Source organism: Pelobates fuscus, chromosome 13 (assembly GCF_036172605.1).
Source record: "Pelobates fuscus isolate aPelFus1 chromosome 13, aPelFus1.pri, whole genome shotgun sequence".
In the NCBI taxonomy this organism is placed as follows: domain Eukaryota; kingdom Metazoa; phylum Chordata; class Amphibia; order Anura; family Pelobatidae; genus Pelobates; species Pelobates fuscus.
Genome location: NC_086329.1, coordinates 8,507,909 through 8,633,994, shown reverse-complemented (window position 1 = coordinate 8,633,994; position 126,086 = coordinate 8,507,909). Strand labels below are relative to the sequence as shown.

The window sequence follows — 126,086 nt, the reverse complement described above, 5'->3', positions numbered from 1 at the left end:
TGTTAGGACTTGTATGAAGTACCGTATATACTAGAGTATAAGCCGACCCGAATATAAGCCGAGGCCCCTAATTTTACCCCAAAAAACTGGGAAAACTTATTGACTCGAGTATAAGACTAGGGTGGGAAATGCAGCAGCTACTGGTAAATTTCTAAATAAAATTAGATCCTAAAAAAATATTAATTGAATATTTATTTACAGTGTGTGTATAATGAGTGCAGTGTGTGTGTGTGCAGTGTGTATAATGAGTGCAGTGTGTGTGTGTGCAGTGTGTGTATGAGTGCAGTGTGTGTATGAGTGCAGTGTGTGTGTGTGTGTGTATGAGTGCAGTGTGTGTATGAGTGCAGTGTGTGTATGAGTGCAGTGTGTGTGTGTGTATGAGTGCAGTGTGTGTGTGTGTGTGTGTGTGTATGAGTGCAGTGTGTGTATGAGTGCAGTGTGTGTGTGTGTATGAGTGCAGTGTGTGTGTGTGTGTGTGTGTGTGTATGAGTGCAGTGTGTGTGTGTGTGTATGAGTGCAGTGTGTGTGTGTGTGTGTGTATGAGTGCAGTGTGTGTGTGTGTATGAGTGCAGTGTGTGTGTGTGTGTGTGTGTGTGTATGAGTGCAGTGTGTGTGTGTATGAGTGCAGTGTGTGTGTGTGTATGAGTGCAGTGTGTGTGTGTGTGTGTATGAGTGCAGTGTGTGTGTGTGTGTGTATGAGTGCAGTGTGTGTGTGTGTGTATGAGTGCAGTGTGTGTGTGTGTGTATGAGTGCAGTGTGCAGTGTGTGTGTGTATGAGTGCAGTGTGTGTGTGTGTGTATGAGTGCAGTGTGTGTGTGTGTGTGTATGAGTGCAGTGTGTGTGTGTGTGTGTGTGTGTATGAGTGCAGTGTGTGTGTGTGTATGAGTGCAGTGTGTGTGTGTGTATGAGTGCAGTGTGTGTGTGTGTGTATGAGTGCAGTGTGTGTGTGTGTGTATGAGTGCAGTGTGTGTGTGTGTGTATGAGTGCAGTGTGTGTGTGTGTGTATGAGTGCAGTGTGTGTGTGTGTGTATGAGTGCAGTGTGTGTGTGAGTGCAGTGTGTGTATGAGTGCAGTGTGTGTATGAGTGCAGTGTGTATGAGTGCAGTGTGTGTGTGTGTGTGTGTGTGGGCAATTTTATTATTTTTTTTTTAAAAAATTTTTAATTTTTTTTATTTATTATTTCTTATTATTTAATTTAATTAACTTTTATTTTATTATTATTATTATTTTTATTATTTATTATTCATTTATTTTTTTTTCGTCCCCCCTCCCTGCTTGATTCATGGCAGGGAGGGGGGCTCCTTCCCTGGTGGTCCAGCATTGGCAGTTCAGTGGGGGGAGAAGGGGGCTGTCAGAGCTGTACTTACCTTTCCTGCAGCTCCTGTCAGCTCTCTTCTCCTCCTCTGCGCCGTCCGTGCAGCTCTTCTGTCAGCTCCCAGTGTAAATCTCGCGAGAGCCGCGGCTCTCGCGAGATTTACACTGGGAGCTGACCGAGGTGCTGAACGGACGGCGCAGAGGAGAAGGGAGCTGACAGGAGCTGCAGGAAAGGTAAGTACAGCTCTGACAGCCCCAGTCTGTATTATGGCAATGCAAATTGCCATAATACAGACTATTGACTCGAGTATAAGCCGAGTTGGGGTTTTTCAGCACAAAAAATGAGTATAAGCCGAGTTTTTCAGCACGAGTATATACGGTACTTAAAAAATGTGAGCAAAAGTTGAATAAATAGCATACTTAGTAACTCTGAGCTGTGTTTTGCAATTGGTATATATTTAGAATCAAAACTTGACTTTTGCTCATTACAAACAAGATGTAAATACAATTTGAGAAAAAATCCCATAAGCAATTTTAGTTCAAACTGTGATTTGTTTTTTCTGCAAGATGTAAATAGGGCTGAGGACGTGCAAGACATTCCCAAACAAGATCACTCGTGCAGATTTTAACAATGTCCTTGATCCCTAAAGAATCAATTAGTGCACCTTTACAGAAAAAGGCCGGTCAAACACAAGTTATTTATTGACCATGCTAAAATGAGCTACCGTAATAAGATTTGGTATATTAACCAAATTAGAGTTTAGAGTTTGCTATATCACCATTGTAATGAAGAATACTTGTAAAAATGTACAGAGAAGTATTGAATTAAATGCAGATTGCAACGTTTTACTCAATGTAGCCTTGAAGCATTTCAAATCACCTCCTCTAATTAAAAAGGAGGATCATCGAATCCTATTGCAGAGAATTGATTATCTTCATAAGTAAAACCCTGTAGATTTTAAATCTTTTGACTGGTCCAAGTATGAGTTTAAACAAACATTTTGTTTAGACTTGCACACACATACTTTCCAGCTAGGATGAACAAATCAAGCTGTCTGGGATCTACCCGTGGAGTCTTATTCAATAAGCAAGTGGACACATCTTGCCATTTTAATGGCTTTGATGCAAATGCAGTCTGGCAAGAGTGTTGGAAAATGTGTAGGAGTGAAGATAAGTCAGCTCAGTATAGAAACCCTTATAGGAGGCAAGAAAAGACTGACATATAAAAAGACATGTTTTTACAAATACTAGACTTACATGTAAACTTGGCCTCTTACATAAGAGTACACCCTTTCTACAACATTTTATCTGTTTTTCTTCTCAAAGCAGATGTCCTAATTATTTGTTTTAATTATGCATGATTGAATAGATTTGACATTTTAGACCCAATTGAAAACGTGGACATTTGTAAGGATAAAGGGTATGAGTAATTGTGTGAATTCACTGCCAGTGAGAAAGCTATACACATACTGTTGCACACATTTTGGAATGTTTTAGAGCACATTAAAATCTAATGGAAACTTCTAACCCTCATACTACACCAAGAATGTGTGATTTTAAGCATTTGTCATTTTTGTTTTAAGTGAAATTGTTAATAATAGCACATATTAACAGAGCAAATCAAGACTGTGTTTTCATTGGGAGGGAAAGGACTCCAACACATAGGTACAACCTACCTGTGTGTTAACGGGTTCCTGACAGATGGCGTGTCAAGTCTATTTAAAAACAAAAAGCACCTACCCCTGGTGGCTATGGGATTTTATATTACGTAATAGTCTGGTTTCAAGGTTTCTCACGATTCAGTTTCTTTAAAGAGCTGCTAAGTGCATGCAAATTAAAAAAAACTTAATTTAAGTGAGTGGGAAAGAATGTTTAAATGGACATTATAGTCACAAAAACAACTTTCCCTTTTAGCTTAATGAAGCAGTTGTGGTGTATAGCTCATGCCCCTGCAATCTCACTGCTCATTTCTCTGCCATTTAGGAGTTAAATCACTCAGACGCCTCCACGCTGGCAATGGAGAAAGTTTGCCCTGCTTGGGGAAGTATCGGCAAATCAGCAAAAAACAGAGCAGAGGTGCGTGCAGAAGTGTAACACCGACCTCTTTAATGAGATAGCGGCAGGGGAGCGGAGAGGGACAATCCACACAATAGAAAAAGCAAGATAAAGTACTTTCTATGTAAACACTGTCCTCTTTTTCATGAAAATAAGTGCAGATTTCAATAGAAATGGGCACATTTATAGGGTTAGGTTTAGGGTTAGCAACAGTTCCTGTTACTTCCTGGTTTGTTTAGCTCAGTGGAGCTAAACTAAAGAGGCAGCAATTGCCCAGAGCACCTCTCATTGAGCTGCACTGGACAGCCACAGAAAGTCTGGCCGCGGTTAGAAGGGGAGGGGGGCTTGCAAAGCTTTTGCAGCTTTTGCAAGCTGTTTTTAGATACAGCCCTGTGGAAAATGCATAATTATAAATCAATTGTTAGTATTTATACCCCCAATTAATATGTAAGTAAGTGAGTAAAATTAATTTAGTGGTCAACAAGGCAGAAGAACAGGACTAGATCATTGCATTTATTTCTAAGGGTTCAAGACACAGACAGCCAAACTCATAGCTTCTAGAGCATAACTGAAGATTTGGTAGGAGAAAGGATTAATGACTAGGGGGATCTTGAGTCTCCTTTACCTTTCTGAATGCACAAGCTCTATTAAAACAATTAATGAACATCTCACCACAATCAATACTTATAGCGATAGAACTTGGGCATTAAGAGCTGCCTAAAAGTAGTAAGACTCACTGTTCCTTTAACAGATAATTATTGAAAATGTATTCTGAGAGCCATGGGACCTGGTCATACAAAATAAGAAATGGAGTTTTAGCGAAGGAATTGCATTAATTTGCAAACAGACCTGCAAAAGGTTTTAGTGGCTATAAAACCAATTTCCGCTGAGTTATATTTAAAGAAACTGTAAAACTACTGCAGAAATTAGAACTGCAAAGTAATTCATCCTTTAACGTCAGAAATTACATTCAACAAAAGCTTTTTTTCCTTTTTTTTTTTAACACTGAAAAAAAAATTTGTTTAAAGAATGATTTCTCAAAATCGTAAAAATAAAAAGTAACATTCCTCTTGGGGGGAAAAGAAAAAAGAAGCTAAAAACAGCTAAACAAATTGAACAGAGAAAAACCCAAAACGATGAATAGCATTGACATCTGATCAGTTCAAGGACACTGGAAAAAGGTTATCTATTTGCTCCCCATTACTAAAATTATAAAAAGATCAATTCTAATATTAGTGGTGAAAATTTCACAGTATTTAATTTTTTTTTTCCTTTTTAACAAAGCTTTATTGTTTGTTATAAATACCATCAGTCAACAGGACCCTGGAAAATAAGTTTGACACAGCTTTCTTCACCAGTCAGTTGTGTTGCACAGAAAGGGCAGGCAGCGTGAAATGCATGTGTACCATGAGGAAGTGGGATTTGAGACCAATATTTGGCAGATTTCTCTGAGCAGACATGTCCACATGGGCTGAAAGCATGGGTGGGAGGGCCAGCATCTACATAAAATCCTGCTTCGCAACCAAGCCAAAGAGGCACGTATGGGCCAATTGTTCTACACATCGGACACTCTCTCTCGTTTGCTTCTGTGTCACTGCGGTGACCCCAGTTATGATACCCGTGTACGTGACCACAAGTGAGGTAAGCCCAAGGCTGTTTTTCTTCCACAACATCTTTGCGGTGGATACTGGGGAAAGCTAGGGTGTTTAATCCAACAGGGCACTGAGGTCTGGCAGCATTGATTTCCTGTCGCAAAGCTTCAATATGTTTTTGAGTTGGAGTTTGTAACAAGCCATCTGCTGTTCTCCAAAGAAGGGTGGCACCACATAAGTCAACTAGAGACCCGTCCTGAAGAATATTGGTCTCGTTTTCCACCTAGGGCAAACAAAAAAAGAGGTATGTTACTGTATTTTCATTCAAAGCTAGAATAGCAAAATTCCTGTAATCACAATAACCAAATGAGTAGATAGGGCTGTAAAAAAAGAACAATGGTAAAAAGCTGACTTAAGCGACCTAAAGTATATAAAGGTATTTATAATGGGTTGGCTAAAACACCCTAGCATGTCAGTCATTTTATCAGATCTAAATGCACGAGATGTTAGAACACGTGGGAGATCTGGCACAGTAAACTACACTCTGCAGTGTTCTAGATAAACCTACCTACAGATCATTTAAAATAATTCAGAGGGATTGGAAGAAGGTTGCACCCTCCTCCGGGATAGGCAACCTTCGGCATTCCTGATGATGTGGACTACATCTCCCCAGATCCTTTGCCAGCATTATGCCTGTAAGATCATTATGGGAGATGGAGTCCACAACATCTGGAGTTCCAAAGGTTGCTTTCCACTGCTCTAAATGATTTATTTTGTACATTTAATATGAGAATATAGCATTATATCTCAAAAGCAATGTAGTTTGTCTGAAGAGAAGTACATGAGAGCAACACAACAGATCCTGACTCCCTCCCCCCTCCAAAAAATAATCTTTAGAAACTCATTAACTCAACATTCAATATGTGTTTAAACATACACACATGCAATCTGTCTTGAAAAAGGGTTTGAACCGTTCCTAAACTATAACTCCTCAGCTGATACTCTGGTCATCTACTTCATACAAAGGAATACTGGGAGTTGTAGGCCATAAAGTTATGGTGAGAGCAACATTTAAGCATCATAACCAGCGCAGCTTGCTGTAGTGCAGGGATCTCAGGCATTGATAATGAACCCGTTTAGGAATGGTTAGACATAATCTGGGACCACACTATCAATGTCTATCCTGTCCAACCTGGACACCACTGATTGGCTGTGAACACTGGACTAAATCGCCTCCAGAACTCTTAGCCACTGTTCACATTGGACTACACTGGAAATTATAATGCAAAATGTAAATTCACTTTGCACTTTATTAAAATAAGCCTTAACGTGTTCAGCCAGAATAGGGATGGCATTGGGGAACAAAAATAAAAATAAATAGCAATCTTACAAGTTTGCCCCTTTGTTGCGCTGATCTCGTCTCTCTCAGTGTGTACACATCACCGCAGACAGAGATTTCTCGCCATACGCCGGGCTTTGACTCTTCTGTAAACCCGCCCCTTGGATGCATCACGAGAACACCATTGGTGGTTAATCCATCCATGTGACCATCAGGATTCTTCCACTTGGCAGCTTTCTCCTAACAAATAATCACATAATGTGTTCTTTCCCAGAATTACACACAAAAAGTATAAACTGTAACCATAAAACATTTTAACGCCTTTAGTTTATCACAAGAAGTTGAACAGTCTATAAACTGTAAACTCGTTTGAGCAGGGCCCTCTTCAACCTATCGTTCCTGTAAGTTTTCTTGTAATTGTCCTATTTATAGTTAGACCCCCTCTAATAATATTATCATTCTCGACATTTATATAGCGCCAACAGATTCCGTAGCGCTTTACAATAATAACAGAATATCAGCATTTAGCTCTTTGCAGTAGAGATAAATTGAGGGACTCTTCTATCGTTTACCAAAAAAATGCAGGTATGTTATTGTGAGTTTAGACGGGTAATGTGGCCCAGTAAACATTTACAATGGTTGTAACAATTTATCAATGAACTTTGGATTCTGAAATATAATTTATTTAAATTTTGAAAAAGCCGTCTAATGATTTATTAGCAGAAAACTTAATCTAGATTTTAACATGATCAGCAAACCCAAGTGTTTATAAAATCTGAACTGGGTATCGCCCACTACTGCCAGCCAACACAGTCCATCTATTTCCTCTATCATTGCATGGATTATACTTACACCAAGAAATATATTTTTTGAGGAGTCAAACCCAGCAGCAAAGATTCTAGCTGTGTAAGGTGGGTTCCGATCGCAGACTATTCTGCAGGCAAACCTGGATATTGTACTTTGTGTAATCTGCGTCTCTTCGTTCTGGTTACCAGAAATGGTGTCTGTTACTACAAAGTCAATTGGACTTTCTGTTGATCTTCCAATCTAAAGCAATATAAACAATACACATTTATTATAAAAGGAGCTGTTACATGGAAAAAAAGAAAACATCTCAAAATACAGCGGCTAAAAACAAAACATAGCATTCGCACAGAATTCTAGTTAATTGAAACATAAATTACAAATTCGGTCAAGGGTGTCTATTAGAAAAAATAAAAACATCTTCAACTCTACTATAGTCACAGATAAGCAAATATACACCCCAATATTTGAAATCAGACAGTTTTAAACATTTGTTTAGGATTACTCCAAGCACCATGACCACTTAAGATACAATGACCACTTCAGTGATTTTAAGTCTGTATGTGCAGTGTTTGCATTTAAAAAGCTGCACACCCCTCAGCTGCTGGAGGTGTAACTGCACTGGGGCATCATCTGACAGCACGGAACTAAATTTCTGGGCTGGCTAGTGTCAGTTCTGTGTATATTGCTATGCACAGAATTGCAATGATTGTGCTCTCAGAAAATGAATGTATCTGAATCTTACTGTAGTTATTATGACGCTTGGAGTAAACCTTTATAGGACAATCCAGACCACGAAAGCACTTAAGCTTGCTGAAAGGTTTTATATGTGAAGAGTGTACGCTTAATTTTGCACACAAAAAAATGCAGGTTTCAATAGAAACAGCGATATAATGTGGTTTACTTATCACTTAGAGTTTCAGGTGATAGGCTTTAAAGGGACGCTGGAAACTATAACAGTTTTGTCTAATTGAAGTGGTTATAGTGCCTGGAGTCTCATGTGCTATCCCCCCCATTCAGTGTAAAACCTTTTTAAGCAGTTTAACACTAAATCTGGGACTCTGGCTTCTTACAACCAACCCCCTACTGAAAAGTACAGAAAAGGCAGAGATTACACACTTCCTTCTAGCCATACCAATTCATACGAGCTATGAGTGCTGTGATTGGCTGAGGGTGTGAGTTGACCGCTTTCAGGTCAATGATTCCTAATTAGTCCAAGCAGCGGATAGAGAGGATTGGCTCCTGGGGACTCTCATTTAGCATTAAAACCCGTTAAATGCTGAATGGGAGAATGGCCACAAGGAACTCCACACACTATGAAGGACTGACAGGAATTACACATTTTAGATTAAAACAGAAAAAAATAGCAAAATGTGCTTTTACTAGTTTGACAATTCTGGAGAATCGACATGGGAATTGCTAATAACATGGTAAAATCGTCATTTTCTAGGGGTTTTTTTTTGGGAGGGGTGTTCATACCTGAAACATATCTGTGTCCTTGTCGTGAGTATATTCCACTACAACTGTCTGGGTTCTGGATAGTGTGTAGGAGATGCTGTGTTGACCTCTGCTGCTGATCGCCTGTAGAAATGGAAAACAAAGACACAAAAATTGATTGAACGCTAGTCGATGGTTTCCAATTGTAGCTGTAGGGGAATGCACCATTTCCCCTATCAGATCTGGTTTTCAAAGAACAACGTTATTATTCAGTTCCTGGCCTAATGGAGTTTTACCTGCCTTCTCGTTAAATATCACGCTGGCCGTATATGTCACGTTTCCAAAGAGAAACGTGCAGACCATTGTGCTGTTCCGGCACCCAGACAGTTAATTATTTCAACAGAGTTGGGTTAAGCACGCTTTAGGGAGTTCTGCAATGTCATATGACCCGTTAAACGGTTTACCGTATATACTCGAGTATAAGTTGAGTTTTTCAGCACATTTTTTGTGCTGAAAAACCCCAACTCGACTTATACTCGAGTCAATGTCTGTATTATGGCAATTTACATTGCCATAATACAGACAATGGGGCTGTGTGCGTTTACTTACCTCTCCTGCAGCTCCTGTCAGCTCCCTTCTCCTCCGCGCCGGTCTGGTCAGCACCTCTGTCAGCTCCCAGTGTAAGTCTCGCGAGAGCCGCGGGGTCATAGTGCGGCCGCGAGACTTACACCGTGAGCTGACAGGGGAGCTAACCGGACCGGCGCGGAGGAGAAGGGAGCTGACAGGAGCTGCAGGAGAGGTAAGTAAACGTTTCCTGCCAGCCCCCTCCACTGAACTGCCAATGCCACTGGACCACCAGGGAGTGAGAGCCCCCTCCCTGCCATGTATCAAGCAGGGAGGGGGGACGAAAAAAATAAATAAAATAATAATATTTTAAAAATAATAAAAACATTTTTTTAAAATAATTAAAAAAAAATTAATAATGCCCACCCCCTACCAAGGCTCTGCAACACACACACACACACTGCACTCATATCCACACACACACGGTAAATAAATATTCAATTAATATAATTTTTTTAGGATCTAATTTTATTTAGAAATTTACCAGTAGCTGCTGCATTTCCCACCCTAGTCTTATACTCGAGTCAATAAGTTTTCCCAGTTTTTTGGGGTAAAATTAGGGGCCTCGGCTTATACTAGAGTATATACGGTACTTGTTTCTCCCATCCTTGAGGCTCCATGTACAGCTTTACAATTTAACAAATTGGGGCACCAGGATTAAAACCAAATATGTGTAATGTAAATAAATATAGATATGGTCTCCCATTTATAGGAGGAGAAAAGGTTACCAGCTACTATATTTCAGCTCTGTAATGTGGGTTATTACTGTATGCATCATTTATGAAAGCAACAATTTTTGGTATAGTCCTACAATTACATTTAACCCACAACATACAGTAAGAAAGCGGTGCAAACGAGCCATCTATAAAAGAAATTGGGAATTTAAAGCAAGGTACTAGCTGTTCAAGGTGTGTAGGGGTAAGAAGTGTCACGGAGATACAATGTATGTTGAATGGGGACATGTGGAAGTTGGTACTGGTAGCTTAGCACATGGACAGACCAGGTTTGGAATAAGAACAGCACGTGTAGGAGTGGATTATTCTAAAATTCTCTTCAGTAAAGTAAGACCAGGAGCTGTGCAGGTGGTAGGAAGGGGAGAAGTTGTGATCACACTAACTGTAATGATGAAGTTATGTGTTGAAAGTTTGTTAGAAGCACCTTGGATCATGAGAGAAAGCAGTTATGGAATTAGAGAGGCTGTGTCACCCACACAAAAACTATTCTGAGCATAATCTTTATGAAATGCTGAAAAAAATGACATTCCACCGCAGCCAAGATTTAAGACAAAGTAGGAAATATTCTTCTTCTTAAAATGCCTAACCTGACAAAAGGCAGAGCTACCGCCGTCAAGTTTTGTCAATTTTGTACAACACTGATGTCTGTGGAGGATCATGCGAGACGGTGGGAGCCACCATAATTATGGTCACGCTTAGTGGAGGCTGTGGGAATAAGGCATTGTCTCGCTCGTTACATGGCAATAACAGGAGATCTTCAGGAGTTGAAGATCAAGGATGGCAGCGCCCAATGTGGACGGCATCAGGTAAGGATATCAAACCTCTGCTCCACCCCTCCGGGCCACGGTGGTAATGTGCAAAATATGCACAATAAGACCACAGAAGATAAAATAAAAATGAAAAATAAGCCACAATTATGAACAATGCATATTGTAATTCACAGGCTCAATATTCGATATGTAGTAAAACTGTGAAAAATGCCATGGAGGGATTTATACAATGTCTACACATCACATTTTATCATCTCATGGATTCACAGACCCTTGCATAACCTGCATTACATGCTCAGGGTTTTTCTAAGGAAATCCCAGTACAAGAAGCAAAAATGCAGTGTCAAAATTCATGCAGAGAACCCTGACGTGTATTGCGTTTTAACAAAATGCATTTACTTACAGAACGAATCTACCAGTCAGCCTATAGAACGGTAGGACTAGACTGGCTTGGGGGTCATTTCTTGTACTCTTTTAGGGACGAGTGACTAATCATTAAAATGCCTGTTATTATATTTCAAATTTGCAGCATGGAAACATCTGGTAATCTTTAAAGTTTAAGAAATGTATTAACATCTCCCGCAGAGATTAATAGGAGTTGCTAAACCAACACCTGGCTTCCATTCTACAAGCTAAGCCCAAACACCTGTTGCCATCTGACTATAAATTATATCTGACTCGTCTAGGAGTGGAAAAGACAATAAGACAATTGAATTAATGCAAACACTATACTATATTATAGTATTTTGTATTCATGCACATTTAAGCACTGAAGACTATTTGGGCATGGGGTATGTAATTTGCAATAAATTCCCATGATACTTGGCAAGCTGTGTAAATGGAAACACTAAGGGCAACTTGCTCAGACAATCACAGATTGTGCATGCACAGAGTGAACCTTTTTAAATTCCTGGTGGAATTGCTATAGCAACAAACTGGGATATCTGTACAACTGGACAACTTCCAAAACGGTAAATGCCAAGTGGTGGTCGGTGTCAGTGTGGGGGACCCGAGTAGATGTTTAACAATACTTGGCTAAAAATAATAACTGTCAGTATCCTATGGTAGCCATCTCTGTTGCTCATTGCTGTCCGCCTGCTCCACTAGCAGAGATGGCATCCCCCGCCCCACTGGTTCAGAAGTTTGGTTTCCATTTTAGCTACGTCAATTTATTGATTCCTTGTTCATTGCAGCAGTATAATACATAGACACCATCTGGTCACTACACCAGTTTAATTCATGATCTGCCATCAGCAACACCCCCCCTCCCCCCTCCCATACTAAAAACAGAAACACTGAAATGTCATATACAAACAGAAATATCCACTCTCGCACACCTTCATGCTCACATACCATTAACCACAAATATATATATATATACACACACACACAGTTTAGTCATTCACAATAAATTACGAGAAGACTAAAATGTGTTGTCCAGTATAATATATTCTACTTTGATTATAGCCATTACAAATCTGCAAAGTTATTTCTAAGCTGCCCACCAAGCTGTCATATGGCATGCCAGCACTGCAAAAACAGTCTAAAAACTGAGAAACAATTTGAGCTGGTTAAATTGGACATACAATTAAAAAAAAACAGCGGAGTTAAATTGAAGAACACTTGGTGGATCATAAATTATGCACAATCTGCATTTACTCAATACAAGAGGAATAAATTAATACATTAATGCACGGAACTAGAAACAATGATCGATCACACTTAAGAGTAGAAATTTAGCTCTAAACTTCTATAGTGAATCCTGAAGTGGTCTTCACCGGTTATAAAAAACAAAAACAAAAAAACTATCAAATAAACCCTATCTATATAAAGTGAAATATTTCATGAAGAATTAAAGGAACACTATAGTCACCAAAACTATTTTAGCTTAATGAAACACTGTTTGTGTTAAGATCATGCCTCTGAAGTTTCACTGCTCAATTCACTGTCATTTAGGAGTTAAATCACTTTCTGTTCTGTTTATGCAGCCTTAGCCACACCTCCTCTAGCTGTGACTGACAGCATGCAGTGAATAAAATAATCAAAAAACGGTTTCATTTTCAAGCAGATGTAACTTACATTAAAATATTATCTCGGGGGGCGTGGCTAAGCGACTGACCTGCATGGCCGCACGGTCTCAGAGCTCCGAGACACATTGCGTTACTTACAAACTTTATCCGCAGTATTACCGAACCGAGGCACCAGGAAAAGCAGGCGGTAGACCCACAATACAATATGGGTCGGAAAAACAAAAAGATAAAGCCCGATACACCCCGATTAAGCCACGACATTGGCGTGCTCCTGAGGCAGGCACAACAGGCCGGCGGGCCCAAAATGGCCGACTTCCCTGAGGCCTACTCAGACCTGTCTGAAGAACCTTCCCTAGAGGACGACGAGGACGATCTGCCGTCTAGAATGGCGCCAGCAGTGAAACCGGTCAGCCCAGACAAAGAGCCGGTGACAACAGCGGTGCTGAAAACTCTGCTGGCGGAGCTTCAGCACAATATCTTGGCTGACGTGGCGAACCTACGCACAGACCTCCAGGGCCTGACAGGCCGGATTGGAACCGTAGAAGCATCCACGGAGGAGCATACCCAACAAATTGCCTTCATGCAGCAAACAGTACAGGGGCTCCAGAAACAGAACGCAGCGTTCGATACCAGACTGGCGATACTGGAGGACATGCGGCGCAAAAACAATTTAAAAATCAGGGGCATCCCAGAGGCTATACCCACAGAGGAGCTGCCACATATGTTGAGACGCCTCATGGTGGCACTGGTATCCCCAAGACAGGCCAAGTCCATGGCTATGGAGGACTGTTTCCGCATACCGAAAGCACCGAAAGCTCCAGCAGCAGCCCCGAGGGATCTAATAGTTCGCTTCCGCAATGGCAGGGACAAGGCGGCAATGCTCATGGCTCTCAAAGACCGGGACTCTTACAATTTCGAAGGATCGCAACTCACCCTTTATCCAGACCTCTCGGGAGGGACCTTGGCATGGCGGAGATCTCTCTGCCCGGTTACCACCCTCCTTAGGCAGAAGAGCATCCAGTACAAGTGGCGGCTGTCACGAACCCTCATAGTCCTCCATGGAGAATCTCAGCACACAGTCCGCGACCTCACTGAAGCTCAGGCTCTGATGCACACAATGGGACTCACACTGGACTCGGTGCCACCAGATGGATTCCAAAGGCCCAATCCTGCACCTCAACGCTGGGACCCGGCAAAAGTGACAACTTTCGTACCGCGGAAGTCTCCACCGATTGGAGCCACACCGGTCACCACCTGAACTCTTCCATATGATACGGGGTACCCAACACCCATTGTTACTCTAAGTTACCCTAAGCTACCACAAGTTGTGTTTTTGTATTTGTATTTCTTTTTGTATGCACGCACACCCCCGTAATGCAACTTTCTGACCGCGCACTAACCCCCCCCATACCAGACAGAAGCGCATCAAAGACCGACACAAGCAGCCCTTTAGCCGGGCATCAAACTCCTGGCCCCAGAAATAGTCCTAGCGAGACTAACACACACTGACAGTGAACACCTAGTCGACTAGCTCCTAGCAGGTACCTTATCTGACGAACGAAACCACATCTGTGGCTAAGTAGAATGAGATTAGCTGTCCCGATATCACCCTCACCCACAGAGCTTATGGAAGACATGATTTTCTAAAACTGTCATATAACACCAACAGCATACCCGACCCATCAGTCACCCAATATGACCATTGCTATGCCACGTATGCCCTATTTGACAACACAACGTCTGACTTATCTCTCTAAAATTAAAAAATGTGTGCAGAATTATTGTTAGCCACGTTGAAACTGTATATGATTGTTTTGCCCTGGACTGCTATTGTGGCACCAAGGGCCCGTTTGTTGTTAACCGCACAGCAAAAATAAAGAATAAAAAAAAAAAAAATATTTTATCTCCTGCTCTGTAAATTGAACTTTAATCACATACAGGAGGTTCCTGCAGGGTCTAGCAAGCTATTAGCAGAGCAGAAGATAAGAAATTCTTAATGAAACATAACTTGTAATAAAAGGAAGGATAAATATTAGCTGCCTCTTTACAGGAAGTGTTTAGGAAGGCTGTGTAAGTCACATGTAGGGAGGTGTGACTAGGGCTGTATAAATAAGTGATTTAACTGTTAAATAGAGAATTGAGCAGTGAGACCGCAAGGCCATGATCTATACACCAAAACGGCTACATTAAGCTTAAGTTGTTTTGGAGACTATAGTGTCCCTTTAACACAAACAACAGACAATTTGACAGATGAAACTTGGTGCATGTGATATACCCTACTTAATTGCTCTGTGGGGCATATTTTAGAAAGACATCACTTCTACCCGCAGTGAGTGCCACATTTTCATACTGAATCAATAGACATAGTACTTACTATGCAATGGATTCATAGACAATGAAACACTCACTGCAGTCCTTGCAATAAAACTTAAATATCCGCTACTTTGAGGAACACTGATGCGGATTCGTTAGGCAGTCTGGTGAGTTTAAAATAGAGAGTACCTGCTAATAAGCCGTTCACTTTACACCCAGCATTAACATTTACTGTGCAAGTCGTTTATCGACTGCTGACAGCTTACCAATGAGGACTAAATAAGACGTGACTAGCAGTTTACACAATGGATTTCCCATATAACCATTGTTTCTTTATAAAGTGCATCCCTTACAAATTGTAACTGTCCCATTTTGTACTGCTGCACGTGGCCTTTCTATTCCATGATACATAAAGTACATTTTAGTAGCCTTAATGGTAGAACATATTTTGAAAGAAAGTAATTAAAATCACAGCATTATAACTCGCTTCCTATATCCTAAAATTCTTCCTTGTTCCTGTCCGTGTACTTGTCCAATAACACAGCGGGACAGGTCATTGGGAAGTGCAGCATTAGTTTATGGGGTTAGAAGAACCACCATGTATTGTGAGTGGGTCCCTCTGGTATTATCAGTTTTACAGTCTTTGCTGGGGTTAGATATGGGACAGTCACCAATAATCTGAAGTGTCAGCTTTTTAACCGAGAACTGGAAGTGCTGGTATACAATCTCCACATACCACAAAGAGGCTCCTGATTGGCCGAGCCATTTCCTAGTCTGATACAAAGTTAATTCATTATAGGTTCTACATGTAGTTCTTTTATGCTAAATTCCACATCATTACACACAGCCTCCAGCTTGCTTGCTTTCGTAAGCATATCCAATTACTTTACAAATACATGAAATGAACAGGCCAGGCAATGACTACTGCAGTAATACACCCCGAGTTAGTCCAGGTGAAGCAGAATGGTTCAAAGTTACTGAAAGATACCTTACACAGCCAAGTTGCATAATCGGCTTTGGTCATAACAGCGATACAAGAAGGAACCTTTCAGAAGGCATTATAGGAACGCTGGAAAGCCTTTAACATCTTGTGTTCTAAGAAAGGCTAAGAACAGGGTGTGTACTTTCTTGGGAAACTTTGAAACTGTGGAAATCATACAGACAGCTGTGTGAATTCCCACTCGTTCTTTGCTTTGGCTAAGAACAGACAATATACAATTGTTGGAGAGAATCGAGCACAGAACATTAACACACCCTAAACAATGCAGTGTACACTGCTTGGCTAGAAACGACAAGATCATTGTGTCCCATTAACTATGAACACTCCAAATTAAAACCAGTACCCTGCCTCCCACTACACTCGGCTGCCCAGGTCTAGTTGGCACAAGGGTAAATACTTTACTGAAGTCACCAATGACCACATGCCAAGCGACAAGAACTAGAAAATCCCAACGTTCATACGGACCTTCAGCCATTCCAGGAGAAACAAATCCGACCCTAGGTAAGCACTCAAAGAAAATCAGATCTATAAATATTTGATGAGGCATATATAGATTATTTCCTTCCTGGCAAGCAAACACGTGGCTTTCTTATAAATCAAATTATGAGCACGTTATAAACCTGACCTTTTAAAGTCAGTTTTTTTTGTTTTGTTTTTTTACGGTCTACAAAAAACATCTTCAACAATGCGCATCGCCCTGAACCTACCAGTTGCTCAGACAGGAAAGAGTTAATAACTAATCATGGTATGTGGCCATGCTGATCCCAGCAGGGTACTGGGTTATGTAAGCTGACAGCACTATGCCTGCTGTGCGTGACACACAGGCAGCTCAATCATGAAATTTAAGGTCTGCGCAGGGTTTGCTTGAAACACAGATTTCCCCCTCTGGCCTGGTATTGGCAGCTTATACACTAAACATTGAATTATCAATAACGGGGCGAACTATCTCAAAATAAAAAACAGAATCTTACCGACCCCTCTTCCTGTGAGCGGCTGACGTGGAAGTTGCACGTCTCAGAATTAAATAGCTGAAATAAGCCAGAATACATTTTAATTAAAGTATGTCGTTTAGTCAATAGTTATGATGTACAGCACATGCAGGCAGACAAGTTAGATAGAAGCCTTCTACATGTTTGACTACAGAAGTGCCCTTACTCATACACATATGACTGTGCTGTGGACCACTATAGATGGGGTTTCTTTAAAGGGACGTTATAGTAAGCCAGACCACTTCCTCTCAATGATGTGTTCTTGGTACAGCGATCATGTAAACATTACACAAAGGTTACGTTGCAGGGTTAAGTCCACCTCTAGAGGCTGTCAGTATGCTTCTGCGGTACTGACAGAGTAAAACTAATAAAGAACAGAATAAAATGCTTACGAATGGAAATATACCAATGGAAAATGCATGCACAGCGCGTGTTGGACCAACCTGGAGAAGGCCCATCTCCTCTGTTGTATCACAGGAGGTGGAAAGGTGAGCAGCACCAAGGGAGCCTTGGCACTGGAAAAAGGCAAGTAAAACTTGTGATGCAAACATTGGGGAAGGGGGCTTAATCCAAATGGGGACGTGGACCTTATAGTATTAGCAATACAGATTTATATTAACACCTTTAAAGGAACACTGTAGACAGAAGTGGTCTGGGTGCAATGTCCCATGTCCTTTAACCCTACAGTGGTAATTACCACAATTTCAGAGAAACTGCAATAATTACCCCTGAAGGTTAATTCCTCCTCTAGTGGCAGTCTACCAGACAGCCACTAGAGGGACTTTTGGAATCCAAATTGACCTTTGGTCCATTATCCGACGCTGGACGTCCTCACGCTATGCATGAGGACCTCCAGCGTCAGTTTTTCCCTATAGGAAAGCATTAATTAATGCTTTCCTATGGGGAGATAATAATACAAGCGCAGCCATTGCTGCGCATGTGCAATAGGTCTCCCTCGCCAGGTGACGTCGGTGGGGTAGGAGCGTGGGCGGAGCCTGACCCAGCACAGAGGGACATCAGCGCTGGCTTCAGGTAAGTGACTAAAGGGGATTTAACCCCTTCATCCGCATGGGAGAGGTGGCACTATAGAATCCATTTAAGCACTGCTAGTTATTTCTGCTCTATCGCATTATTACTCAAAGTAGCTCAGTCCCTTAAGGGTCATACTTTGCAAAGGCCTCTTAAAAGGTGACATTGCCTGCTTGGTGTGTGGCTGCCCAGGGAAGAAACTTACCTTAAGCCATTATCTGCGGTTATTAGTGCTGTATCACCAGAAGCCAGTGCACAGAGATCCTGAGAAACGTCAAGATACTCTATAAAACTGCACTCGCAAAGCGAGACAAGATGCCTTTTGCCACAGCCATTATCAGCTGTGGGAATTGACATAAGATGACAGCAGATGTCCCTACTTTGTCTTCTATTATTGACTGCTGTAAGAGAATAGCTGGAGAATACTCCAAACTTGCACAATAATACCATTATTATGTTGCCATTATCAGTAAGATCACTATAATTAAAAGGGACACTACCCAAACCTCCCCCCCCCCCCCCCCCCAAAAAAAAATAACAGTTTAGTATCTGTACTCCCAACGTAACCATACATGCTTTTATTTATGCATTGTTTTTCACTGGGGTTATATCTAAAAACAGCGAATAGAAGCAGCAGAGCTCGTCTTCAGCATGTGCAAGCCCTCCCCTTCTAACCACACCCAGACTTTCTGTTGCTCTCCAATCACAGACTTTCTAACACAGCTAAACTGAAATAAACCAGCAAAAAGTAGCAGGACTGGCTGGCTGATTGACAACTGCTGGGTGCAACAGAAGTAATTTTTATACAAATCTGAATAGATCTTTTTTTCCCCTGCACATTGCATTGTATTACTGTATGGAAATAGAAGGTGTGATTTGTGGATGAGTAAACACACATACATTTAGTTAAACCGATAATTCATAATAAGGATAAGAAGGAAATAAATACATAAATAAAAAATAAAAAATAAATAGTCTAGCAACTTTTCTTTTTTTGTTTTTGTTTAGGGCTGCACTGTTTTTTACACTACCTCGTTCATTCTCCTCGGCTGGGAGGAAGGGTGAAAAACATTTTCAGATTCCTTTTATAGCCACAAAAATTACAGGAACAAGACGTTCACACAAGCCCTGGTATAAATAAAACTGTATTTGTTTACATTTCTGTAATTCCGCTGTACAGCTGTACTTTATAGGTTTCATTTGTAGAAGGTAAAAGGTTTGCGGACTAAAGGGTATCCCAAGACGTGTTTGTAAATAATCTTATTACAGTGCAACGTGTTCTACAGTAAACATTTATAAAAACTGATTTCAACAATTACAACTGGCTGCATTAGTTTGTTCATGTGCCTGCAGTGGTAGAATTTAAATGGATCATCATACATAAAGCTGTACATATATTGAGAAAGGAAATACCCTGAACTGGCAGAGGTTCACAGACATTTTATAAAAAAAAAAAAAAGTTAAAAAGCAAATGTTAGTGAGCGTTTATTTATGAGCCCCGGTAATAGTAAATCCAAAGAGAGGGAGGTAAGAAATCTGTATCGGAGAGGGCTGGAACTGACCGAAAAGAAGGTGAATATCTTCCATGTTTTTTTTTGCTGTTTGTTTTTGCAGATGTTAGACACCTTAGAAAGAAAATAAAATCCAGAACAATGGGACATACGCCCATGATAAGGACTGCTGGGACACAGTTATTAATTTCTCCTACTGAAGCCCTGCACATACATGTACTTAGCATCATGCCAGAGTATAAAAAAGGAATGGCTGGGATGCCCTGAACACTGCACATGTCACATGTAGATTACAGGAGGGATGGACAAATTAAATAAAAAGTAATTGTTAAATAGATCCAGAGCAGCTGGAATGGAACATGTGCACACACTTCGTTCATACATGAACCCGAACATACAAGGTTCCCTGAGAAGAGAAGGACAGGTATGTATGAAAAGTGCAGATTAGAATAGAAGGGTCCAGAGAGCCCACATAACACTAAAATACTCTGTTGTTCCTTTAAAGCAGTTTATAACCAAGTGCCAGATGAGCTCCACGTGGGCAAGTTATTCATGTCTTCAATAACACAAAACCACAATAAAACCAGCACCTACCTTGGAGGCCTGAGGGGTTGAAATGACGTGCACCGAGCTGGCTCTGACACCATTAGATTTGGGGCGTTTATACAGTGCGAATCTACTTTTCCTTCTTCCTCTGTCTCCGTTTGGGAGGCAGCCATTGTACCTGGTAAAAATACAGAAAGACGTTTTCAGTAAGAGAAATATGGTGTACAAAGTGAAACTAATTCAGGATTTACCTGCTTTTACAAAATGTCCTGTACATGGGATTTATTTAAATAAATAATAAGCACAAAATCTGTGACAATATGCATAATGTTTCACAATTCCTCATGGAAAAAAATGTTAAGTTTTTACAGACATTTGCATTATATACATATTTACTGATAGATCGATACACAATCGACTGCTGAATAGTTTAAAATGTGACATTTATAGGTGTGTGTGTACAATATTTGAATTCAAACTGTTCAGCAGTCCAATTTTTTTTTTTTACATTTTCCTCATGTTCAAATTTAATAAGTAAAGACATTCCCAAGCACAAACTTCCTCTTGGCTTTTATTTCATAACAGACAAGAAAAAACATAAAATGAGAATGTATTTGACGGTTCATACATACAAGTTTGCTTTATTTTGCATACCAAATTTACTTTTTTTGCAAAACAAAAAAATGCAACCTACTACAGCCCCACTCATTGAATTCCCACTACAAAGAGTGCTAAAACTAGATTGTAAGCTCACGGGCAGGGTCGTCTGTTCCTTTTGTACAGTTACATGTTAATTATTTGTCTGTTTTCCCTCTATTGTACAGCTCTGCAGAATAGAAATACCAATAAACAAACAAACAAATAAAGAACACCTTAGTGTAGTGAATGTTTATTACGTATTTCAGTTCATGGGCTTTGATTCCACCCCCACCATCACCACATCCTGCCAACATTTAAATGCTTGATAGATCGGTGAACTGCTTAAAGGCATTCAAATGTACAGGTCATATTACACAACTGAAACTGCATCCGATTTTAACTGTGCAAGAAGAACAAAATTAAATTCTTATTTTTTTTTTTTTAATAGTGCGATCGATATTTAAAATCCACCAGAAAACGAATTCCAGCTAGAGATCCTTAAATGAAATCCACCTGACATTTAATTTATGCATAGAACAATTCTATTCAGATAATTGAGTGACAGAAGGGATAGGCAACCTTCGGCACTCGAGACGTTGTTTACTACATCCCCCATAACGCTCTTACACTTCTAATGCTGGCAAAGCATCATGGGAGGTATAGTCCAAAACATCTGGAGTGCCAAAGGTTGCCTATGCCTGAACAGGAGCTAAAGTGCATGAGTTCTAGTTTCTGTCATATTCTCACAGACGCTAGATAATAGGAGCATAGTGACTGATCACTCCATTCTGCTATGGATGTGCTGAAGGAGGGTGGTGCTACATGGTAAAGTGTCCCCAGTCAGAGTCAAACTCACTCCAAGGGGACAGGATCGGTGGGTGGGTGTTATATTATTGTAAAACCCCTGCACGCTGGATTATGACCGTGCTTGATTTAATATTTCCTTTATCAGTGAAACAAATAGAAAAGTAAACACGACACTTTTAATGCACAAGCCTGCAATGTGTTGGGGTTACAATTTGAGGTGACTTTATACACCCCATTGAAATAGAGATTCCCAAATAAGATGTTGTGGTTTAAAGTAAAACTACCATGGCAGCCATGCCAGAACGTCACAGTGTTAAAGGAGTGCGCGTAGAGGAGCCAAAAGTGTTGAAGAATAGACTTCTAATGGGAACTCCATACTGCATGCAAAAAAATCATTAAAATTGTGTGTGTGCGCCGATTTAAACCAGTTTCAAAAACACTCCTGCACCACATACACTTGATAATGACAGATTCAGAGTTTTGCAATAAACAATATTTGAGCTTCTCTCAATGTTTTTCAATAAATGTAACTCAATTTGAAACATTACTGACACTACACAGAAATGGTAACTTGAAAATAGAGGTAGGTCAACCATTCACCATTTCTACTACATAAGCAGAAAAATGAATCATCATTGTCCCGCATCAGATTTGTAGATAAGAAACTACTATGGTGAGGTTTCAAATTAGAGTACTTTCTTGCAGTCTTTATAAAAATGACATATTCAAAATAATTTTTTGTTTCATTAGAAGACCCACCCAATATGTAGAAAAATGCAAAAATAACAATAGCGACACAAACATTTGGATGGATGTCAGGTATCTGATACGGTCTTGTGTCAGTGTCACGATTTACTGAATATTTAATGTGACAGAGACAGAGACAGTCTCAACACAAACTCCAACACACCGTAGCTCTGAGCAAAAGGGCCGGCAACATTTAGCCAAGAACAAAGTCCCACACTAACATCACAGATCTCTGTGCGGACGTGCTCACACAATACACATATCAGCCCGTTGTCTCTTGCAAACACCTCCACATCAAACATACTTCTTGTAGTCTGGGGTCTTAGCTTGCCCCATACATGGTCATCTCATGGGAAATCTCTCAGTGGGCCAGTACAGCTCGGGAGAGCAGCGAGATTGTGGGCCAACTGCCCACGCACAAAACCGCACAGTACTGGGCTGGCAAGTCCTGCCGTACTCTAGCGGGCATCCCGACCCACCTCCAATCGCTGCTAGTCTGCAGATGAATTGAAGAGGCTGCAGCCAGTAATTCTGGAAATCGTCCCTGTTAATACCACTTACACCTAGTATGATTAAAGCATAAATGAAAATATAGCCAATCCAAATGACTGCAGCCAAATTATAATTAAAACAACAAGACACGATTTAGCAATACTAGAACAAGTCACAACAGTATTATCTATACCTCTTCTGTAGCATAATCCTTATATCACACAAAAGGGAAAACTTAATAGACATTTTTATTAACAAATATAAATTACAAGTACTGATAATTCCCTACACTGCTACCCTTATAGGGGAAAGATTAAAATGAAAAACCAAAATGTATCTTTTAGTTGTTTAGAATGGCTCCCTAGTTTGTCCAAAAAAAAAAGACATTCCACACACAAAGCACACAGTGTGTGTTCTATTTTTCATTATACTAGAAGTGCAGATTGTCAATAAATTCACACTTTTATAAATTAACCTTGTTACACCCGCTGGCTGTCAGACAACAGGTCCATTAACTTCCTGGTTTGATTAGCTCAGTGGAGAAACTCAAGAAGCAGCAATTTCTCTGATCACCTACCGTGCAAAGACTTTCCATTAAGCTGCATTGGGAAGTCTATGATTGGACAGGCACAGAAAGTATGGGCGGGGTTAGGAGGGAAAGGCTTACAGAAGCTGCAGACAAGAGATCTGCAGCTTTTGCGAGCCGTTTTTGAATATATCCACAATGGAAACATTTCTAATTAAATGAATGTTGCCATTGTGGTTACATCTAGTAAATTGTAGAAAAATATACATCTATAAATGTTCATTTGCACCCACTACATTGGAAGAGGTTTCTGCTCTGCTCCAGTCCTCCCGCCCCACCCACCCTAGATCCAATTCCCTCGCATCTCATCCGTACTCTGTCTTCTTCTCTTTCTCCACCTCTCACTAAAATTCTCAATCTCTCTCTCCTCTGGTATATTTCCATCGCCCTTCAAACATGCAACTGTAACCCCGATTCTAAAGAAGCCCAATCTTGACCCTAACTCCCCATCCAACTATGGTCCTATCTCGCTACTGCCTTTTGCATCCAAGATCCTTGAACGAATTGTGTATGCGAGATTGACAGACTTCGAGTCCAAGTCTCTGCTAGACCCGCTTCAGTCTGGTTTCCGCGCTAAGCACTCTGTGGAAACGGCACTGACCAAAGTATCCAATGATCTACTTGCTGCAAAATCTCGTGGTCACTACTCTATCCTAATTCTCCTTGACCTGTCTGCGGCTTTTGACACTGTTGATCATCAACAGCTTCTTTTCATCCTCCGCAATATCGGTCTACAAGATATTGCTCTCTCCTGGTGATCCTCCTACCTCCAGCGCTCTTTCAGTGTTTCTTTCTATGGCTCTGCTTCTTCTCCCCAGCTCCTCTCTGTTGGTGTCCCAAGGTTCAGTCCTTGGTCCCCTACTGTTCTCCAACTATACTGCCTCCCTTGGTAAACTCATTAGCTCCTTTGGCTTCCAATATCATTTCTATGCAGATGACACAAATCTACCTGTCCTCTCCCAGTCACTCTTTACTAGTGTATCCGACTGCCTCTCGGCTATTTCTAACTGGATGGCTGCCCACCATCTTAAACTAAACTTGACCAAAACTGAAATTCTTGTCTTTCCTCCCTCAAGTGTTGTTACTCCTGTGTCTGTCTCCCTCCAAGTCAATGCTGCTACCATCAGCTCCACCATGCAGGCTCGCTGCCTAGGTGTTCTCTTTGACTCCGACCTCTCCTTCAAGCCTCATGTTCAATCTATCGCCAAATCCTGTCAGTTCCATCTCAAAAACATTTTGCGCATCCGCCCCTACTTAACGCCGGATGCAACTAAGGTGTTGGTCCATTCCACTGTCCTTTCTTGCCTTGACTACTGTAATCTGCTTCTCAGTAGTCTTACATGCTCCCAACTTGCGCCGTTACAGTCCATAATGAATGCGGCAGCAAGGCTCATCTTCCTGTCCACCCACACCTACCATGCCTCACCCTTCAGTCAGTCCCTACATTGGCTTCCTATAAAATATAGAGCACAATATAAAATGTTGGTTCTTGCTTTCAAATCTTTACATAATGCTGCTCCCACTGACAAACCTGGCAGTCGGACATCATGTGGGAAAAAGGTTACCGACTCCCCCCTCTAAACCACCAAGTTACACTCACACAGTGAAGCAGGAGGTTTGATAAATATGTCCCAATGCTTCTTTTCTGTCCTTGAACATAGTAAGTGGGGGGAAAGGATACATCTGCTAACAATAAGTGACAGGGAATCACGATGGCACTCAGTTCCAGGATAGAAGTAAATACAAAGGGGTGGCTTTCCTAACAATTAATTTTTTCAGACCTCACAAACATTTTAAAATGCCAGGAAGTGACAGATCCCCCATTGTTGCTCCTCGCTTTGCTTTTATGATGCCTTCGATTTCCAAATATATTTAAAATGTTGCTGTAGGCAAGACCCACACAGCCTGAGAAACAGACAGCTCTTGTTAGCTCTTCCAGATTAACGTCTTCTCTGGAGTGTCATATGAATGTGAGCCAAAATCTTTTGAGCATGTTTCAGTATAAGTGGCTTAAAGCACATGGTGGATATCACTGGGCTCAATGGAGATGATGAATTCTGTGTTAATTAACAATCATGCTCTCACTTACATCATTTTCCGGTATTTAATCCCTTTATCTTGTAAGGTTTGGTAATCTTAAAGAAAACTGGAATTGCAAGTTTTAGCCACATAACACAGCCAAAGGCTTAAGTAGGCCCTCTCAAAAGTAGTTTTTTTTTTGTTTTTGTTTTAAATGCAATTTAAAACAAGTCAGCCAAAGGACAACTCCTTCTAGTAATTGTGCCATGAGAGACTCACTTTAACAGCTCAAGGTCCCTGATGCATAGATAGTATTATTTACCATAATGATTAAACATATATATTTATTTACTTAACGGTTACTTCAAGCATCATAACTACTACAGATTGCTGTAGTACCCTGGCCCCATTTACTGGTAATGGGGCAAACTGTTTTGCAATGGTTTACCTTCGTACCCGGTTCTCCTGGACACAGAGGCTCCTCCTGTGACCAGTGATCACATCCCCCACCTCCGATAGACTGTAAGCTTGTTGAGCAGGGTCCTCTTCAACCTATCGTTCTTGCAAGTTTTCTTGTAATTGTCCTATTTATAGCTAAATCCCCACTCTCATAATATTGTTAAGCGCTACGGAATCTGTTGGCGCTATATTAATAGAAACTTTGAATCAGTCCCGCAGGCCATTTACTTGCCGAGAGCATGAGCTGACCACTCTCGATGAATGATATTCTGTGCACAAGAATATGGAGAGGACTGACAGTTATCCCGGAGCCCCATTCCCTGCAAGACGAGGGCCAGCAGGCGCATTATACATCGCGGCAGAGATAGGGTGGTATGTGGGCTGTGACGGAATCTCATTCAGTGTCAGAATCTTCTAAAACAGTTTAATAGAGAAGGAAGGGATGGCACCTCTAACAACTTTAATGAAATGAAGTTGTGATAGTGCCTAGTGATGCTTTAACTGTACAATGTAGCTTTTTTCAATGTCACAGGGGGTTGAGGTGGAGGGGTTGATATTTTTGCAACAAAAGACAGACATGCCAGTATATGGAAAGTCCCTGTAACACAACATTCTGAAATAAACTGTTGCAGGACCATTTTACTGCTTCAGTTATAAAATTCTATACAAGTCGAATTACAAAGAGAAGCCTTGAGGGAGACTCCACAGACCAAACAAGGAATGCATTCCAGGTTATTTAACAGAGATCAAAGGCAGCGAACGCCTATTCAAAGGGTTGAAACAAAAGTGGTTCAGGAAAAGAAAATAAGAATTATAGTTTGGCATTTCTACAGCCTTGTCTTCACATTATCTTCTGAAAGATTAGGATAACAAACAACCATATATGATAGAATTTCAATACTGACAATATAACTTACATTTCCCATCCCCCACCATTAGCTCTGACGTTCTTTGTAGTAATAAAGACAGAATGACTAGCACAGGGATAGGCAACCTTTGGCACTCCAGATGTTGTGGACTACTTGTTGTGGCAAAGCATCATGGGAGGTGTAGTCCAAAACATCTGCAGTGCCGAAGGTTGCCTATGCCAAGACTAGCACATCCATAATATATATTATTTTTAAAGCAACAAAAAATAAAAATACATAAAGGGGAATATTTTCTCTATTGTTCTACATTAGATATATACACATTAACTTAATGTTCGCTAGTTGTGAATATTGGCATCTTAAGCTTCCCATTTTAGTATTTGTTAAATCTGTAGAAACTACAAAGTTATTCACAATTCAGAAAGCAAAATCAGGTTGAGTTTTCTGGATAACCCCTGGTAGTAAACTTGTTTAATAGACAGGTTGAATAAGACAAATCAGAGGGACTGCAGCCAAAGCGTCCTTCTCCTGTCTTGTGTTACAGTGCTTGTGGGTGCTTTTAAAAGTATTATTAGAGTATATAAGTTAAGATCTGCTGTTTCTTCTTTAATACAATATATTAGAGGGGCACTATGGTCACCCAGAGCACTCCATCAAATGGTGTGGGTGCATTGAACCTGTAGTTTTAAAGTGGCTCTGTCTTTGCCTACAGTAACATGGCTGCTAGGGGTTCAGTGGCCATGGGGGGCAAGGAAAGCTGAGATTTACTTAGCTGAACCGGTCTCTCACAGGTGTCGCCATCCTAGTCAGCTGCCAAGAGCCAATGTCAGTGCTGTACTTTCGCACAGGACTCTCCCACGGGATATTCCATAGAGCGTTTTTTGATTCCCGCAACAATCGTCCCTACTTTGTCTTAGTGTGTATTTTGACTGGGTTATGAGTATTTCATAAAAGTGGACTCTCGCTGGAAGACGAAAGAGGAGTCTGAAGAGGCTGGAATTATTTGTTTTTATGGCAAACGTGGGAGAGGGAGGATTATAACGACCAGGGAAAGGGACTGTATAGCGTTGGGAATACAGGTTTGTTTTGTGCAATGTTCACTGGAGGAACAGAAGCGGGGCAGGGAAAAAAAAAAAACCTTAACATAAACACTGCTTTCTAGAACGGCTATGAACTAGGGTGTCAACCAGAGGCCGATAACTGACATCTGACCACAAGTAATGCAAAACATCCCACATTTCTATCAGATTTCAACAAATCATTCATCAAGCTAACAAGCAGGTGCAGAAATCTTTACTGTGCCTGGGGTAAAGAGGGCAAGCAGCATATTTTAAGGATAAGCTTACTATGGCTGTCACATTAGTGCCACAGTATCTCCATAATAACTTTAAATACCAGCAGGGAATTCAGCAATAAATCCAACGAGAGAGACACACACACTCACCAAAAATAACCAAAAACTCTTATCCCTCGTATTACTTTTTACTATTTTTACACCAAGTCCAAATATCTTAATTGTCGCTTATTTTTCAGTAATGTTTTGAATTCATTTAGATGTGTATTGCATTACTTATGTGTTATATATAAATATCTTTATAAATATTTATAGCTATATTGTTTCCACTAAAGTTATAATTTATAAACAAATTTCGTAGCGCCGTATAAGAGGTGTTTTTGTAACAAGACGAGCAGAAAAGTAAGGAGACATTGAAACAAGTGACATCCATAGGGTACATGGTATGAAGCGGATCATATGTGAGCCTTTCTGGAAAATACACTGCTTTTTGGTTATACAGTACATTCGTTGTGTTTGAGGAAACTGCCACCAGCACTCATTTACCAAGATAACTTCAATATTATACCAGAAGTTATTTACTAGCACTGGTGGTGGGAGTGTATTGCGGTTTACAAAGGGCCTTTGCTCTGATTTTTACAATCCTCACTTCTGCAAAAGCACTGAACCTATTGTAGATTACACAAACAATTCAGTGGGTAACCCTATATTAAAAGATTAAGCAGGTAGGAGTCTGCATTGTCCTGATGTGACTTTCTTAAACCATTTGTTTCCATAGAAACTTAGAGTTAAACAAATGAAAGAACAAGAATGGCTTGGCCCTCCTATTCCACCAATTGTATACCCCTTTTCAACCTCGGCTTCTTTTTATTTTGTGGGTTGTTTGTTTGTTTTCAAGAAACGAAGGATTTGCATTTCCCAGCAAGTCAGATTTTAAAATACACACAGACATTGAAACAAACTGTGCAGCATATAATATTCAATGAAGGAGTTTACATCTTGCACAAAATGCTTATTTTAAAGACAATTTCCCTCTGGCATAAATGTGGTCGATAAGGCAAGGACAAGGCATTTCATGCAAAGCACCTTCACACACTTCCTCCCTTTAGTAAGATTGTGCCATCGTTGATCATTTCAGATGAAATAACCGTGATAAATCACAGCTGTACTCACAAGATGGGTCCCTAATAATCATAATAAAGGAGATACGATAGAATGGCAAAATTATTGAGGACACCCTCTTTAAGAAAAAGAAAATATTAACCACATGATAGATTTCAAAATGGGTCTTTCCCTGCACTGCTGAATGAAATTCTGAAGCAGAGCCCTTTATGCTGAATAACTGACTGACAGAGAGAGCAGGAGAGCCCACCTACAAGGTGTCCTCCTCCTCTCCGGAACAGGAGGCACAGCACATGCAAAGCGGGGCTATGATTATTCCCTAGCTATTGTTTCTTTGGCTGACTATAGGAGAAATGGAACAGAATTACTCACACCGCTCACAGATACTGGCAACAAAGCCAGCGTGCCTCCACAAGCAAGGCAATCAATTTGTAGTGCAGGTGGCACGATACTTGGTTGTACAATAGTGAGACACCCATTTAGATGCAGACAAGGGGGTGCGGGACCAGAGGAGATGCAAGTTAATTTCGCCACAGTTTCTTTTGAATACATAATTAAGCTCTATGATTAAGAATATATTTAGAGCCTGGGGGAGGGGGTGATCTCTGCTAAGGTGAACTTGTCATGACAGGTTTCTTTAATTTCCCATTCTGAAACTTTAGTTCATGGGCATGCAGGGTCTGTATGCTGTATACTAAATTCTCCTAAATGAGAGAGCAGACCAGCAGCAGGTAATCAACTTCTGTTTTTATTTTTTTGCATCTTTACAACGCTTTGTATATTAACCCACAGTTTCCCCTTAAAGGAACACTATAGGCAAACATGTATTCCGGACATTATAGTGCCTGTGTGGAGGTTTAGGTCTCCTATTCCCTTTAGATTGCGCTGCAAAGGTGATTTTACTCACCTTTTCTCTAGCACTGGCCTTGTTGTGACAAGACCGCTTGGTCACAGCTCTGTGGCTGCAAACCGCAAACTTGAAAATCTCCGCCATTCCAATCCATCTCATAGAAAAACCATTGTGAGGCTATTGCGCATGCACAGAAAAACACAGAGCTGTGCCAATCAGCATCTCCTCATTTCCATGCAGAGCGTGGAGACACTGATGGCTGTGCATCACTGACACAGGAAACACCTCTAATTGCTGTCTGAGTGATTGCCACTAGAGGTGTTAGTAGGAACCAATATAAACACTGGTCTTTTTTTGGAAAAGGCAGTGCTTACATTAAAATACTTTAAAATACATTAAAATACTGGCTGCAGAAACCAGAACCACATCATTAACCTGTATACTTTACATTAATCTGCAGTTTTGATAGTGACTATAGTGTCCCCCTTTAAGTTTTTTTAGCCCTGTTTTCATATCTAGAAGTGAGTCATTCTGAGACAGCCCTAAGAAGTGCGGCAGTGCCAGCCCTATACCAGTGACACAGTATGAAGTGCGGCAGTGCCAGCCCTATACCAGTGACGCAGTATGAAGTGCGGCAGTGCCAGCCCTATACCAGTGACGCAGTATGAAGTGCGGCAGTGCCAGCCCTATACCAGTGACACAGTATGAAGTGTGGCAGTGCCAGCCCTATACCAGTGACACAGTATGAAGTGCGGCAGTGCCAGCCCTATACCAGTGATACAGTATGAAGAGCGGCAGTGCCAGCCCTATACCAGTGACACAGTATGAAGTGTGGCAGTGCCAGCCCTATACCAGTGACACAGTATGAAGTGTGGCAGTGCCAGCCCTATACCAGTGACACAGTATGAAGTGTGGCAGTGCCAGCCCTATACCAGTGACACAGTATGAAGTGTGGCAGTGCCAGCCCTATACCAGTGACACAGTATGAAGAGCGGCAGTGCCAGCCCTATACCAGTGACACAGTATGAAGTGTGGCAGTGCCAGCCCTATACCAGTGACACAGTATGAAGAGCGGCAGTGCCAGCCCTATACCAGTGATACAGTATGAAGTGCGGCAGTGCCAGCCCTATACCAGTGATACAGTATGAAGAGCGGCAGTGCCAGCCCTATACCAGTGACACAGTATGAAGTGTGGCAGTGCCAGCCCTATACCAGTGACACAGTATGAAGTGTGGCAGTGCCAGCCCTATACCAGTGACACAGTATGAAGTGTGGCAGTGCCAGCCCTATACCAGTGACACAGTATGAAGAGCGGCAGTGCCAGCCCTATACCAGTGACACAGTATGAAGTGTGGCAGTGCCAGCCCTATACCAGTGACACAGTATGAAGAGCGGCAGTGCCAGCCCTATACCAGTGATACAGTATGAAGTGCGGCAGTGCCAGCCCTATACCAGTGACACAGTATGAAGTGTGGCAGTGCCAGCCCTATACCAGTGATACAGTATGAAGTGCGGCAGTGCCAGCCCTATACCAGTGACACAGTATGAAGTGCGGCAGTGCCAGCCCTATACCAGTGATACAGTATGAAGTGCGGCAGTGCCAGCCCTATACCAGTGACACAGTATGAAGTGTGGCAGTGCCAGCCCTATACCAGTGATACAGTATGAAGTGCGGCAGTGCCAGCCCTATACCAGTGACACAGTATGAAGTGCGGCAGTGCCAGCCCTATACCAGTTATACAGTATGAAGAGCGGCAGTGCCAGCCCTATACCAGTTATATAGTATGAAGTGTGGCAGTACCAGGCCTATACCAGTGACACAGTATGAAGTGTGGCAGTGCCAGCCCTATACCAGTGACACAGTATGAAGTGTGGCAGTGCCAGGCCTATACCAGTGACACAGTATGAAGTGTGGCAGTGCCAGCCCTATACCAGTGACACAGTATGAAGTGCGGCAGTGCCAGCCCTATACCAGTGATATAGTATGAAGTGCGGCAAAGCCAGCCCTATACCAGTGACACAGTATGAAGTGTGGCAGTGCCAGCCCTATACCAGTTATATAGTATGAAGTGTGGCAGTGCCAGCCCTATACCAGTGACACAGTATGAAGTGTGGCAGTGCCAGCCCTATACCAGTTATATAGTATGAAGTGCGGCAGTGCCAGCCCTATACCAGTTATACAGTATGAAGTGCGGCAGTGCCAGCCCTATACCAGTTATATAGTATGAAGTGCGGCAGTGCCAGCCCTATACCAGTTATACAGTATGAAGTGCGGCAGTGCCAGCCCTATACCAGTTATATAGTATGAAGTGCGGCAGTGCCAGCCCTATACCAGTGACACAGTATGAAGTGCGGCAGTGCCAGCCCTATACCAGTGACACAGTATGAAGTGCGGCAGTGCCAGCCCTATACCAGTGACACAGTATGAAGTGTGGCAGTGCCAGCCCTATACCAGTTATATAGTATGAAGTGTGGCAGTGCCAGCCCTATACCAGTGACACAGTATGAAGTGTGGCAGTGCCAGCCCTATACCAGTTATATAGTATGAAGTGCGGCAGTGCCAGCCCTATACCAGTTATACAGTATGAAGTGCGGCAGTGCCAGCCCTATACCAGTTATATAGTATGAAGTGCGGCAGTGCCAGCCCTATACCAGTTATACAGTATGAAGTGCGGCAGTGCCAGCCCTATACCAGTGATACAGTATGAAGAGCGGCAGTGCCAGCCCTATACCAGTGACACAGTATGAAGTGTGGCAGTGCCAGCCCTATACCAGTGACACAGTATGAAGTGTGGCAGTGCCAGCCCTATACCAGTGACACAGCATGAAGTGTGGCAGTGCCAGCCCTATACCAGTGACACAGCATGAAGTGTGGCAGTGCCAGCCCTATACCAGTGACACAGTATGAAGTGTGGCAGTGCCAGCCCTATACCAGTGACACAGTATGAAGTGTGGCAGTGCCAGCCCTATACCAGTGACACAGTATGAAGTGTGGCAGTGCCAGGCCTATACCAGTGACACAGTATGAAGTGCGGCAGTGCCAGCCCTATACCAGTGATACAGTATGAAGTGCGGCAGTGCCAGCCCTATACCAGTTATATAGTATGAAGTGCGGCAGTGCCAGCCCTATACCAGTGATACAGTATGAAGAGCGGCAGTGCCAGCCCTATACCAGTTATACAGTCTGAAGTGCGGCAGTGCCAGCCCTATACCAGTGACACAGTATGAAGTGTGGCAGTGCCAGCCCTATACCAGTTATATAGTATGAAGTGCGGCAGTGCCAGCCCTATACCAGTGACACAGTATGAAGTGCGGCGGTGCCAGCCCTATACCAGTGACACAGCATGAAGTGCGGCGGTGCCAGCCCTATACCAGTGACACAGTACGAAGTGCGGCAGTGCCAGCCCTATACCAGTGACACAGTATGAAGTGCGGCAGTGCCAGCCCTATACCAGTGACACAGTATGAAGTGCGGCGGTGCCAGCCCTATACCAGTGACACAGCATGAAGTGCGGCGGTGCCAGCCCTATACCAGTGACACAGTATGAAGTGTGGCAGTGCCAGCCCTATACCAGTTATATAGTATGAAGTGTGGCAGTGCCAGCCCTATACCAGTTATATAGTATGAAGTGTGGCAGTGCCAGCCCTATACCAGTTATACAGTATGAAGTGCGGCAGTGCCAGCCCTATACCAGTTATATAGTATGAAGTGCGGCAGTGCCAGCCCTATACCAGTTATACAGTATGAAGTGCGGCAGTGCCAGCCCTATACCAGTTATATAGTATGAAGTGTGGCAGTGCCAGCCCGATACCAGTGACACAGTATGAAGTGTGGCAGTGCCAGCCCGATACCAGTGACACAGTATGAAGTGTGGCAGTGCCAGCCCTATACCAGTGACACAGTATGAAGAGCGGCAGTGCCAGCCCTATACCAGTGACACAGTATGAAGAGCGGCAGTGCCAGCCCTATACCAGTGACACAGTATGAAGTGTGGCAGTGCCAGCCCTATACCAGTGATACAGTATGAAGAGCGGCAGTGCCAGCCCTATACCAGTGACACAGTATGAAGTGTGGCAGTGCCAGCCCTATACCAGTGATACAGTATGAAGTGTGGCAGTGCCAGCCCTATACCAGTGATACAGTATGAAGTGCGGCAGTGCCAGCCCTATACCAGTGATACAGTATGAAGAGCGGCAGTGCCAGCCCTATACCAGTGACACAGTATGAAGTGTGGCAGTGCCAGCCCTATACCAGTGACACAGTATGAAGTGCGGCAGTGCCAGCCCTATACCAGTGACACAGTACGAAGTGCGGCAGTGCCAGCCCTATACCAGTGACACAGTATGAAGTGTGGCAGTGCCAGCCCTATACCAGTGACACAGTACGAAGTGTGGCAGTGCCAGCCCTATACCAGTTATATAGTATGAAGAGCGGCAGTGCCAGCCCTATACCAGTTATACAGTATGAAGTGTGGCAGTGCCAGCCCTATACCAGTGATACAGTATGAAGAGCGGCAGTGCCAGCCCTATACCAGTGACACAGTATGAAGTGTGGCAGTGCCAGCCCTATACCAGTTATACAGTATGAAGAGCGGCAGTGCCAGCCCTATACCAGTTATATAGTATGAAGTGTGGCAGTACCAGGCCTATACCAGTGACACAGTATGAAGTGTGGCAGTGCCAGCCCTATACCAGTGACACAGTATGAAGTGTGGCAGTGCCAGCCCTATACCAGTGACACAGTATGAAGTGTGGCAGTGCCAGCCCTATACCAGTGACACAGTATGAAGTGCGGCAGTGCCAGCCCTATACCAGTGACACAGTACGAAGTGCGGCAGTGCCAGCCCTATACCAGTGACACAGTATGAAGTGTGGCAGTGCCAGCCCTATACCAGTGACACAGTACGAAGTGTGGCAGTGCCAGCCCTATACCAGTTATATAGTATGAAGAGCGGCAGTGCCAGCCCTATACCAGTTATACAGTATGAAGTGTGGCAGTGCCAGCCCTATACCAGTGACACAGTATGAAGAGCGGCAGTGCCAGCCCTATACCAGTGACACAGTATGAAGTGTGGCAGTGCCAGCCCTATACCAGTGACACAGTATGAAGTGTGGCAGTGCCAGCCCTATACCAGTGACACAGTATGAAGTGTGGCAGTGCCAGCCCTATACCAGTGACGCAGTATGAAGTGTGGCAGTGCCAACCCTATACCAGTGACGCAGTATGAAGTGCGGCAGTGCCAGCCCTATACCAGTGATACAGTATGAAGAGCGGCAGTGCCAGCCCTATACCAGTGACAGTACGAAGTGCGGCAGTGCCAGACCTATACCAGTGACACAGTACGAAGTGCGGCAGTGCCAGCCCTATACCAGTGACACAGTATGAAGTGTGGCAGTGCCAGCCCTATACCAGTGATACAGTATGAAGTGTGGCAGTGCCAGCCCTATACCAGTGACGCAGTATGAAGTGCGGCAGTGCCAGCCCTATACCAGTGACACAGTATGAAGTGCGGCAGTGCCAGCCCTATACCAGTTATATAGTATGAAGTGTGGCAGTGCCAGCCCTATACCAGTGACACAGTATGAAGTGCGGCAGTGCCAGCCCTACACCAGTGACACAGTATGAAGTGCGGCAGTGATGGCCCTACACCAGTGACACAGTATGAAGTGCGGCAGTGCCAGCCCTATACCAGTGACACAGTATGAAGTGCGGCAGTGCCAGCCCTACACCAGTGATACAGTATGAAGTGTGGCAGTGCCAGCCTATACCAGTGATACAGTATGAAGTGCGGCAGTGCCAGCCCTATACCAGTGATATGGTATGAAGTGGGGCAGTGCCAGCCCTATACCAGTGACACAGTATGAAGTGCGGCAGTGCCAGCCCTACACCAGTGATATAGTATGAAGTGGGGCAGTGCCAGCCCTATACCAGTGACACAGTATGAAGTGCGGCAGTGATAGCCCTATACCATGGATGCATTGTGAAGTGCTGCAGTAACAGCCCTATAACTTTAATTATTTGGTATGAACAGTATCTGAGCCCAAAGAAGAAAATGATGACTGGCCCGGTTTAACTCTTTCCTGTCATTGCTCTTTGGCAGACTGAGGATTATGTACCCCTAACTGCATATAAATCAACAAAGCCAGACCCCTATCTCCCTGTAAACTAGTGGTCCGGAAATGGGAGGGGGCAGTGCCCCTGCCACTCACAAATAAAAAGGAAAAAATAACAAAAAAACACAGACATACAAATACAGGCAAAGAAGGATTAGCTTCAGTGCAAATCAGAACACAGGATCCAATTCATGAACACAAACCCTGAAAGTACAGACAAATACAACTGTGTTTGCTAAAAACACAGACTTCCTGAAGCAATAACAGAAAAATAGATGTGTAGAAAACTTCTATACAATTTTAGAAGTAAAATACGTCTAAATTGTTTTTTGTTCTTGTGGAGCAGAATTAATGTCAAAGCATTACGTTCTCTGTAAAAAGATTTATTTTTTTTTAGATCAGAAGTTCAGTCGCAGAAGGCCATACACCAACAGTACAAGGCATATACACAGGGAGGAATAACGGCCTATTTATACTTTCCAAAGAATCGAACAGGTCCAGCCATTCCAGTATATATTAAGCTCCATCATGCTTGATGTACAAGCTGGTACTTACTCCCAAGATTTGTCAATGTCTGAATTTTGCCATAGAGCCTCTAATTTAGCTGGATTTCTGAAAATCTGGGTGCATCCAAACAGCTAAAGGCCAGATCCGAATGATGGAAAAATGCTGAATCCTCAGATTCAACAATCTTGGACATTATATGCCTACAATATGCCTCCTATATACACTATATGCCTCCGTGAAAATCTGCCATCATCCCAGTCATAGGGAGGGGTAATATTACACCCCAATAGTTACATAAAAGTTTAGGTCATAAAATTAATATTCCAGGATCCTATATAGTAGGTAGTAGTGGGCAAATATTCCGATTTTTTTAGGCTTGAATTTGTTTTGCAAAATTTGTCTTCTACTGAACTTGCTAAAATGTGTTTAAAAAAAAAAAAAATACGAGAATCCAGTATTAAAAAAAACCAAAAAAAAAAAAAACACTCAGACATGACAAGTGAGGATTTTGAAGGTGCTGGTACTGAATGAGATTAGCCTTTTCAGTTGAAATCCGCAAATTTCAACCATATTTTTCTTCAGTAAATATTAAGATTGCAAATTTTGCTGATCCGGATCAAGTTTGGTCCTTGGTGAACAGCTATAATAATCAAGTATTTTGTATGGTGCAGGCCCAAGTACTTACCACATGAACGGAAGAATTAAAGGAACACTACAGCAAAATTAATGCCAACGCTATAATGTTCTATAGATTTAGATTCAGGAGCCCCCTTCCCCCCTAAATTTAAATGAAAAACTAATCTTAGTCTTCTCATCCAATCCGATGCTTCTCACAGAAGCATTAGGGCAAAAGCACAGCCATGTTCAACCAATCAAATGCTTCTCATAGAAAAGCATTGAATCCAGTGTTTTCCTATTATAAGCATTAAACCATGTTCAACATCCTCATGTCATGCGTCACAAAACTGAGTAACTGTTGTAGGAGAAAAAGCACCTTCTACTCAGGATAGCAGCCAGCAGAAGGGGTGTTTAACCTTGTGATGTAAACATTGCTGTATCTACAAAAACTGCAGGACCAAAATGACTGGGGCATTGCTTGACAGAGAGAAGCAACATCAGGTAAGAGAACATCAGGATTATTTTTATTTAATGCCTTATTTACAAAATTTTATAAAAGGGGGTGGACTCCATAACCTCTAAACCACAGTGTTTCTTTAAAGAGCAAAAGCATAAATTATATAAAAAAAATTATAATAAAAATAAAACATTCAACATTAGAGTGCTGCACCTAAAGAAGAAATAGGGTGGTTTTTTTTGGCCCGAAGTTCCTCTAAATATAGGTTTATGCGGATATTAGTAAAGTGACCCATTATTAAACTCCCGTGTGTCAGCACAGAGCTCGCAATGGACATAATGCGTTTGTCTTTCCATTACAAAACTAAACAAGGGAAGGGGGAGGGAGTGAATGATGCTTACTGACCTCTAGGCTAGCTGTGCAGATGTCTCTCAATCTGTGTTACTCACACTGTTCTGGAAAATTCTGGTCCCTGCAACAGATATGCAGATGGGCCCTAAAAGCAGGCGCAAAGACTAGATGGGCCATACTGGTAGATTAAACTGATCTTTTTAACACATGAATAAAAATGTCAGAAACAGACAAGTAATTCTGAATTACATTTTAGTGTCTTAAGTGTCAGAAGTGTCTGATAACTCAAACATTAGATATACTTAAAGCAACACTAAACACCATAAACACTGCATGCCTGTATCGTGGTTGTGGTGTTATTAGGTCGTAGGCACGATTTACTGGATCTGGGTCAAACTGCTTAGCAAAATGAGTCGGCCCCAGGCAACTGCTGTAAGTGCCAACATGTAGCCAGTCATACAGTCATTGGCTGAAGGTGGAGAGAGGAAAAAAAAAAAAGTAAAAAAAAAAAAAAAAAAAAAAAGAAAATGAATTAAAAAGAAAAACGCACTACAACTTGTAACTGATAAAAGGGGGTCATTTATTTTTAAGGTTTGTTTACGAATATATGGATATGAAGGAGTCAAATATTACAGGAGGGTCGTTGTGGACCAGTAAAATTATGCAATCAAAGCCCTGCGATGAGTTCCCTGATAGGCTCCTGTCCATGGAGCTGGCTAACTATAAAACCCAAACAATAGCAAATACCCAGGAAGGGCATCTATCAGCATTTTTTTTGCTATATTTATTATTTTTCTCAGAGTGAGTATTTATAACAACTGAACGCAATATAACAAATTAATGACCAGATTAAAAAAATCTATTTATTTCCCTTCACCTAATTTGCAATTCATTTTCTAAATTTAGATGATAGGTGTCCCTTTAACTCCAGCCTGGAGTATTCCTGTAGCAAACAGATTAATTTATATTAAGAGTAAATTATATACCATAATTAAAGCATGAAAAGGCATTTTTTTTTTTTTTGCAATAGTAAAAAATAAGTGTTTGTCCTAAGTGGTTGCAGCATTATATAACTGGGGGATGGAAGGGAAGGTACGAAGTAGAAGCATTTTGTTTATAAAAGAGTTGTCTCATGACTAACAGGAAGTGGAACACATTTGTTACTGGCTAGTTTTACACAATAAAGTTATGCACACGATATGGATTTCAACATCACAAGACTAGACAGGAACTATCTTCACAAGTAAACAAAAAAAATAAAGAAAAATTAAGAGAATGAAAGAAAAATATTTACAATGTTTTACTGTGTACATTTAAATGTGGGGTCACGCCTTGCCCATTGATATACCATTTACATGTTCTTAAATTTGTACTAAAAGGACTTTTTTTTTTTTTTTAAAGGCCTAAATGCGACTTTAGCGCTTTTTAAAGAGCAGAAAATGATATATACACATTGTGCTAGCAAATGTATAGATTAGGAAAAAACCTACTTAAAAATATATTTGTCTAACACCTGCCAATCAATTTGTCAGCATAGGCTCTATGGCCAGGAACGGATTGATAAATGAGAGTAGGAGAGACCACCCACAGGCAGTCCTTCTGCTCTCCATGCATAGCAACCCAAGTGATTACATTGTGGTTGCTATGGCAACTCCATAAGCCAGCGCAGCTAGGGCTGGCTATGGAGTATAAGTTCAGGCGTCGGCATGCTGGCATTGAAGCATGAGTGTCAGCGTCAAGGAGGAGGTTTGTCCTGCTTGGCAAAAGGAACCCCAATTACCAGAATATACAGAATTTGCAGTTTGAATATAATCACTACTGCTCACTGTGTTTAAGTTGCCCAAAGTGCCTGATGCCAATAAACAAACTGCAAAATTTAAGATAAAATAGCCAAACTGTAGCAGAATTGGATATTTTTTCATATCAGATGGTTTGCCATAAATTCCATTTTTAAATTCACTACAGTTAACTGTTTAGCAGACAATTTGATAACCATTGCCAATGTTTTCCTATTCAGGGATTTTTAGCTTAAAAGGACACTATGGTCACCAGAACAACTACAGCTTAATGTAGTTGTTCTGGTGAGTATAATAGTTCCCTTCAGGCATTTTATGCAAACACTGCCTTTTCAGAGAAAATGCAGTGTGTTTACATTGCCCCTAGGGACACCTCCAAGTGGCCACTCCTCTGATGGCCACTGGAGGGGTTCCTGGCTCAGGGTTGCACAGTAAGCAGCCCTGCCATTCAGCGTCCTCACGCTCTGCATGGGGACGCTGAATTTTCCTCATAGAGATGCATTGATTCCATGCATCTCTATGAGGAGGTGCTGATTGGGCAAAACAGTGTTTGGCCCTGCCCCCTTACAGATTTTAGGCAATCCAATGCTTTCCCAGATTGGCATTTCTGATGTCACCAAGGGGGGGGGGGGGGGAAGGGGGGTGGCACTATAGGATCAGGAATGCATGTTTGTGTACCTGACCCTATAGTGTTCCTTTAATGAAGCTGTTTTGGTGTATAGATCATGCTCCTGTAGTATCACTGCTCAATTCACTGCCATTTAGTGGTTAAATCACTTTGTTTCTGTTTATGCAGCCCAAGCCACACTTGCCCTGGCTGTGACTGAGACAGCCTGCATGGAAAGAAATGGTTTCACTTTCAATCAGAAGTAACTTACTTTAAAAGTTTTTATCTCCTGCTCTGTAACTTGAACTTTAATTACATTCAGGAGTCTCTTGCAAAGTCTACAAGGCAATTAACAGAGCAGGAGATAGGACGTTCCAAAATAAACAGTATTTTCAATACAGGAAGCGTAAACATTAGATGACTCTAAAGGCTGTGTAAGTCACAGGCAGGGAGTGTGACTATGGCTGTATAAACAAAGTGATTTAACGCCTAAATGGCAGAGAATTGATCAGTGACATTTTAGGGGCATGAGCTACACACAAAAACTGCTTCATTAAGTTAAAGTTGTTTTGTTGACTATAGGGTCCCTTTAAGTTTGGATTCAAAGAGTTATAGAAAGACATAAAACAGAGCTAAAGATTTCCACACATTCAGATCTAGTAGCTCGCGGGCAATCTTCAGAAAGCACTAAATGTATCTTTTAATATTCATTTTAAAAGATGCGTTTCAGCATCACAAAATATCCGCTACATTGTGTGTAGGGACCCCAATCCAAACATGCTGTGCATATACACAAATGGAATCAATGACAAAGACAGACATCGGTATAAAAGGTTCCCAGAACTAAAATAAATAAATGTCACACCAGTTCAGTCTGTGCTAGCCTACAAAGCCAAGCTGTTTGCTTATAAAATAAAGAGAAAAACAAATAATGGGGGCTAATAACAGATATACTGCTCAAATTTCACGTACGTAAAAATAAAAAAAGTTCCTGGCATAGTAGACAAGTGATTTCATTTTATTAATCTTTAAATTAATCGATCTGTTTGAGAAGAAACCGATTTGTCCAAAACAGAACGTTTCAATTTGTTTTTAAACTGATAAAACCTTTTTGTTTGTTTTGTGTTTTGGATGTAAAACTTCCAGTAATTTGCACGAATGAATCAATTTGTTAAAAAACATACTGAACGGTATTTGTTTCGAACGGATCGATTCATTTTAGGAGCAATGCAACACATGCACATATCTAACATATGTATCAAGGCACTCCTTGTATTACTATGTGGGAGCGGCAGGAGAACGTATTTCTCATAGTTTTCTCCCTTCAGATTACGTTGTCAGCATGTGACCATCTACAGAAAACTTATTTTTAAAAGATATGCAGAACGCCGATGATGGTATTTTTAAACAGGGACACGAGTGCCAACCAGTTGACTCTGAGGCATAAAGAACCCAGGCAAGAAGTGCTATATTTGGTTAAATGACTAGCTGCCGCACAATAAACCCAGAGAACCTCCCACATTTAGAAACCACACAACGATTTCTTTTCTAAGGCAAATTCTAAATAAGTGTCTAAACACTGGTATACTAAAGTCCACAACTTACTAACTTGCCAGTAAGTTTTTTTTTTTTTTTGTGATTGACCTCAAAAAGAGCCTGAAGCAAAAGATAAAATTACAGGAAATATATACAGTTACTGCATTACGAAAGCATGGTCACTAAAAAAGTGACAGGTCCGATCAAGGTTTCTGCTGCAGCTTTAATCAAGGGCTGCATATTTACTGCAAACATGTGTTTTGAAAAAATACATCGCTCCAGAGGAAGATGTCCAAGAAAAATGTGGCTCGATTGAGTTTATTTTACCATGGAACAAACAAAACTAGATAAGACGTGTTTAACCTCTTATGGACCACAGCTCTTTTAAGATGCAACGCACCTTTTTGGAGATTTGTCATGCATTCACTCTACCACCTCTACCACAATTTCACCCGTTTAAAAAAATTATATCATAAGTATGGGTGCACTTAAAGGATAAATAGGTATTTAATAGAAACACTACTGGGTCAGGAATGCAAATACTGTATGTATTCCTGACCCTACAGTGTTTAGAACACGTTTATCTGAAAAGGCAGTGGTTACATCTAAATGTCTGCAGGGACAGGATATAGACACCAAAACATCCACATTAACCCCTTAAGGACACATGACATGTCATGATTCCCTTTTAGTCCAGAAGTTTGGTCCTTAAGGGGTTAAAGGAATACTAGAGAGTCAGGAACACAAATATGTATTCCTGACCCTATAGTGTTAAAACCACTATTTAAGTGGCTTGCCACCCATTAACCCCTACAAATGGTAGGAAAAGTTACCTTATTTCCAGCACCAAGCAGGTCTGCCAGCGTTGGCCCTGCCCCTGAGCCGCCTCCTTGTTGACATCACAATTAACCCCTTAAGGACACAACAAAAATATTCCGTCATGATTCCCTTTTATTCCAGAAGTTGTGTCCTTAAGGGGTTAAATTATTTTGGCCAATCCAATGAAATCAGCAAGGTGACAGGGGTTGGGCCAACACCGACTTGGCCAATCAGCACCTCCTCTAGAGATGCACTGAATCAGTGCATCTCTGAAGAAAGTTCAGCGTCTCCACGCAGAGCATGGAGACACTGTGCAGCAATGCCCCAGGAAGCACCGCTAGTTGCCATCTGAGGAGTGGCAAGTGGAGGTGTTGCTAGGTGGCAAGGTAAACACTGCCTTTTCTCTATAAATACTTTAAGCTGTAGTTGTTCTGGTGACTATAGTATCCCTTTAAATATAAATCAAATATTTAAAAATAAAAGCTCAGTTTTACATTTAATGTCTACACAAAAAGTGCAACTAAAGAAGAACAACTCAAAATAGATTTACCAATTAGTCCGGATTACTAAAATGACCAATATGTCCAGGATTTAAATTAATTTTTAAAAGCTATAAAACAAATACTGCAAAGAGTTTAAAGCTAAATGTGACATGCTAAAATTAATGTGTATAGTAATCAGAAAAGTAGATATTTGTACAAAGCACATCCCCCAGGCTATGAAACTAGAAACTAAAAAGAGCATACTTCATTTAATCTTTTTTATCATGAAACTCAGTCAAAATACTTATTTGTGGTTTTTCACACGTGTTATTTTGGGGGTCATTCACAGACCATGCATGTACCACTACATTTGTTTTTTGCTACAGTTAGAGTAGAATGATACCCCACATCAGGGGTAGGCAACCTTCGGCACCTCAGATGTTGTAAACTACATCTCCCTTGATGCTTTGCCAGAATTATGTCTATAAGAGCATTATGGGAGATGTAGTCTAAAACACCTGGAAGGTTGCCTATCCCTGTTCCACATGTATACCTATTGACCTAATCATACTCCACAGGGATTCCCTCTATTGGTATTAGTACTGACATCAGCAGAGGGATTTCTCAGTTAGCAATACAGAGTGCTCTGTATTGATCGGTGCTGGACAGCTGGCAATGCAGAAAAAACATGCAGGTAGACCTCATTGTCATTTGTGACCATGGAGGTCTCTCTCACCATGGGTACAGACTCTGAATCAATGCAGATGTGTGCGATTTAAAGGGCCATGTGCAGCGCTCTAAACACATAGCTCATCTTGCAACTGTCATTAGACTAATACTATCCTTACCTTTTGTGTCATTTTACCCCACTCCCTCTAGCATGTCTGCTCACTGAGCAAGTCCCTCAACCCCTCTGTTCCTGAGTGTTAAACTTGTCTGGTTACAATTACATGTTTGTTCGTCCACCCACTGTAAAGCGCTGTGGGAATTTGTTGGTGCTATATAAATAATAACATAATAATCTGTCAGTCTGGGGTCATTAATTGTGACCCCAGCTTACAGGGTGATACCTGGGATTCCTTGGTACCAACAGAGATTAAACTCTGTTGTTACTTTGAATGCATGACAGCTTATCCTGTCAACAGGCATTAAAGCCCAGCACTGCATTTTTAAATTGTCACGTGGTCATTTAGAGGTTAAAACATATGTGTAGAGAAATAAAATACATTTGCAGAGAGTTACACGTTTTCATTTTAACCTCTTTAACCAGGCTAGCGGTATTCCCGAGCTTGACTCGGGGTTAATTTTCGCTGCCAGAAGCGGTAACCCCAAGTCACGCTCGGGGTAGATAACAGAGCTGGCAGCGGAGTCTCCTTACCTTCTCCTTGCGATCCAGCGATGTCCCCGCGCTGTGATTGCCGGTAAGAGCCCCGGCGGATGCCTCCATCTGACTTCCTGGTTCCGTCTCTGTGAGCCGCAGAGGCTCATGGGGGCGGAACTGGGCGGGTAATTCAAATGTTTCAAGCATAAAAGTGACACACACACATAAAGTTAGGTGATACAGTGAAATCCTGTCAGATTACATTGTATCACCTCAGATTTGACACAGTATCACCTCAGATTTGAAATTTGATCATCCTACACTGCCCTGCCTGCCCTTTTTGCTGTAATTTCTGCCCATAAAATACATTTTTTACCATGGCATCAAAGCGTCACTTTAGCATCTCCAAAGCGGGTTTGGATCAGATGAGTGACAGCGGCAGCGACACAGAGCCCCTCGCAGAATTGAGCGACTGCGATAGCGATTCGTGGCAAGATTCGTCATCCGACTCTGACAGTGACCAGAGAAGTGGCGACAGCGACGATTCTGCACCCGAGCTCAGGGATGTGCGCACTTGGTGCCTTATTGATTGCGGTATGGATGAGGTACCGCCGCCAAGATTTCCGTTTACTGGATCACCTGGGATGAAGGAAGACGTTGAGCACAATGATCCTTTGGCATACCTAAAATAATTTCTCACAGATGACGTCATTGAAAAGATTGTCACGGAGACAAATCGCTACAACGAGCAGCAATCAGCTACTCTGCATAGCAAGTTTTCCAGGAACAGAAAATGGGAACCGGTATATTATTTATTAGATTATAATTCATGATTTTATGTTTCGAACTTTATCACATCTGAGAGTACTTTTGGTAAGGTTTAAGAAAGTAATTACTGGCCTACAATACATAACACCAAATTTCCATGCAAAAAAATGGTACCGCTTTTGGTACAAAATTCCTGACATAATCATACCGCCAGGGAGGTTAAAGAGGTGTTCTAAGCACCAAAACAACTTTAGCTTAAATGAGCAGTTTTAGTGTATAGAGCAAGACTGATCAGTTAACTGCCATTTAGAAGTTAAAATATGATTGCTTCAGTTCAGCCCAAGCCACACTTCCCCTGGCTGTAATTCTCACAGCCTGCATGAAAAAAATGCTTTCATTTTCAATCAAATCTGACAGCATAGTGTGTTTAGTTTAAAAGGTTTTAGGTCCTGCTCTGTAAATTTAACTTTATTCACACACAGGAGGCTTCTACAGGGTCTAGAAGGCTACTAACTAGGGATCGACCAATATTGGTTTTGGTTTTTTTTAGAGCCGATACCGCTAATCTGTGAACTTTCAGGCTGATAACTTGGTGTGTGTATATAGTGCATGCAGAGTGTTTGTGCAGTGTGTGTGTATATAGTGCATGCAGAGTGTTTGTGCAGTGTGTGTGTATATAGTGCATGCAGAGTGTTTGTGCAGTGTGTGTGTATATAGTGCATGCAGTGTTTGTGCAGTGAGTGTGTATATAGTGCATGCAGAGTGTTTGTGCAGTGTGTGTGTATATAGTGCATGCAGAGTGTTTGTGCAGTGTGTGTGTATATAGTGCATGCAGAGTGTTTGTGCAGTGTGTGTATATAGTGCATGCAGTGTTTGTGCAGTGAGTGTGTATATAGTGAATGCAGAGTGTTTGTGCAGTGAGTGTGTATATAGTGCATGCAGAGTGTTTGTGCAGTGTGTGTGTATATAGTGCATGCAGAGTGTTTGTGCAGTGTGTGTGTATATAGTGCATGCAGAGTGTTTGTGCAGTGTGTGTGTATATAGTGCATGCAGTGTTTGTGCAGTGAGTGTGTATATAGTGCATGCAGAGTGTTTGTGCAGTGTGTGTGTATATAGTGCATGCAGAGTGTTTGTGCAGTGTGTGTGTATATAGTGCATGCAGAGTGTTTGTGCAGTGTGTGTATATAGTGCATGCAGTGTTTGTGCAGTGAGTGTGTATATAGTGAATGCAGAGTGTTTGTGCAGTGAGTGTGTATATAGTGCATGCAGAGTGTTTGTGCAGTGAGTGTGTATATAGTGCATGCAGAGTGTTTGTGCAGTGAGTGTATATATAGTGCATGCAGAGTGTTTGTGCAGTGAGTGTGTATATAGTGCATGCAGAGTGTTTGTGCAGTGAGTGTGTATATAGTGCATGCAGAGTGTTTGTGCAGTGAGTGTGTATATAGTGAATGCAGAGTGTTTGTGCAGTGAGTGTGTATATAGTGAATGCAGAGTGTTTGTGCAGTGAGTGTGTATATAGTGAATGCAGAGTGTTTGTGCAGTGAGTGTGTATATAGTGAATGCAGAGTGTTTGTGCAGTGAAAATACAAATTTAGACCACCCAGGTGCAGTATACAAAGTAAATAAAACAATTACTTCCTTTTTGTTAGGTGAAGGTATAGCAAAGGATTCCTCTCAATCCTCAATACAACTTTAGAAAAAATAGGATATACCTAAACCTATGAAACAAAAGAAAAATGCGCTCATAGGGGATTAACGTCAAAACATAAATTGCCCCTTGTTAATATGTTTCACTCACAAGATTGAAGTGGTTTTCAGGCACATCAGATAAGTAAATCTTCACGGCTTTCTCACAGTTGGAATGATGAGTGTGTCATGAAAAAGATAAAGAATTGCATAGTATAGCACTGTATTTAAATATAAACTGGCTTTTAATGTTTGCACTTACAATATAAAAGGTATAAAAAGGCCCATCAGTACAAATCTGTTTGTCCCATCGCTGTGGAGTATGGTAACCCTCAAGGAAATAACCAGCAGGAGCAAAACAGGTATATAATAAAATAAAATAAATAAAATACAGTGACAAAATAAACAGCTCACTCTACGCGTTTCGTCTGTCTTCCAGACTTCCTCAGGAGTGATGAGATGCTTCAAGTTTTCTGTGGACACCATCTTCTTTTTATTACAGGGCTTCCCGCCGTTTTCTCGGTCCAATTTCCTCTATCAGCTGATTCCGATCAGCTGTGTTATGGAAGTCCGTTTTTCATCTCCATATATGGAGTTCCGGAAAACGTCAGTGGAACGCATATGCGTTCCACCAACCCGGAAGTGTCCTCATTCTATACCAGTGACACAGTATGAAGTGTGGCAGTGCCAGCCCTATACCAGTGATACAGTATGAAGTGTGGCAGTGCCAGCCCTATACCAGTGATACAGTATGAAGTGCGGCAGTGCCAGCCCTATACCAGTGATACAGTATGAAGAGCGGCAGTGCCAGCCCTATACCAGTGACACAGTATGAAGTGTGGCAGTGCCAGCCCTATACCAGTGACACAGTATGAAGTGCGGCAGTGCCAGCCCTATACCAGTGACACAGTACGAAGTGCGGCAGTGCCAGCCCTATACCAGTGACACAGTATGAAGTGTGGCAGTGCCAGCCCTATACCAGTGACACAGTACGAAGTGTGGCAGTGCCAGCCCTATACCAGTTATATAGTATGAAGAGCGGCAGTGCCAGCCCTATACCAGTTATACAGTATGAAGTGTGGCAGTGCCAGCCCTATACCAGTGATACAGTATGAAGAGCGGCAGTGCCAGCCCTATACCAGTGACACAGTATGAAGTGTGGCAGTGCCAGCCCTATACCAGTTATACAGTATGAAGAGCGGCAGTGCCAGCCCTATACCAGTTATATAGTATGAAGTGTGGCAGTACCAGGCCTATACCAGTGACACAGTATGAAGTGTGGCAGTGCCAGCCCTATACCAGTGACACAGTATGAAGTGTGGCAGTGCCAGCCCTATACCAGTGACACAGTATGAAGTGTGGCAGTGCCAGCCCTATACCAGTGACACAGTATGAAGTGCGGCAGTGCCAGCCCTATACCAGTGACACAGTACGAAGTGCGGCAGTGCCAGCCCTATACCAGTGACACAGTATGAAGTGTGGCAGTGCCAGCCCTATACCAGTGACACAGTACGAAGTGTGGCAGTGCCAGCCCTATACCAGTTATATAGTATGAAGAGCGGCAGTGCCAGCCCTATACCAGTTATACAGTATGAAGTGTGGCAGTGCCAGCCCTATACCAGTGACACAGTATGAAGAGCGGCAGTGCCAGCCCTATACCAGTGACACAGTATGAAGTGTGGCAGTGCCAGCCCTATACCAGTGACACAGTATGAAGTGTGGCAGTGCCAGCCCTATACCAGTGACACAGTATGAAGTGTGGCAGTGCCAGCCCTATACCAGTGACGCAGTATGAAGTGTGGCAGTGCCAACCCTATACCAGTGACGCAGTATGAAGTGCGGCAGTGCCAGCCCTATACCAGTGATACAGTATGAAGAGCGGCAGTGCCAGCCCTATACCAGTGACAGTACGAAGTGCGGCAGTGCCAGACCTATACCAGTGACACAGTACGAAGTGCGGCAGTGCCAGCCCTATACCAGTGACACAGTATGAAGTGTGGCAGTGCCAGCCCTATACCAGTGATACAGTATGAAGTGTGGCAGTGCCAGCCCTATACCAGTGACGCAGTATGAAGTGCGGCAGTGCCAGCCCTATACCAGTGACACAGTATGAAGTGCGGCAGTGCCAGCCCTATACCAGTTATATAGTATGAAGTGTGGCAGTGCCAGCCCTATACCAGTGACACAGTATGAAGTGCGGCAGTGCCAGCCCTACACCAGTGACACAGTATGAAGTGCGGCAGTGATGGCCCTACACCAGTGACACAGTATGAAGTGCGGCAGTGCCAGCCCTATACCAGTGACACAGTATGAAGTGCGGCAGTGCCAGCCCTACACCAGTGATACAGTATGAAGTGTGGCAGTGCCAGCCTATACCAGTGATACAGTATGAAGTGCGGCAGTGCCAGCCCTATACCAGTGATATGGTATGAAGTGGGGCAGTGCCAGCCCTATACCAGTGACACAGTATGAAGTGCGGCAGTGCCAGCCCTACACCAGTGATATAGTATGAAGTGGGGCAGTGCCAGCCCTATACCAGTGACACAGTATGAAGTGCGGCAGTGATAGCCCTATACCATGGATGCATTGTGAAGTGCTGCAGTAACAGCCCTATAACTTTAATTATTTGGTATGAACAGTATCTGAGCCCAAAGAAGAAAATGATGACTGGCCCGGTTTAACTCTTTCCTGTCATTGCTCTTTGGCAGACTGAGGATTATGTACCCCTAACTGCATATAAATCAACAAAGCCAGACCCCTATCTCCCTGTAAACTAGTGGTCCGGAAATGGGAGGGGGCAGTGCCCCTGCCACTCACAAATAAAAAGGAAAAAATAACAAAAAAACACAGACATACAAATACAGGCAAAGAAGGATTAGCTTCAGTGCAAATCAGAACACAGGATCCAATTCATGAACACAAACCCTGAAAGTACAGACAAATACAACTGTGTTTGCTAAAAACACAGACTTCCTGAAGCAATAACAGAAAAATAGATGTGTAGAAAACTTCTATACAATTTTAGAAGTAAAATACGTCTAAATTGTTTTTTGTTCTTGTGGAGCAGAATTAATGTCAAAGCATTACGTTCTCTGTAAAAAGATTTATTTTTTTTTAGATCAGAAGTTCAGTCGCAGAAGGCCATACACCAACAGTACAAGGCATATACACAGGGAGGAATAACGGCCTATTTATACTTTCCAAAGAATCGAACAGGTCCAGCCATTCCAGTATATATTAAGCTCCATCATGCTTGATGTACAAGCTGGTACTTACTCCCAAGATTTGTCAATGTCTGAATTTTGCCATAGAGCCTCTAATTTAGCTGGATTTCTGAAAATCTGGGTGCATCCAAACAGCTAAAGGCCAGATCCGAATGATGGAAAAATGCTGAATCCTCAGATTCAACAATCTTGGACATTATATGCCTACAATATGCCTCCTATATACACTATATGCCTCCGTGAAAATCTGCCATCATCCCAGTCATAGGGAGGGGTAATATTACACCCCAATAGTTACATAAAAGTTTAGGTCATAAAATTAATATTCCAGGATCCTATATAGTAGGTAGTAGTGGGCAAATATTCCGATTTTTTTAGGCTTGAATTTGTTTTGCAAAATTTGTCTTCTACTGAACTTGCTAAAATGTGTTTAAAAAAAAAAAAAATACGAGAATCCAGTATTAAAAAAAACCAAAAAAAAAAAAAACACTCAGACATGACAAGTGAGGATTTTGAAGGTGCTGGTACTGAATGAGATTAGCCTTTTCAGTTGAAATCCGCAAATTTCAACCATATTTTTCTTCAGTAAATATTAAGATTGCAAATTTTGCTGATCCGGATCAAGTTTGGTCCTTGGTGAACAGCTATAATAATCAAGTATTTTGTATGGTGCAGGCCCAAGTACTTACCACATGAACGGAAGAATTAAAGGAACACTACAGCAAAATTAATGCCAACGCTATAATGTTCTATAGATTTAGATTCAGGAGCCCCCTTCCCCCCTAAATTTAAATGAAAAACTAATCTTAGTCTTCTCATCCAATCCGATGCTTCTCACAGAAGCATTAGGGCAAAAGCACAGCCATGTTCAACCAATCAAATGCTTCTCATAGAAAAGCATTGAATCCAGTGTTTTCCTATTATAAGCATTAAACCATGTTCAACATCCTCATGTCATGCGTCACAAAACTGAGTAACTGTTGTAGGAGAAAAAGCACCTTCTACTCAGGATAGCAGCCAGCAGAAGGGGTGTTTAACCTTGTGATGTAAACATTGCTGTATCTACAAAAACTGCAGGACCAAAATGACTGGGGCATTGCTTGACAGAGAGAAGCAACATCAGGTAAGAGAACATCAGGATTATTTTTATTTAATGCCTTATTTACAAAATTTTATAAAAGGGGGTGGACTCCATAACCTCTAAACCACAGTGTTTCTTTAAAGAGCAAAAGCATAAATTATATAAAAAAAATTATAATAAAAATAAAACATTCAACATTAGAGTGCTGCACCTAAAGAAGAAATAGGGTGGTTTTTTTTGGCCCGAAGTTCCTCTAAATATAGGTTTATGCGGATATTAGTAAAGTGACCCATTATTAAACTCCCGTGTGTCAGCACAGAGCTCGCAATGGACATAATGCGTTTGTCTTTCCATTACAAAACTAAACAAGGGAAGGGGGAGGGAGTGAATGATGCTTACTGACCTCTAGGCTAGCTGTGCAGATGTCTCTCAATCTGTGTTACTCACACTGTTCTGGAAAATTCTGGTCCCTGCAACAGATATGCAGATGGGCCCTAAAAGCAGGCGCAAAGACTAGATGGGCCATACTGGTAGATTAAACTGATCTTTTTAACACATGAATAAAAATGTCAGAAACAGACAAGTAATTCTGAATTACATTTTAGTGTCTTAAGTGTCAGAAGTGTCTGATAACTCAAACATTAGATATACTTAAAGCAACACTAAACACCATAAACACTGCATGCCTGTATCGTGGTTGTGGTGTTATTAGGTCGTAGGCACGATTTACTGGATCTGGGTCAAACTGCTTAGCAAAATGAGTCGGCCCCAGGCAACTGCTGTAAGTGCCAACATGTAGCCAGTCATACAGTCATTGGCTGAAGGTGGAGAGAGGAAAAAAAAAAAAGTAAAAAAAAAAAAAAAAAAAAAAAGAAAATGAATTAAAAAGAAAAACGCACTACAACTTGTAACTGATAAAAGGGGGTCATTTATTTTTAAGGTTTGTTTACGAATATATGGATATGAAGGAGTCAAATATTACAGGAGGGTCGTTGTGGACCAGTAAAATTATGCAATCAAAGCCCTGCGATGAGTTCCCTGATAGGCTCCTGTCCATGGAGCTGGCTAACTATAAAACCCAAACAATAGCAAATACCCAGGAAGGGCATCTATCAGCATTTTTTTTGCTATATTTATTATTTTTCTCAGAGTGAGTATTTATAACAACTGAACGCAATATAACAAATTAATGACCAGATTAAAAAAATCTATTTATTTCCCTTCACCTAATTTGCAATTCATTTTCTAAATTTAGATGATAGGTGTCCCTTTAACTCCAGCCTGGAGTATTCCTGTAGCAAACAGATTAATTTATATTAAGAGTAAATTATATACCATAATTAAAGCATGAAAAGGCATTTTTTTTTTTTTTGCAATAGTAAAAAATAAGTGTTTGTCCTAAGTGGTTGCAGCATTATATAACTGGGGGATGGAAGGGAAGGTACGAAGTAGAAGCATTTTGTTTATAAAAGAGTTGTCTCATGACTAACAGGAAGTGGAACACATTTGTTACTGGCTAGTTTTACACAATAAAGTTATGCACACGATATGGATTTCAACATCACAAGACTAGACAGGAACTATCTTCACAAGTAAACAAAAAAAATAAAGAAAAATTAAGAGAATGAAAGAAAAATATTTACAATGTTTTACTGTGTACATTTAAATGTGGGGTCACGCCTTGCTCATTGATATACCATTTACATGTTCTTAAATTTGTACTAAAAGGACTTTTTTTTTTTTTTTAAAGGCCTAAATGCGACTTTAGCGCTTTTTAAAGAGCAGAAAATGATATATACACATTGTGCTAGCAAATGTATAGATTAGGAAAAAACCTACTTAAAAATATATTTGTCTAACACCTGCCAATCAATTTGTCAGCATAGGCTCTATGGCCAGGAACGGATTGATAAATGAGAGTAGGAGAGACCACCCACAGGCAGTCCTTCTGCTCTCCATGCATAGCAACCCAAGTGATTACATTGTGGTTGCTATGGCAACTCCATAAGCCAGCGCAGCTAGGGCTGGCTATGGAGTATAAGTTCAGGCGTCGGCATGCTGGCATTGAAGCATGAGTGTCAGCGTCAAGGAGGAGGTTTGTCCTGCTTGGCAAAAGGAACCCCAATTACCAGAATATACAGAATTTGCAGTTTGAATATAATCACTACTGCTCACTGTGTTTAAGTTGCCCAAAGTGCCTGATGCCAATAAACAAACTGCAAAATTTAAGATAAAATAGCCAAACTGTAGCAGAATTGGATATTTTTTCATATCAGATGGTTTGCCATAAATTCCATTTTTAAATTCACTACAGTTAACTGTTTAGCAGACAATTTGATAACCATTGCCAATGTTTTCCTATTCAGGGATTTTTAGCTTAAAAGGACACTATGGTCACCAGAACAACTACAGCTTAATGTAGTTGTTCTGGTGAGTATAATAGTTCCCTTCAGGCATTTTATGCAAACACTGCCTTTTCAGAGAAAATGCAGTGTGTTTACATTGCCCCTAGGGACACCTCCAAGTGGCCACTCCTCTGATGGCCACTGGAGGGGTTCCTGGCTCAGGGTTGCACAGTAAGCAGCCCTGCCATTCAGCGTCCTCACGCTCTGCATGGGGACGCTGAATTTTCCTCATAGAGATGCATTGATTCCATGCATCTCTATGAGGAGGTGCTGATTGGGCAAAACAGTGTTTGGCCCTGCCCCCTTACAGATTTTAGGCAATCCAATGCTTTCCCAGATTGGCATTTCTGATGTCACCAAGGGGGGGGGGGGGGAAGGGGGGTGGCACTATAGGATCAGGAATGCATGTTTGTGTACCTGACCCTATAGTGTTCCTTTAATGAAGCTGTTTTGGTGTATAGATCATGCTCCTGTAGTATCACTGCTCAATTCACTGCCATTTAGTGGTTAAATCACTTTGTTTCTGTTTATGCAGCCCAAGCCACACTTGCCCTGGCTGTGACTGAGACAGCCTGCATGGAAAGAAATGGTTTCACTTTCAATCAGAAGTAACTTACTTTAAAAGTTTTTATCTCCTGCTCTGTAACTTGAACTTTAATTACATTCAGGAGTCTCTTGCAAAGTCTACAAGGCAATTAACAGAGCAGGAGATAGGACGTTCCAAAATAAACAGTATTTTCAATACAGGAAGCGTAAACATTAGATGACTCTAAAGGCTGTGTAAGTCACAGGCAGGGAGTGTGACTATGGCTGTATAAACAAAGTGATTTAACGCCTAAATGGCAGAGAATTGATCAGTGACATTTTAGGGGCATGAGCTACACACAAAAACTGCTTCATTAAGTTAAAGTTGTTTTGTTGACTATAGGGTCCCTTTAAGTTTGGATTCAAAGAGTTATAGAAAGACATAAAACAGAGCTAAAGATTTCCACACATTCAGATCTAGTAGCTCGCGGGCAATCTTCAGAAAGCACTAAATGTATCTTTTAATATTCATTTTAAAAGATGCGTTTCAGCATCACAAAATATCCGCTACATTGTGTGTAGGGACCCCAATCCAAACATGCTGTGCATATACACAAATGGAATCAATGACAAAGACAGACATCGGTATAAAAGGTTCCCAGAACTAAAATAAATAAATGTCACACCAGTTCAGTCTGTGCTAGCCTACAAAGCCAAGCTGTTTGCTTATAAAATAAAGAGAAAAACAAATAATGGGGGCTAATAACAGATATACTGCTCAAATTTCACGTACGTAAAAATAAAAAAAGTTCCTGGCATAGTAGACAAGTGATTTCATTTTATTAATCTTTAAATTAATCGATCTGTTTGAGAAGAAACCGATTTGTCCAAAACAGAACGTTTCAATTTGTTTTTAAACTGATAAAACCTTTTTGTTTGTTTTGTGTTTTGGATGTAAAACTTCCAGTAATTTGCACGAATGAATCAATTTGTTAAAAAACATACTGAACGGTATTTGTTTCGAACGGATCGATTCATTTTAGGAGCAATGCAACACATGCACATATCTAACATATGTATCAAGGCACTCCTTGTATTACTATGTGGGAGCGGCAGGAGAACGTATTTCTCATAGTTTTCTCCCTTCAGATTACGTTGTCAGCATGTGACCATCTACAGAAAACTTATTTTTAAAAGATATGCAGAACGCCGATGATGGTATTTTTAAACAGGGACACGAGTGCCAACCAGTTGACTCTGAGGCATAAAGAACCCAGGCAAGAAGTGCTATATTTGGTTAAATGACTAGCTGCCGCACAATAAACCCAGAGAACCTCCCACATTTAGAAACCACACAACGATTTCTTTTCTAAGGCAAATTCTAAATAAGTGTCTAAACACTGGTATACTAAAGTCCACAACTTACTAACTTGCCAGTAAGTTTTTTTTTTTTTTTGTGATTGACCTCAAAAAGAGCCTGAAGCAAAAGATAAAATTACAGGAAATATATACAGTTACTGCATTACGAAAGCATGGTCACTAAAAAAGTGACAGGTCCGATCAAGGTTTCTGCTGCAGCTTTAATCAAGGGCTGCATATTTACTGCAAACATGTGTTTTGAAAAAATACATCGCTCCAGAGGAAGATGTCCAAGAAAAATGTGGCTCGATTGAGTTTATTTTACCATGGAACAAACAAAACTAGATAAGACGTGTTTAACCTCTTATGGACCACAGCTCTTTTAAGATGCAACGCACCTTTTTGGAGATTTGTCATGCATTCACTCTACCACCTCTACCACAATTTCACCCGTTTAAAAAAATTATATCATAAGTATGGGTGCACTTAAAGGATAAATAGGTATTTAATAGAAACACTACTGGGTCAGGAATGCAAATACTGTATGTATTCCTGACCCTACAGTGTTTAGAACACGTTTATCTGAAAAGGCAGTGGTTACATCTAAATGTCTGCAGGGACAGGATATAGACACCAAAACATCCACATTAACCCCTTAAGGACACATGACATGTCATGATTCCCTTTTAGTCCAGAAGTTTGGTCCTTAAGGGGTTAAAGGAATACTAGAGAGTCAGGAACACAAATATGTATTCCTGACCCTATAGTGTTAAAACCACTATTTAAGTGGCTTGCCACCCATTAACCCCTACAAATGGTAGGAAAAGTTACCTTATTTCCAGCACCAAGCAGGTCTGCCAGCGTTGGCCCTGCCCCTGAGCCGCCTCCTTGTTGACATCACAATTAACCCCTTAAGGACACAACAAAAATATTCCGTCATGATTCCCTTTTATTCCAGAAGTTGTGTCCTTAAGGGGTTAAATTATTTTGGCCAATCCAATGAAATCAGCAAGGTGACAGGGGTTGGGCCAACACCGACTTGGCCAATCAGCACCTCCTCTAGAGATGCACTGAATCAGTGCATCTCTGAAGAAAGTTCAGCGTCTCCACGCAGAGCATGGAGACACTGTGCAGCAATGCCCCAGGAAGCACCGCTAGTTGCCATCTGAGGAGTGGCAAGTGGAGGTGTTGCTAGGTGGCAAGGTAAACACTGCCTTTTCTCTATAAATACTTTAAGCTGTAGTTGTTCTGGTGACTATAGTATCCCTTTAAATATAAATCAAATATTTAAAAATAAAAGCTCAGTTTTACATTTAATGTCTACACAAAAAGTGCAACTAAAGAAGAACAACTCAAAATAGATTTACCAATTAGTCCGGATTACTAAAATGACCAATATGTCCAGGATTTAAATTAATTTTTAAAAGCTATAAAACAAATACTGCAAAGAGTTTAAAGCTAAATGTGACATGCTAAAATTAATGTGTATAGTAATCAGAAAAGTAGATATTTGTACAAAGCACATCCCCCAGGCTATGAAACTAGAAACTAAAAAGAGCATACTTCATTTAATCTTTTTTATCATGAAACTCAGTCAAAATACTTATTTGTGGTTTTTCACACGTGTTATTTTGGGGGTCATTCACAGACCATGCATGTACCACTACATTTGTTTTTTGCTACAGTTAGAGTAGAATGATACCCCACATCAGGGGTAGGCAACCTTCGGCACCTCAGATGTTGTAAACTACATCTCCCTTGATGCTTTGCCAGAATTATGTCTATAAGAGCATTATGGGAGATGTAGTCTAAAACACCTGGAAGGTTGCCTATCCCTGTTCCACATGTATACCTATTGACCTAATCATACTCCACAGGGATTCCCTCTATTGGTATTAGTACTGACATCAGCAGAGGGATTTCTCAGTTAGCAATACAGAGTGCTCTGTATTGATCGGTGCTGGACAGCTGGCAATGCAGAAAAAACATGCAGGTAGACCTCATTGTCATTTGTGACCATGGAGGTCTCTCTCACCATGGGTACAGACTCTGAATCAATGCAGATGTGTGCGATTTAAAGGGCCATGTGCAGCGCTCTAAACACATAGCTCATCTTGCAACTGTCATTAGACTAATACTATCCTTACCTTTTGTGTCATTTTACCCCACTCCCTCTAGCATGTCTGCTCACTGAGCAAGTCCCTCAACCCCTCTGTTCCTGAGTGTTAAACTTGTCTGGTTACAATTACATGTTTGTTCGTCCACCCACTGTAAAGCGCTGTGGGAATTTGTTGGTGCTATATAAATAATAACATAATAATCTGTCAGTCTGGGGTCATTAATTGTGACCCCAGCTTACAGGGTGATACCTGGGATTCCTTGGTACCAACAGAGATTAAACTCTGTTGTTACTTTGAATGCATGACAGCTTATCCTGTCAACAGGCATTAAAGCCCAGCACTGCATTTTTAAATTGTCACGTGGTCATTTAGAGGTTAAAACATATGTGTAGAGAAATAAAATACATTTGCAGAGAGTTACACGTTTTCATTTTAACCTCTTTAACCAGGCTAGCGGTATTCCCGAGCTTGACTCGGGGTTAATTTTCGCTGCCAGAAGCGGTAACCCCAAGTCACGCTCGGGGTAGATAACAGAGCTGGCAGCGGAGTCTCCTTACCTTCTCCTTGCGATCCAGCGATGTCCCCGCGCTGTGATTGCCGGTAAGAGCCCCGGCGGATGCCTCCATCTGACTTCCTGGTTCCGTCTCTGTGAGCCGCAGAGGCTCATGGGGGCGGAACTGGGCGGGTAATTCAAATGTTTCAAGCATAAAAGTGACACACACACATAAAGTTAGGTGATACAGTGAAATCCTGTCAGATTACATTGTATCACCTCAGATTTGACACAGTATCACCTCAGATTTGAAATTTGATCATCCTACACTGCCCTGCCTGCCCTTTTTGCTGTAATTTCTGCCCATAAAATACATTTTTTACCATGGCATCAAAGCGTCACTTTAGCATCTCCAAAGCGGGTTTGGATCAGATGAGTGACAGCGGCAGCGACACAGAGCCCCTCGCAGAATTGAGCGACTGCGATAGCGATTCGTGGCAAGATTCGTCATCCGACTCTGACAGTGACCAGAGAAGTGGCGACAGCGACGATTCTGCACCCGAGCTCAGGGATGTGCGCACTTGGTGCCTTATTGATTGCGGTATGGATGAGGTACCGCCGCCAAGATTTCCGTTTACTGGATCACCTGGGATGAAGGAAGACGTTGAGCACAATGATCCTTTGGCATACCTAAAATAATTTCTCACAGATGACGTCATTGAAAAGATTGTCACGGAGACAAATCGCTACAACGAGCAGCAATCAGCTACTCTGCATAGCAAGTTTTCCAGGAACAGAAAATGGGAACCGGTATATTATTTATTAGATTATAATTCATGATTTTATGTTTCGAACTTTATCACATCTGAGAGTACTTTTGGTAAGGTTTAAGAAAGTAATTACTGGCCTACAATACATAACACCAAATTTCCATGCAAAAAAATGGTACCGCTTTTGGTACAAAATTCCTGACATAATCATACCGCCAGGGAGGTTAAAGAGGTGTTCTAAGCACCAAAACAACTTTAGCTTAAATGAGCAGTTTTAGTGTATAGAGCAAGACTGATCAGTTAACTGCCATTTAGAAGTTAAAATATGATTGCTTCAGTTCAGCCCAAGCCACACTTCCCCTGGCTGTAATTCTCACAGCCTGCATGAAAAAAATGCTTTCATTTTCAATCAAATCTGACAGCATAGTGTGTTTAGTTTAAAAGGTTTTAGGTCCTGCTCTGTAAATTTAACTTTATTCACACACAGGAGGCTTCTACAGGGTCTAGAAGGCTACTAACTAGGGATCGACCAATATTGGTTTTGGTTTTTTTTAGAGCCGATACCGCTAATCTGTGAACTTTCAGGCTGATAACTTGGTGTGTGTATATAGTGCATGCAGAGTGTTTGTGCAGTGTGTGTGTATATAGTGCATGCAGAGTGTTTGTGCAGTGTGTGTGTATATAGTGCATGCAGAGTGTTTGTGCAGTGTGTGTGTATATAGTGCATGCAGTGTTTGTGCAGTGAGTGTGTATATAGTGCATGCAGAGTGTTTGTGCAGTGTGTGTGTATATAGTGCATGCAGAGTGTTTGTGCAGTGTGTGTGTATATAGTGCATGCAGAGTGTTTGTGCAGTGTGTGTATATAGTGCATGCAGTGTTTGTGCAGTGAGTGTGTATATAGTGAATGCAGAGTGTTTGTGCAGTGAGTGTGTATATAGTGCATGCAGAGTGTTTGTGCAGTGTGTGTGTATATAGTGCATGCAGAGTGTTTGTGCAGTGTGTGTGTATATAGTGCATGCAGAGTGTTTGTGCAGTGTGTGTGTATATAGTGCATGCAGTGTTTGTGCAGTGAGTGTGTATATAGTGCATGCAGAGTGTTTGTGCAGTGTGTGTGTATATAGTGCATGCAGAGTGTTTGTGCAGTGTGTGTGTATATAGTGCATGCAGAGTGTTTGTGCAGTGTGTGTATATAGTGCATGCAGTGTTTGTGCAGTGAGTGTGTATATAGTGAATGCAGAGTGTTTGTGCAGTGAGTGTGTATATAGTGCATGCAGAGTGTTTGTGCAGTGAGTGTGTATATAGTGCATGCAGAGTGTTTGTGCAGTGAGTGTATATATAGTGCATGCAGAGTGTTTGTGCAGTGAGTGTGTATATAGTGCATGCAGAGTGTTTGTGCAGTGAGTGTGTATATAGTGCATGCAGAGTGTTTGTGCAGTGAGTGTGTATATAGTGAATGCAGAGTGTTTGTGCAGTGAGTGTGTATATAGTGAATGCAGAGTGTTTGTGCAGTGAGTGTGTATATAGTGAATGCAGAGTGTTTGTGCAGTGAGTGTGTATATAGTGAATGCAGAGTGTTTGTGCAGTGAAAATACAAATTTAGACCACCCAGGTGCAGTATACAAAGTAAATAAAACAATTACTTCCTTTTTGTTAGGTGAAGGTATAGCAAAGGATTCCTCTCAATCCTCAATACAACTTTAGAAAAAATAGGATATACCTAAACCTATGAAACAAAAGAAAAATGCGCTCATAGGGGATTAACGTCAAAACATAAATTGCCCCTTGTTAATATGTTTCACTCACAAGATTGAAGTGGTTTTCAGGCACATCAGATAAGTAAATCTTCACGGCTTTCTCACAGTTGGAATGATGAGTGTGTCATGAAAAAGATAAAGAATTGCATAGTATAGCACTGTATTTAAATATAAACTGGCTTTTAATGTTTGCACTTACAATATAAAAGGTATAAAAAGGCCCATCAGTACAAATCTGTTTGTCCCATCGCTGTGGAGTATGGTAACCCTCAAGGAAATAACCAGCAGGAGCAAAACAGGTATATAATAAAATAAAATAAATAAAATACAGTGACAAAATAAACAGCTCACTCTACGCGTTTCGTCTGTCTTCCAGACTTCCTCAGGAGTGATGAGATGCTTCAAGTTTTCTGTGGACACCATCTTCTTTTTATTACAGGGCTTCCCGCCGTTTTCTCGGTCCAATTTCCTCTATCAGCTGATTCCGATCAGCTGTGTTATGGAAGTCCGTTTTTCATCTCCATATATGGAGTTCCGGAAAACGTCAGTGGAACGCATATGCGTTCCACCAACCCGGAAGTGTCCTCATTCTTATCGGCCATGCGGAAGTCCCATATACCGCTGGAACGCAAATGCGTTCCACTTCATAACCACGAATCTCACGGGAACCACAAAGTCCCCGGAGTGGAAAGCATGTGTGGAGAAAATGATAAAAATAAAAATAAAATCAGATCAGAAATATTTCATCGAATAGCTCTATTACTATATATTCATATATGCTCTAAACAGTATAATTCATAAACCTAATCTCAGTGCCCAAAAAAAAGATCAAAAATGGAACACATAGTACAGGGTATAAGCCCATATAGTGAGCCTGTATACTATCCCAATTGCACAGTGGTATCCCACATAAATCACAATACATAATTAATATTAATATTAAATTGATGGCTAATATGTCCTATACATGTGGGATAGTATACAGGCTCACTATATGGGCTTATACCCTGTACTATGTGTTCCATTTTTGATCTTTTTTTGGGCACTGAGATTAGGTTTATGAATTATACTGTTTAGAGCATATATGAATATATAGTAATAGAGCTATTCGATGAAATATTTCTGATCTGATTTTATTTTTATTTTTATCATTTTCTCCACACATGCTTTCCACTCCGGGGACTTTGTGGTTCCCGTGAGATTCGTGGTTATGAAGTGGAACGCATTTGCGTTCCAGCGGTATATGGGACTTCCGCATGGCCGATAAGAATGAGGACACTTCCGGGTTGGTGGAACGCACATGCGTTCCACTGACGTTTTCCGGAACTCCATATATGGAGATGAAAAACGGACTTCCATAACACAGCTGATCGGAATCAGCTGATAGAGGAAATTGGACCGAGAAAACGGCGGGAAGCCCTGTAATAAAAAGAAGATGGTGTCCACAGAAAACTTGAAGCATCTCATCACTCCTGAGGAAGTCTGGAAGACAGACGAAACGCGTAGAGTGAGCTGTTTATTTTGTCACTGTATTTTATTTATTTTATTTTATTATATACCTGTTTTGCTCCTGCTGGTTATTTCCTTGAGGGTTACCATACTCCACAGCGATGGGACAAACAGATTTGTACTGATGGGCCTTTTTATACCTTTTATATTGTAAGTGCAAACATTAAAAGCCAGTTTATATTTAAATACAGTGCTATACTATGCAATTCTTTATCTTTTTCATGACACACTCATCATTCCAACTGTGAGAAAGCCGTGAAGATTTACTTATCTGATGTGCCTGAAAACCACTTCAATCTTGTGAGTGAAACATATTAACAAGGGGCAATTTATGTTTTGACGTTAATCCCCTATGAGCGCATTTTTCTTTTGTTTCATAGGTTTAGGTATATCCTATTTTTTCTGTTTGTGCAGTGAGTGTGTATATAGTGAATGCAGAGTGTTTGTGCAGTGAGTGTGTATATAGTGAATGCAGAGTGTTTGTGCAGTGAGTGTGTATATAGTGAATGCAGAGTGTTTGTGCAGTGAGTGTGTATATAGTGAATGCAGAGTGTTTGTGCAGTGAGTGTGTATATAGTGAATGCAGAGTGTTTGTGCAGTGAGTGTGTATATAGTGAATGCAGAGTGTTTGTGCAGTGAGTGTGTATATAGTGAATGCAGAGTGTTTGTGCAGTGAGTGTGTATATAGTGAATGCAGAGTGTTTGTGCAGTGAGTGTGTATATAGTGAATGCAGAGTGTTTGTGCAGTGAGTGTGTATATAGTGAATGCAGAGTGTTTGTGCAGTGAGTGTGTATATAGTGAATGCAGAGTGTTTGTGCAGTGAGTGTGTATATAGTGAATGCAGAGTGTTTGTGCAGTGAGTGTGTATATAGTGAATGCAGAGTGTTTGTGCAGTGAGTGTGTATATAGTGAATGCAGAGTGTTTGTGCAGTGAGTGTGTATATAGTGAATGCAGAGTGTTTGTGCAGTGAGTGTGTATATAGTGAATGCAGAGTGTTTGTGCAGTGAGTGTGTATATAGTGAATGCAGAGTGTTTGTGCAGTGAGTGTGTATAGTGAATGCAGAGTGTTTGTGCAGTGAGTGTGTATAGTGAATGCAGAGTGTTTGTGCAGTGAGTGTGTATAGTGAATGCAGAGTGTTTGTGCAGTGAGTGTGTATAGTGAATGCAGAGTGTTTGTGCAGTGAGTGTGTATAGTGAATGCAGAGTGTTTGTGCAGTGAGTGTGTATAGTGAATGCAGAGTGTTTGTGCAGTGAGTGTGTATAGTGAATGCAGAGTGTTTGTGCAGTGAGTGTGTATAGTGAATGCAGAGTGTTTGTGCAGTGAGTGTGTATAGTGAATGCAGAGTGTTTGTGCAGTGAGTGTTTGTGCAGTGAGTGTTTGTGCAGTGAGTGTGTATATAGTGAATGCAGAGTGTTTGTGCAGTGAGTGTGTATATAGTGAATGCAGAGTGTTTGTGCAGTGAGTGTGTATATAGTGAATGCAGAGTGTTTGTGCAGTGAGTGTGTATATAGTGAATGCAGAGTGTTTGTGCAGTGAGTGTGTATATAGTGAATGCAGAGTGTTTGTGCAGTGAGTGTGTATAGTGAATGCAGAGTGTTTGTGCAGTGAGTGTGTATAGTGAATGCAGAGTGTTTGTGCAGTGAGTGTGTATAGTGAATGCAGAGTGTTTGTGCAGTGAGTGTGTATAGTGAATGCAGAGTGTTTGTGCAGTGAGTGTGTATAGTGAATGCAGAGTGTTTGTGCAGTGAGTGTGTATAGTGAATGCAGAGTGTTTGTGCAGTGAGTGTGTATAGTGAGTGTTTGTGCAGTGAGTGTTTGTGCAGTGAGTGTTTGTGCAGTGAGTGTTTGTGCAGTGAGTGTTTGTGCAGTGAGTGTTTGTGCAGTGAGTGTTTGTGCAGTGAGTGTTTGTGCAGTGAGTGTTTGTGCAGTGAGTGTTTGTGCAGTGAGTGTTTGTGCAGTGAGTGTTTGTGCAGTGAGTGTTTGTGCAGTGAGTGTTTGTGCAGTGAGTGTTTGTGCAGTGAGTGTTTGTGCAGTGAGTGTTTGTGCAGTGAGTGTTTGTGCAGTGAGTGTTTGTGCAGTGAGTGTTTGTGCAGTGAGTGTTTGTGCAGTGAGTGTTTGTGCAGTGAGTGTTTGTGCAGTGAGTGTTTGTGCAGTGAGTGTTTGTGCAGTGAGTGTTTGTGCAGTGAGTGTTTGTGCAGTGAGTGTTTGTGCAGTGAGTGTTTGTGCAGTGAGTGTTTGTGCAGTGAGTGTTTGTGCAGTGAGTGTTTGTGCAGTGAGTGTTTGTGCAGTGAGTGTTTGTGCAGTGAGTGTTTGTGCAGTGAGTGTTTGTGCAGTGAGTGTTTGTGCAGTGAGTGTTTGTGCAGTGAGTGTTTGTGCAGTGAGTGTTTGTGCAGTGAGTGTTTGTGCAGTGAGTGTTTGTGCAGTGAGTGTTTGTGCAGTGAGTGTTTGTGCAGTGAGTGTTTGTGCAGTGAGTGTTTGTGCAGTGAGTGTTTGTGCAGTGAGTGTTTGTGCAGTGAGTGTTTGTGCAGTGAGTGTTTGTGCAGTGAGTGTTTGTGCAGTGAGTGTTTGTGCAGTGAGTGTTTGTGCAGTGAGTGTTTGTGCAGTGAGTGTTTGTGCAGTGAGTGTTTGTGCAGTGAGTGTTTGTGCAGGTATGTAATGTGTGTAAAATATCTAAATATTTTTTTAAATATTTCATTTTTTTTTAAATTTTGTTCTTACTTCTTACCTGGCCAGGGAGGGGGGAGATGGCATTTCCTGGAGGCCGCAGCAGTCTTGGGGGGGCCCAGCACACTCTTACTTACCCTCCCAGAAGCTCCCCTGTCTAACTCTCGCGGCCTGCGTCCCGCGCGGAGCATTGCCATGGTAACCAGTGGCAACGCTCTGACAGCTGCGGAACTCGCGAGCTGAAGGGAGCTGCTGGGAAGGCAAGTAAGCGTGTGCTGCGCCCCCCCCCCCCCCGAACCCTGATGGCAGCCCTGGGCTGCATTATCGGCAATATCGATATCTTTATTGACCGATACCGATATTGCTGAAAATACAGAATATCGGCCAGACCAATAATCAGCCGATCCCTACTACTAACAGAGCAGGCAATAAGAAATTCTAAATTAAACAGACTGTGCAATAAAGAAAGTTTAATCATTAGATCCCTATTTTCAGTACGTGTTTAGGAAGAATGTAGGTAGGTGTGACAAGGCCTGTATAAACCAAGTTATCTAACTCATATGGCAGAGAAATGAATCGTGAGACTGCAGGGCATAATCTATACTGTTCATTAAATGAAAGTTGTCCCTTGAAACAGTCTCTATATATTAACAGAATACCAGAATGAGAAAGAAGGATTACTCTACCCAAAAACAGGGTTTTATTATTAAAGGAACACAAACATGTATTCCTGAACCTATAGTGTTAAAACCACCATCTAGCCCCCCTGACCTCCTCATGCCTCCCTAAATTTAGTAAAATCTTATTTTTATTCAAGCCTGAAGCTGTAGCTCTGCATGCAGTTTGCCTCAGAACAGCAAGCTGCCAGCTGACATCATCAGAAGTGATAGCCTGATCTATAGGATTGGCCGAGACTGACAAGGAGGCAGATCAGAGGCAGAGCCAGCACAATTCAAACACAGCCCTGGACAATCAGCATCTCCTCATAGAGATGAATTGAATCGATGAATCTCTATGAGGAAAGTTCAGTGTCTGCATGCAGAGGGAGGAGATACTGAATATTTTGATGCATTTTAGGCAGCCATGACCCAGGAAGGATCTCTAAACAGCCATCTGAGAAGTGGCCAGTGAAGTTATCACTAGGCTGTAATGTAAACACTGCATTTTTTCAGTTGTTCTGGTGACTATAGTGTCCCTTTAAAACATTGCCGGTTGGTTGGTTGGGAGTAACCTTTTAACCCCTTAAGGACCAAACTTCTGGAATAAAAGGGAATCATGACATGGCACACATGTCATGTGTCCTTAAGGGGTTAAAGGGACATTCCAAGCGTCAAAACAACTTCATTTAAATTAAGTTGTTATGGTGCCAGGAGGCCTCTCTTACCTCAAGAGGATGAATCGTTATTAAATGGTTAAACCCCAAAGTTGCCACCAGCAGCAATGTCCACTCCTCCCTTGGCAGGATCCAGTCACCTCTGTATGGCTGAGAGCGTTCAGCTGACACTCTCAGGCAATCAGTGACTCCCCATTCACTAAACAGGGGGTGAAGTTGTTTTGGTGCCTGGAGTGTCCCTGTATGAAAAAGGAAAACCTAAAAAGGCAAACAAATATTTTTAGACACAACTTCCATATTTCTGGGGGATTGTCTAAAGTTGTTATAAAGTGTGTATGCTGATAAGAATGTCAGGAGAGAATAATACATTTTGTCCACTTAACTAATAAGCGTTGGCAGGGAGAGAATAAGAAAGAAAGAAAAAGAAAAAAAAAAAACACGCTGCCTGAAAGATTAATGTAAAAGTCAATTATCTCCCTTTCATCGTTTCCAATTCACGAAGTCTTTCTTATTTTTAGAATCTGTCAAGTTCGGCAAAAAGATTGAAACACACAGTATTCAACCCAACCCAAAATGTTTTAGTCATTTATAATCATATTGTCTCACTTACACTGCTAAAGCATTAAGACAAGGGTTAACAAGGCACAAAAAGTAAGAAGTCATATTCAATTTCCCAGGCTTAGTTGACCCAAAGGGACAGACCAGACCCCTAAAGGACGTTAGCTTGCTGAAAAGCTGTGTGTTTTATGAATGGGTCCCCTTTTTAAGTTTACAAAATGTACAAATTTCAACCGAAATTGCCACTTTTATCAATTAACCTTGTTACACCCCTCTGGCTGTCAGACAGCTGGTATGGTTACATCCTGGTTGTTTAGCTCAGTGAAGCTAAACTCATGAGGCAGCAGTTGCCCAGAGCATGTGCCTTGCAAAGATTTCTCATTGAGCTGCATTTAGGATGTTTGTGATTGGACAGCCACAGAAAGTCTGGGCGGGGTTAGAAGGGAAGGGATTGTAAAAGCTGCAGACAAAAGATCTGCAGATTTTGCAATGTTTTTCTATAAAACTCCAATTTACAAATTCATAATACACGCATGTTTCCTTTTGGGGTAAATCTACTAAACACTGAATTTTATTTATTTTCTATTTGGGCAGTGGAGTGTCCCTTTAAATAAAAACAGGGTAAAAATCACTCCCTATATTTTTTTCCATTCCTTATTTGATTGAATCTAGAGGCAGCAGTACAATAGTACAAGATAAGATATTTTGTACAATTGGTGTGGGTAACATTTTGTATTACCTTACCAATACATATAGATATAACAGAAAACCACTGTAAAACAAACACACAAAAAAAAAAAAACTGTTCTGGAGTACGGGCACTCCTCACTTACCGACCGGGTTCCGTTCTTACGACTTGGTCGTAAAACAAATTGTTTGGCAAGTGAGGATGCGCTATGGAGCATGTGCATCAGTGCAGGTCTATGTTCAGGGAAATTTCCCCCAGAGCAGGTAATCCCTCTAATCTGTGTTCAGGGAAAATTCCCTGAACTAGACCAGCTCTCGAACGTGGGGAATCCCTTAAATACCCACGCTAGAGAGCTGGTCATAAGTGTGAGCCATCGTAAAACAGGTAGGTCATTAAGTGAGGACAGCCTGTACTAATACACAAAGTGTATATATCTAAAGCAAAGAAAAATACAGTGCACAAGGTCTTCTGATACGGCAGATTACACACGATATATAAAATATGGTACAGGCAATTACACATATAGGAGAGCACGTAACTCTACTCGGGTCCACCCACCTCCTTTAGAAAAACCGTCATTAAATCATTGGTTATAGAAAAGTTAAATGTAGAGGTTTGTATAGTAAATGTAACATGACATTTATTTTATTTAGATTATTAGCTTTTCCGATCTGTATTGTGTCCATGCTTGCATTGTGTCATCTAACTTACGGCTTGGGCAAAATCATTAATTCCCATGAGATCACCTACGATTTAATATCATTATGGATTTTACAAAAATTGCATTTTACCTAATAAACGTAAACAAGGTTATTTACTAAATTGAGAATTCAGAGTTAATTTCAAAGTTAAGGCCAAAGTAGCCAAACTGGAAGCATAGTTAACCAGAAGAATTTTTCCAGTTCAGCTTTTTTCGTCTTAAATTTGATATTTATGTTAAATTCACATTTTAGTTCATAACTCTGTAGGAGTTTTCACTTTAGTTAATAACCCTGTAAGTATCAGTAGCAGGCAGATTCTCCCATGACCAGGAAATGAACTCACAAACCAGGATCCTTCATTCTGGCCAATGGTGTCTGATCTCATCCTATAAATATATATCTGGCTGGGGTTTACTTCCTACCAAATGAACCAACACACATGCCAGGACTACATTGCAACATAGGATGGAGTCAAGCAACCAACCAACAGAAATTAATGACTCACTTTTATTTGGTATTTATACACGTGACAGATCATGATGAATGACATTATAAGACCCTTGTGGCATTGGACATTCGTTTGCTCTATAGGGTTTTGTATATTTTTAGGAACGAAATGATTGATAAGGAATCCTAAAACCTGGAAGGAGTGAGCCTCACTGCCCTGTGACCGGATCAGGGAGTGCAGAGAGACAAAGTAATAATACTCTATATTAGACTGGAAAGAAATCAGAGCTTAATATCAGAGGATTAACAATAACCTAACTGGAAATGTATACCCAGTATTGTTTTACTTTGAATGTCTCTTTTATGTTTGTTTTTATATTAAGCATTGTTATTTGTTTATGTTATTAAAATAGTAATCAAGTCCCGTCTCAGCTCTAATGGATTCATTAAGATGAAGTTGGTTCATCAAGTTATTAAACAGATAACGGTTTAATTTCAGTGTAAATATATAGTTGATCCAGGCAGGTAAATTGTAATGACAGGCTTATTTGTTTCAACCCTCCCTCCCCCCTCCCATTAGATAATTTATAGAGATAAATGATACATTCAGTGTAAGCTTTGTAGATATATTACTTTTGTTCCAGTGACAGCCGGCTCTTACTTTATTTGTCCTGCTTGTGGACACTTTCCCAAACAGAGAAATTGTCCTCTGTGACACCGACACACTGGCTTCATTGCCAAAGAATTGGTTGACAAACCTGGTGGGATGGATTTTAAATATGTTTTTCCCACACCGGTGGGATGGATTTTAAATTGTTTTTCCCACACCAGTGTTTTTTCGGTCAGTTTATACATTCACTAAGGATTCTGCTAGGACAACATATAGGTGAAATGTAATATCTTTGTGAGTACTTTACAAATCACAGAGTAACTAAAGAGAACCATATAAAGTATATTAAAGTTAAGGAATACACAGAAAAAAATTAAAAAAATTAACACACACATTGAAAGCTACATGAGGACTACAAGTCTGGTGAGGGGAGGGGAAATCCAAGGAAACATAAAAAAAAAGCAAAATCAGTCATATGTCAGTGGCAGCAAGAGGATGTCCTTCTGCAGGCTTCACAACAAAATGTAAACAACTAAAAATCTGCTAATGTGTGGAAGCAGCTTCATGCCTGGTCAGAAAGACATAGCATCAGGCTTATCTGGTTCTTAAATGCAGGTTATCCTTTACAGTGTCAACAAGAGATTAGTGTTAAATTCCCACCTCCTCCGTCCAGACACTGAAACAACTTTATTTGAAATGTATCCTCTTCAGCTGGGAATTCTGGGACTGGGTTCAAGCACAGAACACTATGGAACTTTTTCAATAATCACTAAAGTGGGAATTCTCAGATATTAAATGTGAAATCTTCCAGCTATTTTTGCTATAATTTGAAATTCATTCTGAACTCCTGGCAATTCTCCTCTTAGTGAATAAACCCTGTGAATCTTGGTAAAACGTACACCGAGGTGACAAAGTTGGAAAAGCAGTTTAATCTCTCCAGTGCAGCTAGTTTGCCCCAACGCTTGCAATCCTGTATTCACTGTTAAGTAAATAAGCCCCTATATACCAGTCTGTGCCACATTTTGTTACAAAAATATTTTAGGGATGATAACTTACATTAGGACATGAAAGCTTTACTGCCTGTTGTGCACTGACGTCTACTTGGCAGCCAAGGGGTAACAATTCACAAGCATGCTGTAACAAGCATTGCAAACCAAATGCAAAGATGCAACCAAAGCAGAAAAAAAAAAATACAATTGTGTACAGGCGCCTAACATGTGATTTACAAACTTAATGATAAAGTACAGGACAGCAATACAGAAAAAACATTTTCCACAGCAGGAAAAGCCTTTATTTGTACTGGTTCTGCACCAATAATATGTACGAAGCTGTCTTGTGATCTACTGATACAACACATGAGCAAAAGATTAATATTTTCTAAAGTCGACACAATGCCTCTGGGAACATTTTGTATTTACAAATAAACAATCATAAAAAGAGCATAACTTTCTAATACACCAACATAAATGCATTATTTACAAATAAACAAGAAAACGAACATAAATTTAGCATTCCAACATACGTCACTGTAAAGTTTGTCAAATCAACTCTTCTAAAGTCAGCACTGTGTTTTACAAAACTTCAGTTAAAGCTGTTCCATTGACAGAATTTACATATTCTTTGCACCACATCATGTATAATTGAGAATCCTTTTGCCCCAATAACAATAGGCTGAATACATGCTCGTAAAATAATTTTTGGTTCTTTTTAAAGTTACATAAAATTAAAACATGCAAATAGATTATATGGATATAGCAGACCAACAGCTAAATGGAAAAAAAAAAAAAAAAAACATACTGCACATTATCTATTATTTCGAAAGGCATGTAGGATTGTACAAATTAAGAAACTATGATTCATAATTATTTCTATGACACATGACTCTGCATTACAAAATATGCCCAACCTCTAAAATCATCAATTGCTGAAGAATAACATTTGTCACTTACAACTATGCATGGGGAATACATGTATCTACATCACAATTACAGTAAGCTATTTAGGCAGGTGTTACCATCATCATTTGATGTAATGTATCAAAAGGTGCATTAACCCCTTAAGGACACATGACATGTGTGACATGTCATGATTCCCTTTTATTCCAGAAGTTTGGTCCTTAAGGGGTTAAAATACCAAATTATAAAATAACTGACCCCACCTAGTATACACCAAAAATAAAATTATACCGATAATACATTATAAAAAACATTTCAAAATAAGAATCAGGGATACCACAAAAAGGCAACTAAACTTGCAGTACACCATCTCAAAACTAGGCTTTTAGTTTAAAGTTTACCAAATCCTATAATTTTGAATAATGCGATACATTTTGTTCTGTATCAAATCTCATATGCACATTTTCTATTGGATCAAAACACAGGATAACTTTGAACCCAATGTTTTTGGGGTTTTTTTGGCAAACGCTACAAACACAACAACAAGACCTAAACAAAACCAATAATTTCCAAATATATATTTCACTTTCTGGCCGTTCTCCATTCTGTCTTACTATACTATTGAAGAACTTAATGGGATGATGAAACCAGCCTTACCTATGCAGCTCCCATTTCCATCACTTGTTCTGGCATTTGGTTAGGAAGTGCCATACAAGCACAAGCATGCTCAGACATTCCTTCCGTAATGCCATATATGCACTGCATCATGGGAGCAATATTTGCATTACATGTTTAGACTGTGCCAGGTCAGGCATGAGACGAATGAATATACATATACATATATACATACACACACACACACACACTAAACTATTGAAATACTAAAATAAAGAGCTTAAACTTTCCCGTCCTTTTCCACTAACCAGTGCCAATGCAAGCCTAGAGAGTCTACTTGCCAGTGGGAAGTGAAAATTGTGAGCCCTGAACATATACATTTAGTATAAATAATAATAATTATTATTATGTCCACAGAATCTTTTCACACTGCTGTAATACTATCTCCATCACTTGAACTGGCATTTGAGGACAGAAAAATGAAATTAAAATGCATCTTTATAGACCCCAACTGTTGATTCATATGATTAAAAAAAACAACAAATAAATATAACAAACATCATTTTCCAGTACACTCTATTGCATCCAAATGCCTTGGTGCTTCCAACGCTCAATGCATATTAAAAAATAAATAGGAGCACTCTCACGACTTTTATCAAAACAGAAATCGTTCTTTTAATTAGCTATTTAACGCAATTGTTACAATGTTCAGGCCCCTCCGTGGGCATTCTCAAGATACAGAGAGCTATCCATACATATGTATATTTTCTGACTGTAGAGAGTGTATGTGTGTGTGTTAGTGTATATACACACACAATACAGTCAGAAAATATATCCAGATGTTTGTGATTTTCAGTTTGCAGACAGGAAGTGTTGACTTCCAAAACGAATTGGGATTAGACAATCCCACAATAGAAGAACAGAGAGATCGACATAGCTCTCTTGGTTGTCAGCGACAGTAATATTGGGGCCTCTACACGACCTACATCAACCTGAACACACTGTTCTTTATCGTTACCTTGCTGTCACGTCACTGACACATGCTGCTGTAGTATAGCATCATTGTGGTCTTAAATAAAATCATTGATAGCCAGAAAGGTTTTTAATGCCAGTCCATTGTGGTTCTCGGTAAGTTAAAATGACAGCTTAGCAAACGGCTGGTTTATCCTGTAATCAGTAGAAATGAGTGGGTCTAGTGCTAGGCCACTATGGCAAAATGGTGGCCCACCAATACGATTTGTTTGGGTTCTCCCATTTTATCCTGGTCACCATAACTTGTCATTTATTCATAGCTTTTACATCTCGACTGCACAGCTCGCTATTAGCGCTATGTAAATATCATTATTAATAGTAACAATTTACCTTCAACACAGACATAAAGCCTTACAGATACCTGGACATCTGAAGGAACATCACAGGAAGCATAATCCAGATAGATGAGGTGTCAAAGGTTATACATCCCTGACAAGGACCATCAACACTTTACTAGGTGGAGTTTCACAAGAGTTTCTGCAGCAGCCAAGGCCTTCCTACCACATGCAAGTTTATTCATTCGAGTGAGAATTGTGCAGAATTCAAACTGAATCACTAATTTTAGGCCAAAAAAAGCAGAATTAAAGGAATTCTCCAAGCCAGGTGTGTATTAAGGCCCCAGCTGAATTGCTGTCAATGCCCCCCTGCAGGTTGTGTGTTGTCTGTGTCTCCGTATATGTATCTTAGGCCCAACATTGCCCACCCTCAGTCAGTACCCCCTGCAGGTTGTGTGTTGCATGTGGCTCAGTCAGTGTCTCCGTATATGTGTCTTAGGCCCCACATTGCCCACCCTCAGTCAGTGCCCCCTGCAGGCTCAGTCTCTCCCCCCCAGTCAGTGTCCCCCAGCAGGCTCAGTCTCTCCCCCCAGTCAGTGTCCCCCAGCAGGCTCAGTCTCTCCCCCCCAGTCAGTGTCCCCAGCAGGCTCAGTCTCTCCCCCCCAGTCAGTGTCCCCAGCAGGCTCAGTCTCTCCCCCCCAGTCAGTGTCCCCAGCAGGCTCAGTCTCTCCCCCCCAGTCAGTGTCCCCAGCAGGCTCAGTCTCTCCCCCCCAGTCAGTGTCCCCAGCAGGCTCAGTCTCTCCCCCCCAGTCAGTGTCCCCAGCAGGCTCAGTCTCTCCCCCCCAGTCAGTGTCCCCAGCAGGCTCAGTCTCTCCCCCCCAGTCAGTGTCCCCAGCAGGCTCAGTCTCTCCCCCCCAGTCAGTGTCCCCAGCAGGCTCAGTCTCTCCCCCCCAGTCAGTGTCCCCCGCAGGCTCAGTCTCTCCCCCCCAGTCAGTGTCCCCCGCAGGCTCAGTCTCTCCCCCCCAGTCAGTGTCCCCCGCAGGCTCAGTCTCTCCCCCCCAGTCAGTGTCCCCCAGCAGGCTCAGTCTCTCCCCCCCAGTCAGTGTCCCCCAGCAGGCTCAGTCTCTCCCCCCCAGTCAGTGTCCCCCAGCAGGCTCAGTCTCTCCCCCCCAGTCAGTGTCCCCCAGCAGGCTCAGTCTCTCCCCCCCAGTCAGTGTCCCCCAGCAGGCTCAGTCTCTCCCCCCCAGTCAGTGTCCCCAGCAGGCTCAGTCTCTCCCCCCCAGTCAGTGTCCCCAGCAGGCTCAGTCTCTCCCCCCCAGTCAGTGTCCCCAGCAGGCTCAGTCTCTCCCCCCCAGTCAGTGTCCCCAGCAGGCTCAGTCTCTCCCCCCCCAGTCAGTGTCCCCAGCAGGCTCAGTCTCTCCCCCCCCAGTCAGTGTCCCCAGCAGGCTCAGTCTCTCCCCCCCCAGTCAGTGTCCCCAGCAGGCTCAGTCTCTCCCCCCCAGTCAGTGTCCCCAGCAGGCTCAGTCTCTCCCCTCAGTCAGTGTCCCCCAGCAGGCTCAGTCTCTCCCCCCCAGTCAGTGTCCCCAGCAGGCTCAGTCTCTCCCCCCCAGTCAGTGTCCCCAGCAGGCTCAGTCTCTCCCCCCCAGTCAGTGTCCCCCAGCAGGCTCAGTCTCTCCCCCCCAGTCAGTGCCCCCTGCAGCCTGTCTCAGGCCTGGCATTGCCCCCCTCAGTGAGTGCCCCCTACAGCCTGTCTCAGGCCTGGCATTGCCCCCCTCAGTGAGTGCCCCCTACAGCCTGTCTCAGGCCTGGCATTGCCCCCCTCAGTGAGTGCCCCCTACAGCCTGTCTGAGGCCTGGCATTGCCCCCCTCAGTGAGTGCCCCCTACAGCCTGTCTCAGGCCTGGCATTGCCCCCCTCAGTGAGTGCCCCCTGCAGTCTATGTGCAGTATGTGTTGTGTATCTGGCTCAGTCTGTATCTCAGGCCCGGCATTATCCCCCATGTCAGGGCCCCCCTCAGTCAGTCAGTCTCCGGCCCAGCATTGCCCCCCATGTCAGGCCCCAGTCAGTCAGTCAGTCAGTCTCCAGCCCGCTCCCCGGACTCACCCCATGACCACCAGCTCTCCGTATTTGACGGGCTCCTTGTTGGGGGCGCAGTGCTCCTCCTGGCTGGGAGAAAACATGGAGAAGGCCGGTGACTAGTCCCGCTCTCCGCCCGGGAGCCGAACACCTCCAGCGGGGCCCGGGCCGCCCCACCCCGGCCTCCAGCACGTCCTGCTCGGCCTCGCACTCAGGACAACCCGGGGCCTCGCTCCCCCTGCTCCGTCCACCGCCGCCAATGACTCGCCAGCCCCGCGCTCCCTCCGCCCTCTCAGCAACTGGAGCCCCGCCGCTCGGCAACTGCCGTGGCAACAGACCGTACCACACCATCCGGGGGGGGCGGGGGGCGGAGTTACACTCAGCGATAACTTATCGCCAGCCTAGCGAGCCCACATCGCAGCGAGACCGCCGGCATACGGCGAGACGTCTCTCCTCACAGAATCTCTGTAAATAACCGTCCCGCAGCCCTGGGAGCTCTGTCAGGGAATCCAGCGCCCCCCCCGCTGCCCGCAGAATGGAACATGCCAAACTGTTATGTAAACATAGAGTAAAATGGGCTGAGAGCTGCTTAAAGGGGCCGCACTGTTATTATCTGATATGATTCTGTCTGAGACCTAGCCCCCCATTATTATTATTATTATTATTATTAATTATTTATTATTATTGGCCTTTACCGATACACTGGGATATACATAATGCTACATTAGATGTATTTGAAATACTATGATACAAATAAATAAAATAATAAAACAGAATGTAATACACAATTCCTGGCCATTACCAGAATTAACTGGGGAATATATATATCATCTGTGTGAGGGTGCGTGAAATAACAGCGCACGCTTGCATTCCGCCATTGTTTAGATCAATCCATTGTACAGCGCTGCAGAATTTGTTGGCGCTATATAAATACTAATAATAATAACTGAACATGAATGGTCATGGAATGGAGAGAGGTGATTGGGAACGCAGACGTAGGGTAACAGACAGAATACCCAGGCAATGAGGCTCTGACAGTGTGCGTTTCAATTCCTCTGCAGCCGTCAGTTCCTCGTTTAAAGTGATAGGAGTCCAAACATTTAAAGGAACATAACACACAGTATATTTAAAGGCAAAGAACAATTAAAGGAACATAATAGACCATATAAAAAGAAACCTCGGGGTTAAAACAACTCCAAGGGATAGAAAACCGCGCTACAACTGTGGTGCTCAAATCCAATAATCAATTTATAACCGATGTTGCTATCACATGTATAAGTCCGGATGCTGCCTTTAAATGGAGATATCCTTTATACTCCTGTGTATATCAAAAATGAATGATGCACAAAAGGCTATAGATCATGTGCATGTAAAATGAATTTTATTGATAAGTGTAATTTTAAAATATAATCAATATGTACTGTAAATAAGCACTAAACCCCCCCAAAAATTAAAATTAAAGTGGCAAATAAAGTAAAATAACATAAAAATGTATATGCATAAAATACAAAATGTAAAATACCAGTGATTATCGGAAGGATCAGAGGGAACTTCCACCTTATTAAATTTAATGATAATTGATAAAAAAAAAAAGTGAAATGTCCATTGCAGGAAAGATGGTGAAATATTACCTGAATCCGATAGCTGGAGTGCCCTCCCGAATTACATCGTAATTCATCCCTGAGGAAGTGAACTCAAAACTCACGAAACGCGTAGGATTCGCATACCGAGATAATCAAATGGATCCTGTGTACCCTGGGAGCCTCCCTACCTTCATATTCCGGTTTTCGATACACGTTAAGCTTTTTGGCCCGAAAAGGATCTTATATTCATTTTATCTTTTTGTGAGGAATACCGGCGGATCACTTATAGGATCTACATAGATGAGAGGACAGGACACACGTTAACCCACACTACAAGGATAGACCGGACCGAGCATTAGTGCACTCCAGCTATCGGATTCAGGTCAGATTTCACCATCTTTCCTGCAATGGACATTTCACTTTTTATCAATTCCCATTAGATTTTATTAGGTGGACGTTCCCTCTGATCCTTCCGATAATCACTGGTATTTCATATTTTGCATTTTATGCATATATATTTTTATGTCATATTATTTTATTTGCCACTTTAATTTAAATGTTTTGGATTTAGTGCTTATTTACAGTACATATTGATTATATTTTACAATTACATTTATCAATAAAATTCATTATATATGCACATGATCTATAGCCTTTTGTGCTTTGTTTTATTTTTTTTATTCATTTTTTACATAATAGACCATAACATTTTGTGATGACTGGAGTCCCTTGCCACTGTCCGTCCTCTCTGGACACAGCCGGCCTGGAGATATGGCTAAGGCAGAGATTACATGCTTCCTTCTATCCATACCAATTCATACCAGCAACGGACGCTGTGATGGGTTGAAATCAGTCAGCTGACATCCTAAGCTTCCTCCTTATCCCAAGCAGCGAAGAGGGGATGGGCTGATGGGGACTCTCATTTAGCATTAAAATATTAAAAAACAGTTAAATGCTGAATAGAAGCACAGCGCCAGGGGATTTAAATCACCATAATCACTTCAATGAGATAAAGCACTTATGGTATCTAAAGTGTCCCTTTAACCTCCAAGGCTGACAACACGAGGGCTGGTAATGGGATCGCTTGTGAAATTTTATATTGATACTTCTAGACTGAGGTTTTCCCTACTTTTGGCACTTGGGTAGTTCTGTGACCTACACTGAGAGCTGTATTTTAATTGGTCCGACCTTGACCTCCATCCCTTGGGTAATGGGAACTGAGGGTAATACAATGATGTAATAAGCTAATGTGTATAATTGGATTACCATTCAAGGCTTATGCCAGTGCGTCTTGCCTGGAAACACACACAGTTGAATTTGTCAGCAGCGAGGGCATGGGGAAACATTGAAAAGATCTTTATTGATGAACCTAGATCTGAAATGTTTTTAAAAAAAATTTGTTGAATGTTTTAACTTTTTCCAGCAGATTTTTGCATTTTTTTTTTTCTTTCTAGCCCACAAATTGTGTTAACCCCTATCCACGCCCAGGTGCTAGATACAGGGGTAGGTGTCTTTTCTGTGGCCCCTAACTGGTTATTTCTTCACTACCCCAACACATGGATTGGTGGAAGGATAAAGGCCATTGACTGTCTCTCAAGGTAATAGCAGGGTCTTCTAAAGGTTAATAGATCTGATGATCTAAAGTGAGAGAGTCAGGTTATCTTTCTCCTGGTAGATGCTGAGGTTTGACAAATATTACACCAGTGCATTGCTCTGCACTTACATGGTTTAATAATGGGGCATATTATCTAGTGGGTCATTTACGCTTGGTTCCACCTGCAGTAGGGTTTACTGGCTTCTTTCGTTCTGGAAAACCGCAGAGTCATCTAGTAAACACAGATTCCGTTGTGGTTTGAGGGATTTCCTCTTTTACTCAGAACGAAAGCCTTTTTAATAGTGCCTTCAAACATTAGATCAGTTTGTTTATAAAATAATCCACTGTTAATGATACAGCTGTATTTGTGTGTAAACCATCATATCGCAATACATTTTCTAAATTGTGTATCTTTCTGTACGCTAGTCATTTGCGGTGAGAGTCGATTCAATTCTGTGTTTCTGCATCAAAAGCCAATTTCTGAAAATAACTTTGTTTTTATTTATTATTTTTTTTGCAGGATCAGGTCATACAATGTATGTGAAGATAATGAGAAAATAGCTTTATTATTTCTATGATAATATTGTTATTACTGTAATTCTTATTACTATTGCAACAATTCTGCATAAGGTTTCTTTAAAAATAAATATATACGCAGAATCGACAACACAGAGCAACATAACAAGACAGAGCCAGGGGATCTTTGTTTTGTGCCACAGAAGATGCCCTACCATACAATCTGCATGCCAGTCAGCAGGGAATACAGATGGTAATGGTATTATGTTAATTGGGATAAGGTTTTTCCAAACCCCCTCCCTGATGTTCCCACCCAGTTGTACACTTCTCTTGTTTGTTTTATTTCCCACCCAATATAATAACGACCACCCACAACATGTAATAAAAGTAACCAGGTGCAGAGTGTCTTCTTCTATCAGATGATCCTCCAACCTTGTGACCCCCAGCTAACAAGTCTGGGAGAGGGAGATCTGGGGGAGTGCAAGCTGAGCTTTTCGAGCAGATGTGATTTGTCTGTTCCTGCCATCACTGAATCTCTCCTTGGAGCAACACTGTAGCAATTAGTGGGGGGAAAAGCTAACGCCACATTGGATACATTTGTAATTTGTTACTGTTACTTTACAACGATTATATGTCACTTAAAGCTAAATGATCAATTTCTGCCAACGTGTGATCTTACATTGGTGACACATACTCAAACCTGGGCGGGCTCATCACTGTAGTAATCAGACCATGCTACACACCCAGAGGTGAAATTGGACTGTTCTGGAGAAACTCCATTTTGGGGCTAATTCAAAACATTTGTAGAGTAAGCTAACGGTAAATTTGGTGACTTTAACTTTGTACCTGAAGTTACTCCCATTTAAAGAAGGGCGCCACAAATATTAATATTAGTCAATTATATTTTTGTTTGGGACATGGAGACCCTACCTGACCACTCGTTACAGGGTATAAGGAGAGACAGTGTAACTGAGTGGCACTATATGACTATATACGGTATATATATACACACAAACACACTCTCTCTCTCCCTTGAATGGACGGTTTTTCTCTATGACATATCGAGCTCCTTACATTCCAAATATTTCTTGTAGCCTGTTTCATGTCGGTCTTTATTACTTCCACTTGAACAATACTAGGATGATATCCAAATTTAGAGTAAACACAATTTTTGTTTTGTTCCTTGCTCAGGAGAAAGCTGTTTTCATCATGTAAGATTGCATTTTCACAAGCACATCCTACAGTCATAGACCATGCGAACAACCACTCCCAACACTTTCCTTATAAATAGTGATGTCCCGAACGGTTCGCTGGCGAATAGTTCCTGGCGAACATAGCGTGTTCGCGTTCGCCATGGACAACGAACATATGTGATGTTCGGTCCGCCCCCTATTTTTTTTTTTTTTGTGGCCAAATTTACTCATACTAAGTAAAAATTACTTAGTATTAGTAAATTGTGCCCCTACTCGCTATACCGCGAGTAGGGGCATGTCTATTAAACAGTGAGCAGCCTGTGGCTGATTTCAAGCCATCCAATCACAGTGCTCTGTGTCATTTTACACAGCGTGGGAAAGTTCTTTGGAATTCTCCCACGCTGTGTAAAATGACAAAGAGCACTCTGATTGGCTTAAACCAGCCAATCAGAGTGTTCTTAGCCTAATTGCAGGGCGTGGCAAGGCTTTATAAGCCTTCCCCCGCCCTGCAGAGCTCAGTCTGCGCGGAGCCCTCCATGGGTGAACATGGATTTTTTTTTTTGTGCGCTCGTTTTTTTTGTTTTGTTTTTTAATTGCGTCGGTTATTATGGTTTTTTATTTGGCCTTTTTTTGGGGGCTGAAAAAAGAAGATTGTAGAAGAAAGAAAACATCGAATGGTAAGTTATTTTTATCTAATATTTTTTTTTACAGGTTTTTAGTTAAAGGTCCCCCCCTCATTATTTTTAGGGTGAGGGGGGTAGGTAGGGAGATAATTTTTTTTGGGGGGAGGGGTGACTAGGGTCCTCCCCCCCTTTGTATTTAGGGCCCCCACCCACCGCACAGGGGTGGGGGCCAGGGGGACAATAGGTCCCCCCCTTATTATTAATTTTAGGCCCCCCACCCACCACTCAGGGGAGGGGGCCAGGGGGGTACAGTAGGTCCCCCCCTTTTTGTTACTTTTAGGGCCCCCACCCACCGTTCAGGGGTGGGGGCTAAAGGGAACAGTAGGTCTCCCACTTATTGTTAATTTTAGGGCCCCCACCCACCGCTCATTAGTGGGGGCCGGGGGAGACAGTAGGTCCCCCCCTTCTTGTTAATTTTAGGGCCCCCACCCACCGCTCAGGGGTGGGGGCCAGGGGGGACAGTAGGTCCCCCCTCATTATCTTTATGGCCCCCACCCGCCGCCCAGGGGTGGGGGCCGGGGGGGTGAGGACAGTAGGTCCCCCCCCTCATTATCTTTATGGCCCCCACCAGCTGCCCAGGGGTGGGGGCCGGGGGGGGGAGGACAGTAGGTCCCCCCCCCTCATTATCATTATGGCCCCCACCCGCCGCCCAGGGGTGGGGGCCGGAGAGTGGGAGGACCGTAGGTCCCCCCCTCATTATCTTTATGGCCCCCACCCGCCGCCCAGGGGTGGGGGCCGGGGGGGAAGGAGAGTAAGTCTCCTCCCCCCCTCCCCCCTTCAACCACTAGTGTGGCCAGATAGAGTCCCTGTGGGTTTTAAAATTCACCTGCCTACTGAAGTCTATGGCGGTCCGCCCGGTTCGCGAACATTTGCGGAAGTTCGCGTTCGCGACATCACTACTTATTTTTTAACTAATTTTATGTTCGCGACATCACTACTTATAAAGTTCACAGGTTAACCTGTTTGCGGGGGTTGCGATTAATACAAGATACATTTTAAGGCATTTTAAGATTGTTAGCTCAAAGCTTTCCCATATTTTACTAAATAATTCACAGCTTTTTTGTTTGTTTACATAAAAACAAATCAAAGACCCTTAACTCAAAATTAAGGAAAGAGAAAGCTACAAAACAAAACAAAAACATGACTGATCCAGAGCCAGTAAGGACCCAATGTCTTTACACACATCCACAACTTGAATAGAGTGTTACGTTGGTGACAAAATAATTGCTATCTCAAACCGCTAATATTGCTTTTCAGAGTTAGTTTGAATGTAATGTACTGTGCTTACAAAAAGCAAAACGGGCAAAAATAATAAATAGTAAATTGCATAAACTGAACAAACGTTTTTATTAATTATAACAATTTAAATACCTTGCTTGTTTTAAAAGGATGTTCTGCATAACCTACCATTTCCTATCACAATCAGTAATGTAGTAAATGTTGGGGTTCTCATAGTACCCCCTCTCAGATCTGCACTAATATAACCCACCCATCTGACGTGTCCTCTAACTATTAAATAAGTCCCCACTGAGAATTGTCCGTGGTGCTGACAAGTTAGCATACAGGAGCCCAATATTGGGGAGAGGTTTCTGGCAGGTTTCATGATTTGAAAATTATGGTTAGAAGAGATACAGGATTATTCACAAAACAGGAGAATTTAAAGTAAATTTTAAGAGTAAAGTAAAAATAAATGGATTGGAAAATTCTCTAAGTCGGCTATGCTTTAATTTCAGCTTTAGTCTGGTGTGAAATTAAAATTCACTCTGACCTCACTGTGAATTTTCACTTTACTTAGTAGCCATGTTAGAGTTAGGGTTATCTCTAAATCTCTAGATCAGACACAAAGTCACCAAGTCAACTCTTGGATTTAAACACGTATTAACTATAACGAAAGCCAGTCATTATTAAAGCAATTCTTAGGAAGGGACAGTCCTTTCTCATTTTATGCAGGATTCATAACTAACTATAATCACTGGAGAATATAAAATTACTAATGATTACTGTGGCGGACCCCTGGTAACCCTACTGGTTTCGTCTGCTACTTCCTTTCCTTCAGCCACTCAGAGTGTAATGGGACCCATTTCCCCCCAGAGTCCTGGAGGTACAACACCATCTTTATTGGCCACACACGGCTTTTATGCACACCACGTGCAATGGGTGGATCACACACACATACAAAGATACATTCCTCAATCCTCCCCCTCCCCGAGATCCCAGCACGGAAAGGGACTCCATTCCCTTTGTCCTCAAAGCCCACCACAAAATCCCCAGGGTTCCCAAAACCAACTGCCAGGGGTCTTCTTCCCTAGAGCCTCTGTGCCTGGGAGTCCAGGCGCGGGAAAAAGGGCCCGTCCCTTTATCTCCCAGGCACAGAAAAACCTGTCCCCCGGTCTCATGAGAGCCCTCCAAAACGCGCCAGTGTCCCAGAAGTGCCCACAGCAATCTCAGGGATCTTTACCATGCTCACTACGAATGCTCCCCCTGGATGGCGTTCGTCTGTACGAATGGCAGCCACCCAGGGAAACACTCATTATTACTTCCCTTGCGAATTCACACCTATGTTGCAGGTGCGAGCGTTCTGAATAATTGTCGTGAACATTCTAATGGGGCACCGGGGAGGCTCTCGTTCGGGATACAAATGAGTCGGGAAACAATCCATGAATGCTCTCCATTTTGGCGTTCGCCTGTATGAATGGCAGCCACCCAGGGGAGCACTCATTAATTGCTTCCTTTGGGGTTTGTTGTTTTGACACTCATGTTGCAAGGTGGCTGGGAGGTGTGAACATTCTAAACTAACATTTTGAATGAGGTTTTGTGGTGGTCCCCGCTCGGGAGGCTCAATCTCTCCAACCTCTGTACAACCTCCATCCAATCTCTCTAACCTCCATCCAACCTCCATTCAATTTCACAAAGCTCTATCCAGCCCCCAATCTCTCTCTCCAACCTCCATTCTATCTCTCCAAGCTCTATCCAACCTCCATTCTATCTCTACAACCTCCATCCAACCTCCATTCCATTTCTTAAAGCTCTATGCAACCTCCATTCCATTTCTTAAAGCTCTATCCAACCTCCAAGTTTGCAAGGCCAATAACAAACTACAAGGACTAATTATATCCCATTTTGTCCATTATCATGATAATCTGACCATTGGAAACCTTATGCCAACACAGAATGCCCTGGGTACTTAGCATTTGCAGTTGTTTAGAGCCATGTTATTACTAAATGAGCGTTTATCACATTCTGGAATTTGATACCATAGACTCGAACAGCAGCAGCAGACGCTTTGAAATAAAAGTAAATAAAATAATACATATGGGACTTCTGCATAGGGAAGAAAAACAGAACGGACAAGTAAGCATATAAGTATCAGAGCAGGGCTTAACATTTTCATTTGCCACTAGCCATTGGCAGGTGAAAATTTATCCCTGGCAAGCAATTCACCCCTGGTGTCATTGATAAATTAAATATTTCTATAATTCTCCTATAATCTTCCTATAAGAGATCGCTATTCTGCATCCAGTCTTAATCCCAACAGTTTCCGTATTAAAGATGGAAGCAATCCGAAAGACACGTTTTCCCTCTCTGTCATTATTCTCACGCACAGTTCTGAGAAGTATATTTTTTTTTTATTTGTTTATCCATCAAGTCAGTGAGTGACTTTATTCAGATTTTGTGCTGGGTATTTCATACAGATGTAGGGACCGTTCGGTGTTAAGTGCTTTCGACACCTGCAAATGGCAAACCCTAAAATGATTTTCAAATATTTATAGTGCCACGAAATAGAACTTTGAATGTTTGAGCTGTGAATGTACAGAGCAAATAGGAGAATGGAAATGACTCATCACACAGACACAAAGTAAACATTGTAAGAAAGGACACGGGCTGAATTTGGAATCCTGCTTCTATGTAAAATATAATACAAGGGACTATTCTTCATTCATTAGCATTGCTGTGCGTGGCTTTTAAGAACGCAAGTAAAAAGATTTCTTTATAGCGAAGATTTAATCAGTGAATCCTCAAATGATAGTTAGACTAATTCCTTTGATTTCCTGAGATTAATAGGAGTTATATGTCCACAACAGTTGATTCACCGCACTCTTTAAAGACCAAAAAAATGAAACCTAAAGTTGTGTTCCTTTAAATTGCACACTTTTTAGAGATTGTCTCTTTAACCCCTTAAGGACCAAACTTCTGGAATAAAATAGAATCATGACGTGTCAGACATGTCATGTGTCCTTAAGGGGTTAAAGGACAACCAAAGTCTCCCAGGCCATTTCATCTAAAAAAAAATCCTGTAATTTCAACCCTGCAATGTCACAAGAGATGCTTCCTAATCTGTCGGCGGGGTCCCAGTCAATCATTTGTGTAAGGGATCTCCAAAATATTGACAGCAATCCTGGATAAAGGTCACTCTAACCGTGTCTCTTCCTTCTTACCCTATCATGTTGGCTGTCCTAGTGCTTCCATAAAACTCATCGCAACTCCCAGATGACCCTAGCCGGACACATCTAATCTCAAAACATGGAGGGGGGAGTTAGGCTAACCATTAACTTATTTAAACTTATCAGGAACTCCAAACCCACTCTGATGGATGAGGTGGTGAAAATATCGGATGTGGTTTCTAGAACTTGTTTGTAATCACAACGCAGTCCATGAGTATCCACCTATTACTCAAGGCATTTGGGATGAATGTTTAACACCCTATAGGGACATCATCTGCTGTTACAGATTGGGTCATTGCTGTAAATAAACCCAGGAATTCTTATATTTTATCTAATTTTTTTGCAATTTACCACCAGTCACCGTATTGTGACTAAATGTGCTCTGATCCACAATTTCAATTCACCGCTACTACAGGCATCACAGAACCCTGCAAAGCAAGCATATAGTAACTACTCCAAGCTCATAACTGTTAGTGCACTAAAAATCAAAGATCACATATCCTGAATAGACTTTACTCCATGATGTTCCAATCACGTAAACTGGTCCTTACAAGGAAATACATTGGATGAGATCAATGAAAGCTGTCTATCTAAACTATTTCAGGGGGCATTTTTCAAAGAATATCTTTGTTCAAGGAGAATTCTAGTCTCGGCCGCCATACTCTTTCCTATGATAGACTATCTTTGTAAATCCAGAAGAGTCTTAGAGGAACCAGGTTACAGTTGCGAAGCAGTTGGATAGTCATCCATTGCACACTTTCTACATGATAGACAATGTATACACTTCTGGCCTGCGTCAACTCACACTAGAACTATGACAGTATTTCTTGTATGCCACTGTTCAGAGTATAGAATACGTGGATCAAAGGATTTGGGACACTGAAATAAATATATTTGCAGAAAGCAAAACAAAACAGCTCTGCGTTTATCACTTAAAATACAACTATGGTTCCTTGATAGCTTGTTTTCTACAATATTGTTAAGGGTAGGGCAAGCGAGTAATTCCAACATTCCCCAATTAACGGAGGGTCCTAGTAACCCTCATTAACTACTAGACCCTCAAATCTTGGAGGAGGTCAGAGCAATCTTGTCTTGTTCCCAGGTTATCTTCCTTGGTGAATGGGCTTCTAGCAGCTTTCCATTTTGAAACATATTTAAATAATAATACCTGGGAAAATACAAGAGTACACAGTGGATGTTAAGATAAATCTAAAAATGATCTATTTTAAAATAAGATATTGGGTTGGGTTTTTTTTGTGTGTGTGACTTTTTTGTGAGAGGCCGATAAGAACCCTTTTTGGTTTAAACCCCAGTGTAGGCAAGTTTGAACATTAAAACATAAACTTACTGTAGTATTTATCACTGTAGTCTTCCTCGTCAAACAACGTGGAGCCCAGTACTAGATGATGCTGCCACGACTTTATACAGCCGCTACTAGAATTATTCTTTTTATCCCGGTGTGCATCAAGGGTCCGTGGCACATTCAGCAGAGGTGGTCTTCTCCATGCTAGGTTTCATTTTTACTCACTAATAGTTAATGAAAAGTGGAAACTTTGTGCCCTGCTTTTATTATTAACCACATTTATACAGCATATTCTGTGGTGCCTTACAATTGTACATTATATACTGGCTGGTTAGCCCAGTGGTAATGTCACTGTTTTAGAACCTCCGGTTGGTGTCCCTTATTCAATAGGTTTGGAGGGGGTTTAGGAATTGGGGGGAGAAGGGTCTATAATGCGGGAGGATTTAGAATAAGGGGTCTGAAGGGATAATGAGGACTTCAGGAGATACATGCTGTTGACTATAATTCCTATCACTCACAGTCCCCCCAAAAAACATAAACACTGTGCACATTAACCTACCCGTGTGATTTGAAACAGGGCCGTTTCAATGCAGCAAAATGTCATTGTCTCTCAAACTCTGCATTTAAAGTGCAGATTGTCAACTACAACATTAGAAATGGGTAGCCACAGCAAGGTGGATGCAGGTCAGGTTCAGGTATAATGGGGATTCTGGATCCAAAAATCTCATCCCTTGGCCCAGGGGTTAAGAAGAAGAACAAATTAAGTATCATGTCTACTCAGTTGTGTGTCATGCATTCCCACCATCGCTTCAGAACAGTCACCCAGCTAAAAGGAACAGGTAGGACAGTGCTCCAGGAGAACAGATCCTCCTCCCAACAACTGGACTGCCAGGTGCCCAAAGCTCTCCACCATAAGATACGTGTGCAGGGAAATGGAGAATTCCACAATTCATCTGCTGTGCACTGCAAAAATAATATTGTGCTTAAAAGGTCACACAGTTACCCCAAAGTCCCTCTTGGATACATGTCATTATCTCGAAATGGAATTCATTGATTGCAACAAATTCAGTGCTAGCTGGACCGTAATGCATTGTAAAATATTGCAGAGATATCTCCATGGTACTGCAATACGCAAACCTCAAACGGCCCTATTTGCATAATCTGTGTCGTAGTAGGAGTGCTATGCTAAAGTTTGGGCTTATACAGTGATGGTTAAAGGTTTGAAATAAATCATTTTTTGTTGAGGAAATGAATGCACAGATGACCATGACAAATCTGCTTATGAACACAGCATAGGGTAAGGGTGATTACATACATCTATGAAGCAAAATAAGCCTTTATACAATTTATTAATTTTCCATTTGCATCCACAAAGCATACATGAAGCTAGACGATGAAGGATATGGAGGCAGTAAACTCAGGCTGAGTGACAAACTAAGAGACCTCTGTCTATTTAACATGGCACGCACAAGCACATCACAGCGGCCTTTATCCTCGGAAAGAGAAGGGAGCTATTATGGACTTTCTCAAAGAGCATCTCCCGAGCAGAAAGGCCAACAATAAGCTTATTGAATCGAGTGGCAATCACACTTAACATTAGTAAAGAAAAAAACAAAACTGCTCATCTCATTTCTACTAATTGACCACCGTGGTAATTTCAACGCCAATACTTGAATGTAGTTAAAGGAAACTGAATATAAATGCCAGTCTTTAAACATGTACGCAAGTAAGGTACGTCAGAATTCAGGAACATCTCAAAGACCTGTAAGATGTATTATGCTAGAAAACAATGAGTTTATCTATTACCTTTTAGGAAATTTACAACGCTCCTTATTTTTTCTAAACAGGATCATATTCACTAACTCAGGAGTCTGTGTCTCCACTTCTCTTAAGAGATTGGGACATCTTCCTTTGTAATTCTTCATAACATGTTGCCTCCAACCAGTGAATTTATATTTAGAGGGACCTCACTGAGATAATGAGCTCATTCACACCCATTAACCACAGACACCGATAGAAGACTTAAACGGAAGTTTCACTTTTGAGAGTGTTCTATGCAGTGACTCTTTGGAGTTGAGTCAAACTTTACTTATCACTGGGTTATTGCATGAAACTATTTCACAGTTAGATTGAATTTAAATACTTTAAAAGTATTTTAATATAATGGGTTATAGTCCTGTTAGGCAAACAAACCAAAACAGGGCACAAAAGAATACGAGAAAGTACAACTCAAACAGCTTGCCCTTTGATGGGTCACCTCTTTGATCTCAAGCTAGTTTTAGCTCATCCTCTTCCATAACAGAAAGAACCTAACCCATTTATCTGATCCCACACAAAATAGCAGTCCAGAACCAAAAATGCAAATGCAAATCCAAAAATAGTTTGTGCTCAATAGGTGGTGGGGGGAATAGGGAGGTGATGAATTGTCATTAAACAATGAACAGAGTTCCTGGCTGCCAAGTCAGGGGTGCAACTAGTCCTTGGTACCATTTTAAAAATACAGACATGAACCAGTTATCAGATCATATCTGGCACCCACAATATCTACTCTGGGAAACGAGGTAAACTATCAACGGGGTCCCTTGACATTGCACCACCATGAATTATGTCCATCTGTGGTCACCTGTGCATGATGTACGTTACAACAATGGAGGCCTGCGTTGAAGGAGGGTGTAGATGATATCCTAGCATCCACTTTCCCTTAATTTTGTCGACAGGTATGGTTCTCGGGAAAAATACAGCTTCTTTAACGAAAAACAAAACAACATTTTTTTTTATACTTTTGGATCACTTTAAAAAAAGTACATTTTAAATACAAATGAACAATTTTCTCATCACATATTTTGTTATTGAGACTGTTTTTTAGAAAACAAAAAAAATCCCCCTTTTCCCCCACTCACATTACAGGCAAAAAATCTAGAGGATCGCGTTTGAGTTTATGAGACATAATGGGCACTTATGCTCTCTGGATTATATTACAATGATTCCAAGCAAAATGATAGTCTGATCAATATTACATTATTGAAAGAAAATGATATATATATTACATTACAGGAAAAAAGTAAGTTAACATCAACAAGGAACAGGATTTTTTTTTTAATTGCTATACGATATATTTGACAAAACTATTAAATTTGTACACAAGAGACTATGGAAAGGGCTAATAAATGTCTTGCCTAGATTGTTACTGTGATCGGACGGGATTTATCTATTTTCTTTTCATGAAGGGGTTATGGTATAAAATAAATATAAAAAAAAAATACATTGTGATACAAGGGTATATATACATATAGTAGGTGATATAAAATATCAGGGTTTTACCAAATTTTGTCCCCACTATGGAATCGCATCAATTAATGACATTGTATGAAGTTAACTCTCCAGACAGATAGTGACAAATCCGGTCACAGAGAGACAAAGTGACACTAACATACGTTATTATTATTGGTATTTATATAGTGCCAAGTTATTCTGCAGTGCTGTACAATATTATAAAAGGGGGAAAGTTTACGATAAATGAGACCATTACAAAATGTTACGGGAACACAGTCAACATGTATCAATTATATGAATTTATGGTTCCTTTGATATCGAGGATGGAGTCTGTATCAAGCTGCTTATATGACAGAAGGACAAGGTAGAAGGGCTCTTTGTTCTTCCCACGGTTACCATCTGGACATTTTTGGTAAGAATTACCATATGGTTGGTACGAAGTAGATACACTGTGAAATCTCAGCTAATATAACAAGCATCCACAATTTTTTTAGGACAGTGAGTGTTTGAGGAAATTACTTGTCAATCACAATTTGGAATTCACTGTACGTTCGATAATATGAGAATATAATATTATGTTAATATAAAGGTTCAGTTTACCGGAGCACCATCTATCGGTCAGTGGTGTATGAACTATTTTTACCATGTAAGCTTAGGCAAATTATTAATACACACATATATGTGTTTGTTAAATTATAATGTTATATTACTGTCGGGAAAAATATTCTGTCGTTCTAACTATCTTTGAACATTATTGATTGCTCATGGGTGAAACTAATTTAATTTAAAAAAAATCTAACATTTGCGTTAATTGAGATAAATTGTATTGGTTTTATTTCAATGCACTTGTCATTTAAGTGATTTTAATCCAATATGAAGTGTACCTACAATGTGCTACTTTATAACATCAGCCTAACACTGGGATCGTGGTGAATGCTAAAATATTGCATGTGATAACGTGTGAGAGAGACGGCCGATGGTAGTCTCCCAGGGAATACAGACATATTCATACAAGAGATACATGGGTGATCGCAGCGCAAAAGGTAACACGTTAACACGTTAATCAATGTACTGAGCAAACCGCTATATGATCGCTATGTACCACCAAAGCGTTCCTCTACCCAAAAAACACCATAAAAAAAACACACACATAACACTTAAAGGACGACTATAGGCACCCAGACCACTTCTTCAGCTTAATGAAGTGGTCGGGGTGCCAGGTCCAGCTAGGATTAACCCTTTCTTCTATAAACATAGCAGTTTCAGAGAAACTGCTATGTTTATAAATGGGTTAATCCAGCCTCTAGTGGCTGTCTCATTGACAGCCGCTAGAGGCGCTTCCGCGTTTCTCACTGTGATTTTCACAGTGAGAAGACACCAGCGTCCATAGGAAAGCATTGGGAATGCGCATTCAGCCAATGACGACGAGAAGGAGGAGGAGAGCTCCCCGCCCGGCGCTGGAGAAAGAGGTAAATTTAGCCCCTTCCGCCCCCTAGAGCCCGGCGAGTGTTTTCCTGGCACTATAGTGGTCCTTTAAAATAAAAATAGAATAACAGGCCACTGCTATCACCATCAGTAACAGCTATTAGACCGCCTCTACCATCCCTTACTGGTAGAAAGGACCTTCACATGTAGCATTGCAAGGGGACGTGGTATTACAGACTACAATGAAAGCAGAACCTTTACATTTACAGAATTCTATCAGTAATTCACTAACATACCTGCATTACATTACATGGTGCCTGCCTTTTACTACCGCAGAGTGGCAGTCAGAGGCATTGAAAAAAATCAGTACATTAAAAAGCAAGTCTTTATTCTGATTGGTTTCCAGTATATTTAGCCAATCGAAATACAACAAGAATTCAATTCATAGCCTGAGAACCCACAAAATAAAATAATGGCTGCCACATGTCGGCTGTAAAAGCAGGCTTCCAGATGCAATAAAAACAGGAATGCTTCAATAAATTTTACATAAACTGCACATTTCGTTTTCTAAATGTGCTCTTATATATAAGCTGATGTTAAATTAGAGTGTTACTGTCTTTTAACCCCTTCGCCAACCATCGTTTACATTGAAAATGCCTCGTTATACCCAGAATGCAAAGCATGGGCTTCTCTAGGGTTTGAAACATAATTGGGGACGGGAGTAATCTTTATGTAAAGCAAATTCTAAGTTTGTTTATTAAGCAGGGTTCCAGAAACATACCCTGTATTTTACATTTAATTTTGTCAGATTTTGTGTATAGTATTATTGTATGGTATATATTGTATAGTACGGTATGAGCACAACACAAACTGCTAAATTCGAACAGAGATACTTAACCAAATCCAAGGTGTAATGAGAATAGCATTAAGTAGATGTGAGCTGGTTTGAATGGGGCCCCCAACATGCTCTGTTCCACATGTTCTGTTCCGGTGAGTCCAACTCGTCTTGTTGCATATACATGTCTGTTAGTCCACTGATTTTACAGCGCTATTGTATTTGTGGGCGCTTTATACGTAATAACAGATTAGGTAAAGCCACCAGGTGGGTTTATAAGCAGATGTGATAGGAATATATAAAATTGATAATTATTATAATTGCATCGTTGGACTATGGCAGGTATAGATCAGCAAACAGCGTACAAACCTGGAAGGTGGTTGATAGAGAATGGTTTAATGGAGGTATGGGAGAAAGGAAGATAAACATCAACGGTGGACCAGCTATTGCCAGTATGCCAAAAGAGTCAACCAACACCCATTCAAGAACGACACAGAAAGCAGTCTGTGGGCCTGAAGAGGCAGAGCAAGGAACAAAATTCTTGCACTTTGGCTTAGTCGTGGATATCTCCCAAACCAGTCTTGGATAAGAGCCACCACCAAAAGTCCCCTGATCCAGCAACAAAGGGTGACCAAATCGTGGTCAAATGAAAGTCCGAGTGGGTGCTCCAATAGGCATTGGAATCTCCAGTGAAAGATACGGATAGTGTGAACGGTGTCTAGGGGGTAATCCCCTTATGACTCTAGGCCCAGTTGAGTGGCCAGGAAGAAAAATTTTGTGTGAGGAGCACTGTTTGCAGTAATGAGTTGTTGATGTCTTGACTTTGGTCTTCCAGCCATTGTCACAAGGCCCAGCAACTACCAAAGAATTACTGAAGCATCTTCAGAACCAATTCACAGTATCCCAGATCTGAAATGAACTTGCTAGCCAACTTTGAACATTTTAACATAATTTTGTTCGATAACTTTTTTTTGCTCTGATGCTTCATGAAATTGGAGGGGGAAAAAATGTACTACCGTGCAATGATAGTCAAATAAACATGGCTTTTTTTTATTGTACACGTGCTTTTTTTTATTGTACAGCGTACACGTGCATTAGCTCAATAGACATATCATATTATTAAAAATGAGTTCACTTGTTGTAAGACAGGAGGTCAATGTGAACAGATAAAGTGCCTTAACTAAGCTATCGTCTTCTTCATCTATGAAACTGTACCCCAGCTGTTATAGTTTATAAAAAGGCTCAGGATTTTTGGCAAGTGACCAGTGGAATAAACAACACAGATGTTTTTCTAACCATCTTTTACAACGCTCATAGTTCCTTATAGAACCAAAATGTTTGCGAGGACCTCGCTTTGATTCTCTTGTTTATTACTTTGGAGAAATCAGTCGGCATTTGATGAACTAAAAATTGTTTTTGATCAACATATGGCATTACTAAACATTCTCATGTTAAGAGTTCTAGTTCTCTGAGAGTTCCCCCTGGGAACAAATGAAATGATAACGACAACGAAGTAGCCAGATCTTTTCTATAAACAGCATTTGTTTGTTTAAAGATTCCACACTCGTTGCAAGAGTGTTTATATGTTTCTATTTTATTTCCTAGTTATATACATCACAGTACATGCATAACCCATCATACATGTATTATTTGTTGTGCATTATGTTTTATATCAAAATTAGGATAAAAGGCTCAGCGACAGCTTCTTCTCAAGATGAAAAATCCACCCTTCATTTTAACGCAGATTTATGTTGGATAGACTTTTAAAATGATTTAAATTATTTAAAAAAATATATAATTCTGTAATATTCAGATATTTTTTAATAGTATAATATTTTGAAATATGAAATTTTAAAAAAAAATTACCCAACAATATTAAACTGAGGCCTAAGATGGCATTCGTAAAAGAAAGTGGTTAAGACATTTTTGTGTTTTGATTGTGTTGAAAACAAACATGCACAACTGGTTAAAGTACAGTGACCGCTATCAAACCAAACAACAAGAGGATTGTGACTGAGGCTGTAATATATATACAAAATATATAATGTAAAATTAAACTGAAATTGTGTTTTTTTTGTGGTCTTTGGGAAATTACAGGCTATGTACGAAAGGTACAATCCCCAATGCCAACCTTGCTTTACGCAGAATACAATCATCATAATGACTTCTCGTCATAATTCCATTGATCTCCTCTTACAATAAGAATACTTTTCTGACTTTGTGAAATAATACAACTGAGCACTGAATGAATTTCAAGCAAGATCTCTCTTCTTTCTTCTCAAGAGGTCTAAACCACGTAAGCATCTCAGGTTTATATTGGGAAATCACGCGTACAAATGTTTCATATTTGTATCTCTATTCTATTTTATCTGGTACAATATGCATTGGTCTGCTGTTGTATTAGGAAACAGATGGTAAAAATTTCTCGAAGACGCATGGAGTTGCTATTGGGGTCATAACATTTCAAAAAGGCTTTGGAATATGTCGGATGCCTACATGGGTACCCAGATTTGACCACAGCTGCTTGTGTTGACATATCTCATTACTTGATTTGCAACTTGCCAAAAGTCCACCGTTGGTGATCATCGAATATAATCCATATATTAGAAAGATCAAGTACTATCGTGCAATAAACTTAGGGAATATAATGTATTAATGTACAATGCATGTCCAGTAATAGCAAACATATAAAAATAATGCATATGAATTTCAATCTAAGCTTAACGTTAGAGTGTCTAACCGACTTATAGTTGGACATGGCAGAAGTAGTCTAAGAAATTATGTGTAATGAGAGGACATAATGGGCGGATACACGCCAATGAGAGTGGATTTAAAAGAAGACAGCAGCAGGATGGGAGTGTGATCTGAGGAAGCCGAATCTGAGGCGAAACGCGTCATCACGCACGTCCGTGGTTACGTCACTAAGGCTCCGCCTCCAGGAAGTGTTTGCGGTATTGCGTTTGCCGGCAACCAAACCGAACAGAACATTTTTCCAGAGAAGGATTGAGGGAGCTAAGTGACACCGTTTTACATTGTGAAATTTTGCAGATATTAAAGTCAATTTCGTTTTCAAGCTGCTGCCGTCCTGTGAATCGTTTATATACAAAGCGGATACAGTTGGAGCAGACTTATCTGCTCTCCACTTGTGAGTGTACCTATAGAGAGATTGTCTCCATATGCCAATTTATTTTACTGTATCACGCTATGTACTTTTCTTTTTATGTTTTATACATATGCACAAGTGATCTGAAGTAACCCAATCGAGGGTATATACAGCTGGTTATTGTATCCACTTCATTTATCTGAATTCTGTGTTGCATTGTAGCACTGTGATATTAGAGATATTAGCACATTTGCACTTTTGTGTATTTTCACGTGTGTATTAGATAATGTCACACCCACAATATAAATATTGTGAATTACCACAAGCACTATAATATGTTTTAAAGAAATATCGCACACTTTTTTGTCTTAAAGACACAGCGCACCCTTTTTTCTTATATTGTCGTATTTTGAGTGTTTTATGAGCTATTGCACTTTATAAGGGAGCTGCTTTTAAAGTTATTAGGTTTTTTTATATACCAGCATTTACAAATTTTAGACGTGTATTGAGCGCCTTCTGTTACTTGTTCTTTTTTGGTGTAAGAATTTATGTATGAGTTGTAGCACTGCCACGGTGTGCGCTGTTGGGAGGACAAGGTATACTCAGTTCTGTGCATTTATACAGCTGGAAGCTGCGTAGAATTGTTAGTTCCCATGGAAATCTGATAGTTTTGTTTTTTCACACATCATCCCACCGAAGGGCCATAATTTGAATTAGTGAGCTGTATAGTTAAGCAGAACAAAACTTAATCTAAACGTGCTTCATCAAAAGAAAAAGGAAAGCGGGTTGGCTCTGTGGGTGTTAGCTTTGTGCTATGCACTTGGAAGCTTGAGAAAGATAATTATATCTGCATGTGATTGCTATCAATGAAAGGCTTGCTTGGGACCGGCCAATCTGGTACTTGGCCCTACATCTATTGTTTGCATTCTTGTATTTTGCCTGTAATCAATCACACATTTGAGATTGTTTACACAATACATACAAATCAAGTATTGGTTGAAACTATTACACTACAAAAAGCAACCAAAATCTAATTTCTACTTCTCCACATTGCATGCACGATGCACGTCCTAATGTCATCGACTTTCGTTATGCCACTAACTTTCTTCTTCAATATTCTTCAAAAAGTTTTGTTCTTCTTCAATATTTCTCCTGTCTATCATAGTCAACATCATCTTCCACAAATTCTTCCAATATATCTCTCTTGAAAAAAGCTTCTCAGAACCACATTCAATATGGTACCCTGGCCACCTGAACGTCTACTATTAACTAAATGCTTGTCTGAGACTCATCTGATGGTTAGAATATTTCATCCTTATGATTCCATTTGTGCAATTATTATTATTCCTCCAATGCCAAACATTATTCCTATAATACACTTTTTACCCTCTATTTCTTCTACAAAAATGTCATATTTATTCATCCACAGATACATCATACGTCTTCCATTCTTTTACCTTCTACAAGAACACAGAGTTTCTAGAATACTTCAAAATACTTACTTCATACTCTGCTGGGCTATATCATTGATTTAATTGGTCCCTGTCACCACCCTATATTGTTAATTTGATTATAAACTCGTAGAATTTGAATACTGTGTTACAGATGATATATATATTTGGAGTGGGTTACACGTGTATTTGAGGGTTGCATTTGGCAATACAATAAGCATGATTTAGGATGACTTTGCTGCAAGTTTGTAAATTATGTGATCTTGTAATGCACCCTTTTATGTAGTATATACAAGAGACTGCAATAAATACAATGATTAAATCATTAGAAATCTTCTCTTAATTACTTACAGGATTCCCTATCAGTCTCCTTTATTGGTTTCCACACTGACTTAGCTATTTTCTCCTGGACACGCTGTGCAGACAGTGGGACTACAATAGAAAAAGGCATAAAGGCAGTGAGCTCAGTGGAAACCACTCATTAACTACCAGGCACATTTCGTGGTATGCAAGGAATTCTGCCAATGATTTCGGCTACCTACGATTGTTAGAAAGAATGAATGAGTGACATTGAAACCCTCAGTCTCCCACTAGGAGGCCCTTGAACAATCCTCCTCTTGGTTCTGTCTTACAAAGCAGTCATCAACCTCGACCAAACTAAAAAAAGCCCCAAACATGCAACTTTCTGTGCCTTTGTGGCCTTTTGCTAAATAGGAGCAAGGCACGTGGAGCACAGAGAATAAACAAGGGTTATTCTGCTCTAATCAATGTGATGTTTTGTACGGTCTAATTGTGCTGAATTCCCATCATTTCCTTGCCTACTCATTTAGATACCCATTAGAACCATTTCACAGCCCTGCGATACACTGACATCATTCTAGTTCGACATCAGTTTAACTCATTGGGTCCTGGATCGAAGACAATGCATATTACAAGCAAGCAAAATCAGCAAAAATCTTCAATTATTTATATTTATCTGGTTAATAAATCAACCTTGATTGCCAATTTATTATCTTTACAGTAAGCAAGTACAGTAGCGTAGATCAATATGCTTTCACCGACATGTTCCTTATGGTATGTGTCCGTAGCAAGATACAACATACCTGTAAGGCTGAATATGCAATAAAAATAAAATTACAAAAAAATAAACTGGTGCAAAATGATGAAGTATTGTAATTTCTTTGAATACCTTTTTATTGGTTTAACAGGAATATTTAGTGACGAGCATTCTGGAGGTCCCTACTTTAACAAGGCTCTTTAAACGGTTATACAATACCGGTAAATTAGCATAAGGCAGAATTAGCTGCCGAAACATGTACGTAATAAAGCTACCGATAGCATTTTCCCCACATACTAATAACAGCAATTATGTGGATGAATCCCAATGTCCTTAGTTGACATAAAGAATCCTGCCGTAAACTTTTCTTCCAAGAAACAGTCACTCGCAAGGGGAAAATTAAGGAAAATTAAGGAACGCAGATGTAGATTGGATATTAGGTTCTATGTACAAGAGTGAAATATGCTTGATATATGTAACATAATGTTATTCTATCCATAGAATGTTTCAGTCAATTAATAGAAATGGCTCACAAGATTTGTTATTCTTAAAGCACAACACCTATATTAAAGAAACACCACAGAATACATGTTTGTATTCCTGACACTATGGTTTGTTAGCCGCTGTTTAGGTCCCCTGTTAAAAAGGTATTTAAAATGGTCTTTTTGCTCCTGCTCATCAAGTTTGATGTAAGAAAGCATTTATTGTGTGCAATGTATCTATATGTATTCTAAACGTAATATTTACTTTAACGACATTTAACTGTCTTGGTGGGTTAAAGGCACCCTGTCTTTTAAGATCTAACTCCCATGATGCTCTAGCAGTTTTGGGATGTCACATGTCTGTACTAAATGCACAGACATGTGACATCCCTCCCCCCTTTCTCTCTGCTTTAGGTTTCCAGTATTTGGTCGTTAGCTATGATTTGCTCTTGGCTGGTGGTGTGTGTTTGGAGACACGCTGGTTGTCATGTCTATTACAGCTAATGGTGAGAGTTAACGTCTTGAATTCCATCTGTTGTGGAATTCTAGAACAGCTGAAGTGCAAAAGGTTAACATCAAATGTTGCATGTCCTCAGGAACCTTCGTTCTTACATTTTGGTTCAGTTTCCCATGGGGTTTTTTTCCACGCCAGGGTTCTCCAGAGTCTGGCCCTCCAGATGTTGCTGAACTACAGCTTCCATGATTCTATGAATGAAACAGACAGTCAGAGAATTATGGGAGTTGTAGTTCAGCATAATTTGGAGGGCCAGAGTTTGGAGAAGCCTGCACTAGGTGAAAACGTGCAACATTGTTTCCCAACATTTTGTTCAATTACAACTTCTGCGCTGTTTATCTGCTTTACCGAGAAGGAGTGGAATGACAAATCACAGAGTCCTCGAGCGGCAGGGGATCAGAGGGCCCCCCTCCTGGTACAGGGATTTTGGCTTCCCCATCTCTGTTACCCCTTCTCTATACGGCTATCACAAAGATATTATGTGTTTGCTGCCCAGCACCCAGAATGATTATACGAGAGCCGCACTGTGATGACTCCCACACCCGTAGGGCCCCCAATCAGGGCCAGATTTTCAACCAAAAACAGTGGTTTAATAAAACCTTGCTTATGGATGTAGTAATCCTTGCTGGCAGTATGCCCCAGACAGGTTATAAAACAGGATACAATTAGACAAAAGCAAATACCTATAGATGAAAATATAGGTTACCGTATATAGAAAAACAAGTAAACAGAACAGAACAGAGCAGTAGGTGTCCAGGAATTACAGGGAGAATAGGAAGGAAAACTGACAAAGCAGGTAAAGAACACCATGTAATAATAATTAGTAGCGAAGTCCAGGTTGGTGTTAAGCTGGTTGGTATAGAGCAGGTCTGTTGTGAGGATCAGGTAGGTATAAAGCATGTTGGCAAGATAAAGCAGGATAGAAGCGTAGTTCAGGTTGGTATGGAGCAGGTTGGAAATAAAGCTGGATTGTAGAGTAGTTCAGGTTGGTACGGGGCAGGTTGGTAATAAAGCTGGATTGTAGAGTAGCTCAGTTTGGTACGGGGCAGGTTGGTAATAAAGCTGGATTGTAGAGTAGCTCAGGTTAGTACGGAGCAGGTTGGTAATAAAGCTGGATTGTAGAGTAGCTCAGGTTGGTATGGGGCAGGTTGGTAATAAAGCTGGATTGTAGAGTAGTTCAGGTTGGTATGGAGCAGGCTGGTAATAAAGCTGGATTGTACTCTGGCCCCGGATGGTCGTCCCGCTCTTGCCGCGTCCCGGTTCCAGCACCTCACCTCTTTTTACCTTCTCTCTACCTATATTTCCTACTCTTCTCCTTCTCCGACCACCCTTTTTTCTTGGTTCCCGAGTTTTGGGGGTAGGTCTCTCCTCTTATCGTAGGTCTTATCCTATTTTTATTCCTTATTTTCCTTGTTTTACCAAAATCTCCTCAGGCGCGATCAGTGTGATAGGGGAAGGTGGAGACCTGGTCTTATCCGGTTAAATTTTCCTATTAGGTCTCCTCTGGGACAAATTACAAACGCCTAAAACTTATAAACAACCTTCGATGAGAGACAATTGACTGAGATGACCTGAGCAGGGAAGCCAGGGGTGTTTTTGCATCGTTATTTGTTTGCTTCTTGTATCACCACCGTTGGCTACTGCTCACGTGACAAGTAGTTTGGTGTATTTGTTCCTCTTGTCGAATCGAACAATGAGGACTTAAAACAAAATATATAAAAATAATACAAAATCCCCAATGGGAGGCAGGTGGAATAGAATTTATAGATAGGCGTGTGTCAAGGCTTACCTTGGTGGGAGTCCAGTGTGCAGAGATATGCTCACCCTTGCAATTTAAACACAGGCCAAGGTGGTCAGGGAAGAACTCACCTGGCCTGTGAGTCTGTGCACGGGGGCTGTTTCAGGATAACCAGGTCGAAGTACAGACAAGGACAAGAGCAGGAGAATCGTCGTGGGTAAGCCGGAGGTCAGAGGATGCCAGAATACAGGATCAACAAGAACAAAGCCAAGGTCAGAAGCCGAAAACTAACAGGACAACAGGAACACAAAATAACAGGAACCAGAGTCAATGAACTGACACTGCCTTCTGGGAGAGGCAGTGTTATATACCTGGCTAACGGCCATCAGCTTCAGGTGTGCTGAGAATATTGGAGCAGCCACAGATAACAGCCAGCCCCCAGTGCTGGATACAAGGCAAGATTGGACTATGGGCAATACTAGAACTGTAAGGTGGCTCTGAGGAGAAACAACAGGCCCAGGACCACAAAGTACCCAGGTTCAAATCCCTTGTTGGGCACTTCTGGGGCGACCTCGTCTTGCAGTCTGGATGTCGTGGCGAGAACCGTGACAGCGTGCCTTGTAGGCAGATGTCGATTATTGTGTTTTTTCACGATTGATCTTTTACATTCTGGCTTCTGCGCAAGCCACACAGTCGTATTGTTCTTGTTATGCCTATCGCGGGAAAAATAAGGAATTTAAATACTGTTGCTACATAAAATACACAAAATCCTCGATGGGAGGCAAGTTGTATAGAATTTATAAGGTGGCTTGTAATATGGGCTGATTTTAATTATTACGTTTACAAAACTGATCTTTTGTATTTTGACTTCTGCGCAAGCCTTCAAGTTGTATCATTCTTGCCTTACCTATCGTGTGCAAAAATAAAGAATTAAAAAAATAAAATAAAAAAAGCTGGATTGTAGAGTAGCTACAGGTTGGTATGGAGCAGGTTGGTAATAAAGCTGGATTGTAGAGTAGTTCAGGTTGGTATGGGGCAGGTTGGTAATAAAGCTGAATTGTAAAGTAGTTCAGGTTGGTATGGAGCAGGTTGGAAATAAAGCTGGATTGTAGAGTAGTTCAGGTTGGTATGGAGCAGGTTGGAAATAAAGCTGGATTGTAGAGTAGTTCAGGTTGGTACGGGGCAGGTTGGTAATAAAGCTGGATTGTAGAGTAGTTCAGGCTGGTACGGGGCAGGTTGGTAATAAAGCTGGATTGTAGAGTAGTTCAGGTTGGTACGGGGCAGGTTGGTTATAAAGCTGGATTGTAGAGTAGTTCAGGTTGGTACGGGGCAGGTTGGTAATAAAGCTGGATTGTAGAGTAGTTCAGGTTGGTATGGAGCAGGTTGGTAATAAAGCTGGATTGTAGAGTAGTTCAGGTTGGTATGGGGCAGGTTGGAAATAAAGCTGGTTTGTAGAGTAGCTCAGGTTGGTATGGAGCAGGTTGGTAATAAAGCTGGATTGTAGAGTAGCTCAGGTTGGTATGGAGCAGGTTGGAAATAAAGCTGGATTGTAGAGTAGGTTGGTAATAAAGCTGAATTGTAGAGTAGCTCAGGTTGGTATGGAGCAGGTTGGTAATAAAGCTGGATTGTAGAGTAGTTCAGGTTGGTACAGGGCAGGTTGGAAATAAAGCTGGATTGTAGAGTAGCTCAGGTTGGTACGGGGCAGGTTGGTAATAAAGCTGGATTGTAGAGTAGCTCAGGTTGGTACGGAGCAGGTTGGTAATAAAGCTGGATTGTAGAGTAGTTCAGGTTGGTACGGGGCAGGTTGGTAATAAAGCTGGATTGTAGAGTAGTTCAGGTTTGTACGGGGCAGGTTGGTAATAAAGCTGGATTGTAGAGTAGTTCAGATTGGTACGGAGCAGGTTGGTAATAAAGCTGGATTGTAGAGTAGTTCAGGTTGGTATGGAGCAGGTTGGTAATAAAGCTGGATTGTAGAGTAGTTCAGGTTGGTACGGGGCAGGTTGGTAATAAAGCTGGATTGTAGAGTAGTTCAGGTTGGTACAGAGCAGGTTGGTAATAAAGCTGGATTGTAGAGTAGTTCAGGTTGGTACGGGGCAGGTTGGTAATAAAGCTGGATTGTAGAGTAGTTCAGGTTGGTACAGGGCAGGTTGGTAATAAAGCTGGATTGTAGAGTAGTTCAGGTTGGTACAGCGCAGGTTGGTAATAAAGCTGGATTGTAGAGTAGCTCAGGTTTGTACGGAGCAGGTTGGTAATAAAGCTGGATTGTAGAGTAGCTCAGGTTGGTATGGAGCAGGTTGGTAATAAAGCTGGATTGTAGAGTAGCTCAGGTTGGTACGGAGCAGGTTGGTAATAAAGCTGGATTGTAGAGTAGCTCAGGTTGGTATGGGGCAGGTTGGTAATAAAGCTGGATTGTAGAGTAGCTCAGGTTGGTACTGAGCAGGTTGGTAATAAAGCTGGATTGTAGAGTAGCTCAGGTTGGTATGGGGCAGTTTTATAATAAAGCTGGATTGTAGAGTAGCTCAGGTTGGTATGGGGCAGGTTGGTAATAAAGCTGGATTGTAGAGTAGCTCAGGTTGGTACGGGGCAGGTTGGTAATAAAGCTGGATTGTAGAGTAGTTCAGGTTGGTACAGGGCAGGTTGGTAATAAAGCTGGATTGTAGAGTAGTTCAGGTTGGTACAGGGCAGGTTGGTAATAAAGCTGGATTGTAGAGTAGCTCAGGTTGGTATGGGGCAGGTTGGTAATAAAGCTGGATTGTAGAGTAGCTCAGGTTGGTACGGGGCAGGTTGGTAATAAAGCTGGATTGTAGAGTAGTTCAGGTTGGTACAGGGCAGGTTGGTAATAAAGCTGGATTGTAGAGTAGTTCAGGTTGGTACAGGGCAGGTTGGTAATAAAGCTGGATTGTAGAGTAGCTCAGGTTGGTATGGGGCAGGTTGGTAATAAAGCTGGATTGTAGAGTAGTTCAGGTTGGTACAGGGCAGGTTGGAAATAAAGCTGGATTGTAGAGTAGCTCAGTTGGGGGTAGCCTTTTGTAGGAACTGGAATTAGTCAAGGCAGGTGAGGATGATGAAGGTAAGTTCAGACATAGAGGCTAGGGAGGCCACTAGTGGCAAAACATAGTTAGTGCAGGAACTTGTTATTAAAGAAACAGAAATAAAAGAAACATAATCCTTGGTTGTCAGGATAGGATCCTGACAATTCCTTTCTTTCAGGGTTTAGAAATGGGAGTTCTGTTTTCTTATCTTCTGTTGAAAGATACTTGAAAAAATTTTGATATTTGTTAAATGTCTCAAGAAGAGAAATGGGACGTTTCAAAGATTTGTCGTTTTTTAAAAATATTTTATTGAAACAAAGAGAGTTTAATATGCGAGTGATACAAGTTGAGAAAATCTTCATAATATGATTCATGGGCTACAAACCGCTATAAATAGCCATGGGCAAGCTAATTCAGTTGTTAATTGAGTTGTTGTCTGTTTGCTCTCCCTATCGTGACAAACTCATACAAAGTTCTTCAACGATCACGAATTAGGCAATTTTAACTCTACACTCATTGACCTTGAATGAACGTCCGTATTCCAGAATGTTTTGTTTTTTGTCAAGGGCAGCCAAGTTTGAATCATGCAGAAATCAGTGTGACGTAGACTAATTTCGGTTATTTTTCTACACCTGACTGCTTTCTTCCAAGGTCAATGCCAATATCATTTTGACAGCAGGTCCAACGCTGTGGCTCCCACTGGTTTGTTAGCACAAAAACGAATCCTTAGGGCAATCAGATCAGCCTTCACCAAAACCTTGTTTACAGAAAGGATTTAAAAAAACAAACACACACCATATAGGCCAGTGATGGCGAACCTATGGCACGCGTGCCACAGGTGGCACGCCGGGCCCTCTCTGTGGGCACGCGGCCACAGGTCCGCCATCACTGCAGAGTAGGCACCTGCCTGCCCGAAACGGCAGGCGCCTACTCTGCTTCCGGTTCGGGAGGCAGGGGAGGGATCTGTGATGCTGATCCCCTGTCCTCCCGCGCGATGCTGTGTGGAGCGTTGCCGAGCGTTACCATGGCAACGCTCCACACAGCATCGCGCGGGAGGACAGGGGATCAGCATCACAGATCCCTCCCCTGCCTCCCGAACCGGAAGCACTGCCTGCCACCACCGGACCACCAGGGATGACGGTACCACCACCGGACCACCAGGGATGGCTGTGTCCCCCCCCCCCCCCCACTTCATTAAAGGTAAGAAGTAGGGAGGGGGGGATACTGACACACAGCACCCCTACCCCCCCAGAAGTACCCTTACACCCCCAGCACCACCCCTAGCCCCCACAGCACCCCCCCAGAAGTACCCTTACCCCCCACAGCACCACCCCTAGCCCCCACAGCACCCCCCCAGAAGTACCCTTACCCCCCACAGCACCCCCCCACCCCTCCAGAAGTACCCTTACCCCCCCAGCACCACCCCTACCCCCCCAGCACCCCTACCCCCCCAGCAGTACCCCTACCCCCTCTCAGCAGTACCCCTACCCCCCCTCAGCAGTACCCCTACCCCCATCAGCAGTACCCCTACCCCCATCAGCAGTACCCCTACCACCCCCAGCAGCACCCTACCCCCCCAGAAGTACCCTTACCCCCACAGCACCACCCCTATCTCCCCAGCACCACCTCTACCCCCCACAGCACCCCCCCAGCAGCACCCTACCCCCCCAGAAGTACCCTTACCCCCCACAGCAACACCCCTACCCCCCACAGCACCACCCCACCCCCCCAGCAGCACCCTACCCCCCCAGAAGTACCCTTACCCCCCACAGCACCACCCCTACCCCCCACAGCACCCCCCCCAGCAGCACCCTACCCCCCAGAAGTACCCTTACCCCCCACAGCACCACCCCTACCCCCCACAGCACCCCCCAGCAGCACCCTACCCCCCAGAAGTACCCTTACCCCCCACAGCACCACCCCTATCTCCCCAGCACCACCCCTACCCCCCACAGCACCACCCCACCCCCCCCAGCAGCACCCTACCCCCCAGAAGTACCCTTACCCCCCACAGCACCACCCCTACCCCCCACAGCACCCCCCCAGCAGCACCCTACCCCCCAGAAGTACCCTTACACCCCACAGCACCACCCCTATCTCACCAGGACCACCCCTACCCCCCACAGCACCACCCCACCCCCCAGCAGTACCCCTACCACCCCAGCAGTACCCCTACACCCCCCCACACAGTACCCCTACCCACACACAGTACCCCTATACCCCCCCAGCAGATCCCCTACCCCCCCACGCAGTACCCCTACCCCTCAGCAGTACCCCTACCCCCCACGCAGTACCCCTACCCCCCACGCAGTACCCCTACCCCCCACGCAGAACCCCTACCCCCCACGCAGTACCCCTACTTCCCAGCAGTACCACTACCCCCCACACACAGTACCCCTACCCCCCACAGTACCCCTACCCCCCACAGTACCCCTACCCCCCACAGCACCCCTACCCCCCACACACAGTATCCCTACCCCCCACAGCAGTACCCATACCCCGCCAGCAGTATCCCTACCCCCCAGGCAGTACCCCTACCCCCACACAGCACAGCACCCCTCTCACACACACATACAGCACCCCTACCCCACGCACAGCACCCGTCTCACACACACATACAGCACCCCTCTCACACACACACAGCACCCCCCTCACACACACACACAGCACCCCCCCAAACACACACACAGTAACCCCCCAAACACACACACAGCAACCCCCCAAACACACACACAGCACCCTACCCCCCACAGCACCACCCCTACCCCCCACAGCACCCCCCCAGCAGCACCCTACCCCCCAGAAGTACCCTTACCCCCCACAGCACCACCCCTATCTCCCAGCACCACCCCTACCCCCCACAGCACTACCCCACCCCCCCAGCAGTACCCCTACCACCCCAGCAGTACCCCTACACCCCCACACACAGTACCCCTACCCACACACAGTACCCCTATACCCCCCCAGCAGTACCCCTACCCCCCACGCAGTACCCCTACCCCCCACGCAGTACCCCTACCCCTCAGCAGTACCCCTATCCCCCCACGCAGTACCCCTACCCCCCACGCAGTACCCCTACTTCCCAGCAGTACCACTACCCCCCACACACAGTACCCCTACCGCCCCACAGTACCCCTACCCCCCACAGCACCCCTACCCCCACACACAGTATCCCTACCTCCCACAGCAGTACCCATACCCCGCCAGCAGTATCCCTACCCCCCACACAGTACCCCTACCCCCCAGCAGTACCCCTACCCCCCACACAGCACAGCATCCCTCTCCCACACACATACAGCACCCCTACCCCACGCACAGCACCCGTCTCACACACACATACAGCACCCCTCTCACACACACACAGCACCCCCTCACACACACACACACAGCACCCCCCTCACACACACACAGCACCACCCCAAACACACACACAGCACCCCCCCAAACACACACAGCACCCCCCAAACACACACACAGCACCCCCCCAAACACACACACAGCAACCCCCCAAACACACACACAACAACCCCCCAAACACACACACAGCACCCCCCCACTTACACAGCACCCCCCCACTTACACAGCACCCCCACACACTTACACAGCACCCCCACACACTTACACAGCACCCCTCATACACTTACACAGCACCCCTCATACACTTACACAGCACCCCTCATACACTTACACAGCACCCCTCATACACTTACACAGCACCCCTCATACACACACACAGCACCCCTCATACACACACACAGCACCCCTCATACACACACACAGCACCCCTCATACACACACACAGCACCCCTCATACACTTACACAGCACCCCTCATACACACACAAAGCACCCCTCACATACAACACACACACACACGCACCCCCCCCCCCACACACACACACGCACCCCACCTCCACACACACGCAATTGCCGTGTTGGCACTTTAAGGAAAAAAAAGTTGGCATGTATTGCGGTTTGGGCACTCTGGCTCAAAAAGGTTCGCCATCACTGCCCTACACCCCCCCACACAGTACCCCTACCCACACACAGTACCCCTATACCCCCCCAGCAGATCCCCTACCCCCCCACGCAGTACCCCTACCCCTCAGCAGTACCCCTACCCCCCACGCAGTACCCCTACCCCCCACGCAGTACCCCTACCCCCCACGCAGAACCCCTACCCCCCACGCAGTACCCCTACTTCCCAGCAGTACCACTACCCCCCACACACAGTACCCCTACCCCCCACAGTACCCCTACCCCCCACAGTACCCCTACCCCCCACAGCACCCCTACCCCCCACACACAGTATCCCTACCCCCCACAGCAGTACCCATACCCCGCCAGCAGTATCCCTACCCCCCAGGCAGTACCCCTACCCCCACACAGCACAGCACCCCTCTCACACACACATACAGCACCCCTACCCCACGCACAGCACCCGTCTCACACACACATACAGCACCCCTCTCACACACACACAGCACCCCCCTCACACACACACACACAGCACCCCCCCAAACACACACACAGTAACCCCCCAAACACACACACAGCAACCCCCCAAACACACACACAGCACCCTACCCCCCACAGCACCACCCCTACCCCCCACAGCACCCCCCCAGCAGCACCCTACCCCCCAGAAGTACCCTTACCCCCCACAGCACCACCCCTATCTCCCAGCACCACCCCTACCCCCCACAGCACTACCCCACCCCCCCAGCAGTACCCCTACCACCCCAGCAGTACCCCTACACCCCCACACACAGTACCCCTACCCACACACAGTACCCCTATACCCCCCCAGCAGTACCCCTACCCCCCACGCAGTACCCCTACCCCCCACGCAGTACCCCTACCCCTCAGCAGTACCCCTATCCCCCCACGCAGTACCCCTACCCCCCACGCAGTACCCCTACTTCCCAGCAGTACCACTACCCCCCACACACAGTACCCCTACCGCCCCACAGTACCCCTACCCCCCACAGCACCCCTACCCCCACACACAGTATCCCTACCTCCCACAGCAGTACCCATACCCCGCCAGCAGTATCCCTACCCCCCACACAGTACCCCTACCCCCCAGCAGTACCCCTACCCCCCACACAGCACAGCATCCCTCTCCCACACACATACAGCACCCCTACCCCACGCACAGCACCCGTCTCACACACACATACAGCACCCCTCTCACACACACACAGCACCCCCTCACACACACACACACAGCACCCCCCTCACACACACACACAGCACCACCCCAAACACACACACAGCACCACCCCAAACACACACACAGCACCCCCCCAAACACACACAGCACCCCCCAAACACACACACAGCACCCCCCCAAACACACACACAGCAACCCCCCAAACACACACACAACAACCCCCCAAACACACACACAGCACCCCCCCACTTACACAGCACCCCCCCACTTACACAGCACCCCCACACACTTACACAGCACCCCCACACACTTACACAGCACCCCTCATACACTTACACAGCACCCCTCATACACTTACACAGCACCCCTCATACACTTACACAGCACCCCTCATACACTTACACAGCACCCCTCATACACACACACAGCACCCCTCATACACACACACAGCACCCCTCATACACACACACAGCACCCCTCATACACACACACAGCACCCCTCATACACTTACACAGCACCCCTCATACACACACAAAGCACCCCTCACATACAACACACACACACACGCACCCCCCCCCCCCCACACACACACACGCACCCCACCTCCACACACACGCAATTGCCGTGTTGGCACTTTAAGGAAAAAAAAGTTGGCATGTATTGCGGTTTGGGCACTCTGGCTCAAAAAGGTTCGCCATCACTGATATAGGCCAATGGAAAATCACACGTTATGTCCTGGGCGCATGGAAATTCATTTGCATTGTTTGCAGTAATTGTAATAGTTAATTAATTTAAATTAAAATCTATCAGCAGGAAAAAACAAATAGTAAAATATATTACCCAATGCTCCACATTGATCGCTAAATATGGTAAATATAATGCATATTCATTTAATGAGAGAATGGTTCGCTGTGGTCGACACATTTATAATATTTTAATCCAATAATCTCCTTTTATGCGTCTCATATAACAAATAACAAACAATTTTGTATAGACACAACACCAGTAGACAATCTATAGAAATTCCAGAAATCAATGTGTGCCCGTAATATGCATGTACCAGCTACAGATTAGGTTAATTTCAACAGTATCGGTGACAAACCTGCATTAGCATTTCACCTATGTTATAAAAGTAGTATGTTAATATAAATTATTATTTTTATTATACAGATTTATATTAACTATGCAATTCTGATTCATCGGTTGGAAAGTCCACTTTAACCATAATATTTGTGTACCCAGCTATGTATACAACTCAAAAACAAATAAACAAAAGGAAACAGTAAGCTCCCCCTGAATCAACAAACTGAAACCAGAAATATAGATCGTACTTCCAAATGATAAAACTATAAAACATTTATAAATTACATCCGTCCCTGAATTATCTCATGCCCCTTCAGAAAATCAGACAGTACCTTAAAGACGCAACTTGATTTCTTTCTTAAGCTCAATTGTTTTATTTCCTTTATAGTCATTATAGTCACCTGAACAACTTTAGCTTAATGAAGCAGTTTTGGTGTATAGAACGTGCCCCTGCAGCCTCACTGCTCAATCCTCTGCCATTTAGGAGTTTAATCCCTTTGTTTATGAACCCTAGTCACACCTCCCTGCATGTGACTTGCACAGCCTTCCATAAACACTTCCTGTAAAGAGAGCCCTATTTAGGCTTTCTTTATTGCAAGTTCTGTTTAATTAAGATTGTCTTATCCCCTGCTATGTTAATAGCTTGCTAGACCCTGCAAGAGCCTCCTGTATGTGATTAAAGTTCAATTTAGAGATTGAGATACAATTATTTAAGGTAAATTACATCTGTTTGAAAGTGAAACCAGTTTGTTTTTTTCATGCAGGCTCTATCAATCATAGCCAGGGGAGGTGTGGCTAGGGCTGCATAAACAGAAACAAAGTGATTTAACTCCTAAATGACAGTGAATTGAGCAGGGAAATTGCAGGGAAATGATCTATACACTAAAACTGCTTTATTTAGCTAAAGTAATTTAGGTGACTATAGGGTTCCTTTAAATGAAGTACTGTATATTATTTGGATTTTTATAAACCACTGGAAGGAATCACCCTAGATTACTAGCTGAGATGGGGATGCTGGTGGTTTAGAAGAAACATCAAACAGGTAAGGCATCTGAGATTCTATGTCTAAACAATCTTGCATATCCCTCGTAGCGGAAGAGGAATGCAAAATGGGGATACATTGATAAGATTCCATTACGGTTATTTTACAAAAGATCTGCAAATCTGACAATGAAAAACATTTGATTTTATTTGCCTGCATTGTTTATCCATATATAAAATGTTAAAGAGACGCTCCAGACAGCAAAGCCGTTTTTGTTTTTATGCATATTGTACAATTGTGGCCTAAATAAGTAACTGTATTTTTGCATGCTCAATTTTATATGGTTTTTGCAGAAAAACAAATATTTCCATAATTTTGCATGGTCTGAATCCTCTGTCCCACCTCCCCCAGTTTGAAAAGGTTTCATTGTGCAGGTTACTGAACCAGCATCACAGCTCCTTGTCGGTCCCTCCCTCCAAACCTGCAGTGACCAATAACACAGATGTAAACAGGATATTTTGTGTGTGTGTGTGTGTTGCATTGAATTTTAAAATGCATCAGTTGCATATTGCTGTAAAGATCAGATTGCATTTATGTTTATAGATACATTACTGTAACGAGAGCAGTGCATGACCTCCAAGGGGCATTTTACGGAACAGATGTTGCTTATTGCCGTTGGTGTTCCTTTGTTACAATAGACATAACATATGTGCATGTCATTTTACTAGGTCAAAAATCCGTCTAAAACCGTAAAATGCAAATTCTAACACTGCCCAGAATAATCTGGAGCACAAAGCCTTCTGATTCCAAATGTGGAGGCTTTGTTCTTACACATAATTGAGAATTTGTGTAGGCATATAAAAAAAAAAAAAATTCTGTATTACATTCTTGGCTCACCATAAAGTCATTTTGGTTGACTTAGTATAATTTAAAGGTTAGCGTAGAAATAATAGAGATTTATATGCTCCCAGCCAATCAGTCGTCTTGACCTGGCGTGCACGGGAGCTTTAGTGCCTATTTGCATTGTATTGTGTAGTAATGATGTTCATTATAGAGAGCCAAAGGAATGTGATGCAAATCTTAAGCTGCAGGGATGTAGGAAGGGGGTGGCTACACTGTGTCTAATCAGTTAAAATATTTGAGCGATGGTGGTACTTTCATTGTTACGTTGCAACTAAATGTAATGAATTATGTCTTGGAGGCATGTAGGTTCGGTAACAGAGTTTACAGAGTTACGCTGAGCACCATTATCACTTTAGTGATTTGAAGTGGTCGTGGTGCCTGGAATATGTATGGGCAGTGTTACGCTATGAATCGTGGCGTATACCGAGATAAACCCCTCAACTGCCAGAGGTGCAATTCCACCTCCAGAAGCTTTACCGGGGTGTCATCAACCGTGCTGGAATTAGAAGGCCGCAAATGTCAATTCTTGTGCAAATTTCTCGGCACAGAATTGCAATCATTGGCTGAGGGCGGTCGTACAGGTCACAGCCAGACACACATCCCAACCAGTCATAAAGGAGACCTGGCGCCCAGCAAAACCAGATAAGAGGGCAAACAACATCTTATGCACAAAATGCAGCTGAAGAATTTAAAGGTACTGTCTAGGCACATACGGCGCATGCATGTTTTTGTCTTTTTGCAGGAATCATGGGTTCACGGCTAACAAAACGTATTGGGCAGTTTGTTTCTGTGTCTAAGTCTCCTTTTTTGTCACCTCTTTGGAATGAACTGCTTTATTGACTGGTAGGTGACGGTGTCTCTAATGTATACCGTGACCAGCCACATGTGATAGTGATGACAGGGGTATATCTTCCATCAGGGATTTATAGCCTACAGAATGCAATCTGGAAACATCTCAGCCTTTACATACAGCTTCAAGGTGAGGTCTCTATATTCAAAATAAAACAATCTGCGTTGGATAGATGAGTAGCGAGTAACTCTGCCCACCAGAGCCTAAAATCAGAAAGAGTACCTATTTAAGAGATTGAAATATCTAAATTTCGAGAAATATTTTTATTTTGTCCTGTATTTTGCAAGCTTTTCAGTTGGCTACAGTCTTACAGTCTATTGTTCACCGAATACAGCTCTACATATTTGTGGAAGGAAGCTCGAACTCCCTTCAGCCAATCCTACATTTTCAAAATAGGATTACATTTCCTTTGATCTGTACAAACGTGTAACATCAAAAATGCGCAAGAGTAATAATTAAGAAGAGTGCAATTCAATTATGTCTCATCCACAGAACCTCTTAAAATATTCAAACTTTTTTGTTAGCGTCTGTTTTTTTCCCTCCATGTCCTACATTCGTGATGAGGCATTGGGGAAATCACCAGGACGCCACGGACGTAAAAAGAAACTCATCACAGCAAGAGCTCATGTCAAACATAAGACTCCGAAAGGGTTCCCCGCTTCAGCTTCTGGCATTAGTCACTTGCGTTAAGCTGATTAACTTCTCCACAGTTTAGATTACCGGGATCTCTATACAGAACATTTTTGGAATGCTAGTGATGTAAACCAACAAAGAGAATTCTCTGACAGCAGGAACATTCTGATACATTCTGATACATTCTGTTAGTCCCCCCTTTGTACAGCGCTATGGAATTTGTTGGCGCTTTATGAATAATAATAAAAATAAAAATATAAGGAATCTCTGTCCCCATGACATCATTTATGTCCTATGTCATTCCTGGTATTCGTATTTTAAATTAATGTATCAACTCTCAGCTCTGAGAATGGCTTTTAACTGCAACTGTCCTAAAGAATCCCATTTCAGATCTGTCAGTCAGACACGTTGAATTAGAATTTTTTTGTGTGCAACTGTTATTAATTTTGTACATATTGTGGATGCAGCATGCTCATGACACATGCACAACTTGAACTAAGCTCTCTCTTGTCTGGAGACAGAGAACCGAATTGTGACTGTGAATAGCGAACTGGGCTGTGTGTAAGTTGATGACAGCCACATAGCACATTGCCCAGAAGAAAAAAAAAAAAAAAAAAGAAAAATTATTACAATTTATAAATTCTGTTTTCACATTGCCCAAGTCAGGAAGTTGGTTAAGGGTTTTAAAATCAGAGCATCTACTAGACAGTGGTTTAACAATTAGGCTTAGTACTAAATATCAGCATTAAAGGGACACTATAGTCACCTGAACAACTTTAGCTTAATGAAGCAGTTTTGGTGTATAGAACATGCCCCTGCAGCCTCACTGCTCAATCCTCTGCCATTTAGGAGTTAAATCCCTTTGTTTATGAACCCTAGTCACACCTCCCTGCATGTGACTTGCACAGCCTTCCATAAACACTTCCTGTAAAGAGAGCCCTATTTAGGCTTTCTTTATTGCAAGTTCTGTTTAATTAAGATTTTCTTATCCCCTGCTATGTTAATAGCTTGCTAGACCCTGCAAGAGCCTCCTGTATGTGATTAAAGTTCAATTTAGAGATTGAGATACAATTATTTAAGGTAAATCACATCTGTTTCAAAATGAAACCAGTTTATTTTTTTCATGCAGGCTCTGTCAATCATAGCCAGGGGAGGTGTGGCTAGCGCTGCATAAACAGAAACAAAGTGATTTAACTCCTAAATGACAGTGAATTGAGCAGTGAAATTGCAGGGGAATAATCTATACACTAAAACTGATTTATTTAGCTAAAGTAATTTAGGTGACTATAGTGTTCCTTTAAAGTATTTAGCTTGACATCCGGAGGCTTGGCAGTCTTTTAAAGTCAAGCATTAGTTTCAACACTTTTAAATGAACAGCAATTTAGCCAAATCTTAGGCGATAGGTGGGTCACATGAGGTCCATAACTCCGCAGCGCCATGTGGACGTATCCTAGCCGACACGGACAATGGGTGAACAGTTTGTTATGTAACTCAGAGCTCTACCCTCGGCACCACAAAAAGAGATGATTGATGAAAAAAAGATGATTGATAGAGGACAGTCACGAATTGGCCTAAATTCACGCTCGCTGTTCTTCTATACCGTTTTCCCCTAAATGTCATCCAACCCGGAAACCACATGGATGCATTTCGATCCAACCAAACTTTTTTTTTTCTTTTCAGAGTAATGGATTTGGCTGAACCTAATTTCTAACCGTGCACAAGTCTAGAAGTTTCATGTTGGGGCAAGTGGTTTGTAAATGGTTTCCTCCAGAGTGTAATGAATTTCAAAGGGGGGGCAGCATACCGCAGAGTAGTATATAAATCAAGGAGTGCTTGAAGAGAGTGGAACTTGTTAAAGGAAAATAGGGGATGATCCAATAAACATTGCATGAGGATAAAAAAAATTACACGAGAGGGCATTACAAACAAGTATCTAACACACACTAACTCACTCAGATAGAGGTTGGTTTAAAAACAAATAGAGCAAACGTTATGGAACTAGAAAATTAGCAAATTTGTGCTACAAAATCAATAAGCAGAATGGAAGATTTTAGTTGTGAAGGAAGGCTAAAAAACGTAAACGTGTTAGAAAAAGGTCTCTCATAGAGGATATGGTATATAAAGATATAAAATGAGATGTGTGACAGGCTGATAGAGTGGAGTCCATCCCATACCTACTCCTATCTGCCTTTTGTAATATCCCTAAAATTCACGTCTTCAGGTAAGAGAATATAACCTGTAAAGAATAAGCAGAGGACGTTAATGTTTCAGCATTACTGTAAGCTCAGCCCTTCATTGAATAGCGTAGTTATGGATTTATTTTCTGAACGGTTTCAGTTGCTTGTTTTTAACCCAGGTATTGAGAATGTTTGGTGTGCGGATTGCACGATTAGCGCAATAATGCTAGTATCGTACAGAAATATTGGCACGCGGTTTATTCGTTCACAGGGATAATTTTTCAGCAAATTTATATTGTTATGCAAATTACAGTTTGACCGCAAAGTGAATTGAATTAGAAGGGGTTTTCTAGCAAAGTGACAGCAGAAACTGACAGACAGATAATGGCAGTGAAGGGGTTAATGACAGGATGGAACCCAACAGACATAACAGTTGTCGTAAACAGCAGGTACGAGATCATCAGCCTACTGAGAATATGCGTCTATAGAAATGTTACCTATGATCAAGCAATGGCGGAATGTGAATCTACAGAGATAAAATATATTTGCAAATGTTTTTATTAAAATAATTCTCTTTTCTTTTTTTTTTAAGTTGGCAAATATTGTTTTTATCAAAGAAGCCAACACCCTACATAGAGCAAAAAGAGAGGGAATACACAACGGAATTAAAAAAACGATTGTGAAATTGCCAGGCTGGATAAAAAGAGATTAACTGCAAAATGTTTCCAGATCGGCTGTTTTGGTTTGAACTTTGCGATTTAGTTTCCAATTCGCCACAAATCACTATTCGAAGAACAAGTCCCCCTTTTGCCTCTGATCAGTTAGATTTAGAACAGACTGAGGACATTTTTAGAATGAACTCACCTGGAACACACAAAGCTTCCACAGGACAGGTGGCTCACAGAAGACGTCATATTTAAATTATTAAAGGCATGTTAGACAGCTCTACAAAGTGCTTTGATCTTCCTCTACTTAACCCCTTAAGGACCAAACTTCTGGAATAAAAGGGAATCATGACATGTCACACATGCCAAATAGAACATTTCCTAGAAATACAAATATATGGTTAGTGTTTCCCTTAGGAGATGTGCATTAAAATATTTTTTTTTAGGAACAAAGTGATAAAATGATAGTTATTGAAAAATAATCAAACATATCTGGTGACAGCACTTTATATTTGATATATTCCTGTATCAGAGACGGCACATTCAGAAATCAGACCTCTATTACAAGGACACAATGTACCCGGTTAGGTAGCACTTTGTAGTATGAAGGAAGTTGGGTAGATGTTTGTGGTCCTACATTCCCATAAAGCACATTGAGAGTTATTTAAATATATATATATATATATATATCAGCATTAATGGAAGAGTCACATGATGGAACATTCTTCCTGCCGTACTGGATAAAATTCCCCTGAAGACTGAGCAATCATCCTCGGTTCCCGTAATGTGTTTAACAAATCATGACGTTACTTTGAGTATTGATCTCAATAAACTACACAATCCTAAATAATAGCTGCTTATGTCTTAGTGCTGCCCACTTCTGAGAGATGAATATTTGTGATTTGTGAGATAGATATATGGGAGCTGCAATAATAGGTAGAAGCACGCTGGCAAATAAAATGCTAATTATCGATAATTTACAGAGGCAAGGGTGGGACGACAAGAGGGCGTTAGCTCCATGGGCCATTATACAGGAGACAGTGGGATATTTCCTGGCCAAGTTTATGTCCTCTGTGAACGTTCCTTCACGTTCGGCAGGGTATTTGAGGGATATAAGATGTCACATCTAACAACTTCAGCACCCTGTATCCATCCAACTCATTTATTGCATCCACTGTAAGACTAGGTTCACCCACCCAGAGGCAAGGAGTTCTGTGTGCAAAAATAGGCCATTGTTTTGTACATACCACCCAGGCCAAAAGTCATATGCCCCCCCGGTATAGAGAAACTGCTGCAATCTCCAAGGATATAAGATACGTCCTCACTCTGTGTAGGTATTGGTCTCTGATGATATGTATATCTACCTGCACTAGATACAGTGAACATACAGGTGTGCGTTTAGAGAAAGGATTAGCCAGCCATTCTCAGTTTATACCCAGTGTAGTAAATAGTACCGAGAGCGACATTGTGATTGTGAGAAGATATGAATTGAAATCACAGACCATTTCAAGTTGTTGAGTGAAAAAGAAACAGAATTTTAAAATGTTGAAAATGAAACAATTGTCAGTTTCTGTGGATCCGTTCTAACCAAAGAAAGATCTATCTGAGCACCACACAACATCCAACAAACAAAGCCATCGTGTTCACCTAGGTACATGATATATCCTGTCCTCATGTCCTATTCACTGCACTTTGAAGTTCTCAGAGCCCTGAAACCAGTTCTTGAAATATTGAATTTATCGCAAACAATTTTGCTGTAACTTTGTAAATTCGGTTAAATTGCTCAAATAGCACCAATTCCACCCCACGTTAAATGAGAAATGTACACAATATCTCACCCTGGTGGATTCACTAATCAACCTAAACCCCCGAATTCTGAAAGTTTGGGGATATAATGGACATTATGGGGATGGTGGGAAATCAACAAAACTGAATGAAATGAAACCAACATTTTACGGATGACATTAACTAATATTATCGATGTCACTGATCACGACTGAAAACTATTAAAACTAATTATGCCGTTAATCTTATAATCTGTTTGCTGTAATCTAACCTGATAAATGTATCTGTAAAAATGTTTTTATTTTTATTGCTAGAAAGTAGTAACAAACTTGACTTCAAGACATATTCGAATAAATCGTTTTGACCGAATATCGAATAATATTTGACCATCATTTGATACTAAATAATGACGAAAGAGACGGTTTCATTATTGTGTTATCTTCAATTTGCGGTTTGGTTATTTAAATCACAAAGTGAAAATGAGATGTCTGGCGTTACGTTCAGGTCTTATGTCATAGTGAGAAACAGTAAGAAGGCAGTCTTATTATAGACTTTCCTTAGCAGTTCTGCTAGAGAGATATTTATTTTAAAAGACATAACCAGACCGGTATACAACAAGTCATTTTATAGATACACACAGATATATTTTTTTATAAGCCATACCAGACATTTTATAGATACACACTGAGTTTTTGAGGAGTCCCACGGGAGACCAGGGGCTGCGGTTTTTATTATGTTCCGCTAAGTGACATATATAGGCACCTGTCTAATTTTACCATCCCCACCCATTCTGTCAATGCTTTGTTTACTTCCTGCCACTATTAACTACAAAAACATTACTACTATCTTTATAACAGCGAACACATGTGTGATTTCAGCCACTAGGGATTTGTCACTTCATATAAACACATGGGGATTAATATATAAAATGTGGTCTAAAGAGATACAGGGTTATTCAAAGTGAATTAAAGGTGAATTTCAAATTTAAAGGAACACAATAGGGTTAGGAAAATAGACGTGTATTCCTGACCCGATAGTGTTAAAAACACTATTTTGCTGCCCGGTGCCCCCTTATCCCTCTTAAATACGGTGAAAACTCACCTTATTTCCTGCACCACGCGGGTGCACCGGAGCTGGCACCGCCCCCAATCCACCTCCTTGTCTGACATCATCAGAATTGGAAAGCATTGGATTGGCTGAGATTGTCAATTCTGACGATCTCCACCAAGGAGGCAGGGCGGGGGCAGAGGCGGAGCCAAATGCCACCCTGGCCAATTAGCATCTTCCGTAATGAATCAATGCATCTCTATGGGGAAAGTTCGAGTACTTACTGTTCACTGCAGACATACACTATAATACATTTTTATAATAACTTAATACTTAAAACATTCCAATACTCTAAAACTATCAAGACTGCCACGTAGCTAAAGGGCATTTGTTCATTCCAGTGACTATCACGAGGGTAGATTGAACCTTGTTTTGCGTGTCTGTGAAATTAGTTCATATAACCATCGGACTGATTAGCAGACTAAAACAATCGGCTGTTCTCATAAAACGCCTCTTGAAAGAATGCGGTATTTTACGAAATGTCAACATTCCAAATTCACTGTTTTTGCTATTTATTTAGATTTGTTTTCTAAAAAAAAATAAACACAAAGTCGCTAAAAATAATTCATGACAAAGTGATGGTGTAAGGAAACAAAACGTCTCATCAGTTCAAAAATGTCTTGTAATTATCACTAAGTAATGCAAACGGTTTAAATATCGATTTTAACCCTTAAGTGTTGCAGTCAGTTTTAAGAACCTTTGGCAAATGTTTCTTAACTAGTTTCCCAACTCCTCACGTATACATTTGGTCATAAAATACAGTAACGGAATAAATGTTTTTAGTTTTGCTTATACTAACGCGTACATAATTAGTACAGCTAACGCAGAGTACGTAAAAATAATGAATCTATTTGTCCTTATCTGCTGTGTACATCATATGTCTCGGGTTCCAGTAAATTATTAAAGTGTAATGTCTATCGTCAGATAAACTAAAACTGCCACAAAAAAATTATTCTTCTAAAGCAAACTCTTTTGCGTATTTCTATAGGGGAACTATGACATTTCTCAATCGCTCATACCATCAGTCTCTGTAACGTTTGTAGCGATAGCCCGTTTATTGCATTCAGGGCCGGCCTTAGGTGTTCAGGCACCCTGTGCGAAACAATCTTGTGGCGCCCCCCCCCCCTGACCCCCTCACCAATCCCCTCCCCCCTTTTATCAGCCCTCTGCCCCATTCAACAGCCCCCTGACCCCCTCATCAGTCCCCTCCCACCCCTTTATCATCCACCTGCCCCCCTTTAATCAGTCCCATGCCCCCCTTTTCAATCCCCTGCTCCCCTTCATCAGCCCCCTTAATACATCCCCTGCCAATTAATCCAACCCCTGGCAACCTCTTCATCAGTCCCCTGCCCCCTCATCAATTCCCTCCCACCCATTTATCAGCCATCTGCCCCAATTAATCAGCCCCCTGATCTCCTCATCAATCCCCTCCCACTCCTTTATCAACCACCTGCCCCCTTTAATCAGCCCCATGCCCCCCTTTTCAGTTTCCTGCTGCCCTTTATCAGCCCCCTTAATAAATCCCCTGCCAATTAATGCAATCCATGCCACCCCTACATCAATCTCCTGCCCCCCTTAATAAAATCCTTCACCCCTTCAACAAAACCTATTTAATAAAAAAGAGAAAAAAAGAACAGTCACTCACAGTAAAGGCTGCTGCTCCCTGGACTGAGCTGTCTCCGCCGATTGAAGAGCATCGGGCGCCACCTTCACTCACTGAGTTGGATCCTTCCGCGGCTCCCTCTGATGACAGAGCACGTTGACGTTACGCAAGTACGCGGCGTAACGCCCCCACACTCCTCCTCCACACTCCATACAGAAGTGGATTCCCGGCGGCGTCTCTCTGCTCATAATTTGCAAGTCAAGTGCAAAGCAGCATTATGCACTTGACTTGCTCTGCACTTTAAATACAGAACTCGGCCGGCCTGCGAGCTGTGTTGGCCGCCCGGCGCCCCTGTTGCCATGGCGCCCTGTGCGGCCGCACAGCTCGCACACCCCTAAGGCCGGCCCTGATTTTTCTCAATACTTTTTTCTGTTTTGTAATGGATTCTCAAGACTTTTATCCGACACACTGATAAAAATCATTAAACCGCTACTATCCAAATGATTGAATAGCAACGTTGTAATAAATTGTACTTAAAATAAATAATAATTTTAAAAATATATATATATATTAACGTAGGATGTGTTTGGTGTCTTGGATGTGTGACATGAAGCCACATGATCCCACGTACATACAGGAAGAACGTTTAATATCAGACACAGATTAATACTACGATTTTGTTGTCTACAAACTTAATTGCCCACGTGGACTTCTCTACATGGGCAAGTCAGATCTTCCTCTGAGGGAACAGATAAGGAATAACTGCCCATGCTATTGGGCTGCCCTAGCACCAATCTTGTGGCAGACACGCCGCTCACTTCCAAGGAGTAAGAGAATTTTAAAAAAAAAATTCTATATGTGTGTGTGTGTGTGTGTGTGTGTGTTTTATGTCCTGATGGAAGTTTTCTGAGTAAAAGTGAAACGTTGAATAAAAGTAAAAGGGACACTATAGTCACCCAGACCACTTCAGCTCAATGAAGTGGTCTGGGTGCAATGTCCCTCAGGTTTTAACCCTTCACATGTAAACATAGCAGTTTTAGAGAAACTGCTATGTTTACATTACGGGTTAAGCCACCCTCTAGTGGCTGTCTTCCTGAAATTCACATCCATCGCGCAGAGCGTCCAAAGGAAAGCATTGAGAAATGCTTTCCTATTGACAGCTTGAATGCGCGCTTGGCACTTGCCACTCGGGAGCTGACGTCGGCGAGGGAGGAGAGGTCACCAGCGCTGATGGAGCCTGGCGCTAGAACAAGGTAACGGGCTGATGGGGTTTTACCCCTTCAGCCCAGCGGGAGTGGGACCCTAAGGGTGGGGGCATCCTTAGTGCACCATAGTGTCAGGAAAACAGCTTTGTTTTCCTGACACTATAGTGATCCTTTAAGTTTGATAGGTTTCTTCAAAGTCCTAATAGTGCTGTCTTTTTGCTTTGTATATCTGTTTGCTGAATAGCACCCGGCAATTTATATTTTCTCCCTATTGCGCAGGTCTATAGTACTTGTACACATACTTACATATAATTGTCAGTTTCCAGATAACCACCTTAAGAATGTTAGATTAGCTGTGAGTTTTGAGGTAAAAATAAAATCAAAATACTGATAAATCTAGAGCTTGCTCTCACAGTGTTTGGTATAATGGGTCAGAAGGCTTTGTGTTTTTTGGCAATATTACGGTTTCGCAGTATTTGTCGTGCACTCCTCCTAGCGGAGCTCACACAAGAACCTAAAAGAATGTGAGTCATTTATTGTTACAGAACGGTTAATGATTAAGTGGAGCGACCGCTAACTCCAGGTCTATTGAAATGAATTCCAGCATTTCATGGGAAGCATGTGATCTCACATTGTTCTGACTCAGACGCCTGTCGCTACGGTCTCAGGGTGACACCCTTTCGGCTCCTGGTACACAAGGCTTGTGTTTTATATGATGGAATGAGGATAGAAAGGGCAGCGTGTCCACTTCCGTCCCTAATAACCAAAGGATGGATCGGAGAATAATTATCTCTGAGGCCAAACGAATGGCTTTAGACATAGACAGCATCGCTGGACGTTTTTTGTGTGCATTTATTTGCATAATTCATATTTATTAGCATTAGTTCAGAAAGGCTGAATCATCTCGGTTTCTGGATTTTGACCGCTTCTGCAGGAATGAGCGCAATATGAATCCAGAACGCTCTATAAAGGGATACTCTTGGTGCTATAAGTATTAGTCTATAAAATGCTAATTTTGGCAGCTCAAGGTGCTTTCGCACAAAATGAAATATTTGTTGCTCCCTCTTATCTCTGCCATCACATTAAGAGTTGCCACAGAAATTGTAGTAGGCGTGCAGCGCTACGTACGAACCTACCCGGCATTCTGTGCACGCGCAGAGTATAGCGTGTTTGTGCATTGAGATTGTATCCACCCACGTATAACGTACAGATATTTTATGAGATTTATAAAGACACTCAGGGGCTAGTCTGAGTGCCAAGTGCCAAAAGGTGAGTGACATTCTGTTACCTTGAGAATTGCACCTTATTTAGGTCTTTGCCGCAGAATCGCTCGTTTGTTCCTTGATAAATCTCCCCCAACATTCTCAGCAATTTCACGCCCCACCCCTGCAGTAGTGATACAATGTAACATGAGGTCATAACACGTGATGATGTCACCGCATTACAATCAGCGAATTTACACTGCAATGATTACATTCAAAATCCACCAACGTACAGTAATTATTTAAATATTATTAAGTATAAGAATGTATATGAATACACTGCAAACTGCAACAATTTCTTTACTCACCATTCATAAATGGGCGTATTAGAAAATCGTGCATAAAAAGAGCTACTGTCACTACGAACGCCTGCAGAAACAATGGACAACGCAAACTCAGGGAGTAAAAATCATAAAAAAAACATGAAATATTCAGCTTTTAATTTTTCTCAATAAAACACAATTTGCTTAACACACTATTAAAGGGACAATATAGTAACCAGAACAACTACAGCTTAATGTACAATATACAGCTTAATGTATTTGTTCTGGTGAGTATAGTCATGTTCATTAGCCTCCCAATGCTTTTCTTTGGGAACGCATTGGATTGGCTGAGATCGTCATTTCAAATTATCTCAGCCAAGGAGGTGGAGTGTGGGCGGGGTCAGCACCTGGCAGACCCGTATGGAGCTGGAAAAAAGGTAAGTTCTAAACCAATTTATGGGGGGGGGGGCAAGGGGAAGCCAGTCACCTAAATTGTGTTTTTAACACTATAGGGTCTGGAATACATATTTGTATTCCTGACCCTATACTGTTCCTTTAATGTACTGTATAAGCTTCCTAACTGCACCTTAAAAAAAAAAAAAAAAAAACCCAAAGGAACTAGTAATTGTTCATTCTTGTTTATATTACAAAATTGAGAATACACTACATTGTTTCATTGACACTAATAATTTAGGTCTCTATATTTATACATTATATATATCTAAACACACAGACCCTTACTTGGTCTTCTTACTGAATATTGAACCAAACATGACATTTTTAAAAAATGTTTCATTTATTTAGAACAAATATACATAACAGTTGAACAAACACGTTAAAATGTGGTGGCCGTACAGAGAGAAAGGTCAATCAGATCTGCAGTCCTATCACTATTATTATTTTATTATTTATATAGCGCCATCAGATTCCGTAGCGCTGTACTATTCTATTTTAATGCACGTATAACCTTTCGAAAGACTCCCCACTATAGTGTCTTCATTTTGTTCATCTTTAGACTTTTATTGACCCCAGTAAAAATGACACCATATTCATTCAATTAAAACTCATTAAACACCAGATATTGCCATGCAGGGGTGTCAAGACCTTTCTGTGACTTGTCTCATGACACTGACGATCTCCTCAGGTTCTTAGACTGTGAGCGTTTTATTTATGGGGACTATAAAAGTCCACAAACAAGGGACAATATGCATTCCAGAGGATATAACCGAGGCCATTGTCCCCTGTAACTGGATGGGGAGGTAATCAAGTTAAAGAAACGTGACTTAGAGTTACAGATCAGTGGGTATCTTATGATTCTATTCCATGGCCACAAATGTGGTCACAGCTCTGTTCCACAGACCACATTCAAAGAAGAATCATTTTCTAAATTCCCTGCAAATTATACAAAACTCTAACTTTGTCATATCGGTTATGACCAACTCCCAACCATATATGGAGACTGTGGTCACATTCGAAGGTTGTGTGACTTGATACTTCATCTGTTTTGGTCACTGGAAATTAATATTGAATAATTTCAGTTATTTAGAGGCTCGTACTTTCTAATCTTCAAATTGCAAACTCTGTTAACTTTTTTTAACCATCACCTCCAAAATTGCCCCGCTACCTCTTGTCTCAAATACCCACGGTATCCTTTAGATTGTAAGCTCCAAGAGTATAAAAGAGTTTCAATGGCTAGATATCCGCTTACGGGCAGGGCTCTCTCTACCTCTTGTATTTGTCTGTGTATATTGTACGTCCTCCACTAATTGTACAGCACTGCGGAATCTGTTGGCGCTTTTTAAATTAAAAAAAAAATCGAAGAAAGTCCGATTAAACATATCTTACAATTTCTATGATTTTAGGACGATTGGAAGAGAAACGATAAGGGAGTTCTATCGGCCCATTAACACAAGTCCTACTTGGGGTTGTATATACTGCTTTATAGCAAGGTGTACCATCACTGTATATGGCGCACAGCCCTCTGTTAGGAGCACAATTTGACGCTATCTGTTCAAAACAAATATCAATTAATTTACAAGGACAGTTCTAGACTCCTGCTCGGACATTTACCTACAAAGCAGAAAACTAACTGCAAGCAATGGAATAACTCTATGACATGTTAACGTGGGTCAAAAAAAAAGGGAAAACAAAAATATGTGGTTTAGATTAAAACATAACCTTTAATAAGCGAATATAAAAAGGTAATTACCTATTACTATGAAATCCCATCAATTTGGTGTCTGTGCAAATTACATTTATTGCAGTGACCCCTTGTGGTTAGAACCTATATTACATTAACCAATGGCAATTTGGAAGCTATAAGAATGCACCCTAGTGGCAATAGCGACCTCTAGTGGATCATTCCTAAAACTACAGGCATCTCACTTCTGAGAACACCAAGTGATGTCTGTGCAAATTCAATTTATTGCAGTGACCCCTTGTGGTCAGGATCTATATTACATCAACTAATGGATATTTGGATAATATTGGAACGCACTTTAGTGGTAATAACCAAGAGGGACATTAACCGGAGTAGATGCTACTTTTATAGGATCATACGTTTCGTAACCGCCTCTTTGCAGGTTGGGTTTTATTAGTAACATTATGTGAGTATATATATATATATATATATATATATATACACACACACACACACATATATATACAGTTGCAATGTTACTACCGCAAAGGATTCTGGGTGGGCATATGCAAATTTTAACAAAGAATCACATTTTTGCCTCATTCCATTTCTGTGGGAAAGCAAGTCTTATGGCTTGACGAGAGAGAGAGAGAGAGAGAGAGAGAGAGAGAGAGAGAGAGAGAGAGTATGTGTGTGTTAATTTGTAAAGACCTCTAGTAGGTTGGGTATTTACTTGTAAATACCTCTGTGTAGATTTTGTTTTTGTTACTATATACTGAACTGATTTTTGGTACATAGATACACAATACTGACAATGGTCCTTCAAACAATCAAAGGCTTGTAGCCGTAGCCATTGAGT

The 126,086-nt window shown here is 41.8% G+C and overlaps 1 protein-coding gene across 1 annotated transcript; it reads right to left on the bottom strand.

Moving 5' to 3' along the window:
• Window positions 1-4,515: 4,515 nt before the first annotated feature.
• On the bottom strand, window positions 4,516-75,446 carry PELI2 (pellino E3 ubiquitin protein ligase family member 2). The gene is made up of 6 exons (XM_063440523.1): window positions 75,197-75,446; window positions 20,136-20,265; window positions 8,584-8,685; window positions 7,153-7,347; window positions 6,352-6,540; window positions 4,516-5,244 (listed from the first exon to the last, which is right to left on the bottom strand). Exons 1-6 carry the CDS (start codon window positions 75,271-75,273, stop codon window positions 4,678-4,680), a joined length of 1,260 nt encoding a protein of 419 aa, XP_063296593.1. The 5' UTR covers window positions 75,274-75,446; the 3' UTR covers window positions 4,516-4,677.
• Window positions 75,447-126,086: the final 50,640 nt, after the last annotated feature.

What these genes read in the sequence shown, in the direction of transcription:
- PELI2 (XM_063440523.1), bottom strand. Translation starts at nt 75,273, where the DNA reads ATGTTTTCTCCCAGCCAGGAGGAGCACTGCGCCCCCAACAAGGAGCCC. An exon ending in CAACCCCTCAGGCCTCCAAG is followed by an intron (nt 8,686 to 20,135) that starts GTAGGTGCTGGT and finishes CCATTTCTACAG; the next exon opens with GCGATCAGCAGCAGAGGTCA. An exon ending in AGGACACAGATATGTTTCAG is followed by an intron (nt 7,348 to 8,583) that starts GTATGAACACCC and finishes ATATTGCTTTAG; the next exon opens with ATTGGAAGATCAACAGAAAG.